The 117,049-nt window shown below is 41.7% G+C and overlaps 6 protein-coding genes across 11 annotated transcripts; 2 read left to right on the top strand and 4 right to left on the bottom strand.

The window, feature by feature from the left end:
- Positions 1-19,515: 19,515 nt before the first annotated feature.
- On the bottom strand, positions 19,516-24,268 carry LOC139912382 (alpha-N-acetylgalactosaminide alpha-2,6-sialyltransferase 2-like). Its single transcript, XM_071900160.2, has 9 exons — positions 24,130-24,268; positions 23,508-23,859; positions 22,994-23,156; positions 22,509-22,671; positions 21,785-21,923; positions 21,585-21,688; positions 21,377-21,460; positions 21,168-21,267; positions 19,516-20,745 (listed from the first exon to the last, which is right to left on the bottom strand). The coding sequence occupies exons 1-9, from the start codon at positions 24,231-24,233 to the stop codon at positions 20,551-20,553; spliced, it is 1,404 nt and encodes a 467-aa protein (XP_071756261.2). The 5' UTR covers positions 24,234-24,268; the 3' UTR covers positions 19,516-20,550.
- A 3,665-nt stretch (positions 24,269-27,933) lies between these two features.
- mapk13 (mitogen-activated protein kinase 13) lies at positions 27,934-40,912 on the top strand. The gene is made up of 12 exons (XM_071916720.2): positions 27,934-28,144; positions 31,073-31,202; positions 31,461-31,519; positions 32,547-32,652; positions 33,378-33,407; positions 34,863-34,910; positions 35,957-36,071; positions 36,913-36,984; positions 37,307-37,386; positions 38,634-38,712; positions 39,596-39,769; positions 40,592-40,912. The coding sequence occupies exons 1-12, from the start codon at positions 28,032-28,034 to the stop codon at positions 40,675-40,677; spliced, it is 1,092 nt and encodes a 363-aa protein (XP_071772821.1). The 5' UTR covers positions 27,934-28,031; the 3' UTR covers positions 40,678-40,912.
- Positions 40,913-43,439: 2,527 nt separating this feature from the next.
- Positions 43,440-57,098, top strand: brpf3b (bromodomain and PHD finger containing, 3b). The gene is made up of 13 exons (XM_071916655.2): positions 43,440-43,769; positions 45,058-46,625; positions 46,777-46,933; positions 47,246-47,377; positions 48,103-48,231; positions 49,646-49,958; positions 50,536-50,829; positions 51,524-52,132; positions 52,857-52,938; positions 53,047-53,132; positions 54,036-54,130; positions 54,623-54,777; positions 55,704-57,098. The coding sequence occupies exons 2-13, from the start codon at positions 45,085-45,087 to the stop codon at positions 55,885-55,887; spliced, it is 3,777 nt and encodes a 1,258-aa protein (XP_071772756.2). The 5' UTR covers positions 43,440-43,769; positions 45,058-45,084; the 3' UTR covers positions 55,888-57,098.
- Positions 57,099-57,272: 174 nt separating this feature from the next.
- nr1h5 (nuclear receptor subfamily 1, group H, member 5) lies at positions 57,273-66,375 on the bottom strand. The gene is made up of 10 exons (XM_071916704.2): positions 66,279-66,375; positions 62,572-62,970; positions 61,920-62,060; positions 61,387-61,511; positions 60,677-60,775; positions 60,471-60,567; positions 59,431-59,547; positions 58,954-59,043; positions 58,713-58,826; positions 57,273-57,955 (listed from the first exon to the last, which is right to left on the bottom strand). Exons 1-10 carry the CDS (start codon positions 66,373-66,375, stop codon positions 57,753-57,755), a joined length of 1,482 nt encoding a protein of 493 aa, XP_071772805.2. The 3' UTR covers positions 57,273-57,752.
- Positions 66,376-72,702: 6,327 nt separating this feature from the next.
- slc66a1 (solute carrier family 66 member 1) lies at positions 72,703-79,551 on the bottom strand. The gene is made up of 8 exons (XM_071916692.2): positions 79,476-79,551; positions 77,197-77,390; positions 76,975-77,104; positions 76,726-76,813; positions 75,983-76,131; positions 75,792-75,884; positions 74,977-75,162; positions 72,703-73,828 (listed from the first exon to the last, which is right to left on the bottom strand). The coding sequence occupies exons 2-8, from the start codon at positions 77,385-77,387 to the stop codon at positions 73,742-73,744; spliced, it is 924 nt and encodes a 307-aa protein (XP_071772793.2). The 5' UTR covers positions 77,388-77,390; positions 79,476-79,551; the 3' UTR covers positions 72,703-73,741.
- A 2,075-nt stretch (positions 79,552-81,626) lies between these two features.
- On the bottom strand, positions 81,627-108,653 carry trim33 (tripartite motif containing 33). 6 transcript variants are annotated; one of them, XM_071916662.2, is made up of 20 exons: positions 108,057-108,653; positions 103,259-103,377; positions 102,403-102,556; positions 101,646-101,778; positions 100,854-100,970; positions 100,588-100,702; positions 99,416-99,562; positions 99,006-99,123; positions 98,395-98,678; positions 95,229-95,423; positions 93,404-93,604; positions 93,154-93,286; positions 91,688-91,751; positions 89,653-89,806; positions 87,939-88,360; positions 87,534-87,645; positions 87,380-87,454; positions 84,657-84,809; positions 83,066-83,116; positions 81,627-81,869 (listed from the first exon to the last, which is right to left on the bottom strand). In XM_071916662.2, the coding sequence occupies exons 1-20, from the start codon at positions 108,631-108,633 to the stop codon at positions 81,645-81,647; spliced, it is 3,549 nt and encodes a 1,182-aa protein (XP_071772763.2). In that variant the 5' UTR covers positions 108,634-108,653; the 3' UTR covers positions 81,627-81,644. The 6 variants fall into 6 exon arrangements, with proteins under 6 accessions (XP_071772763.2, XP_071772758.2, XP_071772759.2 ...); XM_071916657.2 differs by having other exon boundaries at positions 89,653-89,788; positions 108,057-108,633; XM_071916658.2 differs by lacking the exon at positions 83,066-83,116 and having other exon boundaries at positions 108,057-108,633.
- Positions 108,654-117,049: the final 8,396 nt, after the last annotated feature.

The raw sequence follows: 117,049 nt of genomic DNA, 5'->3' as shown, positions 1-117,049 counted from the left end.
GAATCTGTGTGTCAGTTTTTAACAAAGCTCGTTATACTGGCCTGCCCAAACTATTATGATGGTCTTGAACTTACATTGTCTTTGAAGATAGCTCAGGATCAGTCCTTGTAATGATGATTATTGCAGTGAGTGGCCCCTGATTATGATTTTGGTCAAAAACAAATCTACAATTGCCCTGGACTTGCAAACTATTATCATGGTCCTAACATTGTCAATGATTATATTCCTGAGCTATCCATATTGAGTAAGTCCTTCTTTTTCTTACAATAGCAGTGGATTAACATTGCTTATGATGATCCTCATCCAACACACTAGTTGCTGCCCTGAGAACGTTTCAATGAGCAAAACTCTTATCTGTGATCTGCTCCTCACATGGCAAACCAGGGTAATTTCCAATTCGAAATCCTTGAAAATAGCATTGGCCTAATATTGGTTGATGATGATCCTGGCTTAAACACACCTAGGAATGTCCTGGACTAACACTTTTGTCAATGATGATCCAGGACTAACATTGGTGACTCTGGTGAACTAGGTTAATTTCCATGAATTTACATTGCTTACATTATATATTCCAAGACCAACAGTACTGAGATGGTCCCAGGAAAACCTTATTTTAATGGCCCTGGACCATCATTGCTTTTCATGATCCTTATCAAGCACATCTGTGATGTAGGAAAATAATTGACACCATGGTTTTGACATTACAGTCTATAATTGTAACAGTGGGCTAACAGTAGTAGCCTACAGAATGATTATTGTAGGCAATGTATGACTGAATTATTCAAACTAACCAGAACCATTATTTGGACATTCCAGGAACAACAATCCTATCCTTGTAGTTCCAGGGCCAAGAATCCAAATTCATTTTGTGGTTCCAGGAACAACAGATCTACCCCATGGCTGGCATTGTAGTTGATGCTGGTTTATGGTCCTGGGCATACATTGTCTAATTATTAGTTACAAAATATAACTTCTAACCAAAAGAAAGCTAATTAAGAAAAACAATTCTTGCACATCTACAGACTCTTTAGATTATTGATTACTTGTTATTTGGAAAACATAACAGGAAATGTGTTGATCAGCTGTGTTTGTATTTAAATGTATTACTTCATTTTGAAATTGGAAGTTCCTTGGATACACTGGAAAGGGGTTGTACACTGAAACCAAAATGTTGGCCTAATGTAGTACCCTTTAAAACTTTGGGAAACTAAGACTTGTTTTGATAACCTCTGAAAGGTGGCTAAAACAATCAGGCAGACATTAATATGTATAACTAAAAAAATAGGCTTAGCAACAGCAGTACAAGCAAACCTCAGAAAATAAAAAAGTGAACACCAAAATCTGTCTGTACTTTTTTAATGTTAAGAGGAATTGCTCTCATACACATAACTGCAATGCTTTTGAATTTCATTTAGTTACAAATTACATAAAAATTGCAAAAATCATGAAAAACGTCATTTCTGTACATACTGTAACAATTATATGGAAAATATTATATTATATATTATATAAAATATTATATATTCATTCTCATGATGCTGGTTCTCACATTATCAATACCACGTGGTGTGACGAAATACTTGCGATCATGTACATCACTATGTCCTTGGCTTCTGGCCCACTTATGACACTCAGTATGATGTCTGGTTTAGTTCCAAGGGCAAGGAGTTCTTCTATGACCGTGTAATTTTCCCACTCATTACTAACCTTAAATGACACATAAGCCTTGCAACCCACTGCTCTGTAGCTTTTAGGCTTTTGTTTTCCAAAACAGATGCAATTAAATTTGTAATAGCCACTTTCCTTGTCTTTACTGGAACTGGAACTGAAAGTGCTGTATTGGCCATCAAGGCTTAAACTTTGCAGTTTTCCAAGAAGAACACTAAGCACATCTTCCTGACGTTTTATGACAAAAACATCAAGTTTTGCTTTTTTCGCTCCAGATTTTCTTTGTTCTTCTTTGATGACAGCTGTTTTAATAATGTCCTCCATTTCTGGAAAAAAAGAGAGTACATGGTTTTATTTGCATTTACTTTACTCTAGATACGAACATTAATAACGGTCCTGGGCGAATGTCACTTGATGGTGGGCCTGGACTAACACTGATGGTCCTGGGCAAATGTCAGAGGAAACGCCTAGCTGCCCCTGAAGTTACATTGATGTCCGATGCAAACGTTATTAGAAGTTATCAAACGTCATTACTTAATAAACCTCACTTATGTGAAAATGTCGTGTATACGAGTGTGTGTATGTGTGTGTCAGAGACATAACGTTACATAAGAAATATGCTATCAATTGTGATAATGAGAAGGGTTAATGCACACGTTGCTGAGATGCAGGTCTGGTCGGTAATGTCAATTATTCAGAAAAATACCGCCAGACACACGCTTGGCTCCGATACAAATATTGTTTTATTGAATATGAGAACCAAAAGAAAAAACGTTTCAGCAGCAAGCTGCCTTAGATAGAGGTAGAGCTACCACAAGTCGTAAATATCTAGTAACGTCTATTTTCACACATATTTCTTCACCATTAAATAGAACCCACAGAGGTTAAATACATATAATAATCCCCCCACCCAAAAATCGTTTGTAAAATCCAAGCAAATCTCACCTTTTCTGCGTTAGGACAGCCATGCACCAGCTAAACTTCACGCCAGGGCACCTAAGATGAAATGACGATGTTGCATGGGAACGCAAAACTATTGCAAGGGAATGCAAAAGTATTGCGAGGTAACGCAAAAGTATTGCGAGAGAACGCAAAATTTATTGCGAGAGAACGCAAAACATATTACGAGGGAACGCAAAATATTGCGAGGTAACGCAAAACATATTGCGAGGGAACGCAAAACATTGCGAGGTAACACAAAACATATTGCGAGGGAACGCAAAAAAAAAGTTCTCGCCGTGACCCTTGGGGGGCTCCGTAATATTGAGTGAATGACATTTCATTTTTAAAATGCATGAATCTACAGGCCATATAATAAGAACCACTAGCAACTTTTTATTACTAAAAGGTCAGTCTTCTTACTTTGCATAATGCTAGACACCTACTGTCACTTAGCATAGTGTATGCTAAAGTGTTAGCATGGCACACCAGAGCCAGTGATCTACTGGGGACACATGCATGATTTTGGTGTCTATATTCTCATCACTTTACAGGTAGGTTGACCAACACAGGACAATCTTCCAAAACCTCATTGTATTCTTTTAAGTAGGAATGTAAGCATGAAAAAAATGAGAATATGAGAATATGAAAACCAATGCGTGTGTCTGTGCGCGTGTGTGTGTGTGTGTGTGTGTGTGTGTGTGGTGACAGGTCTTGGTGACAGGTGACAGGTCTTCTGGGCCAGTGAGCTGGGCAGACAAGACGCATCACGGCCGGTCTGACAGGCAGCCAGGGTGGCCATGACAGGCGTAAGTAACACGTTTTAGCCTTGACGCTAACACACTATGACATATGCTCCCCACCGCACAGGCTGCCCTCTCACCATTTACAGTTTCAAACGCTAACTGCAGGCTCAAGGTTGAGGAAATAGCTCAGTTATGGAAGTTACATCCGACATTTTCAGAGCGCTGCCACTGATTTGGCTGAATTGTGTGGTTGAGATTCAATATTAGCAAGTGCAAACTAGCTTAACGCTGCTAATTAAGCTACAGCGTCTTAAGCGCCAATAATTTAACAAGTGTAAGTGTTTTCGTGTGACAGTCATGGATACAATACCTCTAATCTTTTAGCAACACCACTTATTGAGATGGCAAAGTATTGAAAGATGTTACAAGTCTTTATTTTCTTGGGGAACATCATGACTAGTAAGTAGCCAGATACTCAGATACTCTTACACTGTTGTACTGTATATCATCAGTTTGTGATGTTCAGTGCATTCCAGGAGTTATTTTGTGATGAAGTGCTGTAATTTACTATTTTGGTGTACCCACTTTACCTCGACCTGCTTCGTCTTCTTCTACTTCAGTTAGTGATTTCCTACGTTTCCCAGAATGACTATCAACCTGTTGCATCCAACCATTGGATTAAGTGTAGGTGGAGAGAGAGCAAAAACACAACATGTCTTGTGGCTGCATTGCATTCTGGTCTATTGTGGCTACTGTCAGCAGAGAAATTGGTCTCTCTCCTCTTCTACGATGGATTTCTCCCTGTTTGATTGTTGAACATCTCTTGGTGCACAATGGCGGCTCTAGAGAGAAGCCCTTGCTCTGTGATTCTGAGAGACTAACACCAAAACCTGATACCAGCCTCCTTCGTTGTGCCTTATCCTGGCTAAGGTCATAGTCAGGACATGACATTTACATGGAAAGATTGTAACCTGTTTTTCCATGTACCTGTATCTCTGACCTGTATGTACAGACTATCAACTATAGACGTTCAATAGATTTTCTCCCACTGTGTTCATTAGAGACGCAGTATTTTGATGCTCATGACTCAATGGAAACAGGGCTTGTGCTCTTTGCCAAACCTTATGGCCAAACCAGGGGGGTATTCCATCAAGGCGGATAAAGGAAAAGCCTGGCTTATTTTGATAAGTCTCGCTAATTTAAGTGAGAGTTCCGTTCCATTACCGTGGCTTATATGATTCCCTGCTCAGTAACCAAGGTAACTTATACCGCAGAACTAGCCTGCTCCGTAGCAGGCTAACTGTCAAGCTTAATTTAGCTGTGTGTCAAAGAATGTCCGACCAGTTCCGTCAGGTGTATTTTCGCGCTCGCGTCACTTATGTCATGTCCGTGTTTGGAAACATAAGTTCAGACCTTTTTCTCACAATGTGACCAAGCATGAATGTACGTGTTTACTTTAGTTCCAAAGACCGTATTAATAAAATCATGTCTTACCACTTTCACTGTCTCCAAAATCAATCAATCAATCAATCAAACTTTATTTATATAGCAGTCATAGTCATACATCAAATGCAACTCCAAGTGCTGAACATAAAAAGAACATGAGGTTATATAAAAAAGACGCCTTATTTCATTTCCCACCCGCATTCCGCGAAGACCCGCCCTACTCTGCCTCTGATTGGCTAGTAGTAGTAGTCAGCGCCAGAGCCATATAGAGAGATATATGGCATCTCTCTATATGGCTCTGGTCAGCGCCAGCTCCTCTGTGGGTGTGAGGTCCTCAGGTGGAGGTCCCCCACCAGTAGCAGTGGCATCCGTCTTTTTTTTGGTGGCTACAATGGTACATATTTACAGCTCAACAACTATTTTAACAAATACATTTCACATTTTATTATAGGCTACTTACCACTCTGGAAAATGTTTTTGTATTTAATTTTCACTTGTTGCCACGTTCGTTTCTGGCTATTGAGATGGCTCCTGTTGAGATGTAACAGTGAAGAATGAATATAGGCCAAGGGTTACTAGGTCAGAGGGGCTTCACACACCCACCGAATTAGGCTAATTAACAGTAAATGCATTGTAGTTATGTCGGTTCTCCTAAGTTAGCCTACACCATTATTTTAAACATACATCTGATATTATCTAGCCTACTGATAATATAGCCACACAGTCTTACTGTATCTAGTGATCTGAATGTTCATTTATTAATAAATACAAATGAAACAATAAGTAGGCTTGTATAACTTATGCATTTAGTCTGTCTGCAATTTTTTGCCAAGCCATCTCCCTCACTTTGTTGATTGCGGCAGTATTGCCCTTTTTGGTGATGACCCCTTTATATTCCTCGTATAATTCCATCAGCAGGGTTTGTTCCGCTGCTGAGAAGAACACAGCTCTCGTTTTCCCTTCTTTTTGCGACATAGTATTGTCTTTTCGACAATCGACTCTTCTGGGCTGCTTATGTACTCCGTGCGCGCGCACAATGCAAGATTATTCAAGCCGGTTAGAGTTAACGTTGACTAGACACGGCTGGATTGTGTTAGTGGAACGGCTTGAGCCTTAAGTGAGAGTTGACGTTAATTCAAGCCGGGCTTTTTCAAGTAAGCGCGGCTTTCATTAGCTGCGTTGATGGAATACCCCCCTGGTTTAACCCAACAATAAACAGGATGTGGTGTTTACATGCCAGAATATAATAATATCACCATATCCCAGCTAGCATATTGGGGTTTTTCATAGTCGGGATATGGGTCCAATTATTGTAAACAGGATATGGCGTTGATATGCACCAACTCATAAATGAATTTGAATATCACAAATATAAATGGAATATTAATGTGCATGCAAACACAATCAGCTATGCTGTGCTTTTCCTTATGATGCTGAAGTCGGTGTATATTCTATGTGTACATATGGTGTGTATATAAGTGTATGTATGGAGCATATACATGAGTGTATGCGTGTGTAGGTGCATGTATGTGTGTATATACGTATATGTATACATGCATGGATATGTATGTGTGTATGTATATATACATGGAGTATATATGTGTGTAGGTCATCATACAGTAGATATGTGTTTCTGTTAATATGTGTTTCTGCGTATGGTGGTATGGTGTGTATAGTGTATATTGTAGAGTTGTATGATTGACATATGGTATTTTATCCAGAGAGTAGTCAGAGCACAAGTTTTTCATTGCATTGGAATGCACTGCTTTTTTAATGCATGTGACAATAAACTACTTGAACTTGAAATTGAGTGTGGACAGTCAGCATTAAAAATCATATCAACAAACAAATCATATTTGCTTGCTCTCTGAACAAAGACATAGAGTCATTTTCAACTCCGATCTCAACCTGGAGAAACATGTCAAGACAGTTGTCTTGTTTTCCAAACTCAGGACACTTTTTCGTCTTTGAATCACCTGGAAACTGTGATCCATGCTTCTGCCTCATTGAAACTCCTGTCTAGCCCAGCAGAATATATCCAGATTACAGTCCATCCAAAACGCTGCCGCCGGTTTCCTGACAGCAGCCGCGAAGAGAAGAGACAGCGTATTACTCCGTTTTAGCCTCACTTCATTGGCCACCAGCGCAATTTAGGATTGATTTTAAAATGTTATTGATCCGCAATTAGCAGCACTTTTCTCCTTCTGCTGTTAGAGTCGGCTAAAAACACCACACAATAAAATCAGCATTTGCACCACATTGAAAACACAGACAGTGACACATTTCCCAGACACAAACAAATTTCCCATTACAGTCTCTCACTCTGATGGCCCTGTACCCTCTGACACAAGTCATACGCTTCCCTGTCTAAAGCTCATTATTATCCCCTTTTCCTCCATCTCACACTCATGAATGAAAAGTCAATGTCCCGAATACTTATAATACTTTATAAGGCCTGAGCTGGCCCATGCCGGGGCCATTATACTGAAGGTCAGGCCAGTAACGGCGTCCTGTACGCCATTATTACTGTGCACTCCAGAAATGCAGCAGTAGCACGCCGCGTAATCTATTCCAATTGGCCCGACTGCGCCGGAGAAACGGGAGCCAGCAAGGCAAACAGTGGTAAACTGAAGTGTGTCACATGCTGGCCCTCAAACATCATTAATGAGTGGGTGAGATTAAGCATGGCACAATGACTTACATGCCTCTAAGGATCCGTAAAGTGGCTCCATGGGGGGACTGTCCTGTATGGAGAGCTGTCATCGTCTGGGCAATGCACCAGCCTCGTATGAGATGGTAATCAGTGTTTTCATGAGCGCTATTGTGTCCGCTCGCACTGGCATTGTATGTGTATGTGTGTGTGTGTGTGTGTGTGTGTTACCCATCTGTTACCGAATGTTAATCTATCAAAAACAAATGAAACATCTGCAAGGCTTGAAGAGATGCTTTTTTAATGTGTTTTTTTTTTGGGAGTGTGAAGCTACAGTCTTGAGCGTCATGCTGGATGATGTCATGACGGATCCTCCATGACAGATGAGCGCACGGCCAGGTTCAAATGGAACAACGGCACTTTATCAAGGTATCTGCGGCTCCTTAAAAGGTCTGAAAAAGTCTTAAGTTATCTAAACGTAAGGCCTTAAAAGGATTTTTTAATTCGGATTAGATTGTATTAACAGAAAATTAGACAGTGGTATTGACAAATTCTTTACATTCAGTGATATTTAGTCAAGACATAGTTGGAATAAGGAAAATATCCCGAGTTGTGTAATGATTGGGACCAGCAGTATTGTCAGTTTAATTTTCTTATTTTCATATGAATGTTCAAGTTCAAGCTCAACTTTATTTATCCATTTAGGAAATCCATCTGGTCCATACTGCACAAACATACATACACAGTAACAAATAAAACATCAACAACAACAAGAAACAAACAAGCAAACCGACAAGAAGCAAACAACAGCAGTTCTAATACATTTTACAAAACAGTTAGGATTTAAGTAGTTATAGTCTAAAATAAATGAATAGGTTAGTAGCAATAAAAATATTTGCACAGTACAAAATTTTTGAGATTTTAAACAAAATTCAGTACTGACTGTTGAATACATTCTTGGCAGCTTGAACCTGCTTGTTTGAATTTTGCGCTGCAGTATTCTGCCTCTCTGACTCATTCTAAACTTCTGGTTTAGGGGATGAGTACAGACATTCAGAACAGAGTGGACCTTATTTAAAATAAGGTCAGTGTAGAGCTGAGCTACTGGCACCAGTTCAATTCAATTCCTATTTTCCTATTCGCTGTCTTTATTATGTGCTGGAGCTTGTTACGATCTTGGGCGTGCATTTTCCCAAGCACGCAGATCAAACCGCAAGTTAGAACACTCTCTAATACAGACTTACTCCACTCTGAGATTAATACAGAACAGGTTTAAAGGAATAGTTGACCCCAAAATGAAAAGTCAGTCATTATCTACTCATCCCCATGTCAGTGGAAACTCCACTGAAGTTGGTAGGACCACCAAACACACCTGTAGTTCCATCTCAGCCTTCTTCCAAATTATTAAATTAAGTGTCCATCAAATTTCTCCATTCAGCTCATGCGGCATAATCCAAGTGTTTTGTAGCCAAACAATTGCACTGTGGGTCCAAAAGTCCAATATTTACCTCACTGTCTCCTAGATTTTCCTCAATTACAATGCTTTGCTCTAAAACATGCCAACAGTTGCGCATGGCCAGAGCATTTTATATCAAATTTATGATTTACAATATGAAACGATACATATTTATGACATGAAAAATATACCTAAATAGAAATATACTGTATATCTCTATAGTATATAAGTGTATGTAACTATAACATACAACATTTCTTAGTGTGTATAGTTGGGATGTAGGGTGTTTGCAAGACTGAAATTCAAGACCAAATGCTTATCTACAATATAAAACATGCATTTGCACACATTCTGAAATACTCTTTATAGCCTCATTGGCAGTGTTTATGTCTTTATTGACAATATACAATCAATGAACTACTACTTGGTGGATGCTTCGGTGTGGATGACCGTTCTGCTGTTTTGTATTCCAGTGTGAACAATGTATATGGCCTACATGCTTGGCCTGTCCTGTCCTAATGGGAATGGTCCCCATATAAAAATGTTAATGCCACGCTCTACCATCTGAGGCCCATGGGACAAAAATATGGAAATATCACAGGAGAAGTCTTTGGGCACCCATTAATATCATTATTATCACCGCTACTTGCCACCACATTTGCATGCTAGTGGACAGCGTACAAAGGCTTTGAGGGATAATATGTTAACAGGGATGCTAAATTTAGCTGAAATGACAAGATCATATTCAATTAATGGTCAGTATAGACTGAATATGAGAGGCATTTCATTTGATAACTACTTTAATTACAAAAAAAACCCACCCAAACCACCGTGACACCATTTCAATTCTGCCCAGAAACAGAAATGATGGATATAAACTTTTGAAGTTAAGCGTCCAGCACCACCATCCACTTCCCACTGTGAAGGTCTTATGTGTGTGTGTGTGTGTGTGTGTGTGTGTGTGCGTGTGCGTGTGTGTACATTTTGGATGCCGAGTGTATGGGTGTTCCTACCAGCCATCCTTCCCCCCTCGGAGGTCACTTTGAAATGGAATAGATTTTTCTAGAGCCCAGCCAAGGCTGTAGGGAAGGTCACTTCATTAATCACAGCTAAATGCCACTGTCTGCCCGTCTCCCTCCTTAACCAAGTAACACCCACAGATAACATCATTGATTGATACTAATAATTAATTCTCCTTCAGTACAGAGAGCGAGGGAGAGTATCATTCAGTGGGGAACCTTTAATTACTATGTAAAGACTCATTAGGTTAATGCCATTGTGTGCCCCGCTGGCACGAGGGCGAATAGATGTCTTCCTCCAGCCATGGCCTTTTGTGAAACAAGCTGCTCTCTCTCTCTCTCTCTCTCTCTCATTCTCTCGCTCCCTCTCCAGCAGCATCCATCTATGTGCTTGCCTAATTTCTCTGCTGATTCAGTGTTGGAAAATGTCAAGTCAGATTTCGCTCGGAAGGATTTTGGCAGATGGGTTGGAGCAGACATGATGGTAGAGAGCTGTGGTTATAGCAGTTCATTTGGAAGTAGAGAGCGCACGCACACACACACGCATGCAAGCACAGACACACACACACAGGGCTCAGAGTGCATGCAGTGCTTTGCTGTGTGTGTGGGAGTATGTGGACATGTGCTTTTGCATAAGTGTGTGTTTGTGTCTGCATGACTGTGTGTGTGCACGTGTATCTGTGTGTGTGCATGTGTCTTGTGTGTGAGACTGTATTCCTGTATTCACACACACATTCACAACACTCACACAGTCACATATATGCCACCAGACATGCCAGTGTATCTGCATCACAAACAAGAATAGAGGTCTCTGATCTCTGGGAAGAGCAGTGGAGAAACACCACAGCAATGAGCGCTGAGCAACAAAGATGGAGACAAAATCAAAATAACTAGGAACTCTAGGATTACCACTAAAAGAACAAACGTCCAAACATGACTTATTTTTAAGTAGTAAACAAATAGGAAACAATTTTTGAATAGTAAACAAAGCCACGCCTAGACAAAGCTAAACTGCTGATTGATTTTGGTGTGATTTCTTGATAAAACTGGCTGAATGCATACCAACATTCATTGACCAAATAGCTCATCCCACAATCCACTGCTAGACATTGGCTCCATCTTGTGGGCAATAACCAGACCATTTCCAGACTATGTGACTAACCTTAATGTGAAGTCTTCTCACTTTACCTCACAGATGACTTTCATTCACACTGCCAACTGAGCTGAATTTACCTGCTGTGACTACTATCGAGCTGTGCTTAGTTGGGACGGTGATAACAGGAATGATTTATGCCACCAGTATGGGAACTTGCTATAGCACCATTTCAAAACAAGCTGAAGTGGAAATATGACCTGCTGTGTTGTTGAGAATGTGATTTTCATAAGACAAAACCATATGGAATGAAATCATTGCTGTTGTTTTTTTCAGTCTTTGCAGTAAACTGTTCTTCAGCCACTGCATGGGTCAATTAAAAATGAATAAGCATATAATCAATCCACTGAATCCATTTTGCTTTATACGACTCTGAGACATGACATGAAGATTGTAGTCTAAACAATTACTGAGAAGCTGCTTTGAAGGGAAAGTGATGACCTGTCATCAACTCCCATATTACATAATGTTGTCAACTGGTTTCTACTCGCCAACTAGTCTGCCGAGAGTAAAAGAATGCGAAATGGCAAAATTCCAAACCTTTTAGACCTTTGGCATCAACAGTATTCATTAATATACATCATCTTCCTGTATGATGATGGCAGATAAGTTAGCTTTCATCTAATTTGCTCTTACCTGACTAGAACTTCATCAAAAGCCGTCATCTTTGGCCTCTCAAGGACTCTAGAAATATCACAGAAATTTGGCATTTCAGTGCCATTTACCCAGGCGGAGCAGCACCCGCCCTCTCTAAGCAATAAATTATTTATGAAACCTATTTTTGGAAATAACCCTAAAAATCCAAATGCAAGTGGATAGGAAAAGATCAAAGAATCAAATCGCTTACAGTATGTCAAAGGTCTATAGGAAAGAATTGGAAAGTCAATATGGGCTCATACACATAACAATGCAAACAGTAAGAAAAGTACATATATAGACTGATCCGTTATCTGCATCCAAGGTAGAATGCATGAGTCTAGTGCACATATCTTATTCCAACCATAACTATACTGTTACAGTTTGAAGAGTCTAAATTAAATACATTACGGAACAACATGTGGCTGCCAGGAAACCTGCAATCTCCTCTACAACAAAAACTGAACTCTTTGGTGAATGTGAATGACAAGGTGAATGATTCATCTGGTTCATTTGGTTCATTTTAGAAATACGAACCATTTTACTATTAAATTAAGCTTGTACCTGGTGCTAAATTGTCCTTTGAAGATCATTGGCTTTAGTTAGTCAGTCAATTATTATGTAAAATGTTACTGTAAAGGAGAGAGCCCATTTAATATATATGAACAGTATATGATATTGCCTTCTGATGTATTTTATGAACTGAAGCCCAACATTTACCACCTTATGAGTTCTGTGCAGTTTCGTCAAACTTGTATTGTTAGTCTTTTGAATGTACTGTATAGTGGATGCTGTTGCAAAGTTACATCTACATGCATACTAATCAATTTATAGTTTACTCTTTGATTACCATCCATTATTATCATCGACAGTGATGTAGTATTAAAAACAGGTGGGTAAACTTTGACCTCCTGTCTGTGATCATCATAAGACAAACAACCATCAATATAAACAAAAATCAATTATACTCTCCGAAAAGCATTAATTAGGGGCCGGCCCTCTTGCTTTGCCAATTTCTGTCCTCGACAGATTGTCAACAAATTATCCACACAGATTTTTGAAATATCAAGAATTGAGCCCATAATGCATCAAAATGTTTTACTGTAAATAATATTGTGAACAGCTACTGCAAATAAATCCCCAATGTTCATAAAAATAAATCACAAAATTGTGTAGTCATGGTAGATGAAGTGTGTAAAATTTCAGAATTGTATCTCAAAAGTAGAATGTTTTAGAATTCTTTGAATTCTGTCCTCCTGTAAGCTATGGAAAATAGAGCATGGAGCATTCAACCCTTGTAAAAATAAATTACAGACATCTCTATGTTGTCTAGATAAAGTACACAAAGTCTCAGAATTTTATCTTGAAGACTGAATATTTGACACTATGAAATCTGCCTTTGTATGGATGGACAGATGTTATCATGCACCCTGCTGGTTGCCTCAGTCATAGTGTGACGCCTCCTCTCTTCAGACCACTTCTCAGATAGCTAAACAAGGTCATGACTTGCTGTTGGTTGCTTTCTTTGTTTCTTTGTCCATGACTGCTTGTAGTCCTAGTTTATTTTTTACTACACAGTGTAAACAGTTAATACATTATAAAAGGGCTCTTGACAAAGAATACTTCATTTGACTGCAGCTTCAAGAGCGCAGAAGTGGACAAAGTACGAAAATATTCTACCCAAGATGTTCTGTTACCTTGCTAAGATTTTACTAAAAGTTACGCTAAGCGATTTTCCGACCACTAGAGGGTGACAGAAACTGCAACACATTTGTAAATATACCCACAGCATAGCTGCTGGACTACGGAAGCCCCAAAAGACAATAAGATAAATATAACTACGGAGAACCGGTTACCAGTCTCGCTTTGCCAGATTTTCCTCCCACTGAAGGTTACATGTCCCACAATGACAAGTGAAGAGATAGGTAGCAAGTTTACTTGTTGAACAAGTTTACTTGCTTGCTTCATCAATTCTGCCATTACGAGGGAGGAGACAAGCTAGTTTAAAAAAACATGAAAAGCTACTGAATGGGTCGGGAGGACCCATTCAGTCCAACTTTTGACAACAAGCTTTAGGAAAGAGGTGAAAACAACAACACAGCTGGCCCGCGTGTGTGGCTATTTGTTTATATCATTACGTCTCAAAAAAATCTCCAGAAAGCACACGTTAGTTTCAGGATTGGTTATAGGGTCTGAAATCGCTTATTACAGGTTTAAGCACAAGGAAAATCACTAGTGTACGTAAAACGTAAAAGTTGCTTTTTAATTAAAGAGAAAGTCTACTTAGTGTAATGTGTTAGAGGGAGGAATAAGGGCCATGATACATGGGCAGCGTTCTGAGGCAATGTAAAGTATGCAAGTATTTTCTCATCATACTCCTATTGGTCATAGCCAGTGTGGTTTCTACATTGATTTCATCCAATCCCATACCTGTTGTAAGCAATACTTCCCATCTCCACAGCTTCAAAATGTTGCTTGTGTATCTTGGCCCTAAAGGTTGTGAACAAGCAGTACTTAATTTGTGCCGGATCCTGCCGGAACAGGATCCGGCACCTCGCGGTTTTGGACTACCTGCATTCCGGTACCTATTTGCGTGGACCCGGCACCTGGTGGCATGAAATGTTTTTGTTTTTTTGTCTGCCATGTAATAATCCCAGTAGTTGACTCTTCTTTCCTTTCCCCTCCCTTCCAAAAACCTGTCTCATTTCCATATGAAGACAGGTGATTACCCTATTAGAAAGTAGCAACAAGCGTATAGTAATCACATCACACATGAGTGAGCTGCTCTGCAGAGTGTGTTATGGTAAACTTCAGACAGCGTCATGGCTAAAAGTTGAATTTGCTGTCCATATGTCCACTGTGTGGACTATTTTGGAAAATTAGACAAGGTAAGCATGATTTTTTTTTGTTTGTAAACGTGTTAGCATAGTCTGTAATCTATTAGGTCTCTGCTGGGACAATGAAAATTCATAATTGTATAGATGACTGCGAAACAGAAATTTTTTGGAGTGCGGACCTGTAAGTCCCACAATTAAATATGCGGGCAATTGCGCATGTTATGTTGAGTGTCCAGAAATAATTGGTGATAACATGAGAATTGGTTGACGTGAAGGGCTGTAAGCCACATCACTGTGGGCATTTCAAAACCAGCGCGGTCCAGCTGAGTGTCGCATTTAGGTCTACTTCTAGCTGCACCACGACACGTTTTATTGCATTATTCGCTGACATTGTTTCCTACATTCAAAATCGATATCCTATGAAAGTATTTGTATTGAATATTGATGCGTAACTACTCAAACCAGAATTTCTCTGGTAAATGGTTGAAGCCATTGCAGTTTCCTTTATGTATGATTAGGATGTCTCATAGTAGCCTATGTGGGCATTTTTATGTTGTGCACAGTGCAGTTATATCTTTAGTCTACTACTTGAAGGGCAGGTTTGTAAAAATGAGCATTAGGTAGCCTATGCAATAATCAAATATTGTTGTCCCCAGTAGACGGAGCTCTAAGGTCATATAGTCTGTCATTTAGTAATGTTTAGGCTGTTAGGTCTATAGTAAGCTGTATGGCTGTACTGAGCACCACCGTGCCTCCAATGCGCAATTGTCTTGATACACTCACCGAGCACTTTATTAGGAACACCATACTAATACTGGGTAGGTATCAGCTTTCAGCTCAATGTCAACCGGCTACCAAAGTGACATCCGCCTCCAGGTTCGACGTGTTGCATTCTGAGATGCTTTTCTGCTCACCACAGCTGTGAAGAGGTTATCTGAGTTACTGTAGTCTTTCTGTCAGCTCCAACCAGTCTGGTCATTCTCCTCTGACCTCTCTCATCAACAAGGCGTTTCCGTCCGCAGAACTGCCGCTCACTGGATGTTTTTTGTTTTTCGCACCATTCTGTGTAACCTCTAGAGACTGTTGTGCGTGAAAATTCCAGGAGAAATCCTCAGAAATACTCAAACCAGCCCGTCTGGCACCAACAACCATGCCACGGTCAAAGTCAATGAGATCAAATTTTTTCCCCATTCTGATGTTTGATGTGAACATGAACTGAAGCTGCTGACCTGTATCTGCATGATCTTATGCATTGCACTGCTGCCACATGATTGGCTGAATGGATAATTGCATGAATAAGCAGGTGTGCAGGTGTTCCTAATAAAGTGCTCGGTGAGTGTATGTTCCGGAACCTTTTCCCTTCACACCGACTCGTGGGAACACCGACCCCTTGGTGTTCCGGGACCTCATCATTTACAAATTAAGCACTGTGAACAAGGCAACGTGTCGGTCAGCAGGCATTAAAGCGAGACTTGCAGCATTAGCTGCCACGTAGACAATGAGAGAGTGTTAAGCCATCTACTTGGGGTATGTTACCCTGCACTGTTGACCAAAATGTTACACAGTGTGCGTATCACAGTCATAAAGGTGCTGATACGCCCGGCAGTTTTCTGGGCAATGTAGGCAACACTCCCAATACCAACTAACCAAGTCAAAACACAGGATTAACATCTATTGTGTTGCCTTGCAAAAAGACTTTCCTGTGTGATTAAATCAACAATGTTAAGGCAACTTCTTTATTAATCGTGATCATCATATTTGACCAGACATTTATTTTCCCTGGTCATCTCTGCCTTAACAGTTGAACCAAAACAGAATCTGTGTGTCATAAATAGCTGAATTATATAGCTGTATTACAACAATAAGTCCATTCCGTCTCCCACAGAAACCTTTTCCCTGAACACCCTCAGTTCACTTGTGCCACCAGTATCAACTGTGTTTGAGTGCTTTTACATCTATTCTGTAGTTGTGAGTTTGGTAGTACATTTTATTGTGTCGTTGTTTCTACACTTTTGATTTGTCATCCAGTAACAAAACATCCATGGACTGGATTGAAGCAGAAAGGGTCATTTATAGACCCATCAAGGTATGTGAGCATTTTTCTTGTTGCAGTTAATTAAAGATTTTGAGAGAATGTAGCATAAAAGGCTTTTGAGTGACATTGTTTCATTTCCTTCAAAGACATTGTTCTATGCACCGATATACGAGCATACTGTAGAGCTCTGCTGGGAGAGGAAATACTACCTTTCACAAGTAAGAACCACTTTTGTTTCAGGCTCACACAAAAGAAAACACCAAATAAATTGTGGTAAAGTGTCTCTTATGCTTATACATGAGGACATCTGATGTTTTCCAGTGGATTGTAGAAACAATTGATGGTGCAGTTGTTGAGGCTTCAGCAACATCACCAGGTCCCATCTTAGATGACAGCTGAGGACATGACTGACTGGCTGGTGAAGCAGGGCAAGAAATCTCTCAGGGGGCGGTGAGACTTACTGAGACACATACAGACAGTCCACCACTCAATCTATCATCAACTCTGCTCATGTTCAGCTAGTCTGTTTCTAATGAGAAGAAAATAGAGCAACAGTTAAGATTGTGGAGGTTTGAACTAGAGGGTTTTGATAAAAGTGTCCAGCCTCCTCTCGCTGGTAAGACCATGACCATGAAAATACATCACATAAAGTAAATCATATAACAATAGATTGATCCTGTAAGTATGTCAGATCTGAATGGTGCATCCCATTTCTCGTTTCAGGTGTGGGAGGTGAACATCAGCATGAAAATGAGAGATATTGAGTTTGAAGCCCGAATGGTGCTCAACTCACCAGACGTCAACAGTCCTTTTTTCCAGTAAGTCATATTTATGAGATAAGATGAAACTTGATGATGAAATTGTGTCTTTGCAGCAGCCAATAGTAATAGGAAAAATAGAATGTGTATTTCAACTAATTTTGAGCACCTCTCATTGACAGAGACCCTCCCTGCTGAAGCTCCTCTGGTTCCTCTGAGCCTCCCTACTGAAGCTCCTCTGGTTCCTCTGAACCTCCCTACTGAAGCTCCTGCCATTACTCCAGTCCAGGAAGGCTTGAGCAGCAGCCTGGTTGGCATTGAGCAGACACCACATCAGGTAGGAGTTCTTCATCAGGTCACACTGTAGCTAATACTTCCACCAAGATGAACTGAGGCATTGACTTTGCTCTTTTACTTTTCAGAGGTAAAAAAGACCAAGAAGAAGAGAGTCCGACGCTTCTTCCACCGGCTGTTTAAAACACTCTGTTGCTATGCAGCCGAGGAAACAGAAGGACTGAAGTCCCCTCTGCAAAAAATAAATTCAATCCTGCATTGCAATCAGTCCATGTCAGTCAATTATTTTCATTTATTGTTAATTGAAGCAATGCAAAATGAAGAAATTATCATACAGGAATTGCATGTTGTTATCATGTGAAGACCATGTCACTCATTCAGTTGAAGGATTACATGCTGCTCTATGGGTTGAATAAATTATATGGCTCTTGGTGCTTATGAAAGACTTTCAAAACCCTTTGGAAATTTGAAAAATGCATGATGGTGAAGCTAAAAAACAAGGCTGTTTTTTCTTAGTTCCTGAAAAGTTGATATTTTGGAGATACAAGGTTTTCACATGACAAGCGATGTTTGAATCTAGTAAATTCCATTATTACCGGTATTCACATTGGAGGTTTGCAGAGGTTTAACAAGACTGAAGAACATTTAAGGATACAGAAACCATCGTCATCGTCTCCGCCACACGATCCAGGCAGCTGTTACTGCAGAGACTGAACCCAATAGTTGTTTGGTTGTTTTTAGATGGACTTGCAGTCAGTAAGGCCCTAACAGCCAGTTTGTGAACATGTTCAAAGCTGTCAAATATCAGGAGCATCATTTTACCAATATAACCTACAGTGGGTCAAGGTCACTGTCAACAAGACAGTGAAGGAAAGCAGGATTGACCAGGTAGCAGCTGCTGATACAAATGCTAAATCCAGAGTATGAGAGCATTACTCAAACTCTACAGAGGAATTTACATCAGGTTATGTTTATTTGAAATGTTCATGGTATAAAACAAGCTGACCAGATGCCAGAGAGTCACTGGTTTGTTATCAAGCACTGGCACGGGTGTATCCCAGTTTGAGCTGCCAACTGGGTGGATGCTGGTCTTCTATCTAAGGTGCTGAACAAGTGCCTTTAAGCAAGGCAGTTAACCTGAACCTGTGATCTTACCTCTCAGATTAATGAATGATACATCTAATATCTAGGTGGTGTATTATAATAATATAATTATAATTAATATAATACTTCCATGGTGGAAAGCATGTCAGCAAGAGATGGTAAAACTGCTGGATTGTATTATTACATGTTATTTTTTAGTAGTCTATGCTGTGCTATGTTGCTATTTTTTTTTAATTATTATTATTTATTTAGTTTTCTAGTAATCTAGTAATCTCCCTACTGTGTAATCCCAAATTTATATTGTTTTATGTTTTACTTGCCTTTGATGTTAAGTGTCTTTGAGTGTCCATAGCCTATGTTGTCCTCTTAGATATACAAAGATACAACTTTTGGTTAATTAATCAGTTAAAACTAAAAGTTGTTACATGCCTGATGAGCAAAAGAATGCTTATAATTTCTGACAAAGTATTTGAACGGAATCACACGACTTCTGACTGTGATCTGTCATCGTCATGACAGATCACAGCTCTGGGAATCTTTAGCAAATTAGGCCTGGCTTAAAATGTGAACGATATCTGCACTCTGAAGACTAATCAAAGTCTACTGTATTTATAAAATCGTATAAGGCCCATGTGAAGGCAATGTTAGTCAGAGCTAAAACAATACAGATATAGCCTATCACAGATAATTTAGCAAATCAATTATTTGATGAATACTACTAAAAAGACAACCATGAGATGAGAAACAAGAAATCAACATGCTGTGCAGATGGGATCATTTATAGTCCATGAATTACCAAAGCTTTAATATCAAGAAAAACACCATTACAGTAGTGTCTTATTTCACACAATACTCACACAATTCTAAAATATAAGAACTAAGAAAGTTTGACTACTGCTAAGCGAACAGTTTAACGAATAGGAGCTGGTGGTGGACTTCAGAAGGAGCAGGAGGCCCCCTGTCACCATCCAGGGGGAGGAGGGAGAGATGGTGCACTCATCGGTTCCTAGAAGTGCAGCTAATAACTGAACTCCTGACTATTGACTATGTGTATATATATACAGTCTATATATATATATATGTATACGCAATTATTATTATTATTGCATTATTTGCACTGTCTCTATAGTTTTATATTATGTACATTACCTTTATTTTATCTTATTACCTCTTTTCTTTTATTATCTTCCTGTACTTGTTTTCCTTGGTACTATTCTGCCAGTTGCTGCTGTGGCACCCGAATTTCCCCAAGGGGATAAAAAAAAGTGCTATCTTATCTTATCTTAGTTCTACAACTGCCTGTACCTACTGATAATGCTGTGGACACTTTTCTTTTGAACCACAGTTAATCAAAAACTTAATTGAAACTCATGTTGTATCAGTCCAGATGCGTTCATGAAAGAATATGTTGTGCTGGGAAATATATGAAAACATACTATTATTTATCATATTATGGCGCAAGGTATGATGGGAGTAGCTACAATATTCACTTCCGGGTTGTTGTCGCAATTCTTCCCTTTTCACTGTTTCAATCCTGCATTTGAAAATACTACTGCAAAGCAAAAACACCACCAAAACACTTAAAAAAAATAGTATATAAAATAGTAAATAATACACCTTCAAATAAGTGTGAATGTCTAAACTTCCTTGCACTTGTTGTTTTGTCCTATGTGGAAAACCCCACCTACCTGGTATTCCAAGCAGGAATACTACTTCTACTAATACTATAACTACTTCTTAGCATTCCAACAAATACTAAGAAGTAGTTACAGTGTGACTCAGGTCTGATGCCACTACATCCCCAGTGTGTCATTTTGCTTCTCTCCCCGGGTCTTTCCTTTGATAAAGCCTCATGATTTTAGCGTTGTGCAGTTGTTGCCATGTCTTCATTTCCATTATGAGGTCATGGTTGACGTAGAAGATGACTTTGGTTTTAGCATGCTTTTCCACATAGTAGTTGGGGTATTTACTGTAGTCCTCTGTCATGAATCCATATGCATCCACCTGAGAGAGAGAGAGAGAGAGAGAGAGAGAGACAGAGAGAGAGAGAGGAGACTGAGATTAAATCAAATCAAATAGACTTGCTAAAGTATGACCTGAGAGAGAGGGAGAGAGAGAGAGAGAGAGACAGAGAGAGAGAGAGAGGAGACTGAGATTAAATCAAATCAAAGAGACTTGTTAAAGTATGACCTGAGAGAGACAGAGCGAGAGAGAGAGAGAGAGAGAGAGAGAGAGAGAGGAGACCGAGATTAAATCAAACCAAATAGACTTGCTAAGTATAACAATCTAGAGTCTTTGACATTCAGTATATGAATACTGAGATTGATTGATATTGCTCATAGGTTTTTGTATCGTTCACCATGGTAACCAAACTAGGCAGTGCTAATTAGGAGGCATGTTGACATCCTTAAGTAATGTTAACTTACCACGTCACAGGTATGCAGAGCCAGGAAGAGAGTGAATGCCCCGTTGGTCGGTCTGACTATAGGCCAGTTCCTACCATTGAGGACTGAAGACTTCAAGAACCTGTGGGCAATGAGCACACACACACACACACACACACATATTGAACAGCCTAATAGACACAAATCTATGAAGCAAGTTTGCGTAGGATTAAACGTGAAAGGAGGCTGACCTGTTCCGCACATATCTGAGAAAGTCTGGGTGCAGAACATAGAAGCGGCTCTCGTCAAACTGTCCAGCGTAATATGTCCACGGCCTGGAAGGTAAAGACACAATACTCAGTAATCACCCGGCCAGTGTGGTGAAATGATGAGAGGTGGGTCAGTGTGTGTGTGTGTGTTACTCCCTCTACTAATAATGTGTATAGGGTAGATGTTCACCGTAAGGAGTGGTACTGTCCACTGTGGACTCTTTGTCTACTGAGAAGACCCTGCAGCCACTGGAAATCCCTCATACCCTCAGGAATCATCACATGCTTTATACCCTGCGAAAGGAAGAGGAGGATAGACGTGTTTGGCAGTGTGTATGTGTGTGTGTGTGTGTGTGTGTGTGTGTGGCTGAGCGTGAAAAACTTCAGTACCTCATCGTGTGGGATCTTGGTGAATCCGTAGCGCTTGAAAATGTACAGTGATGTCGTGATGGAGTGGGCCGTGTGAACGTATACGGACGTTTTGTTCCCTACGTCTTCCTCGTAACCCTTCGTGACCGCACCGTTCATCCTGCCGGAAAGAGGGTCAGAGCGTCAAAATTACTTTGAGATGTCAACACAACATGCACAGGGATTTTCCTTGGCCCAAAACACTCACAGAGCCACATTACATGCCAAATACACCCATATGTTCTGGGTAATATGAATAGGTCCAATTATGTCCTCTTTGTTTGTGGTGAAGAGCACCTCCCATGTTAGAATATGTGTTTGGCTTGGTCAATACAGGACCTAGACATATATGAACATAATGTAAGTGCCATCATGTATTTACATTGTGGTGTGACTCTAGTGCTTTTGATCTCCTCCCCTTTCCTCCAAGAAGCTAACCTCTTGCCAGGCCAGGTGAAATCAAAAGAAAATAAATAAATAGTGCCGGTCAGTCTTATTGGTACATTTAAAAAATTTGGGAAAATTTGTTATGATAAATTGACTGAAACGCAAACCTTTACTCTGTCATGTTTCAATCATTTTTTATTACCTTGACAAATATTCAGAATTCAGAATTAGAGGGAGTGGTCCCAACAGAGAGAAACAACAACACAATCTAATGGTTTGGCAGTGTTCCCTCCCTCGTATTTTCCCGTGCCCCTCTTACCGAAACACATAATCGTGTGCGTCTATCTCCTTCCCCATGCCAGAGCCGTAGAGGATCCCAGCGGTGCCCACCACAGCGCAGCGCACACAGCCGTCACCATCGCCTCTGGGGAGGACTAGTGGCTCCTTCGGCTTTGGGATCAAATCCACAGCTGCCTTCACGTCTGCAAACCCAAGCAAAACATACAAATGAATACATAGCCTGCGTAAAGAGTAACTAAACCCCAAACCCAAATCTGTGGTGAAGCCTGACACCTAATGGCGAACAGTAGGGTACTGAACTGGCCATCTGCTATTGGCTGGTCTTTGGTGCCAGGTGATGTCACCTTCTATAGAGTACAACAGGTGGTGACATCACCTGGCACAAAGACCAGCCAATAGCTACTCTTTAAATTAAAATACACAGCACACGCACCTCTTTTAAGAGTTTAACTATGCAATACTGCAATTTGCAGACACGCACAACAAACACACACACCCCCCTACCGTCGTGTTTGTACTGCATGAAACCAAAGGGGTTGTTGAAATGGGCAAGTCTGTTCCACTCGCTCATGTCGAGACGGTCTTTGTGCATGAACAAACGCACATTGGGAATGAAAGCCTGCTTAAAGCTCGGATCCTCGGTCTTCTGCAGAGGCTGGGGACAGGTCTGAGAGTGCCAAAGAAAATACTACATGAATCTATTCATCCTAACAGGAAAAAAGTGAAATTAAAAAATGTGTTAGTCATCATACTTATTTGGTTAAACCTACTGATTGGGTGAGAGCTCCATACAGTGGAGAAAGAGAGGATGGGTCAATCGTCACATAAATGCAGTTTGATTCACTGACTGATTGAAGGAAGAGGCATTGATTATAATCGGAGGGTTAGGGTTACAGAGGCAAGCTGAAAAACAAATACAAGCGGGTCACACCACACAAGCACTTTGCCAGAAGATATCAGCCATGTTTACCCATTCCCATGTTTTAATACTGCAAGGGTCTTGCTATAGTCTGCGTACTGTCTGTCTGGGTTGGGCATCCTGGGTATACACATCCTCAAAATCCCACTGAGGCAGTTTCTTAAAGTCCTTTTTGAAGAGGATAGGCATGGGAGTCTCCTTGAGGGAACCTGCAGCTCCAGGTGTAGTGCTGCCGTCCCTCTTGGCCGTTTTATCCATTGTCAGCTGTGTCAGTAGGTGCGTTTTCATCGCATCGGAGATGGTTTTGGTTTGGTTTGTCGCGTTCAGCACAGCAGCTGAAGTGAAGTTGTCTTTTTTATCTGAGATTACGGACGTATACAGAACAACCGACCCGTCTGTGTTGCCTCTGTGTTCGGTTTCCCCTGAGATAACAGTCCATCTGAATTGTAAACTTGACAGATAGATGCAAAACAGCAGCATTAGTCAAATATCCTTTATTCTAAGCAACTGCACATGCCTCTAAACATGAGACTGATTCACTCAACATGTGCTCAAAGAAAATATTGATACCAGCATTGGCTATTGATTCACCAGAAAATTGTCACTGTGTCCAATGTTCAACTGTATATATTAGTCTCTCTTATCACCTTCCATTTTTTAATTACCCATCTCCCTCTGGAAACGCTTTTCGACACAGTATTACAATCTTTCAACAACCTACCTGATTCTTTGCGATATAAATTCCCATGACAGCATGTAAAGCGTGATGCCGACCGAGACCGCCAACAGGACAGGGAAAATTCTCCTGAAATGTTGAAACGCCATACCTCGAGATAGAGGCTTTGTCCGCAGAACTGAACGCACCGAGTTCTGTTGGAGAAATGAGTCCAGGTGGGAATGGCTCCAGTATCCTGTCCACACCCTGCCACGGTGAATTCCAGTAAATTCATACGCAAGAACAGAGCCGAAAATAAAGTGCACAATCATCAGGCGCATACACATACACACACACACACACAGATAGTTAATGAAGATGGTTTGATAAAGGACCAGCTTTACAGGTGCCACACCTACCACAGATGAAGAGTCTTTAACTCTTCATCCTCCTCTTAAAAAATCATGTCATAAATGCATCATATTTATTGCTTTTATTAGTACATAAAACTAATAGAAATAGTCCTTAATGCCTTTTAGTCCTTATTTACAGAGGGGTAGCTAGTAATGTCTGCTCTGGGTTTCAATAGATGCAGCTGCTTTGGGTTTTTTTTCCATGTGGACTGGACTTTGGGTGACAGGTGGATGGAACAACAACAAAACAAACAAACAAACAATATGAAACATAAAGATGGGTGGTTGGTCTTGAATATTGCTGAGTGGATTATAATGTGTGGTTCTGCGGAACTTGGGTAGAATGGGTGTATGGAGTTTGTACTTGGTATAATGGAATAGTCCTTGGTTAGGGCTCATAGGTATTGAGCACAATCACAAGATGCATCACAACAAGGAAGAGTGGAGCCTGCATTGTCTGCATGAGTGTAACAACAGGCTAAAACATGTTACTTTAAGCTCTACCTACCATCTCCATAGTGATTTTACCACCTAGGCCCATAAGACAAGGAAAACTCTGGAAGGAAAGATGCAAGAGGGAAATGGGAGTGGTGGGATTTGGAATATTGGCAATTCCACAAACATGATGAAGATGTACACAGTGAAAGCTTCCCGTCACTCAATAAAATAAAAAATGACTGAATTGTGAGTTTTTTTCTTGCAATTGTGACTTTATTTCTCAGAATTCTCACTTTATATCTCAGAATGCTCAACTTTATTTCTCAGAATTCTCACTTTATTTCTCAGAATTCTCACTTTATATCTCTGAATTCCGACTTTTTTTTTCTTTCGCAAAAAAAAAAAGTCAGAATTCCACAAATTCACAATTGCGAGAAAAAAACTCACAATTGAGTTGTTTTTTATTTCATTGAGTGGCGGGAATGGGCTTCCATAGGAAGCTCATGGTGCAGCAAAACCAAAGAAAAGCCATGCCGCATCCAGCCAAACACTGCATATGCAGCCAATAATGATAAGCAGCATTGGCAGCGGGTAGGTAGGAACAGATAAGCACAGTATGCTGGTCGCTTCATGGCCACTTTAGAATCGACATCTGTGGCAACGGCTGCGACAGAACTGATGAGCGCTGCCAAAAATCACTGCTGAAGTCAAAATTGAACAAGGGGAACTGAGTTTATTCGACCCATGATCTGCGATGTGATACTGGAAAGGGAGAATAATAGGTCTATTTCCTGGTTGAGAGCTGGTAGTAGGCCTACCACTGTAAAAAGATGTCAAATGAAAATACTTGTATGAATCCACAAGGTCAGTCTCTCATTGGCTGCCGGTGGAGCAGCTCCAGGTTGTGTATCAGATGACATCACAGATTTCAGTCTTGATGTTCTGGCTTTTCTAGCTTTCAGAGCGTTGTTCCTCTTCACAAATATTGACCTGCTGTGTCCTAAGCTACAGGAATAACATGTGGCTGTGTGAATGCAGCATTCCTGTCATAATAGTACAAGAGCAGGATAAGGCTGTGAAGGGTTATGAATCAACAAAGCAGGGGTTTAGAATATGATAATAAACTTAGATGTAGTTGTATAAAAACTCTAAATCTTGAGGCCTAAATTACATGTTGTCATGTCTGTGTCTGTGAACATGAATGTCCCGCTGTGAGCCGTCATGATTCACAAACTATTGGCAATGTACAGTAATTATTCATGACAAGTACCACCTACTATGTGTGGGCGGGAGAAAATCGAGTCATATTGACATGTTTTAGCAAGCAAGTCCTGTGGTTTCTCACACCAGGAATCTCATGATTTCTGCACTATACTTCATAGTCGTTTGCTTGTTTTCCACAGGGGGGGATGAAGCGTTTCATTATCAGTAGAGTGTTTCTGCAAAGGGGAAACATGCACACACTTAACATATTGTCTAATAGAGTGACTGTACAATACAATATTGTGGAACTGCGTCAAGCTAACCGGAGAAAGCCAGAATAAGACCGGAAATCAACCAATTGTGCCTTCAAAATAAAAGGTTGGCTTACGCTTGGTCGTGGAGGCCCCATTTTATACTGCAGAAATATTCATCTTAACAAGTATTGAGTCTAAACATTTTATTTTTCTTAAAACAAGTGCAAAAATCTGGCAGTGGGGCGAGATACTGTCACTTGTTTCCAGTGCAAATCAATTCGTTTCAATCAATTATAATTTTCTTGATACTAGCAGAATGATCTGCCTTGTTTCAGCATATTGACACTTGTTTCTAGAAAATTCCTGAGACTGAATAAGAGACTAAATTACTTAAGATGGGCATTTTTTGCAGTATAGGAGCAGTGTAGAACTGCAGCTGCTATGAGTTAACTCCATTTTAAAGGTAAAGAAGACATTCGTACAAATCATGAATATACTACATACTACATGGAAAGGACATTTTGGGGGAAAAAACAGCAATTGTATTTTCATTTACCATAGATTCCTCCTTAAATGTACTCTGTGAAAATTAAAAGCTCGGCAAGTAATTTTAGTTTGTATCCATCAAGCTTAGTCCAGATGTTATATATAAAATAAATGACTTTGCTTGAAACAAGGGAAATTGTCTTGAAAAGTATCTTGTTTCAAGATTTAAGTAAACTTGTTTGATAAATAAAAATAAATAATTCTCATATGAATCCAGTAAGATGTACTCAAATTACCAAAATTATCTGCCTAAGATAATTTGTCTGGATACAAGCTAAAATTAAGATAAGATAAGATAAGATAGCACTTTATTAATCCCCTTGGGGAAATTCAGGTGCCACAGCAGCAACTGGCAGAACAGTACCAAGGAAAACAAGTACAATAAGTACAATAAGATAATAAAAGAGAAGAGGTAATAAGATAAAAAAAAAAATAGTGTGCATAACATAGAAACTATAGAGACAGTGCAAAAATGCAAATGCAAATAACAATAATAATAATAATAATAATAATTATAATAATAAATGCGTATTCGTATATATATACTGTATATATACATAATCAATACTTGACAATTAGGTTACATTACAGTTACATTACAGTTAAGTAAAATACAATTGTTTTTTCCAATGTGTCCTTTTCATAGCATATATTCATAGCTATATTGACATTATGCATGATGTAATAAATATACTGCATGACTATACCAGATGACTTGGAAGGATGTCCACTACCATAACATTTTCCACTAATAAATGCCATTTTATTTCCTTAATCCTGTCTTTTTTGCAGTGTATTTTTTATTTTCACTTTGGCACTTTGCATCATTTCAAAAAAGGCGCAACCACAGAATTTGAATCCATTGAAATTCTGTGGGTGCAACACTTGTTCGTGATTGACTTTTATTTTGAATGTCATAACCGGAAGTCACATTTGGACTTTAATTTGAAAATCCTACCCGGAAGTTTTACATGTTTGTCTCGTCCAGCTTGAGCCTTGTGTTTTTGCTTTACCTTTTCAACAAGTGACTGCTGACAGGCGTTCAGGAGAAGGGGAGGAGAAGTATTTTCTCGCTTCGCCTTCTCCGATTTTTTTTTTATACGAAATCTCCAACATGGAAGCTCAGGCACATTTCTCCCGTGAGGAAATCAACAGCACGGTATGGGAAGTCCCGGAGAAATACACACGGCTGAAACAAATAGGGACAGGAGCGTACGGCTCTGTGTGGTAAGTGACCTGTCATTTCATTTACATTGCATGAAGTGTGTTGTCGTTGGGACCGAACGGCGTGATGCAGCGTTTCGTAGTAGACTCGTTACGCCGCCTGCATACAGCACACAGCCTATAGGGCCTTGGTTTACATCCTGTGTCAGCACGGCCAGCACTGATGACATTATTAACCCATATCCAAAAACTACATCTGCATACTTTTTAACGACGTATGTTGACATATATGGAGACCACATATATTAAAAATCTGGTATCTTTAGAACCATATATGTACATATTTGTACAATATATTATATGGATGAGATCTTAATGTATGTCGATATTGCAAAAATGGCCACTTTCATGTATACATTTACATACGTGGTATGTGTTGACATATACGGAAACCACATAAATATTAGAAATAATGCATCTTTTAACCATATGTATGTACATACTCTATATGTACACTATATACAACATATACAATCTATATAAGCCTATATGTTCATATATACTTTATATAGCCTGTTTCAACATGCATTTACATGTATTTACATACATGGTATAGAAATATGACATTTGACATGGAATATATTTTAATATATCTAATGCCAAGATATATATATTTTGCAATAGATTAAATGGTTTAAATCGGTTTGTAAAAATACAAATGAATTCATTTAAACACAGATATGTCAGACTACAGTGTACATATATGGTCTTGTATGTCCGTTTATTTTATAGAAATGCATGTTATACAGGTTCAAGCCATAAATGCAATGTTAAAGTGCTGTATGGGAATAGTTAACAGAGACCTACTGGCACTCACAACCTTCAATGACATGGACATCCATCAAATAAGAAGTTTGATGTATGTGCAATCTGCATACATCAAACTTTGTGAAATTTGCTTAAGCAAATTCATAGATTGGACACGCCCATTTTCACTTTCATTGATTTGTAGTTGCCATGTTGTTTATCCAATTGATCTGTAGATCATTTGTGTATCTAGATCTACTAATGCTATGGTGCAAGTTTGGTATCAGGCCAAAGAAAACCAGTTTTTCATAAAATGCAAAATGAGACTTTGGTGGTCCAGTGGCAAATCTGCAGGGCATGGACAGTTAGATATGGGAACCAAGTTTTGTGTATGGCCTTTAGAACATGACATGTGACTGTAGCGCACCCTATGGGTCAAAGTGCATACTTGTACATATGTTTGAGATGCCTTTACACACAAGGCTGCCACGTTTCATACTAACATCATACAAATGCACGTTGATCTACAAACTATATACGCTATTATATATTATGGCATAGAGATCAATCACAACCAAACCAAATATTTTGCATTTAGTGCAAGAGCATGTATACCAAATTGAATGAGATTTCGTCATCCAGATTATGAGATAACATTTTTTGTAAATTGTAGCGTGATTGTATGGCATGATTTTGGAATGCCGGTGCAGACATGGTTGACGAACCCGGCTGAAGACATATTCCAAGTTTTGTGTCAGTTAGAAAAACGGTCACTGAGTTATGGCCAGTTTTGTGTTAGGCCACACCCAATCTTCACTTTATTGCCTCATCGCTGCGGTGTTGTTTATCCGATTGAGCTGGTTTACAGATCATTTGTGTATGTAGGCTGACTAATACAATGCTGCAAGTTTAGTACTGAGAAAGCCTTTGTATAAAAACCGTTTTTTCCAAAAAGCCATTGCCATCAAATACTTCACCTTTAACGGGGGAACTATTTTTTTGCCAAATTTCCTGCCTCTGTCATAAACCATCTCATGGGAAGCTGTGAAAACGTAGGGAGAGAAGAAAAATAATAAACCAGCACAAAACAACAGAGTTTCAATGCTATGTATGAGATGTACCGGCCTACTTTGGTGGATCGACATTGTCCGTAACACCGTGCACAAGTGGCGTGTGCAATCTGTGTCGGTGGATGCAGCTCCAAATAGACTGACAAGCCTTCCCTCCTACGACTCGGTGCCCCGCAGATCACCGCACACATGTTGCCTCCGATCGGGGGTTGCCAAGCGTTTACATTTAGACACATTAAATCACAGATCGCATCCCACATGCCTCTGTCTGAGATGACATTTGCTGTTGGATATGATTTTCATACAGAGCTGGACAACTGTCTATACAGTTGGTAGAGAGAGAGAGTGAAACCTCCAATCAGAATAGACATCCCTCTATCATCCACTGCTCTAACATCAAAAGAGTGAGATAATTGTAGTTAAACAAGAAGGTCCTCATAGAGCATAAACCTCCACCAACACGTAATTCTCCAACTTGCTGTTACACCCAAACACATCATTCCTATCACTTCAATTTTGCGTTAAATTGATTTCTTGACCCTGCAAACATACCTTTAGGATTTGGAATCAAGTCTCTACCTCTGTTAGTTTCATAGTAACGGCTAAAAAACAGTTATCATCTAATGGCTAATGTCAGTGAGACAGAGTGCGCACTCGCTGCTGTAGCTGAAGCTTCGATCCTTCACTTCACAGTGGACAGAGAAGTGACCGCACCCGACACCAGCATTTCATTTGGCTAAATAGGGTAAATCTATAATGTCTCAATTAGCGGGGATGGGATGGGATGCTCTTTTCTGTTGCAGCTGCACTTTGTGATTTAGGCTGATGCATAAAAATCCTTGTGCAGCTTTAAACTATTCCTTATTTTGCTGGGAACCGCTTGCAACCCCCTCAATGGCCCCCCCGGGTGCCCCCCAACCTCACTTTGGGAACCACTGTCTTAGACGATGCTGATGTAATTCTCTGTCACCCAGTCTGCTCATTATACACTCGATACTCTTATGATTTGAAATTTGGTGTGCAAATTTCTGGGACTTTTGCAATAAAAACACAATATATGGTCACATTCGTAATGCTGGTGTGTACTTACTAGTTATTCCGTTATGTGTCACAGCTCAACAATAAACGAGAAGACGAAAGAGAAAGTGGCCATCAAGAAACTCCACAGGCCGTTCCAATCGGAGATCTTCGCCAAGAGGGCCTACCGGGAGCTCCGACTGCTCAAGCACATGAAGCATGAAAACGTGAGGCGCTCAGACCCACCACACTGCAAAGGTTTCTCCCTGAACATTAACAAACCCTAGTGTTGATTGAAAACTCACTCTCTGCACATGACATACTGTGTGTTTCTCTGCCTGTAATAACACAATCATCACGTTTCAGAGATTATGATATACCGTAACTTCCAAAGATGAATGAGCATGAACATTTCACTCACACACTTCTGTTCCCGTGTATTCGTGGTGCCCGTATTTGTCACCTTCCTCTTCCATTCCCACCAGGTGATAGGACTTCTCGATGTGTTTACGCCAGCCTCGGGCCTGGACGACTTCCAGGACTTGTGAGTATTTATCGCCCCGATAGAAAACCCCCTCAGGCAGAGGCAGAGAGCGCCTCTGATGATGTGCAGATATAGCGTTCACCTGCAGAAATACCTGTATCGCTGCGGGACCGCAGGGAACAGGTATTGATTTCTGTTTTGCCGGCCAAACAATAGGAGAGCCAGGTTCGGGAGGGATCTGAGAAACCTCATGTTTTCAAAAGGTTCAGAATAGTCTACCAACTGACACTGCAGTTAGATCAGCTGGACACAATCACAGTTAAAATAATCCCAACCTGATTCTAGAAGTCTGAAAAAGGATGGAAAATGGTATTTGGTCATTTCCCGGTCTGGAAAAGTGTGGGAAGCAAAGGTTGTGCTGCACGGATACACAAATGATGACACATTTCCTATAGTGATTTTTCTAACCCTTAGTGATTTATTGTGAATGTCCAGTTATAGAGTGAGGTGGCCTAGAAAGTCTGGAATTTTAAAAATGAAGGGTATGAATGAGTAGGAACCCTTTAAGTAGCTTCTACACTTAATCATAACACAATACAGATACAGTTAATAATGTAAGCATTAGGACAGTGAGCTAAAGTTGGTTTTGCTGTCAAATTATCCACTTTGCAACATGGATTTCACACTGAAAAACATGAATATGTGGCTAAAGAACAGAGAACAAAAACTAGATGAAACTAAAGATATTAGGCTGTTGCAGCAGCAAAATGTTAAGGATGCAGCTAAGAAAAATAGAATATTTTGAGGTTTATGTTAACGGGGGTTTGTATAAACATACACAACTGCCAATTTCAGCACTAAGCTACCGAAATGCCTGAATGGAAGTATGAAGAGGCACGGATTACAGCATGAAGAGGGTTTGTAGAATAACAGTGGGAGAGCTTACAGAGGCCAATAAAAGCTTTTACTTTTGCAGTCGTTTTGCTTTCGACTGAGTAAAGCTCTAGTGTAGTGATTGTCCATATCTTTCCCATTCTCTCTCTCTCTCTCTCTCTCTCTCTCTCTCCCTCCTCTCTCTTTTCCCCAGCTACCTGGTGATGCCCTACATGTTTACCGACCTGTCGAAGGTGCGAGGTCATCTTTCAGAAGACAGGGTCCAGTTTCTCGTCTACCAGATGCTATGTGGACTCAGGGTGAGCAGGAGGGAGAAATAGTCAGAAAACAGTAACACTTTACCATCAGGGTTGCCCATAAGGCGTCATAATCAACTATAATACACTATAATAACTATAATTAGAGCATGATGTCATATCCTGTTATACACACTGTGTGCCAAAAACTGATTGAATACGTTCTCAGGTAATCATATAACACAGTCATACCAGATTCATAACATATTTAAGATACTATAATGCACAATACATTATAATGCATGGAATTTTCTAATGTGATTACAGTGAGAATAGTGAATATAAACATATAATGAGGGATGTAGTGGAGGGTAAACCCACTTAAACTCAGTTTACACCTTACATAAGTAGAGTCAAGCTGATGTAGGATATTTGAAAACAGATTAATACCTTTATGAAAAGATACACTGTCAATCAAAAGTTTGGGGACACCTCATTGATTATGTTTTTCATAATCTTAAAGCCATTTTGATCTAAAGGCTTATGCTTAAATGCTTGAAATGTGTGTCTTAGACAAATATAAATAATGAAGTTGATCTTATGTATGAATTTCTTTCCAAAGCCTTTGCCTTTCCATCAAGGCAAAGGGCGGCTACTTTAAAGAATCTAAAATATAAGCTAGTTTTGATTTGTTTCACACTTTTTTTGGTCGGTGCATAATTCCATTTGTGTTATTTCATAGTTTTGATGTCTTTACTGTTATTCTAAAATGTTTCTGTTTCCTGCAGTACATTCACAAGGCTGGCATCATCCACAGGGTAAGTGGGAGTACATTTGTTTTACTTTTACAGCCACTGTAAAGAACAAGCAACAATGGTTGATACACTTTCCCGGCCCAGATGGCAGACTTGCCTTTTTTCCCCTGCGTTGCAGAGAAGCATGAGAATGCTGCTTCAATCGATCATTGTTGTTGAGTCACTTACTAACCCTGCCCTAACAGGTACGATAAGTAGACTGTTCTCCGGTGTCTGGCTGCGTGTCTAGAGATGTTAGGACACACCCTGCTCCAGCCGTGCCAGCCGGATCGGTGTATGTGTGGGTTACAGGAAGCAGGGTTGGACTGATAGACCAGTTTGCCGATATGTCAGTCAGATATCGGTCTAAAAATCTGATCAGATTTGGTCCATTCAGTATCGTCCACCTCTGATATGAGGGATATTATGCAGTTTTATTGATTACATATTCATTGTAGAATTGATCATTACTACACCGGTTGTCTATGGGAAGACCTGAACCTTATTAGTAGTTAGTAGTAATATCCCAGGTTTCAATGGAGAGTTTTAGTGTCCCATGGTCTAAATGTTGTTTCTGAGGCTTTTCCACCCTGACAAGAATAAACACTGAAAGCTTATTTTTGGATTTTTTTGGTATGAAAATAGGCAACTTAAAAGATACTGAATATCAGCACAAAATATCAGATATCAGCAGTCGGTTGAACCATAATAGAAAACTGGGGCATTGTATGACTTAAGTTAAAGCTGCTCTAGGCGAGATTTGTATGTAAAAATACACCAGGCTAAATCACAAAGTGGGGCTGTCACCAACATTAGATCTTTTTTCCTCTCTTGTCTCTTTGGTATCTTTGGTGTAAAGCATCACAGACCGGCCGGGTTGGTAAACATGAGTGTGCTGAGTGACGTTTACTGTTGTCACCGTACCGGATTTCTGGGTATTGAATTTCAGAATTTTCAGACAGTTAGCTCTTGCTGCCATCTGGGGCTGCCAGTGTGCAGCTTTAGTTATGAACTTGAAAGAAATGTTGGTATTTAATGACTAGTGTCTCTGGTGGTTATCTTCTGCATCTTAGGTAATTGAATGTGTGTGTGTGTGTGTGTGTGTGTGTGTGTGTGTGTGTGTGTGTGTGTGTGTATGTGTGTGTGTGTGTGTGTGTGTGTGTGTGTGTGTGTGACATGGTCCTGCACACTCAGTCCTTAAAATGCAGTATGATACCCTGCTATTACTGTGGTAATAGAAGATGTTATCATCACTTACTAACAATTTATGAATGACACCATCGTTAGCTTATGCTTGAGTCACCCTGTTTAAAATCCCCACAGTATTTAAGGTGTTGAGAACAACAAACGAACCATTTTAGACTACAGCGACTACAAGTATCGGCACTTTTAGTCTCAGATTTGATACTACACACTATAATTTACTGTTAACAATGTGCTGCCATATGTGACCATCATTCAACTCATTTTCTTTTGCAGGACCTTAAGCCTGGAAACTTGGCCGTAAACCAAGACTGCGAGTTGAAGGTTTGTGCCTCGGAGGATTACATTAGAAAAATAAGATGAAACTTTAATGATCCCTGTGGGGACACTGGGTTGTTGTAGCAGCAAAAGTAGGAAAGAAAGGAAAGACAGGAAAGAAAAATAAATTATAGACTCAAAAGCAATTGTGGGGTTATGTAAATATATGCAGCCTCCAGTTTGAACACGTTAAGTAGACTGGGTGGGAAATATGGGAAAGACTATGGATTATTAACAAAACTGGATTTACTTACTTACAAAAATGTATATTACAAAATAAAAAGAATGTGTTATATTTATATATATGTAAATGGAAGTATGTGTAAACATAATGTTATAAAACATAAAATTATCAATATGCATATAGTATTAAATGCCGGAACCATTAAATGTAACAGTCTACACAGCATGGAACACTGAGAGGGATCCAGGAAAACTGCAGAAAGCAGATATATGAATTTATAGCAATATACATGATGTGCCAGCATGCATCATATTTACATATCTACCAGATGGCCATGCATAAATACATAGTGTCCAGGCATGTATCTGTTTGCACTGTAAAACAAATTATCAAACGACGCCAAGTCCAACCAGTAATCCCATAAAATAACCTTACATTTTCATGTATTTTCCATTAATTCACCCCTTAATTCATGCAAAATCCCCTTAAAATTAATTAAGGGAGTTATTAATGGAGGAGAGCCCATTGAAACCACCTTAAACATCCCCTTAATCTTGACTCCTTACTTTCTAATTGAATTAAAATTGCAGGGAGACAGGAACTTTTCCATTCATTTCCACTTAATAACCCTGTAAACCTGCACAAAAGGCCTGAAAAATCCCTTAATTACTAGTGTCTGTGAATCAACCCATGAATAAACCCTTATAAACCCATGATACTAACCTTACTTTATTAAAGCTTTGTTTTTAATGGATAATTCATGTTTATGTAAAGGAGAAATTAAGGACATTTCAGGGATAAAATGAAGGGGTTTGGTTTTGTAGTGTTAAGGTTGCAGATTGTGATCAGATCTGTGCTCTCGATGCAGATCCTGGACTTCGGGCTGGCTCGCAGTGCTGACGCTGAGATGACGGGCTATGTGGTGACCCGGTGGTACCGGGCGCCTGAGGTCATTTTGAACTGGATGCACTACACCCAGACTGGCAAGACAATCACAGCTGTTACACATTCTCACCTCCGACCTCACTGTTGTCTGCTGGGCTAGCTGAGCAGTGCCGGAACTGTTTGCTGTTGTCATGTGAAAACATCCCAACTCCAGTTTTAGCAATTTCTCTCTTAAAGAGTAACTAAACCCCAAATCCAAGTGGTTGGGTTTGGGTGCCAAGTGATGTCACCACCTGTTATACTCGATAGAAGGTGACATCACCTGGCACCAAAGATCAGCCTATAGCAGATGGCCAGTACAGTACCCTACTTTTCACCATTAGGTATCAGGCTTCACCACAGATTTGGGCTTGGGGTTTAGTTACTCTTTAAAGTGGAGTTTTAAATGGTCCTTTATGGGTTCAGCAAATTTTCATAATCATATGGTGCATTAAACGCATCTGAAATCCATTATGGAATTTCAAAATTGCATGGGTGACAATAAAGCTTAATCTGTGAAAAGTTGACACTGATTGGTCTGACAGCAGCGCTACAGAGCGGAGAGTCAATGACTGAGCTGTCACTGCTATGGAATCGATTTTCCTAGGATTTATAATCTTTCCTTAGGAGATAATATTTCATTTTGTAAACAGTCTGCAGTCTACAGAATGGAATATGGCACAGAAAGCAACGCTAGCAAGTTTACACCCTTCATAGGATTGTATTACTCACCAAGTACTTGCCAGAGTGGATGGTACAATAGATTCTTCTCTACCAGGAATAGGCAGTTAGCTCTGGTATATAAGCTGCCTTCCTCATTCCTACTCCCCAGAGCAAAACTCAGTACACTCTTAGTGATGTGTTTCTCACTGATGTATTTTTCTTTGGTGTTTATTCCAGTGGATATCTGGTCTGTGGGCTGTATCATGGCAGAAATGATCAATGGAAAAACCCTTTTCAAAGGGAAAGACTGTATCCTTTTATCTGCCTTGTCTGTTTGCTGGAGTCCTACATTTTGAGGTGATATGAATCATATGTCACTAGTCTGTACACAGAGTATCTATGACCACATATCTATATATACATTTTTTAGATTATTTTAAGGGATTTCTGCTTTATTGGACAAATAACAGTAGACATAGGGGAAAGATGGGAGAGGGAGGGGTGAAATATGACAAAGGTCCTGGGACGGATTTGAACCCTGGACGGTACAGGTACATGGTATGCGCCTTAGACCACTGAGCCACCAGGACACCCCAAGTTTAAATATCCTTGATTGTAACCTGTCCATCAGACATGGACCAGCTGACTCAGATCATGAAAGTGACTGGAATACCTGGACCAGAATTCGTACAGAAGCTGGACAGTCCCGAGGTAGGACAAAACATGTGTCATGAAACTAGGGTTCAACTGATATGGTTTTTTTTTTTTGGATTGATACTGCCAAGAGCTGACATTTTGTGCCGATATTCAATATCTTTAAGTCTTCCGAAAAATGACATGTATTCAATATTTCCTCCAGAATTTTATTCTCGTCAGGGAAAAGCCTCTGAGCAAGCATTTAGACAATGGGACACTAAAATAACATCCATGGACTTTCATATTTGTGTTGAATCGGATGGAAACGTTGCATGAGAATCAGTTCAGGTTAAGGGCGTCCCGTAGACAGCCAGTGTCGTATTGATCAATTCTAGTAAATATGTAATCAATAAAAACTACATCATATCCATCACATCAGAGGTGGATGACACTGATATCCAGTTTTACATCGGTCTACCCTACTAAATTAAATATATAATATTAAATAAATGAATAAATAATTAAATTGTGAAATGTCAGCATAAACAACTAAATGCATTGTCAAATAATTTAATTTATAGATAGCCAATCAATGAAATCTATATTATGTAATTATTTATCTATCTATTTATTTATTTATGTATTTATTTCAGTGTGTGGCACATAAATTAAATAAATATATCCGTCAAAGTCAGACAGCTGAATGATGGGTTGAATTTTACAACGCCTTCACCGGCTGCAGTCTCAAGCCATCGACTTTTGTGCACTAAATTATTCTAAATTATTATAAAGTGATGGCTTCCAAAAGTTGCCCTGAGTTACTTCAGGAAGCAGCTACCTAGGTACAAGGCTGTTTCATGAAATTTCAAGCTCAAGAATTGTTAAGTGATTCAGCAGGAACGTCAAAAGATGGGCGTCCAGGGCGAGTGTTACTGTTAGAGCTGCTATAATGCAGCCTGATTCACCGCAGACGTTCCTCCAGGTTTGCAGGTACAGCATTCATCAGTGTCACAGAGGGCCGATGTCATTGCTAAATGCTTCAGAGAGGTCTATCTTCAACAGAAGAATGACTAATTGCTTCCATTTTGTCTGCTAATGCGAACATATCTTCCACTATCTCAAACAAAATCTCAAAGTAAACATTTGCCCTGAGCACCGCCATTTTGAAGCAGGCATGAACAATTGATTCAGTCGATTCAATCGTACAATCGTTTAACCAGCAATCAAAAGTCAGAACTGTTTAGATCCCGCGTATTGGCTTTGATGAATGAAGTTGACAAATGTTTTGTTTTGTTTTTTTTATATTATTGTCTTGAAAACAGGCCAGAAGTTATGTCAAGTCCCTCCCTCGCTTTCCCAGAAAGGACTTCTCTACGTTGTTCCCTAGAGCCAGTGTACAGGGTGAGTTCAACCAGCAGGAATCCCTGTTTCTGAGCTCATGTGGGCCACAAATTCTTGTTTTTTTTAACCTTTATCCAAGGTTTGCTGAGCACCATGCTCTTTTTTCTCTGGTGCACAGGAAATGATCTGTTTTATGATTCCAGTTGGTTTGGAAAAAATAGAAGAAGAACTGGGTAGTTAGCATGAGCCGAGCAGTGATAGCCACCATGGCTGAACAGACAAAGAAAAGAGCGACACCTACCGAAACTCAAACTGCGTCAACAGAAAATGCAAGGAAACTTTGAATTTGAAACTGTTTGATAACTGTTTGACAGTTTGAAGGATATACATGTTACATCAGTAAACTGTGCACTCCTTAGACCTAAATGTCTTCTTCTTAGTGACTGGTAGGGGTACAGATGGTGAAAAAAATCGTTTGGCAGCAGGGTCAGCTGCCAAACGATTTAGGAGACAGTTTGAATTTCACTATTGTTTCAATTCGTCACTTTCTATGTGGAGAAGATTTCCTGCCAGTGTCCATACTAACACCAGAATTGTTTTTAGTCAAATAGGGCGAATCTATGGGGACTGAATTATTGGGGATGGGACACTCCTCTCTGTTATTATTTGATAGGAATAATGGGATGGAAGTAATTCTTTGCATTGGTGTGTCATATTGTTCAAGAAATATGAGGTTTACATACATGTACATGTTCAAAAATTGTGACATTAATATGCAAGAAACAAAAACTCTCAATGTTCAAAAGGTTGGAGAAACCTTCCATTGAGCTAATGTGAGAATATAAATGCTTTTATACATAGAATATTTAGATTTCTTTAATTTGATGGATTTTGAAGTTTGTTCAACATGTTGCTTTATTCTATTACCACCATCCGGTTGCAGCTATTGACCTGCTAGAGAAGATGCTGGTTCTGGATGGAGACGAGAGGCCCACGGCTGAGCTGGCTCTGGAGCACCCGTACTTTGACAGCCTGAGGGACCCGCAGGACACGCCTGAGCCCGAGCCGTACGACGACAGCCGCGACAACGCCACGCTGGCCCTGGAAGAGTGGAAGCGTGAGTGAAGAATCCAAATAAACGAAGAGAGATTAGATGGAATGAATGGTTCCCCGTGGGGAAATTGGGTTGTTGCAGCCGCAGATAGTAACAAGATACAGCCAAGAAAAAAGAGAATATTAACCTAAAAATCAATTATGAGCAATTTTGGTGATATGAACATATGCAGCTGACAATTTCTGCATGTGGAGAACACGATAAGAGTGTGAAGTATGGAAAAGAGTATGGAGTACTTTGAGATATGGATATACTTAAAGCTGTCATTTACAGTTCTTAACTTACAGTATTGATTGCTTATATAAGTATGGATTACTAAATATGAAAACTTAACTTTGACGTACAAGTGCATTAACAAAAAACAAAAAAACGAAGAAAAAAAGACTTAACTAGAACATTTTAAGTAGAAATGTATGAATGAAAAGTATGAGAAAAAGTGTGGATTATATTGAGGGTGTGCAAAATAACAGCAGTGGAACTTACTGAGACAAAGGAAAAATTCACGCAGGATATGTACAATATTAAAATATACTAAAAATATGAAATAAATGCAGTATGAAATAAGTGGGGGAAAATATCACTATATATGCAGTATATGACAAATGAAAAGGATTTGAGAATATGAAGAAAACAAGAATGTGATTTTATAGCATATATACAGAATGTGCAGAATGTGTGTCAATGAGTCAGTGATTTATGAAATAGAAAAATGTGTTCAGATAGCTTTGAACTGCCGTTTGCAACACAAATTCAACACAAATTCAAATGATAATTGCAGTGGTGGATATGTTATTGATGCATGTGTTTTGACCCTTTTGCCCACAGGGTTATGTTTCAGAGAGGTGAAGAGCTTTGTGCCGTTCCCACGGCGAGACTCCAAGAGGAAAAACACATTGACTATGTCTCAGTAACCCCACGAACGTCATGTAACCCCCGATGCCCCAAACCAACATAGTATACAGCCAATGGTGCCCTTGCATTTTGTATCCATTGAGACTTTTATTTTCTAAATGTAGATTGCCGCTCACCCGCCTGCATTCCCTATCAGTGAAACGTCTTGCAAAGGTTTATTGCGACCAAATGTCCCAGGATTTAATGTAAGTCTTACTGTGCGATTGTATTTTTCCATTAAAGGATAAGACAAGGTATGTTTTGTGGAGCTCTGTTTTTGCAATAAATAGTAAATGATGCCGGTTAACTGTCCAGAGAAATTTCACGTCACTGTATGTAGTGGAATGCTTAAAATTCCATTTATGTTGAATGCATGATGTAATCCACAGCCAACTATGGAACTTTTGGCACTGAATTGCATCTCAATTTTTTTTTCGTTTATTAAAATGATCAGCAGGACAAGCACTCAGTGTCTCAGTACCATTGTCCTTTCAAGTGTGACATCATTTTTCTATGTCCAACGCTAATTGTCCTCTCAAGGCGTGACATCATAATTTTTCAGCCCAAATAAGGGATTCCGGATCCAGCCCCATTTCAGTCTAATGTGAAAATGAATAGGCTAATTATTCATTGAATAGGCTAAATAAATGACTAACTTGAACTATGTCCAATGTTAATAGTGATTATTTTTGCTTTCGAGGGTTCTTCTATTATGCATTTCTTTGTTTAAGTGGATTCTGATGGGTTTTGAAGCTGCAATGAAAAGAGTAAAACATTGCTAGCCATACTTAGCTTAGCATTCCAGCATTTTGTGGCTTTGTGATGCGAGGATAATGCAACATCTACACCACTGTTAGCAAAATAGTTTTTAAGAATTCAATACCATGTTAAAATATGTAATAACTTTGTCACATGTTATTTCCACGTCCGTTACTTCACCCATTTTCAGAACATAACGATTGGCAAACAGGATCTAAAAATCCCATCATTTTTGCTATTGGCGAAAAAAATTGGATCCAGATTTAAAGCCCCAAAATGATGACAACACTTTTTTTGTGACCAAGTTTTTATTGAATTTTACAACACTTGAGAGGACAATATTGACTATTTCTGCTTTCGAGGGTTCCTCTTTTATGCATTCTTTTGTTTGTTGAGGTGGATTCTGATGGGTTTTGAAGCTGCAATGACAAAAATAAAAAAATCGCTAGCCATACTTAGCATTCCAGCATTTTGTGGCTTAGTGAAGCCAGGATAATGCAACATCTGCACCATGGTTGTTTGCATTATTTTTTAATTCAGTATCATGTTAAAATATGTAATAACTTCATCGTATGAATATATAATTTCAGTTGGAATATGTGCCCATGATGATGTGTATGATGCTGTGAGCAATGAACCCATATACTCCTGTCTCTGCTTGTAACATTTTGTGATTAACACTATAGTGCTTTATTTCACTTTTGCACACAGTTTTACACCCATACTATATTGACTCTGTTAAATGTGTAGTAGCATATGCATAACTATTTGACTGGGTACTTTATTAGGGGCTGATGCATGATGTGCACTGTTGAATGGGGTTATATGAAATTCTATTGTTTGGTTGTGTATATGGGGTGGGGTCCTGGACTGGACTTCTTGCTGCCCAGGAGAATGATTTTGACCGCATAATACCTTAAAATACTATATTAGTCTGTTGCCTTTTCTCTGAGTGAATGCGTGAGAGCGTGTGTGCATGTGTGTACACGCATATTCATGTCTTTTGCAATGTGAACATGAATAAACAATTAAACCTATGCGTGTGTGTGTGCGTTCACGTGCACGCACTGTCTATGTACATGGGGTGACAGGTGGTTCAAGTGATCACTATGATCCCAAAATGATCAGAAATCTATGTAGTTCAGTAATGTGTAGACAATAGTGGTCTTTGTTAATTTGTGTATTGGATAAAATTATACATTTATAATGCATGAAGTTGTGATATATTCATATATGTATATGCTATGTTGACCTACTATATTAGAAGATCGAACAGTTCATTCCCCTATTCTGTAGCTCGCGCGCGAAAATCATGGCATGGTGACCGGGGGGTGGGGGGGTGTTCGCTCTCATCAAGTTAGCTAGAGTTAACCCACATAATAGCGGAAGTCAAACGATTTTGGCATCAAAATAAAAGCGTACAATTTAGCTCCCGATCTAACCTTTAGCCTCGTAACAATTATACCACTGCTGTAGGTTTTTAGAAGTAGACCTAGTAGACATCCTTGTCTGGTGTTATGTTTTGTGAATGATTGCTTAAGATTCAATAAGATGATAAGATACATTTTTCTTTATCTCTGTGGGAAAATTTACTTGTTACAGCAGCAAATAGTGATAGGATATATCAAGGAAAATAGAATGTAAATAAAAACTAGAATATAAACAAGAATACAGCAAATGGAAAACATATGTGACAATTAGCCTACAACACGTATGAGAAGTACAGGAAATAGTATGTAGTACTTTTGTCAGTCCTATAGGCTCCTGTATACATACAGCACCTTAGGCATGTATGGCTATTATAGCGTGAAATTGATATTTTAGAAAAAAAATACAGATCCCTCGGTTAACATAATTATTTTTTTCTCTTTGGTATGCCTACTTCCTTTATATTATTAAAACAACAATATTCGTTAAGGGTTTTATTTTGAAACATGTGCCCGGAAGTCGTATGTTTTTACTTTGGCTAACATCAACTGAAAACATTAGCGCACATTCAGGGCTCCAGCTCCAAATAGCTAGCCAGCTAGCTGAGGCTAGCATTTATCCCTCTCACAAAACTGGGTCGACAACAAGCTGTTTCTGAGACTAAGTTGGGGCGTTTATATCACTCATGTTCTGAGTTAGTATTTTGGGGTGATTGCCCGTTTCCCAACCGCCGTGCTGTGAAGAAACGGACGCGTTTTAAAACAGTGAAATATACCGGCTTAAACGGCCAAGGAGTGTAGCTGGCTAGCGGTAGCTGCTAGCTTTGGGAGTATTGCTAGTGAGGCTACTGGCCAGGCAACCATTACTGTTAAAGCGGCTTTAGACCGGCTGTCGAGGTACCTGTGTCAGTCACTTACCATAACAGGTAAGACGGCTTCAGTTTACAACCTCATATCTATGAATGGCAGAATAGTTCATGACTTTTTACTGCATTTCAGCCAGCAACGGTTGGAATTGCTCTGCCGCCTTGTCAACGCCAAAGCATGATATCTAGCTAACGTTTGTGCTATCCATCTGCAAACTTAGCAGGCTAGCTGGTATCGTTACTTGTCTCTGTACTTTTACGACAGAGTATACTATCGCAACACTGTTCATTTCTCATCCTGAATATACACGTTGAACAGTTGTTACAAAAATCTAAAGCTGCTGTCATGATGTAAATAGGAGAAGAGCTTTTAACAATGTTTTAAAACTGTAAATATGGCTGACATTTTACTCTCGAAATAAGGACACTGATCTGTAGAGGCGGTGGCATTCTGGAAAACGATTGGCTCCGGGGTGGATCAGTCAAAATTCCCTGGAACGTGATTGGATGAGCCCGTTGTGTTGTGGCTAGACTTGATAGTAGTTGCCAACAGTTTTATGAGATAAAGTCGTGAATAATACTGATCATTTGTCTTCACTGTCCATGTATGTTTTGGCTGTGGATACCAATCCACAATTTGACAGTAGGCCAGCTGTCATCACACTGAATTATGATGTAGTTAGGTATTTGGAGTCAGTTTCGTTTGCGAGTTAAAGTGTGTGAAGGAATGTTTACACTACAGTTACCACGACCATAACCCTGCCCCGTAACATGGAGCAGAAAAATATAACCCACGCAACTGTGGTCTGGATATCTTTTGAGTGTATGTGTCAACGAAACTTTATAATTCTTTTAGCCTCTCGAGACTTGTAACATGTTTTTTCACAAGAACAACCGGATTTGATTCAGAGCTTTCTGGATCCGTTTTTCTGACATTTTCACAGTGATGGCATTAGTTTTGGCTCATTACTGTAATGATTTCATTATTCAAAACAATACACATTGCCATAAAGTGATGCATATGGAACATATTTTATTGAGGCATATTTATGTTAAATTAGCTTCACTGAGTGTTCAAAAAAAAAGACAAAAGTCTTTGTTTACACTACATTCTCTCCTGAAATTGTTAATTGATGTAGATGAGATAAAACTTTAATGATTCCCTTTGGGAAATTAATTTGTTGAAGCAGTGGAGAATAAATCTAGATAAGAATAAGACGAACAGTTAGTACGTTAGATAATAAAAGCAAATAATTACAGCAAAATGGTTACACTTGCAATGGGAAATGTACTGTATGCATGTATCGTCACATAACAATTTTGTCTTTTTTTTTACTTTTTAAACCAGCAGGAGGGAACGTGTGGTCGGAGGCCTATGAGGAAGCCACGCCGAAGAGGCCAGCTGGCCGGGGGAGGTGGAGCTGGAGCTGGTGGCAGGAAATCTGATGGGGTGGTCGGCGGGCGCGGGGGAGCCCGCCAGCGCTCCCCTTCCCCCTACAGCCTCAAAGCATCTCCCAGCAGAGAGACCCTGACCTATGCCCAGGCCCAGAAGGTGGTGGAGGTGGACCTTGATGGCAGGCTCCACCGCATCTCCATCCTGGACCCCTTGGCAGTCATCACTGAAGATGAGATGATGGCCCAGGACATTTCTGAGTGTAACAGCAACAAGGAGAACAGTGAGCAGCCATCCCTCCCCGCCAGCAGTGCCCACCCTGTACGCAAACCCACCACACCCCGAGGCCGCAGGAAAGAATCCAAATATTCCTCTGTCAGATCGCCCCCATCCTCCCAGAACCACTGCCCCAATTCTCATTCACAAACACCGGACAAGTTAAACTCATCGCACCATCACCACATGACCCTCCCCGAACCTAAGTTTCGCGTGCTAGAGGCTTTCAAGCCGGTCGAGGCACCTCCTCTGCCCACAGCCTACTACCGCTACATTGAACGCTCGGCAGAGGAGCAGGAGGCCGAGGCGGAATACGACATGGACGAAGAGGACATCGCCTGGCTGGAGATGGTCAACACTGGCCGGACGTCAGAGGGTCACTCGGCTGTCTCGGCAGACACCTTTGAGCTCCTGGTGGACCGGCTGGAGGAGGAGGCGTACCGGGAGGCCCGCAGCCGGGCGCCCTCCCAGAGCGATATCGACGACGATGCCTTCTGCTGCGTGTGCCTGGATGACGAGTGCCTCAACAGCAATGTCATCCTCTTCTGCGACTCCTGCAACCTGGCCGTGCACCAGGAGTGTTATGGAGTTCCCTACATCCCCGAGGGCCAGTGGCTGTGCCGCTGCTGCCTCCAGTCTCCTCAGAAACCCATCGACTGCGTGCTCTGTCCAAACCGCGGCGGCGCCTTCAAACAGACGAGTGATGGGCGCTGGGCGCATGTGGTCTGTGCTATCTGGATCCCCGAGGTCTGCTTCGCCAACACGGTGTTTCTGGAGCCGGTGGAAGGGGTTGGTAACATCCCCCCCGCCCGCTGGAAACTGACCTGCTACCTGTGCAAGCAGAAGGGTCGTGGCGCATCCATCCAGTGCCACAAGGCCAACTGTTACACTGCCTTCCACGTCACCTGCGCCCAGCGTGCTGGCCTCTTCATGAAGATCGACCCGGTGCGAGAGACAAACGTCAACGGGACCACATTCTCTGTTAAGAAGACGGCATTCTGCGAAGCCCATTCGCCGCCAGGCCTAGAGACCGTCTCGGATGAAGAGGAGAGCGGAGGAAGAGTGGTGGGCGGCAGGGGGAGGGCTAGCAGGGGACGCAGCGCCTACACTGAGGTTCCCGCAACGCCGAAACGAGGCAGGAAGAGCGATGCCACGCAGGGTAAAAGGAAAGGGAAGAAGAGCACAGAGGCAGCAGCAGCACGCCCTGCTTCACCACTCGTCACAGTGCCTCAGATACCCACACAAAGGTATGATTTGCTTTGTACCTGAATAAAATCAAAGGATGCGCACATGTAAGACACATACAAAACACATTTTTCTTTAGTGGAGCTGCTTAAACTGATGTCAGTTAATCTGTAGATGATGAGACCAACCTGCATCTCTCTCTCTGTTGTACAGGCTGAATACCATCTGCAAAGGAATCCTCTTCCAGAGGAAAAACCAGTTCATGCAGAGACTGCACAGCTACTGGTTACTGAAGCGCCAGTCAAGGAACGGCGTGCCGCTGGTCCGGCGTTTGCACTGTAACTTCCAATCCCAAAGGAATACTGAACAGGTCAGGACAGGAAACATTACCACAGGCTTTGGACTAGGTTTTTACTGATATGGGTTTTTTGAAGGCCAATGCCAATATTTTTGGATTGAAGCTGGCCAATATGAGCCCCATATGTAGATCCAGTCCTACTTTGGACTACATGTTTGCAGAGTAGCAGAGATAAAAATTGGAAAAACAAAGCTACAAGAACATTCTTATCTCCAAAAAATGCATTGGCTAAAAAAATCTGCAACAATTTATGTTTGCCTTAGTAGTATTTATTTGTCTAATGGTGTGTTAATGTGTGCTTGTGGGTATCGTTGTATTTTTTAGCCTGAGGTGGATGAGAAGGTTTCTGCAGCAAGAGAAGCACTGAGGTATTGGCAGAAGCTTCGGCATGACCTGGAAAGAGCCAGGCTACTGGTGGAGCTCATCCGCAAGAGGGAGAAACTCAAACGAGAACAGGTAACATGCAAGGATAAATCTCACATACTAGGAGGCTGACTGTGCTTCATATTCATGCTTGTTATTTGAAAATGTGACCATACATGTACATTTTGAATATGACTGAAGCTAATAATTCATATATAGGCCTAATTATGGTTTTGCTGCTGAAGTTCCAGTGGATTTGAATCAGTAATACTGAACAACTGTGTCCAGACTTGCATACTATTTGTCTGAGCAATTACATCCAAATGAGTTTCACATCTTGGTAATGCTATCAGTTCCAAACCAGAAAACGTGTCCTTCATTAAAAAATGAAGAATATGGAATAGGGCTTGGTACATTTACCTTGATAACGATAAATGAAACGACGATATTCTTTACCTTGGTGCACAAATACTGCATTCTCCATTAGGGTCACTGACATCAGTGTCATTAGTATTGGCCAAACTGCTTTGCTAGCTCAGTCTAGTAACTAAAATATTTGTCACACATTAATTAGCCACCACAGTTGCAAACACACATTGTCATACAAATACATTTTTGGTATACCGCCCAGCCCTAATATGGAAGCTACACAACATTTTAAGGTGTATTGCAGTATCTGAGTATGCAGTGTAATCAAGTGTAGTGTTGTAGTTTTGAATAGTTTGGATGAGAACTCTATTCTTAGCCTGCCCTTCAGACTTTTTCTCTCTCACTCTCTTGTCTTTTTCACTCTCCCTCTCATCATATGACCCCTGCAGGTCAAAGTTCACCAGGCGGCTCTAGAGATGCAGTTGACCCCAATGCTGGTGCTGCTTCGTTCCACCATGGACCAACTACAGGAGAAGGACACAGCCCAGATCTTTGCAGAGCCGGTCAATATCAAGGAGGTAAGGCATTTCACAGTTATAATAACACTGGTACAGGAAGCACACCGCCTGATCTCAATTTGATGCAAGCTATTTCATTTACATGGTTTATATATGAGATTACTCTGATGCAGGGAAGCATCCTGTACTTAACATTGTGAACAGTCGACATGTAGCCTTAAATGTTTCTGTGTTGCTTGGCTGGCTGTTGTAGCTCAGGATGTAATGAAATGTAGAATCTGGTTTGGGGAGCTTTTTCTCTTGCAGGCTCTGCTGTGGTAAAGTCTGTATGATCAAGAATATTCAAATGATGTATGGGATGTACTGATGTATGGGATCGATTGTTCTATTTCCTACTTGTTATGTGTCTGTCATGCTGTATGTGAAGCTGTACTTGCATGGGACAAAGGGACACATTTCTGAGCAATCAGACAATAAAGACCTATCGTATCGTAGGATGTCATGACGGAGACAAACATTAGAACTATACAGCATTCAACCTTAACAATTGTTTTCCACTTGTCCAGTATGTCATAGTTCTACTTGCACCTTGCATGTTTTCACAGGCCTAGCAGGCAGAAATGAAAATAAACACTTTTTCAGAAATTGAAGTAATTACAAAATGTGCATAATATACAGCAGCCAAATAACTGAAAAATCTACAAAAACATAAATAAATGATTGATTGTGAATACATTTGAAATTAATGATTTGTAACAAATCAGTAAAATTCCAATCTTCAAATCGGCCTGTGTTGCACTTACTGTATTCATAACCAATTGATAGAAACTTTTCTGTAAATGTAACCAGCAGTGACACGGAAAAAAACAACACCAAACCTAGAGTAGAAATTCATGAGGCTGGTAAGTGTCGATCTCCACTATCAACTAGCATTTTTGCTAGCATACAGGCTTGGTGTTGTTGGCTCTTGTCATGGCACATGACATGCCACAGTGTGTGTTTGCAGCAATTGTCAGTGCCTATAATGAGCTAGCTCAATCCGCCTTAGCCACAAATCACAGACAAACGGCATAAAGGGTACAGGATTGATTCATTGTGTTCAACCCAAGGAAATGGGTGCTTCCACAATAAAAGAAACAGCTTTTTTCTTTTCGCTTTGTAATTGGAGGTCGCCGCCACCATGTCTACTTCTTAAAGATCTCTGACTAACTCTGAGGTACAGTCCACTGTGATTATTCAGAAAAAGCAAAACCGAGAGGAGAGTCAAAGATAACAGGCTTATCATCGGGTGAGAAATGACAAGACTAGAAACTTTTTTGCCAGAAGAACTGGCCCAAGTTAACCACTTACTGGCCCTGGGTCAACAGGTTATCCATAGTGAATTTTATGCCTATGCATGCCACTAAGACAGGTAATATCATTTGCGTCTCCATTTCACTCACTAACACCATGTGGTGTTGTGTCATGTATTCAGGTCCCAGACTACCTGGAGTTCATCAGCCAGCCCATGGACTTTACCACTATGCGCTCCAAGCTGGAGGCTCATGCCTACCGCTCCTTGGCCGACCTGGAGGTTGACTTCAACTTGATGGTGGCCAACTGCCTCCTCTACAATGCCAAGGACACGGTTTTCCACCGGGCAGCGCTGCGCCTACGGGACCTGGGTGGGGCTATCCTGCGTCACGCCCAACGGCAAGCCACCAACACTGGCCTGGACCTGGACACCGGCATGCACCTCCCTGAGTCGCCCCAGAAACGAGACTTTTACACCTGCACATGGGAAGATGGTAAGTTACACTGTTGGTATGTGAGAGCAAATGGGGATGATACTGCATGTGATAATCAACAGTCTGCAGCACTGGAGATGCAACAATGTTCAAGGTAGTTATATCTCTAGACAGTGATTTGGAAAGCTGTGCTGTTTTTAGACCCTTTTGATATTCGGCAAGGAGAAAAATAGCTGATGGTTAAAACTTATTTTTAGAAGTCACAGTTTTCTCAGTATTGTTCTCCTCCATTATGTGGTGGGAAACAACCAACTTGATTCTTTTGGACCTGACAGTAGTGAATTGATTTACGACTGGTTCATTTGACTCACCTTTGCAAAAATTCGATGCTGTCTTTTCTTTAGCAAAAACTGACGACGGAGCTCATTTTGTGTTTGCAAGTGTGTCAGCTCATGTAGAACTGTAGCGCAGTCCAACCACAGACACTGACATTTTTTATAGAAAGATAATGAACATGGGCACAATATATCAGCTAATGGCAGCCAAAAATCTCAGTATTGGTCGAACCCTAGTTGTAAATGCATGCTAGCCACAGACTCAGGACAGTGTTAGACTAACTCCTCCCCATCCCACCCAGTCGACAGTGTGCTGGATCCAGACAACCGGCTTCACATGTCGGTGGAGGAGCAGCTGAAGGAGCTGCTGGACAAGCTGGACTTTGTCACCTCCATGCGAGGCAGCGGCGCCCGAACCCGACGCATCCGCCTGCTCCGCCGTGAGATCAACAACGTCCGCTACCGGCAGGGCCAGCACCCCCGCCACGCCCTCCACAACGGACACCTCAAAGAAGAAGACGACGACGACGATGACGACGAGGAAGACGACGAGAAAGACGCCGAGCCGGACAATGGCCTGTCGTCTTCTGATAAAGGTGGGTGATAAAAGCACTGACGGTTTAACAGTATGAAATTACCAATGCATGTACCTTTTAAAAGCCACTATTTTCAATGAGACCACTTGCGAACATGAGCTAACGGAACATTGTCCTCAGGTAATTGAGCCAGGGTCCCCCCCACGCACCAACCCCAACCACCCCACTGTCTACAGTCTAGTAAGTAGGGGCCCACAGAGTCTCGTTAGCCATGGCTGCCTCACAACTCCTCTCTCCAAGTGCACTCTATGTCTGCACCCCTTCTATACATCACTCTCATGGACTCACCACTCTCCATTGGCCACGTACAGTCATGCCATATCATCCCACTTCTGACACCAGTTTAGTCAAATGAAAGGATCTAGCTACCATAGAGGAGGGCAGCTGAACACCTGTGATTTGTGCCAGTTAAGTCATAAATACTGCCATGCTACCATGTTGCTGGTGTACGTTCAGTTTACAGTTGTGAGAGCAAAGTTATTGATCCACTCGTCTTGATCCATACCTTTAACAAATACTTAACAACGTTTAGGGCTGTATTTGTGCCAGAATGCCTGACGTAAATCATTACAAATTGACGTCATTCTCCAATGTGAATACTGCACCACCGCATCACACTACATACTAAATGGACATTCATTTGGAATAAACTCTTGGAATGGAATTTAAATTACTTATCCTCCTAATCTTCCAGAGGACCTCAAATCCACTTCGCCCCCAACACTGGAGCCTACTGGGCCGGCTCCTCCTCCTCGACAGGGGGACGCACCTCTGGAGCCTCCCACCCTGCGGCCAATCACCGGGGAGCCCCGGCCCGCGAGCTGGCCCTGCAAGCGCCTCAAACTAGGCGCCGAGCTCTCCGACAGCGCCACAGGGGACATTAATTGCACTAAAGCAGAGGAAAGGCCGGCTTCGCCACCTCCCATTTTGCACAGCGGAGGGCCAGCGGTGGCTAACGGCCTGCCGGAACTCACCACCCTTCCACGGCCCACCACCGGGGGAGTCGGCCGACGCACCTCTGTATTGTTCAAGAAAGCAAAAAATGGAGCGAAGCTCTTCAGAGAGAGAGACAATCCCTTGCTGAATGGGAAAGGGCCGCAGGAGGGCAATACAGGCAACGCCCCTCCAACACCAAACTCCACGGCCAGCACCCCATCCTCCACGCCTTTCTCTACTCCATCCAAGACCCCACAGAAAATCCCAGGACCCCCCACCCTCACTACGCCTGAACATTGGACCCCCAGTCGAGACGTCGGCTCAGACAGCGAGCTGGAAAAGACACTGAAGCATACACTGGAAAGTGGTGAGTAGCCTAACTCGGTAGTTAATGAGACAAGGCACCCCCCTCCTCCAAGTTTGACCTTCTCTCCTCAGGTGGGCATTTTAGAATAGGCTACCCAAGGCCGTGACCACATAGGATGTGTTTTTGAATATGCCTGTGCCTTTCAGTGGTTTGTTTGCAGCAGGCATGCGTCTCCTACTCCAAGTTGAGCATGTCACAGCCGTGCCACTCAATGTCAGATAGAGAAAAAATTAGCAGCACCTGGAGGGATGCAAGAAGCCTCCTACTGTTTCCCAGTGAGTAACGTTAACTTTAGCTACATCCTCCGTTTCCAGGGGCTCCTCATCCTCTTCTTCAAGAGCAAGCAGAACTATAGCTAACTTTCTCTTCTCTTGTTTTTATTTTCAGCAACATCATCCCTAGTGTTAACTAGCTAACACTAATTACATAACTTGCCAGTTGTTTTAAAACTTGGTGTTGCATAGCAGCGAGAATGATGTAATGCTCCGTGCGTCCTTTGAGCTCTTGTTCTTTCTGTTACTTATGATGCTCACAGCTGAGCTTTGCGTTTGAGCAGGAGAAGGCGTCACATCGGATCATGGCCTAAGAGTTCTTTATATGCCCTTTTCCAGCCTAGGTTGGACAATAAAAATGTAATGTATTCTGTTCTATTCTAACCAGTTGTCCTCTTTCTCTAGTCATTTCAATTACTGATGTTTTGAGACTGCTTCCCTTTGGTTTTCAGGACTGACCAATGGGTTCAACAAGCACAAAGACGGCGGGTCCGACTCGGAGTACAGCCCCTGCCCAGTCCTCCACAAAGAAATGTAAATAGTGGATCTGTTCTCATTGTCTGGTTTTGGCGGTGATTGTCATTACATCCCAACTCTGTTTCTCATGTCACTGGTTGATGGTTGCAATGTGGCATCTTACAGCTCACCACGCAAACGAAGCCTCGGGAAACCAGCTCTGTCCAAAGTTCCCTTCCTGGAGATGGTCAACGGAGACTTAGATTACACTGGTACAGACATTTTTTTTTATCCTATGCAGGAATATTAGTTGTGTTTGCAGCTGATGTTGGGTTTGTTATTCAAAAAAGGGTAATGTATTAACACATGACTCATTTCAAAAGTAATGAGCAGTAATTACTGTACACATTATGTTCCTTTTCCATTACTCCAAAATTGGAAATTGCATCTTCTCTTACCTTCAAAAAATAGGATATGGTAGTCCAATGATGTCCAATGTCCTTTGTCATCCTTTTTCTCAAATAAATTGAAGTAGTGTGAATGCTTCCTCTTGGGGAAAATCAACTTGGAATTATAAGTTTCTATCTAGGTGGAGTGCAGTTCTGAGAAATTAACCGATGAAAAGATTGAAATGACAGAATGAAAAGAGTTGACGTACCAGCTTGTAAAACTGTTATGTACTTTCTTTTTAAATATTAAACCCCAAAAGGTTTTTTTTTTAAACATAACACCACACAAGCATAAAGTAACATTCAGTGATCATGAATATGTGGATAACAACATTTTGATTTAAAAAATAAAAAGTCATATAGAACATTAAATATCACAAGAATGAATCAGTGGATGGAGGTGGGATATAGTTTTTGGATAATTCAGCTTCAATCTGGTATTTAGAGGGGGTGATTTTATCAGTACTGAAATTAAAATAGTAATTCATGACACTACTCATTACTGTGAAAAGTAATATTACTGTAACTACTGAGCAACATCTTGCCACCCAACACTTAGAGCTGATAGTAGACCAGAGCCAAGTACAATGTAGTAAAACACCAAACAAATGTGCTCTCCGCATAGTATTAATTTGGGGTTACAAAGTACAATATGTTATGACCTTATTTGGTTCTGTTTATTTTCTTCATATTCAGATGATTTGACCCTCTGTTGTCTTTATGCAGGCAACTGCAGCCAAACGTCTGAGGATGAGACGGAGCTGGAGCCTCTAGATCTGGTGTGGGCCAAGTGTCGCGGATATCCCTCCTATCCTGCACTGGTAATTCCTTACTCTTCTTAGTATTACTGAAGCAGGATCTCACATGAAATGAACAGGCTGTCAGCAGGCGGCAGTTGCACACAGCTGCTAAATATGCAGCTTTTACCAAATCCACTTTTTCTGAAATGATAAGAAAACAGGTTACTAGTTGGGATAAAGTTTTTCTGAATCAGATAAATCCAAATGCCAAAAATGTTAACCAGAATACACTGAATTCAACAGTAGAATAAGCTTAAATTCATATATCAGCAGAAGAACTAGAATAAGAGCTAAGGAAAGAGATGGTTTTATTTCAGGATTCAAATATTCCCTCTTTCTTCTTTTCCTTGAGTTTCCTTTTTAATAATACTTTTACCCTTGTGTAGTATTTTGAAATGGTTTCCAACAGCCAGTATGTATGCTGTTAAATGTTATGTTGTATAGAGAGCTGTGATGAGCACCTAAAGCCTGTCTACAAGCTACCCGTTGTGCTGACTGTGCGTTTCTCCCCAGGTCATCGACCCAGAGATGCCCGAGGAGGGCCTGCTGCACAACGGGGTTCCCATCCCCGTCCCACCCAAAGATGTTCTCCGTCTGGGGGAGCAGAGGCAGGAGGAGGCGGGCGAGAGGCTCTACCTGGTGCTCTTCTTCGACAACAAGCGGACATGGTGAGGGTCGAACCTACTGAAATGCAATGTGATACTTCATTCATCCCCGTAGGGATATTTTCTCTTTTCTCTACAGCCACTGCTGTAACGCACATTTGAGTCTTGTGTCTTTGCAGTATTAACCTTTGAAGTTCTAGCCTAGTCAGTCTCATTATTGCCTAATATGAAGCAATAATAATCCTGGAGAGTAACATCCCTCACTCTGGTTTGTGCCTCCTGAAACAGAAAAATAGTGGAAGAATTTTTTGTTGAGACGTTCTGATGTCACTTAAATTTGTCAGCCAATTCAGTGCTGTGAAGAATGTACTAGGGGAAGACAGACTGCATATTCATGATGAGGGCTGAATTCCATAGGAGATTCTCAAAGGGAGTCAGATCAGTCAAAAAGATAATTTCTACTCATATTTTTGGGATCCGCTGCCTTTTTCTCTAAATATGAGTTATACAGGGTTCCCATGGGCCTTGAAAATCCTTGAAAATTTGTGGATTTGACAAAAATAAAATAAGGCCTTTTAAAGTTTTTGAAAACAAATGGTTGACTTGATTGTCTATTAAAATGCAGCACCCAGATTCATCAGTATGCCTCAGCTCTCTGGCTCTCTCTCCACTTCACATCCTGAGGAAAACCCTGTGATGGAGATTTGTGTTGATATAGCAGTAGTTTGAAAATGAAGGGTTTCACCGGGATTTTTTGACAAAGTCGTGAATAAAACATGAGCCCTCTGTGATGTCTAATTTTGACCAATGTAATGTCTTAACCCAAAACATGTCAGTCATTGAAAAGTCCTAATGTCCAAGTGAGTGTGGGAACTCGCAAAATTGAACATTAATGATAAATAATAATACAGACTTCAAAAGCAAAAGACCCCTAAGTGGGCATTGGCACTGTTGTTCAAAGGCCTTCGTCTGTGTCTCCTGTACCGCAGGCAGTGGCTCCCGCGCGACAAGGTGACGCCCTTGGGCGTAGATGACACGGCCGACAAGCTGCGCATGATGGAGGGCCGGAAGACCAGCATCCGCAAGTCTGTCCAGGTGGCCTATGACCGGGCCATGATCCACCAGAGCCGCGTCAGCCACGACCACGGCTTCATGACCTCCAATTACCTGTAGAGGGTGACAGTAAGCCCCCCGCGCGCACCCATAGTTACCTACTATGCATTTCTCCTCGGTCTTAAAGCGGCGGGACGGATGAGAGAAGAGTCCCCCCGCGAGTAGAGAGTAAGCTGTGTTCCCACTGTGGTGTGATAGGAGTCTGTTGTGGCAGCACGGGGTCTCGGACTGTAGTTCTTCATCACCAAACCACTAGTGTCTCATAGAAAGAGCGGTGGTATATGCCTTCGTGTCATTATTTAGTAGATGTGGAGCTCCAGATGTGAAAGAAGTTCCCTGCAGTTCCCGCGTCACTGTGGTCAGTAAGCATTAATTAATTGTTTTCTTGAGGTAAATGCTTACTCCACTCGACGTGCTGGAGCTGTGCGGCTGGATCAAATGTAAAAGAATTCCCCTCTATTTTGTATAATGCTACTGCCAAGGAATCAAATTGTCAGAAAAGAGATTTCACATATTTATATGAAACATGGAAGACGTATGAATGGATCACTGCCATCTTTTATACAATAGCTTTTTACATTTTAATCTTTTACAAAAAAAAACACTTGTATATTGTAAAGGCACACTTTGTGTACATATGTATGTGTATTATCATACTCGATCTAATTTAATGTCGCTGTTTTAAAATGCGTTATTTCAATCAACCCGCAAGGGGTAAAGAGAGGCTGTGTATATTTGTGGAGGAAGAAATAATTCCCGACTTGCTGCAGAGTGTATTTAGCTTGTCTTTGATGTAATTTCATTGTGCTGTGTGTGAGTGCGTGTGCGTACGTTCAGAGCACACAACACAATGACCTGTTGTTCTTTATATTTGAATTCTCTTTTTGATACAGAGAAAAATAATTTATTTATGGAAGACAGAACTATAGAAATAAAGTTATATTGGTTGAAGTTGAGAATTAAATCTGTTATTTAAAACGAATGGAATGAGGTTTTAAAAACATACAGCCAACATTTTACAGATATTGACTTCAGGTGTTGGGTTTATACTGTCGTTGGCGAGCTTTCAGTCCTGACCAACCCCGTCGTTCACTATAAACACCCAGAATATTCTATTTATTGTTGAGTGTTCCTCGGAGCCCCAGTTTATCGAATGGAAAAAATACACCTTTATAAGCTTGTACAAACTGCAGATTTTACCTACTCGCCAAATACTTTGAATCAGTATTTTCTCATATGGGGAAATAAATGCTCTATTAAAAACCTTTTGGGATTCCTTAACTATACTGTCCTTTCTATTCTTTTTTTTTCCATCTACATATAAACTTGTTTCCTAGCTTGTAACCACCTTGTCAATCGCTAGACATGAACACTTTTAAAAGCCAGATAGTCACTTTTCCATTGACAAACTCCAATAAGCACATTCATTTTTATTTTAACCTTATTTAACATAGTGAGAAGTACTGTAAGCGTATGTGTTAGTTGTATAGTACAGGTATAAAATGACCTTTGCTTTAACAAAACCACCACAGCCCACAATCATCATTTCAGTCACATTATAAGCTAATGGACACAAATAATTGCAATACTAACATACTTTTGTCAAAATGAGCCCAAAAAAACTGAGAGGAGGGTGGAAGTTGTCGGTGTGAGCTATTAGAGAATAAGGATTCAAGACAATCCTTTTAATCCAATGCAGTCAGATCAATGTCGGGTGAAAACCTTGTATCGCCAAAATGTAAATTTTCCATAACCTAAGAAAAACTTGATTTTAGCTTGACCGCCATGCATTTTTGAGTTTATCCAATGGGTTTTGAAAGGGTTTCTTAAGCCCCAAGGGGTCTTAGAATTTTAAGAATTGGAGTGAGGAGGTTTTCACACGACCACAGTGATTTGCTTGCAGAGGGAAACGCATTAACTCTCCATCAGTGTCCGGGCTGCTGTCTGGTCAGGAGGAGGTGGTTGTGACGGAGGGTTCGCAGCTCCGTCAGTCTGCCCAGGAGGCGGCCGAAGCGCTGCGGTCCCCCGCGCGGAGCTCCGCCCTGGGCCCCACACACCCTGGACAGCAGGTCCAGGATCAGCTCCTGCATTTTCTCGACACAGCCGGCCGCCTGCAGGGATGCCCGGTCTGCGAGGACAGAGACACACAGAGAGGCTGGTTCACATCGCCGAAACTGAATCTGTTTCTTTATGTTTCTTTCCAACCATGGAGGAACCACTTGGAAACTGATCCATTCAAACTGTGAAACGGCGATCTATGGGAATCCATGATTCTAATGCAATGTATTGATCAGATTCCATAAAAGTATGCATGAACATGTTATTTTCATTCTTAATCTTACTATCCTGTTTTGTTTCAATGGAGAATTTTAGTGTCCCATGGGCTAAATGCTGTTTCAGAGGCTTTTCCACCCTGACAAGAACAAAATTCTGGGGTAAACACTGGTTATTTGTACATTTTTTGGCATTAAAATGGTCCAGTTTGAAGCTACTGAACACAAAATATTGCACAAAATATCGGCTGTCGGTATCGGCCTTCTATCACCTATATAGGTCGAACACTAAAGTCCAGCCAGACAGCAAGAAAACAGAGCAGAGCAAGTTTCAACCCTGACAGAGATCCAGTGTCCTTGCATGAAGCAGAAATCTATAGGCAGACAAGCAGCGCTCACCCACAAAGACCTACTGAGATAGACTGAGTTAATCATTGTAGAGGCACCATTTCACTATCTGTTCAAGAGCTCCAGATAAGTTTATAATCATTATTTACCCACATTGGAACAGTTGAATACTGCATGTGCATCTCTTGACTGATAAATGATTGGATTATCTTGGACCAAACACCCACGAAGTAAAAAAAAAAAAGTAAATATTTCTCCTCTGACCTGAGCAGAGCAGTGCTGTAGCGGTGAGCAGGGCGTACTCGGCCTCGGTCACCCTTAACGCCGCCATACTGTGGAAGAAGTTGAGCACCGGCCCTAGAAGATCCTCACTGGTTCCTGTACATGCAAGCAAATGGGAAATACCTCACTTCTTTTTATATGAAATACCTTGAAACTCCTTTCACAGACCAGAATACTGACTTAAAAACTATTTTGTTTCAAGTGTCTGTATCTATGGACTCACCTGAATTGACCAAGGTCCTACTATGGATGTTTTCCTTGGACTCTACGTTTCTCAGCCAGTAGTGTGTTGACATGTTGAAAGGCTGCAGGGCTGATAATGGGGAAAATATAATAACACTGACAACACTTTTTGACCCCCTTCCCAAACTCCACTTAGATGAAGAAATGAACCTTGCCAGCTCATATGACTCCTAAACGGACAATCCTTTGCTGCAAAAATATCCATCTTAATGTAGTTTTGAGTCTTAAAATCTTGTATTTCTTAAAACAAGTGAAAGAATCTGCTGATGTGGTTGAGATCATTTCACTTGTTTCCAATGCAAATCAACTGGTTTCCAGAATTATCTTGAATCAAGCATCATCTTCTTGATACTAGAAGAGCGATCTGCCTTATTGCGCATTGCTTCAAGAAAATTCTCTGAACAAATAGCATTGGAAACAAGTGGAATTACTTCACCTGTTTTCTACAGGTCGGTACCTGGACTTGGGCTCGTTGGGTTGTGGGAGAACTGCTGAGCCGAGAGCAGGAACATAACCTCCAGCGAAGAGCTGGACAGGAGAGCGCTCTGGTCTGAGAAATCCAGGAGGTCAAAACCTGCATGGAGAACATCAACATTTGCTTTTTTCCCATTTAAGCCATGTAGGATTTTCTATAAATAAAATGTTAATTGAATTCTGGAAAACAGAACCATCCATTAGCTCATGTGCTGCTTTCTATCAACATGTTTTTACTCCTTTCCTATACTGCTTTTGAGGTCTAGTCAAAGTCTACTGGAGGTTATTTGTGAAGTTTTGCAGGGAACCAAGCCCAAAGAACCCTCAAATTTTAAGGAAGCTCATTTGACACAGTGATAAACATGGGTTTCAAATGGGTATAACAAGGGGTGGGACTTTCCATACCCCAGCTTAAGTAGTAGTTTTTATTTTTATAATGTAGAACAATGATCAAGCAAAAATTGCCAGAAATCTATCTGGAAATTTGGAAACCATATCTAAAAAAAACACATATGGGAAGCATTAAGTAACAATGTTCCCTATAAACTGGTAGTTAGTTGCACATTGACCAAATAATAATATCTTATCAGTCATTGCTTCATTTTGTCCCTAGAAATTTAGTGGGTATAAGGAGGTTTGGACGTTTTGGTGGCAAATTATATTGGATGCAAGGACTTTGCTATAGCTTAGATTTGATAAGCTATCAAGATACCCTTGAATTTTAAATCACTTCTGTAGCAAATTAAAGGTTAACACCAGTAACTTCATTGGACATCTTTGACATCATCATCATCAAATCATCATCATCATCAAAACAGTTCCTAGAGTATTACTTTAAAAGAGGAAGGCACCACAGAGCAAGAAACGGCTCCTTTCTTTCTTATATCCCCTTTGAACTGGAAGCAAATTTAGCATCATTTTCCCTTTGTTGCTATTTGGTTTCTGTGTTAATCTGTCATTCAAATGAACACAGAGGAAAGCAGATTTTAGATTTTGAAAGTCAGTTATTGGAGTTCATCTTACCCGGCACTGTCCTGGCAAACTGCAGCAGTCTCTGTAGGTGGGGTGATACTACATCAGACAGACCGTCCCCTTCATCTATACATGGCCACTCAAACACCTACGCAAATACAGACAGCAACATACAGCAAGCAATCATGAGGGAGAAATGATAAAAGGAAACATGTTTGGAACTACTAGTAGTTTCTCCACAAGGAATCGTGACCCACCCTGCAATGGGTGCTGTCCTGCGCCCTGTACTGTCGATGGGCCTCCACCATCTTGTCCACCATGTACTTCTGTTCTCTAGATAAACTGGCGGACAGAACCTAGTGCAGAGGCAATAAAGCAGGGGGGTGTTTGATGAGGAGAACCAGCATTACATGATGTTGTCGCTTTCTTTCATTTTAAAGCTACAATATGCAACTTTTTTCACATTAAAATAAATAAATAGAATATACACGATCAGTCTGTGTGTGTCTGTGACCCTGTGTGACCCCCTGTTTACCTGAAATTGGCCTTTCAATGATGTTGGGACATTTTGGGGCCAACCAACCAACCAATAAACCAACCACCCAACCAACAATCAAACCAACCAACCAACCAATCATCCCACCAATCAAACCAACCAAACAACCATCCATCTATCTAACCAACCAACCAACCAACCAATAATCAAACCAACCAACAATCCAATCAACCAACCAACTAACCAACAATCAAAACAACCAACTAATCAACCATCCAATCAACCAACAATCAAACAAACCAACCAACCATCCAATCAACCAACCAACAACCAAACCAACCATCCAATCAACCAACCAACAACCAAACCAACCAACCAATCAACCAACAATCAAACCAACCAACCAACCATCCAATCAAACCAACCAATCAACCAACAATCAAACTGATCAACCAACTTGCGGTCCAGTACCTGTCCTGGTAGCCTGCTGGTAGAGCTGACCCTCCTGCTGTCTGTGTTCTCCTCCTCCTCCTGTCCTCTGGCTTTACCTCCTTTCCTCAGTCTTTTGGACTGGCACTGTACCTCTGTCAGCAGGCCTGGGGACAAACCGCTCACCTTCAATCACCTTCACTAGTGCATCATTCACAAACCCTCATTTACATTAGATCTGAATGTCATTTAGTGTTGAGTCTTAAAATCATATTTTTATAGAAACAATTGAAAAAAAATTACCAATGGGGTGAGATAATTTCACTTGATTTTCTTGTATTAAGTGTAATTTTCTTCATATCAGTGGAGGGATCTGATTTATTCTGCCTCATTTCAAGCTATTGACACTTGCTGACATTTTTGCGATGCATGTTGCTTTTGGAAAGCGGTCCTAACCAAGCTATGTCCAGTGATTTTAGTATCACTCATAATTCTTTCTTTTATTGCATTACGAAAAGTAAAATGAGAGTTCAAGCACATGAATTAGGTGTCATTAGAGGAGTAGTTGCCCTCACATTCGGCCAGCATTCCCACGGCGCGGCACTTCCTCAGCCGGCAGTCTTGGCACTTCCTCCTCATGTACATGTCCATCTCACAGCCACCGCCACTCTTACAGCGATACACAGCCTTTTTAGTCACACTCCGCCTAAAGAAACCTGAAACAGCCATGTGGGGGAACGGGAAAAGAACCAGATGAGGTTAACTAAAGAAATCTTTACTTGAATAGCACCTGTCAAAATACAATTACAAGACAAAAATCTACGTCAAATGCAAAGACAGCAAGGTAAGAAATGCGAGAACATAAAAACAGACCATAAGAGGGAGGGAGAGAAAATCAGGGTCAGACTGAGAGTTTTCAAAGGCCGATACAGATACTGATATTATTAGATTGAAATTCAGCTGCCAACAGATGATATTTTGTGTTGATATTCAATGTCTTTTGACCATTTGACCATTTTCATGTCATTGACAGCATGGAAAAGCCTCTGAAACAGCATTTAGACCATCATGGGACACTAAAACTCTAAACAATAAAGAAGGGAGGAACCTCCATCATATCGGCGGTGGACAACATGACAAGCTGAGACCCGACTTTTAATAAAAGGCCAACATCGACCCGATCAAACCAATAGATCGGCCTAACCCTAGACAAAATACGTCCTTTACCTTTGCATCCCTCGCAGGTAAGAGCGTTGTAGTGATACCCGGACGCTTTATCTCCACAAACCACGCACAGCTCGTCCTGAGCTCTGCTCTTCCCTCCTGGCCCCACTCGGGTCCTCCGCCCGAGGGCGAGGGGCAGTCCTCCCACTGCGACCACCTGAGCCAGGCCCCCGCACTGGGGCTCGGGGCTGGGATCGCAGGGGGCCTCCATGCAGTGAGGGCTGTAGAGGTAAGGAGGGTGGCAGGGTTGGGAGGAGGAAGAGGAGGACGACGAGGTGGAGGAGGAGGGAGATCCATAGAGGGAGAAGGGGAGGTTGACGGGGCTGTACTGCTGTTGGCTGTAAGGGAGCGCCTGGAGGTCAGGGTCCTGAAAGGGGAAGCCCAGGGGGTCGCCGAGCATGTCTGGAAAGGATAGAAGGGAAAAGACCTGAGCAATTAACAGCTTGGATTTTTTCATCACCCCTCACAATTCATGTTTTTAATTGCTGATGCTCAGGTTGGGCATAAAGGCAACTTTTGCTGATTGTTCTAGAAAATTATAACCCTGTCACCTGCAGACTTAAACACTGGAAGTACATTTTACCCAGACAGTACCATGAATATTGACCATATTGGTGAAATGTTTGACTCTGCATGTATTGTATTCTCATGCCTGACGAGTCGGTACACATCTGTGTCCAGCCTCAGGTCTCAAAGGCACCAGCAGTGACGATATCAGCCCTGGCCTCCCACATCTGAACTATAGAACAAAAAAATAACATAATGGAGGGAGACTGATTGTCAATGAGTGTATCTGCGTTGGCCCGGCCTCGCGACTCCCCTTGCGCAATCATAACCGGGAAAGAAAAAATTGAACGAACATTTCGAGCAGCGCAGCTATGACGGTCACTCTGCCTTGGAGTCAAAGTGCGTTGTAGGAATGTGATCCTTGTCCACCATCGTACGTGATTCATGTGTGACTTCATTGCTTTTATGGGTCTTGGGGGATACAATAAAAAAGAGCTGAGAGTGAGAGCTTGTGAACGAGTTTGAAAGAGCTACAACAGGATGCAGCTGAGAGTTTGAGAGTTTTGATCAATATTCCGAACGCTTCAGTCAGCCGTTTATGTCCGTTCAGCGATGGAAACATCTTTGAGTGTGGTGCAGCAGCTTGTGTTTTGCAAGTCCTTGCTCCACTGAGGAAAGGCCGCTGGCAGCCGCTTAAAGCGCAGCTGGACCAGGACGTGGACTGGTCTGGGATCTGTCTACACACACATTAAATGGAGAGCCCACCCAAATGTCAGTGCTGTTCGAGATGGAAATTACAAGGATAATACATTTTATATGCTGGGTGTCAGTTTCATTCACTGACATTAACACTGACTCTGATTTATTTTGAACTATGGTTGAAGAATCCCTTTAAGCTGGGATGGAGGCAACAGACCACCCTGTGTGGTTAATGACGAATTCATGCAGCACTGTGAGTAATGTCAGCAAATCAGCACTGTTTTGGTGAATCAATAAAAATAGACTCTTTAAACTAAATTTGGCAACAAGCGTAGCAATCTTCCCATCCTATCACTGTTGACAAGACTCCCTCTCATCCTTTCACATCAACTCCTGGAACCATTGGCCTTGCTTTCCCTCTCTTTCCCTGCTCATGTCCCGCATTTCTTAGAACTACCGCCTCCATGTCCATTCCTCATCACCTTCAAAGAACCATTTCACCCTATCATTGTGTCAAACAAGATCTCCAAGGTGATGAATGAGTCTTTCTCTCTCTTGTTCGTGTTGCACGGTGATGTTGAAGAGACAGACGGCCCTGCCTTTTGACCCATGGGTGTTAATTGGTGACACCCATGGGTCACCAATTGGGACAGTTGAGACAGTTCTACACCTTGACCCATGGGTGTCGAGGTGTAGAACTGTGCGTACCTTAACCTATGTCCTTATTTAAGTCTCAGCCCTAAGTCCAAATGTGATCTTGTTGTTTTTAATATTATAATGGAGAGCAAAGATCAAGCAAAAATCACTAGAAATGTATTTGGAAGCCATGATTGAAAGAAGAATTCAGGACTAATGTTCCCTCTAAGCTGATAGTTTGGCGAGCTACATCTAATAATTTATCACACTGACCAAATCATATCTTGGCAGTCGTCAGTCATTGTTCCATTTGTCCTGAGAAATTTAGTGGATATAAGCAGTGCGTCAACTGAGAATCAATGGTTTTGAAGGGCATGTATCAATTCGACCCCTCCTTTCTCCTCTTACTTTCTCTCTCCAGATGTTTCCTGTCTTAACCAGAGTGTGTGTGTGTGTGTGGGATGGGGGGTAGGCGTGCGGGGGGTGGGGGGTCCATGGTTTCTCGTCATGTGACAGAGCCGTGGATAGCACTGTTTGTAAACCATTTTAACGCTGTCTAAACACTCGTCAGCCTCCCTTCCATCCCATGCACGCTAGGGAGCCAACGACACCAGCGATCTACCCCCCATCAAGCCCCACCCCCCCACCCCTCCACAAGGGCAGGAGGGGAGACAACAGGGGGGGAATTTGTTGATACTCCTCATTATAAATAGATACTCCGAATGCACGCTCGGCCCCTCCTTGCGCGTTGGAAAATGCAGCGAGCCGGCTGAACTCCCTCAAGAAGATTTTTTTTTTTTTTCCATGTCATCGAGTGCTCAGAGGCAGTAAATAAACACTTAACATTCATTCATCAATTGCGAGGGTGAATGAGACGAGGTTGCACACATGTAAACTGCAGCGGCGGACATGAGTGTGCAGAGTACAGTCACATCCTCGTTGTGCAACAGTGTATAAATGACATATTTCAATTCAGCTGCATTGCATTGAATTGATTCATCTGCTTACATGTGTGGGGAAAAAGTTACTTTATCTTAAACTAAAGCTTGAGTAAACTTCATTATCTCTGAAAGCAGTACATAAAAACTTAAGATATCAATGAAATATACTGCCTATAGTTTTACAGTATTAAAGTAGGACTGAGGTCAAAGCAGGTCAATATTCCTGTTTTGCTGGATGTTCACCAGATCTAAAATTTCATACATTTCTGCCACGTTAAAAAAATTGGTTAACAACCTGTATCTGCCAATGTCCCTAATGAACCATAAAGTTATGCAGCATCATTTGAATTCACTCAAATAACTTTGTGACATGAATGTTCATGTCCGAAGAGAACAGTCTATTTCATACACTTGTTAACTGAAACAAATGTTGGTTTAAATGGGCTTGATTTTAAAAATGCATTTATTGGTAACCACATGTCCCTAGTCTAGTCAAGAATAACCATAGTAAAAGCTAATGTCAGTCCAACTTTAATGTATCTGTTGTTGTAAGTCTATATATCAGCACTGATATCACTTCTTACAGAAGTAGAAGAAGAAGCATAACTGGTAGAAGCAGATGCAGTAGAAGTAATAGCAGAAGCGGAATTAGAAGCAGAAGTAGAAGTACAGGCAGAAACAGACGCAGAAGTATATGCAGAAGTAGAAGCAGAAGTGGAAGAAGAAGCACAAGTTGAAATAGAAGAAGTAGAAGCAGAAGTGGATGGAGAAGCAGAAGTACAAATAGAAGAAGTAGAAGCAGAAGTGGAAGAAGAAGCGGAAATTAAAATAGAAGAATTAGAAGTAGAAGCAGAACCAGAAACCAAAGCAGAAGTAGAAGAAGCAGAAGTAGAATTAGAAGAAGTAGAAGGAGCATTGTGGGCTCACCATAGTACTGGAGTTGCTCTGTGGGGCAGTAGCCATCTGAGGCAGAGAGAAACCCCCCGGCCGAAAAGCTCATCTCCAGCTCAGTCCACTCTCTCATCTGGACAGAAGATCCTCTCTCCGCCTAGTAATACAGGAACTGTCCTCAAACACACATAAACACACACACACACGGAGACAATCACTCGGAGGATTCACAGATATGAAGGATCTGGGACGTTCAGAGACATTCCTCAATCCCCGGGACGCGTCCAGGTCTCTTAGCTGTCCGAGCCGATATCCCAGCCTATTTTTAAAGCGAAGGGCCCCCGCGACACCGAGAACAGAGAAGAAGAAGAGGAGGAGAGCGCAGCTGAGGCTCCGGTCTACGGCGGGTGATGCACTAGAGGAGGTCCGGCCGTCCCCCGGGGGGGAGAGAGACGCAGGGAAAAAGCCGGGACACCCAGGAAGGAGAGAGACGGGACGGGACTCGGGTCCAAACAGCTGGTCCTGGCTGGGACTTCACAGATCAGAAGGATGAACGGATAGAGGGAGCGAGAGAAAGCTGGAGATATCCTCCCTCATGGGTGGGGGGGGTCCCTCATGGGGTGTGTGTGTGTGTGTGTGTGTTGCATGTTCAGGTTTGGCCTGCATGAGTGTATCCCAGTGTGCAGCAGCTGGGCTGGGCTGATGAGACATGTTCTCAATCTAGTCTTCAGGGTCAAATTAATGAATTCCCACCACTGAATTACTATACTTACTAGAATAAGACTCATGTATTGCTTTGCTGATAAATGGGCTGTTTATTAAAAAGAAAATCTGGATCAGTCAGAGTCGTCCACCTCTGATATGATGGTAAATATGTAATCGGTTTGGTAGAATTGATCTACAAATACTACACTGGTTGTCTATGGGAAGCATTTAGTGATAGTAATGAGACTCCTGGTTTCAGTGGAGAGTTTTAGTGTCCCATGATGATGATGAAACGCTCTTTTTGAGGCTTTTCCACTCTGCCAAGAATAATATCCTGGCGGAAACACTGACTAATTGTAATTTTTTGTTATTTTTTGGGATGAAAATGGTCAAATTTGAATTTAGACCACCTTTAATTGACGCAAAATATTGGCTATCGGCAGCTTCAATCTAAAAATATCAATTAAACCCTAATACTGATATTGCCGTTATTTACTACGCTTAAAATGTGTGTTTGAGTGTGTGTAATGTACCAACATGACTACGTGTTTGTCTTCCGAGCCTTGGGAGTGTGTTTACTCGGCCTCTTGTTTGCCACTGCTCTGTTTGTGCTGCAGTTAATATTGGACAGCGGTGAGATTTAAGGGGCTCGGGGACCTCCGCCTCCCCCGCGGACGCTCAACCAGGCCTGGGCAGAGCCAAGGAGTCGAGGCCCGAGCTGCCCCCGAGGAGAGAGAGGAGTGACCCCGACACTGGCCCGTAAACTCCTCACCAGGGGCGTTTGACATGCAGCATGCTTACTGAGGATTAATGGCGTCCTCCCACCCGCGTATCATCCCTTCACTGGCTCATTATAAAGGCCTGTTCCCAACCCAAGCGCTGGGTTAGGAAAGAGGGAACGCTGATGTTCTTTTCCCATTGCTTACTGATAGCTGTAGCCGTCACTGATGGGATGGCAATGACAAATGAAACAGGAATTTGGTTGAAACAAGGTCCATTTCTTTTGAAGGTTATGTCCAAAGTGCACACTGTGGTGGCAGGACACGATGCCGACATAGCCTAAGGGTAAACAGAAAGCTGTTAAAGCAGCTGATTGGAGACAACAGGCGATCCGAGAGCAAATAGGCTCCTAAATCTAGAAGAGGTTGTTCTTCAGAGGCCGCCTGGCTCTATCTGTAGGGGAACGTAGCATCAAACAACAACAAATAGCCCTAATCCCTTCACAAAAAAATAGATCTATATGGTTTTATGTGGTGCCAATTTTAGCCAAGCAACTGCTTTTTTATGTATGTATGTAGAAAGGAGGTATTACTAATCTGCAGGGTATTTGCATGTCTCAGAAAGCCAAACTGAAGACTTCTTAAGAGCTTTTTAATGCTACCTGCAATTGAATTTAATAGTAAATTATTAACCAAAATAAAGACACAAAGCTGGCAAAACCATTCTGACTAAACATAGCTAATGAAAGTTGTGAAACGGACAGAATAAGGAAAAGGGACAGCAGGAAATTCCCTGTTAAGGGACAGAAAGTCCAACTGTGTTTAGTAAAGCAGACAGGATGCATACTGTACTACTAACCCTGTTCTGGATTCATCTAAGAGTGGACATGCAGTGCAAAGAAACCTGGAAAAGTAAGGCCTCTAATAACTGCATTTAAGACATTTTAATACTTTTAAGGCCTTAAATTTAGATGAATTTTGAAAGACTTTTTCAGACTCTTTAAGGACCTGTGGTGAAGAAATTCAACTCCACCAAGCTCAAGTCACTCTTGTCTGTGCTAGGGACAGATTCGGTTGGTTCTCTTGGGTCCAAAAAGAAATTTGAATCCCAAATAGTAAAGTACTCTAATAAAGCCCATGGTGAGCAGGATTATAGGAGTTGCAGGTAAAAGAGCAATACAGTAGAAATGAATGCTCCGCCTTGCTGCATAGTTGAAAAAAGTCCTCTAAGGCCCTTAAACTGACTTAACATCATCATTTATAGTTGCATAGATTTCAGAAACAGAGACGAATGCCTCATACATTACAGATTTGTGGTAATTTCTAGAATGGCATGAATCCATTCCTGGAGAAGAGGTGGTCTACTGTTATTTTTCCCTTCACAGCGATGTTTCACGTCCTAACGTATCCGGCAAAACAAACCATCCTTCAAACTGTCTCTGACCTCTGAGAAAAGGAAGGAGGGAGGAGGAAAGAGAGAAAGTAGTGGAGAAAGTAGAGTGCTGAGAGGCCAGCTTGTGGTGTCCATTTATTAACATATGACGCTAAGCAATGGGGACGATATCTTAGAGCGTACAAATGTCACCATGGATCTTCTGTTGTGGCGGAGGTGTCACATTGTTGGACACGGGGCTGTATGCAGGGCTCGCCCCATGGGAGATGACTGTCACGAGAGAAGAAGAGGAGGAGGGGGACGGAGGGAAAGAGTGGACATTTAAGGGCGCGTTCACGGCGAGCCTGTTTGGAGCGGTTCTCAAACTCTGAAGCGTTTCCTCCTTTGGTTTGTTTGGCCAGGTGAGAGCGATGCCATTCGGACCCTGGTGGCACCAAATAAGATGCCTGAGAATGCGTCTCATTCCTCTTCCAAGAGAACTGTGGTGCGATTCATTAGGAAGGAGAACGTAATCCCAACCTACAGGAAACCACCCCAAGACACAAGGGTTTATGGGTACAAGGAGCTGGATGTTGACATCTGACAGCCAGCAGTTCCTCATGCTTGGAAAGCCTAGCATAACAAACCACAGTCTGGACTGATGCTCATATTCAGCTATTTCTTCATGTGTTCTTAACTGGTACGAACACTAGAGAAGAGCACAGACAAGTCGATCATGCTGAGCTAAAGTTACAGGGACTGAAATCAGATTTGTTTTGACCAAAATCTCTAACTTAATGGGACTCTGTCCAATAAACAAGCTACTTGTGAGTCATGTGACTTTTGTGAACAAGCCCTGTTTGGCTTGTAACTGGCCAGTGTGAACCTAAACGAACCAAACAAAGTAAACTTTTCCACTATGTTTCAGACCAAAGAACACCAACTGTAGGTGTGATCGCACCTTTAAACCCATTAGTCCTGCATCACTGACAGTATAGGCCTGGAGGTAAAGCGCATCATGAGTCCCGTACAGGGCGTCCCATGCATCTGGCCAGCTCCTCTCTTTATCAGAGAGCTGTTTGCTGGTAGCTGCGGCTCGATAATGGGCCAGACTGTTTACTGATCCTAACAGGAAACAGACGCTTACATTAAAAGTGGCCTTGCAGCCCGGGATTTGTGGGTAAAGTCCATGGCTAACGTCTGAGCATATGTGTGTGTTTGTTTGCGTGAGTGTGTGAGTGCGGGTGGGGGGGGGGTAATGCAAAATGAGGAATGTAAAATTGTCATATGTTAGTTATGTGTAGTTATTTATCCCTATTTCAAACTATTTTCGATATTTGGAACTTCTCTAGAGGTTATGATGATTTTGGAATTTAAAAGCACAGTATTTGCTCATTGTCCCGTCTACAAAAAGGCTATTTTGATAAATCCCTTTCACACCAACCTGAACCATTTACTTTGCATTGAGATTATGGATAAATACCTAATAATTCCTCAGAAAACAATATGCTACTGGAAAGAAATTACAATCAAACTTAATGCTTTTGTCAAACGCCACTTGTGGCATGCAAAAACAGGGCACCACAGTAATAATAACCATAATAAACTGTAACATTAAAGCCCAATGACAAGATTATAATGTGGTGAGGTAGAAGAAAATCACAAAATGCAGTGTTGAGAAAACGTTTAACCCCGCAGGTCAAATCAATTGCTCGCATTTCAAGAGTTATTTAGTCAGGAAGCAGGACAGAAGCCAGCTGATGTTCGGGTCAAAGATCGCTAAAGTACACCGTCTTGACATTATAAACTATTCCAGCTATGTATAAGTTGTGTAAGTTAGTAGCAGGGGTTATGGACTCACCGCTGATGCTGCTAGTCTTCCTGGTGTTGCTGTGTGTCCTGGTATCCTCTCGCTTTTTCCACCTCTTGCATTTTGTAACATCGACTCCAGTCCAGCCTCCATCCTCACACACTGAACTCACACACACACACACAGAGTAAACAGAGCCTCTCAAATGAGACAGTTACTCATAATATGTATTTTAGATGGAGCAACATGTGGCAGACACAGCTTTTCTGGCTATAGAACTGTATGGGGGGAATCGTCTACCTGAAACTGACCCAACCCAAGATCTTCTATTACAGTGAATGTTCTCTGTCAGGACTGGGATTGTAGAAATAGTTCCTAGTCGTGTTGTGTGGAAGAATTTGGGAAAACCTGAAAAACAAAACTGAAACAGGAAACAATAAAAGCATTTATATAGATGATGTAAACATAAGGAGACAGTAGGGATGGGACGATACGATATGGGGTTCATGATTCAATACAACCACGATACAATGTAATAAATAAAAGTTCATTGACTTTGCAGAATTATGTTTATTTTTAAGTCACAGATCTTTCTAGCAATGGCATTGGCTTGCTAGAATGTAAACAATTTAAAAATGTCATTACAAAGTGCAAATAATATAATTTGGATGGAGAGCTTGTGAAACTGTGATGGTCAAGCGTCTCATTTGTGATTACTACAGCAGAATAAAATATAGCTAATATCACAATTCATTTTTCTGCCCCACTATACGTTTTGTCACTTTTTTGTATTGCGATATATTGAATTTCGATGTATCGTCCCATCCCTAGGAGACAGGTTCAGTCAGGTCATTCACTCCTGCTCCGCTGTGGCTGATAGTCTCCCACTGGACAGGTTGAATTATAATTGAGCAAATACAGGCACTTCATTTATACCTGGTGCAACCGAGACGCCAACATTTCCATTATTCCTTTTTCTTTATCCAGGGAAAGTTGACAGAGCATCATGCCTTTTTCTGGCTTCACATTCATACAGTTCCACACATTCAGTCTTGTAGCTGCCCAGTAAGGAGCAGCACTGGAGCACTCACTTTCCCCAGTCAGTCCAGGGATTCAAACCGGCACCTTTCCAGTCACAAGACACCCCCCCCCCCCCTCACACACACACACATTACTGGTAAGGCCCCAGCAGTCCTGGAGTCACCTCATTAAGACATTCCCAGTATAGTGTGTTTATAAACAGCCTCTTAGTTCATATCCATGATGATGGATGGAAGCTCCCTATCACTGGCTCTTCCTGCTAACTCCCCGTCCCGCTTAACAATCTCTCTGCCCCCGTTTCACAACCATAAGCCATACCCCCCCCACCCCCCACCACCACCACACACACACACACACACACACACACACACACACTCCTCACTGAACCCGGCATGATAGTTTTTGTTCTGACCTTGCTTCCTCACTGGGTGGGCCCTTAATGTCTCGTGTGTGTGTGTATGCATATGTTTAAGTATGAAGGAAAGTATGTGTGTGTGTGTGTGTGTGTGTGTGTGTGTGTGTGTGTGTGTGTGTGTGTGTGTGTGTGTGTGTGTGTGTGTGTTATAAGGGAGGGAGGGAGGGATTCCCAGGGCCAGAGCGAACAGTGGCTAATGAAGAAAAACAACGCGGCTGTCAAGGCCTCCCAGCAGCAGGTCAAGCCCGGTCCCGGGGTGCCGAGGTCAGCGGGGGGCCGGGGGGGGTCAAAGGTCAACATCAAGGCCAAGAACAGGCCTTGGCCCCCGCTGCTCTAACAAATGGAGGTGGAGGACATACACAGGGAGGGGGATGAATGAAAAGAGCAGAGAAAATTGGTAACTGCTATTTATCCATTTAATGTTCACCGCACTACAACGGACCCACCGAACACATTTAACAATTTTCAAGGTACGAAACTGACTTCTGTGTTAAAACGTGTAAAGAAGTGAGGATGAAGTGAGGAGAACCAAAAAAAAAAAGTTGTGTGTGAACGAAATACGGTAGTGAAAATCTTGAGTGAGCAATGTGACTTAACACCAATCCGAATGTACAACAGGTCAACTGTCTGAATGTGAGACAAATAGCAAAATAAATTCCTTTCAATGAAAATTGATATCTAAAATGCACAAAAAAACATAAATGCTACAAAAAAAAGACGTTCTTTTTGATTAAGGCAATTGGTGTAAACCGATCGATTAAAAATAGAACTCGACTACATACATTTACACGTTACAGTTTTACAATACATTTTTTACATTTTCAAATGAGACACATCACTGCGGTCACATCTCTGTGAGCCTGAAACACCGAAAAAGATTCAAGTTACACGTGCTGAATCACTGTAAACAAGTTCTTCTACATTTATCAGTCAGGGCTTCATGCAGCGGGTAGTGTCATAATCTTCAAAGTGTTTGGCAACTTTAAAACACTAGAGTGATTTTAGAGAAACCTCTGTGCAGCCTGGCCTCTCACGCCAGCAGGTTTCTGATGCCTAACATCCAGGTTGTGACCTAAAATCAGGAGAGAGGGACGTTCAGGTTGACAGGAGGAGCTCCCCATCCGTGTCTGAAAGCCGAACCTCTCAACCATCCCTTTAAAAATGAGAAAATTAAGAGCAATTAACAGTACATCACAGCACCACGATGCAACCCGACGAACAACCTCGTCTGTCTCAGTACTTTTGGTGACAAAAACACAGATCGCATACATAAAAAAAAGAAAAAGAATAAATAAAACTATAAAACTGAACAAAAAGGGATTTTCTTCATCCTGCGTGTCTGTCCAGCCATGATTATGCGTTGGGAATGTGATTCTGAGGGCTCATTGGGGATGACTGTCTGGTCGCGTCCAACCAGTAGACCCTGGGTTCGCCGGTCTAGTTGCCCAGCAGAGCGGCGGTCTCGTCGCAGCGGCCGTCCGCCTCCACTGGAGCGTTGCGGTAAATCAAGAACTGGATGGAGATCTGAACCGGGGCGTCAAGGAAATCTAATGAAAACCATGGTGCTAGAAAACACAATTAACCGTGAAGCAGAGGTGTGACCAAGTCCGCTTTGCTTGAGTCCCAAGTCAGTTTCAAGTCTTGAGGCACAAGTCCCAAGTCAAGTCCTAAGTCTAAATGTAGATTATCAAGTCAAGTCCAAGTCAAGTCCAAGTCATTAATGTCAAGTCTCAAGTCTAAATGTAGAACAGCAAGTCAAGTCAGAACAAATCCAGAGTCCAGTATCAATTTAATATCTTAAAGAAAACTAAATATCTAGGACTTTTCAAAGCAATATGGTTTTAATAGGATAAAAACTTGGTAAGAGCATCATGAGTTTGATTTCTATAATCAGTTTCAACTTCAATAAATTCAATCATTCCATACAAATTCAGAAAACAATTTAAATTCAGTCGTCTGCTAGAACAAATCTCATCACTTTCAATCCAAGTCATTTACACAAACACAAGATCTCAAGTCAAGACTTTAGAAACCTTTTCAAGTCATCAAAGTACAAGTCAGAGTCAAGTCCCAAGTCAGCAGAACCCAAGTCAAGTCAAGTCTCAAGTCTTCTCTTCATGCATCAAGTCAAGTCTCAAGCAAATAAAATTGTGACTTGAGCACAGGTCTTGTCACTCGGCAGTGACTCCTTTCCATCTGCAGTGTCATATACTAGGGCCGATACTGGCCTTTTGTTAAAAGTGGATATTGGCCTGTCAATCTCATCTACACCAATATGATGGAGGTTTCTCCCTGACTGCAGCTACATCAAAACAGACTGTAAAAACTGCAATGAAATTTTACTTTACACACGTTAATTGTTCAATAATGTTTTGTAAATTAATTCTCCAGTTGAAGGCCTAATGTATCTCAAAGTTTCCCAAAGCTGGGTGGCTTATCCTGCCATAAGAAGCTGCTAACCTTCATCTTCAAAACTCTTAATACTTTTGATATCTACCATATATCCACAGCCACACACACACACACATACACATACAATCCCGAGACCTAAACCCATCTGACATGCTGTCCCCTCTTCAAGATCAGCGCTGCCTAAAATGTAGCAAGTACATGGCATTAGGGAGAGCCCCGAGGCCCGGCAGCATGTTTTTTTTGTTTTGTTGAAAGGATACCATGAGGTCGAGGGAGAGCGTGCCCAGGCTGCCGATGAGCCAGGGCAGGTGGTGGATGATGTAGCTGTCCTCGCCCTCGCCCCAGGCCGGGTTCTTCAGCAGGACGCTCAGGCCGTACATGGTGTTACCCAGGATGACCAGGGCGAACAGGAAGTACGAGACGCCCTCCGTCGACTTCCTCTTGTACTGCGGGGGGTAAGAGAGGACGGGAGAAGAAGAAACGTGAAGGAAAACGTTTCCACAGCCACCTCGCATTTTTCTTTCCCCCTTGTCAGAATTTCGAGCGCCTGCAGGATCAGTTTCCTTTTTCCTGGGTTTAAAAATGGTTTTAATGGACATGTTTTCTCCAACATCAGTATAATGAAAATTCCCCTGGTGTTATACAGTTTTCTGGATTTGAATGCTATAGTATTGAGTAGGATTCCACTGATATTACTATTTTTTATTATTATTAATAGTAGTAGTAGAACAGGTGTCCTGGGTTTCAATGAAGAGTTTTAGTGTCCCATGATGGTCTAAATGCTGTTTCAGAGGTTTTTCCACCCTGACAAGAATAGAAACACTGAATACTTGTAATTTTGGGTCATGAAAATGGTCAAATCTAAAGATATTGCATATTGTCACAAAATATTGACTATTGGCAGCATCAATCCAATAATATCAGTATCATTATCGGCCTTCAAAAACCCATATTGGTCACCCCTACTGTACAATACACTTAGATATGCAGCTAATAGTATTTACTATTATCACTGTGCATGTACTAAAGGGATTTTGGACACAGTGTACGTTTCTATTCAGCCTGTCCTACTCACATTAGTGTACATCTGGGGGACTCTGGAGCAGAGGTAGAGCAGTGACGATAACGAGCCGATGGAGAAGCCGATGATCTCCTTGGTGGTGAAAGCCTGGAGCGACGGAGAGGCGGACGGCGTTAACACCAAATAAAGCCAGGAATAACCGGTTAACCTCGGTTCGCCGGTCGACCAAACGAGGCGCGTCTCACCTGAATAACGCTGACGTCAGAGGACGACAGCAGTGTGCGACCTTTGAACCCGGAGGGCGCCGCTTCCTGTCGGGACCCGGGGAGGGGGGCGAGGCCGGCGGTGCAGCCCAGGACGCAGGCCAGCCCCACCGCATGTAAAACCCTCCTGCCTGGAAAGCAGAGGGGAAGACAGTTGGGTCTGCCATCAATACTGGGAGACTCAGCAAATTCCTCCAGACAGGGCGAACCGTGTCAAAGATCAGCAGCGAGGGAACAAATACCGCGGCAACTCGAGGCAGGTGATGACATCATTACAGGGTTCAGGGATTACCTCTTTCCTCTGTCTGCACTAGTCTTGGGCCATTGTTCCTTATCACTGATCTAGGAGGCTTGTTCACTATGCAGCCATGTCAGATAAAATAGATCCTTTCAATAAACAGTAGTGCCTTGGAGGTTGTTGAACCGTTATGTACTTCTATGACCTACTGGGGATAAGAGATATGCTTGACTGACCACACCAAATCATTTAATTGCCTGTGTCATCCAAAGTTGCATCTGAATTGTGCATAACGCAAGGCTATTGACGTCCATTTCAGTTCTGTTTCTGTTTACCAGAATGTCTGTGTGTGTGTGTGTCAGATACCAAACAAGGCTTTGATCAATCTGTCAATGCATGGAACTCACACAGCGAAACCCAAAGACAATGGCTCTCACACCACGGGATTAGAGTGTTAAGAGCGAAAAAACAGAAGAAAAACACTCACTTTCAACTGTTTTGTTCCTTGTCATGTAGTAAAGGTACATGCCTAGCATCACCAAATCGGCCAGGACATAATAGACTGCTGTATATGTCTGGAGGAGAGGAGAAAGAGAGAGAGAGACATGACAGTCAGACATGACAGAAAAAAAACACCTATTTTTTTGGCACAGAAACAAAAACATGTCCACTTGGTCGCTATGGTTAGCACCCAAAGACTGATTCAAACATTTTGTTTATCTGAACTACCAGTCACCTGAAGTGGGAGCTGGTCAGCTAAGAAGGAGCCCACTAGATTGCAGCTGTCACCTCCCAGCCACAGCAGCAGAAACCAAATAGAGAGAGCGCTGTCCATATTCCCCGTTCTGCAAGAGCTGTAGTACTGTCTGCAACCAGGGAAACAACAGAATTAAAGATACGAGGTGTTCAGATGTGTTCAAGCGCTGCCTGTGAGAGGCTGAGACACCATTTCACTTACGGGAGCGAAGACACCATGAAGCAGAGAATGGACAGCAGGCCTAGGAAGACACTGGCCATGTCCCTGCCGTCCTGGGCGCATTCCCCAAGCCCTTCCCAAACCCAGACCGAGCCGTTAGGGCACAGGGTGGTGAAGTTTCCTTCCATGGTCCATCCAACGGCCCCCCGCGTCAGGACTCCCTCTGACCACATGTTCTGCTGGAGAGAAAAGCCTCGGTAAAAAACCCCCAAGTCATCCCAAGTCTACAGCTTTCATTACACTGCCAACTGGGCAGCACCTCATCTACTACATTACTGATAGCAATATGCTTTATTTACATGGTACTTATATAAAAGCAGAGTTTACAAAGTGCTTTACATGAATGCATTAAAAACAAGATTAGTAAAAAATATATGGCATATATCTTTTCACTGCTTCATCACACAGTCAAAATCAGCCATATAAAAAGCAAAGAAAATAGCACACTGGGTCACAAGTAACACAATTTCCAGTTAACACGGTCGTAAACGGGGTCAATGGTTGGTCAACAACATAAAAACAGGCTGTTTGGATTTACATGTTGCTCTGGTTTGCTGATTAGTTTAACAAAGTGAGACAGTTCCGGTAACGTTAGAAGAATTACTTTTGTTTTTTTCTTTTCTTTTCTTTCTTTCTTTTTTTTTTACCATATAACAGTCAGCAGAGAATAAATACAACAAAACGGTTAGCCATTTAGCTAGCGACCATAACAATGCTAGCAATGATAGCTCGATTTCGTCTGTGGTTTTTACATCGAAAACGTCTAGTAAACTACCTGTTGGCACACTGGGAGAAAGGGGGAAAAAGCATAAACTGCTCTTGCCTGTTATGCCGCTGATAACTGCCGATAACGTCCTTTGCAGAACAAAACCTCTCAGACGTCTGGCGGCGCTGAAAACACAACACGGAAGCAGGCTGTAAACAATCTGGTAGCGAATGAGCTGATTGGTCGTTAAGCTGCAACGTCACGGAAACGAGGCGTGGCTTAGCAAAAGTAACAGGTGACCGGTGGCTCGTGAGCCCAAAAACAAGCCGCGTCAAACCACCCTGGCTTTCAAAATAAAAGTTTAGCTCGACACTTTATTCTAGGAGGCCGCATAGCCTTTAGGAACATTGTGCAATCATAGCTTCATTTCATTATTGCTTAATTAATTTGAAATTAGGACAGTGAGAGAATGATATAGGCTTCACTCCCACTGTTACCTCATCACTTGGAGTATACACTGACATCTCTAGTTCTATTCCAAACCACATAAAACAACATCTTCTGAGACTGGGGTCCCCCAGACAAAATCTTATCAAATGAGGTTCAAATGTGTACCTATGTGAGGGTCAAAGCTGACAAGACAAAGCCTGGGAACCCCTGCACTTGGGTCAGCTTGAGCAATTCCAGTCTGGTGTCCCAGCGGGCACACATTTCACATATTCTCAACACATATTAATAACCCTTGTTAAGCAGCCTTTGTCGCTCCGCTTGGTAATTCAGTCATTAGTCTTGAGCCGTCCTCTTCGACATTAGGCCCCCACATTCTTCTACGAGCTTTGCATTTTAGTATTAAGCTGTGAAATACTAATCACATCCAGGCCCACGTCCATTGCTATAGGGGCAATATTGCTACTGACGGCTCCATCTAGTCACGAGAAATCGCGTTCTCTAGTGTATGTAGAGACGGTCACACCAAACCCCAATCAAAAATCTCCCAATTTAATGTTACTTTGCTTATTAGGCAAACATTAACACCTGATAAAACATTACTTTAAGAGCTTATAGGAATTGTTAAGAGCCACTCTTCAATTCGGCATACACCCAATACACCAGTAGCACTTATTTCAATAACATAACTTATAGAATTAATTCCCCTGTTTTCCAACAATATTCTTCTTCCACCAAAATACACCTTAAAGGCAGACAGCAAGCAGTGAACCAATTATAAAACTGGGATTTTATTATAATAACGTGCTGCTTGGTGGATTGGATGTATGCTGAATTGAGTAGTGGATCCTAACGATTCAGAAAGTGTCTTGTCATATTCTGCGAGGTGTACACGTTTGCCGATAAGCAGATTTTGAATGGAGTTTGACGTTACTGTAGATACAAGAGAGAAGGGGCCGTGCCGGGGTTTGAAGATGAACGTGCCATCTAACCCGGTGTTATACCGGCCTGTTTTTATCAGTTGAAAATAGTTGAGTTTGAAAGTCTTAGTCTAGATAAACCAGTCACCTGAATATACACCCTGTCTAGTCGAGAGAAAATATCCTACCTCGGGAAGAAATTGACGATTTAAACCCCAGTCAGACTTTGAATGAAATTGGGTAGAAAGGCATCGACATGCTACTTCCCTAATGTCTGAGATGAACGTGATGTAAACTGTGTCAGCTGACTGTCTGTCTGCCTGCCTGTCTCTCTGACGACTCAGCACTAAACTACGCTGATGTCAGGTACTGTTTCCAGATTCAGTCAATCACACTTGTACTGCCATCACGTGCTTCTCGTAAACTCATACTTCCGACCTCAGCGGGTCATAAATGCAACTTGTTCACGTGCCTTTTGGTCACTTTTACCATCAGTTGGTGACACAGCTTCCACATAACCAGTAGAACAGCCACTTCTTGATTGATACAGGTAATCTATTTTGATAGGCAAGATGGCTGCCATATAAAACCTAAACATTACATGATGCCATGGCCATAGTAACACATGCTATTCCCCGAGTATGATGCACTAAACCAATGCTGATATCCATGACATCATCAAAATTTCTGTGGCAACCATGTTGAGGTGTAGGCCAGTCAAATAACCATTCGATGGTGCTGATGTGATCAGGTATGGCCATTCGAATCATTCCAGTTCTGTGTCCCATGCTCTTTGCCCTCATCAATCTCCCCAACCAATCATAGAAAATTCCCACTTTCCCAGGAATATGTACCACTTTGTTGGGTCATTCATCTGCAGCTCAACTCGTAACTGTGTAGATGATTATCAGAATCACTATTTTAAATTTACATGTCTGCTGCACATTTTCTCCTCTCCTTTCTGCAAAGTGCAGCTACAAAGCAGCTCTGTACCATTTGGTTTCTAAAACGCAACAGCCACCCAAATCTACTTTTATTAGAGGGTTCATTTTGTTACTACGCTAAGTTGTATTTAGCCTACATCTTTGCAACTGGGAAGTAGGAGCTTATGACGACCACCTGAAGGCAGCATTTGACTGGCATTTAGCCACAGAGATCAATTGGGTAATTAGCCTATATTCAAGCAAACTACTTTGAAATTTAATGGAATGTGACAATTTATGTACGTATGTATAATTTTCACGAATGTATAATATATGTAGGTTGATTTCCATAATCTATTTAAGCAATAAGCCACAAGAGGCCGTGGTTTGCAGTGATTTTAGAACAGCCAAGAGGCGTTGTTAGGTTCTATACAGTAGTATTAAGAAGGCAGAAGTTCAATAAATCCGCCTAAAAATATAGTTCTTGAATAGCAGCTTAACAAAGTGGTTGAGGTTGAGACAGAAGTAACAGTTAGAGCACTTATTTCAATTTAGTGTTCTGATATTGAAATGAACCGTTATGCGGTCACAGATGTGGGTTTATATATCATAGGCTATCATTAATATTTAAATTAACGGCTATATTAAAATGTCGATACTAACTTATGCAGTCAAAAAGTGTGCATTTATATTTCAATATTTAATTAATGTTAAATTAACGGGGTTATGTAACTATATTTAAATGATTTATCTTGATTTATTTCCATGTTGTATAGCAAAAAACAGCAAAAATGCAATATTATTGTAACATGGCCAAAGTCAAGTATTATATTCAGGCAATCCCAGCCCTACTCAACACCACACATTTGCTTTGATATATTTCAAGAACAGGTTTTATTGATGACGCACCCAAACATCTATAGGAATACCTTCAGTGGGCTAGATTCTCTTATTTACATAATGCTTCCACAAAGTCATACAAATACTTGGTAGGTTTCATGTCAAAGTATAGATATAATACATTAAGATCTGGGAATGGGAGAGTCATATGTCTTATAAAGCAAATGTCACAACAAATCTACAAATATGATAACTGATGATAGAAAAGAATTTACCAGTCATTAACTTAACTACCGCAAAACAAATCCTACTTCAAAGTCTGTACAAGCGAGTTCTTGAGTGTCCGTGAATGGAGGAGGAGGAGGAAATGCAGCTCTTCTATTGTTCTGTCTTCAAAAGTTCAGAAACAGGCAGATTTCTTATGCATCTGACAGTAAATCTTTCAGAAGGCAAGGATGAGATAAGCCTAGCAGTTTGTACAATGAGCCTCGTCCTTGATGCGTGTCGCCTCGAACAAAAGGAGAAGTGTGGGCGATGAGGAAGAAGGTTGTTTTGCTTCTCTTGTCCTCTCTTCCGTGGTTTCTTTTTTGTTCCTCACTTGATGTGCACCACTTTCTCGTCCGTTTTTAACCGCTTGCGCCTGGGCTGTACGAAGTCGTCCTCCGAGTCGTCGGTGGCCTCCTCCTCCTCCTTCTCCTCCGTGGCCGGGGTCTCGGGCTCGGGCGTCTCGGGGAAGCTCTGCCCTGGGAACATCTCCTGCAGCTTCTCCTCGAAGTAAACGCTCACCGCCTTGCCGGTCGCCGCCATCTCCGATCCCACCTGCCGAAGGAGGGGAGGGGTGGGGGAGGGGGAGGGAGGGACGGAGAGGGTGAAGGGTGATATGGAGGGAGGAGGAGGAGGAAGAGCACCGTTGAGCAGGAGGAATGAATGGGTGGAAGCAGGGAGGAGGGGGAGGAGAAAAATTAGAGCTGGTTAAGACTCCTGGTGGCAGGCTGGGTCCCGGCTCAACCTTGCTGTACAGAGCAGAGATATCCTGCCCCCCCACTGTGGCTCCAGGAAGCATTTACACTATTCAGACTGAATATTTCAGTAAGGCTGGTTCCAAGTCTGGCTCCACACAGTTTAACGGTTAACCAGTAGGACCAGAACAGGGTATCTGCAAGTTTTTAAGACCGTTTAAAACCCTTTTATCCTCGTTAGAATGACACATAAAACTAATTCTGTAATTGAAATAAATGTGAAAATTAAAACAAATGTCTGCCTAAATAGGTCTGCAGGACTGGGCTGGTTTTTCCAACAGAAGAACAGCACACCAAGAAACCATAAAATTTTTAGGATCTCTCAATAAGTATCAGGAGACAGATGGCATCTGATACACTACAGTTCCTCATGCTTGGAAAGCCTAGCATAACAAAATAAAATCTGGACTGATTATATTTAGCTATTACTTCATGTGAAGAGCGCAGACAAGTCCATCAAGTTACAGGACAGGAATCAGATCCTGGTAACCTGGCAAGATGACAGGTTACCAAACCTCTGTCCAATAAACAAGCTACGTGAGAGTCATGTGACTTTTGTTTACAAGCCCTGGTTTGCTTGTAACTAGGCAGTGTGAACCTAAACGAACCAAATACAAAAATGCAACAAAGTGAACTTTTCACTTAAGGTTTGGACCAAAAACAAACTGTAGGTGTGATCACACCCCAAGACTTAAATATTCTATTAAACTGCATTCAAGGATGAGTTTAGAAAATATAATGCAAGACATTTTTAGACTTTTTCAGGACCTGTAGACACCCTGCAGTCTGTCATAACAGGTTTTTCAGCCTTTTTTATGTATCATTTTTACAGTGAGAAATTCTATGACATCCTGTCTGCTGGTAGATGTCTAGATGTTTTGGACGTCTGAAACCAGCCCATGTGAAAGCTCTATGCTAAAAATATACGGTAAAAACATTTCTTGGAACCTCAGTAGGGGAGGGCAAAACATCTGTGCTCCATTTTAAACGTCTTACCTGCGTATTAATCTGTTTCTCCTCATCATATACCTGGATTATTCGAGACATCTAAAAAGGGGCAATAACATTACAATAAAGACAGTACAGCAGCAGGGGGTGGGGAGACAGAGTTCACAGCACAGGCAGGTTAGGTACCAACCCCATGTGTACTGTAAGGTTGTGCTGTAAGGTTCCGAGCCGCGACTACAGCCCTTAGCCGACTAAAGTGATGTCTCAGTGTAGTTTCTGTCATCATTCAATAAATGTTACATTACACACACTCTATATTGATGTCACCTATCCCTGTCTGTTGAGAAAATTATCCATTGCCTTGTGGGTCTTTGGTTGATGGAGGTGGTAAATTTTGGTTTGTGGTAGTCGGTCAAATGACAAGCAAACATATAACACAGTCTTATAAAATGTCATCCACCCAGAAGTAGATCAGATTACATAACTTGGGCTGCAAACTGCAATATGTTACATTACAGTACAGACAGAGAGTAGATGGTTTTCAGAAGTAATTCATGGGATATCCACACCAAGATCTAAGCGTAAAAGAAGCAGCGCAAATAAAAAGGGTGGACGAGGGACATATGTACATTCACCAAATACGTCATTCTTAAATCACAGAAAAATCTCACAAATTGTTTCCATAAAAAACAAAATCACAATATTTGAAGGCTGTGCTTAAACAAAGACAATTTAAAAATCAAGTGACCACAGCCATCTGTAAAAAAGGTTGAAGTGTATTATCGTGGTGATGCTGTGTTAATGACACTGAGACAGCGTTCCAGGAGCCAATATGAAGTGGGCACAGTGATGGCTTACCACTCCATAGCAGCCAGTGTTAGTAAGTGTACACAACTCCATGCACACCGCAGGCCGTGAGCCCCTCTTCCCACTTCTCTTGTAATGTCATGGTGCGTCTTCACATCTGTATTAGGGTTAGACTGATATATCGGTTTGCCGATAATGACTTTTTTTTAAAAATATCAGATATCGGCTAGTCATGTCTTTCACCTGCAATAAGTGAGGCCCGGAGGGCGTGCATGTCACAATGTAAACATAGGATGTAGACAAAACTTTCCACCAATCGCTGACATTGGTTGTCATTACATTACACTAAGAGAGCAGTGCAGCAGCATGTTTGCTCTTTAAGGAGCTGCTAACCCTCAAATAATTTAATTGGTGAGTTTTAGTGTACCATGATGGTCTAAATGCTGTTTCAGAGGCTTTTCCACCAAATTCTCAGGTATCCTGGTGTCTCAGTGGTCTAAGGTGCGTACCATGTAATCTTGATGTCCTGGGTTTGAATCTGGCCTGGGACCTTTGTCATGTCATCCCCCTCTCTCTGCCTATCTGTCCTATCTCTCTCTACTTTGTATCTAATAAAATGCAAAAAGGCCCCAAAATAAGTAAGCTGTAAAAATAAAGATTTAAATTCTGGGGGAAACACTGAGTGCTTGTAAATTTTGGGCATGAGAACGGTCAAATTTAAAGATACTGAATATCGGCCTTCAGAAACCCATATCGGTCTAACCCTCCACTGTATGCACATATACATGCAGGTGCCATTCCCCAAAGCAGGCCTAGGACTCATGCCACTCACCTCATTGTACTTGGCGCAGTTTTTGAAGACGAGGCGCACATCCGAGACAAAGTCCTGGGGCGTCTGGTAGTATTGGGAACTGCTCACCAGCAGCCTCTTCTTCACCTTCTTCAGGTCCATGGGCTGCTTGATGATCTTGTAGTAGTTGGGCACCTGGGTCGAAGACAAGTGGGTCAGGGTTAACTAAAAGGAACCAAAAAGATTCTTATATGCCAAGGAAAACCTCTGGGATTAAACTTCAGAGGTGGAGGATAAAGTGGTTTGTGGCTTGGTACTGCCCTATGAGTTCAGTTTTGCAGAAGCAACAGAATCATAAAATTCAGACATCGACACAGAAGGCAGAGGAATTGCGAGGTCATCTAGAAGTCGTGGTGTATGGTAAATATTAAACTTGACTCTTACTTCACTGTCGTAGGCTCAACATTACAAATATTTTCCAGGGTTCCGAGTTCTACTTGCCCCTAGCATGTTTTCACTGGCCCAGCAGGCAAAACTTAAAATAACCACTTTTGCATAAAATTAAGTAATTTTGAAAAAAAAAACAAAGCAGTAGTCAGAGTGGAAGTGAATGAGGCTGGTGAGTGTCTCCATTCATGCGTCTTTCTTGCCAATACATTAATCAGACCTGATGCTGTCTGGTAGCTGATTTGCCAACATACAGGGCAAGGTGCTGCCAGCTCTTGCCATGAGCATTCAGTGTGTATTTGCAGTAATTGTTGGTGCATTTAAAAATGAGTCTGTTTGATCTGTTTTAGTGGGAGATTGCCTGCAAAGGATGCAAAACATTCCTGGAATCCATTCATGATTTTCAATCCAGAGAAACTGCTGCTTCCACAACAAAACAAACAGCCTTTTACTTTTCGTTTTGTAATTCCAAGTAGTCGCCACCATGTCTGCTTCACACAACTTTGTGACGAACTCTGAGTTGGCGTCCAAACTGATTGGGCAGAAAAAGCACAACAAAGAGGAGAGTGGGCCAATGGCAGAGCAGAGGGGTAAAGATGAAAGGCTTATCACCGGGTGACAAATACATTGCTTCAAAGTAGTCAGGGTCAAAAAAGGTGACAGAGCTCCTACTATAATAAGCAAATTGTTCAATTTTGCATTATCTTGCACTATTTTAGCATATCGCAGAGCTCTAGTCACTATGTAAAGACTGTTTCTCCCCCCTAATTCATTAAATTCTATAGCACTAAGACCAATACCTTCTAAATCAGCTTGAAAATGTTGATATTTGAATGCCTTAGATCTCTGTCATACAGTTCTTCCTAAGTAACATCCATCCAAGACCCAAGACTAAAATTCTAACTAAGGCAAGGGACCACTGAACACAGAATCCAAAACATCTGGGCCCACTCAAAAACTTGCCTTTCCTTTTACTTTTCAAGAGACAAAACAGCCGCAGGCTACACTACAAATGATGTAAAAGCGGTTTTATCAGCAATTACACTTCCTAAGACAAGGAAGTTGAGAATTGGGACAAAATGGGAGGTGGTAATAACAGGCTGAGTGGGGAGTACAACCTGAGAAACCCTAGCTCCTGCAAAAAAGGGAAAACAAAAGGGACGGAGTTTGGGACTAGGGAGCAATATGATCTATCCCTTTCTTTCATGCTAGCTTTGCAACAAGTCTAACTGAGCTCCATTTCTCATAATGCATTACATCTCCCGAAAATAGACTGCATTTTGCATTTAGGCTTGTATATTATAGCGCTGCTCACATTGTACTTTGTGCAATCCGATTTTACAACCACAAATCCTTTCAACTTTGAGCGGAAGACAGAAGACACAAGTGTAAAATCCATCGATACACAAGACACCAGCAGCAAAAGAAGACAGAAAATAGCGGCAGGATAGTCAGCATCAAGGGGAAAAGTTAGAGGCGTGTGTGCCTGCTGCTGAGCTGCTGCGTCTCAACCAATCAGAGACTGAACACAGGCACAGTGAACTTGGTGAGAGAGGGCCAATCAGAGACTAAATTTGCACTTTGATGTGATTGCTTCCCATTCACTTTGGCTCTGGCTTCCCAACACGCCCCTTACCCCAAAATAAAAACTCACTGGATCTACGCAAATCACCAGGATGACTTACTTCTAGGGTGTAGCGAAAAAAATAAAAAAATTGTAAACACTGAAAACAAGCCTTCAATAACATATGAGTAACAGTAGCAACAGTGTTTCCCACAGACTGACAATTTACTTGTGGTGGTGGTTGCTGGCAGGTGTGTGTGTGTGTTTCACTTTTGTTTTTACAATGGGAGGCTCTGTCGGACTGAGTGCAATGCTACTGGTCTGTGCATCATGACAGCAGCTCTCTGGTGTGTGTATATAGCCTCGCTCCCACTGCAGACAGATGTTTTCTCACTCATCCAATAGAAGAGCAGAGAGAGAGAGAGAGAGAGAGAGATGACTAATTTCGTCTAGCTTGCAGCTCTGCACGTAGTAAGACAAGACAGACAAGATGTTTTTAGATTTTTTTGGGGGAGCACCACTGGGCCAGTTACTGAACAATCAACTGGCAATCCTTACTGTTGAACCCTGTTTCATGTACTGTATCTTATGTTAGTTTTATGACTTACAATGTGGATTGGACAGAAGTTTAGGGAAGGACCAAATAAAACCACTTATATAATAATGGAAGACGCCATCGAGCACAGTCACATGTACTAGTGTGTGTGTGTGTGTGTGTGGTGTGTGTGTGTATATAAGGAAGAGAGACACTTACAGAACTAGGAACAGGTTCCCTGAAACCCACACTGAGCTCGTGGCAGAAGATGTACAGCAGGAGGCGTTCACATCTCTGGAAACGGAGAGAGAGAGAATTAGCAGCGTCCTACCAACCATGAAGAGGCCACTGAGGCTGTGCTGGCGGTACTGACCCTGCGGTCCTCAGGACTCAGGCCCTGGTCACATTTGGCTTTCTTGCCGTCTTCACAGTATTCAATCTCTGGGTTGCTTAGGCTCCGGCAGAACGTGCAGAGAAAGTCGCCCCTGAGAGATGAAACCACACAGAGGGAGATTAGGCTACCGTCTTAGTTTGTTTCCCCCCTTCGTCTGCATGGTCCATAATAGCAGGGTGGGAAATTAAAGGATAACACCGGTGTCATTTTAGTTTTTCCTTTCGCCATTAATGCCCGTGAAAAGTCTAAACCCACCAATGTATTTGCCAATGTCAGAAGCTACTACTATCTGTACTATCTAAACCATTGTTAAGAATATAGACCAGTAATAGTAATAGAGTAATAGATAGTAATAGAGAGTAATAGAGTATGCCGACCACCTACTTGGGGAAGATTTTGATGGTGGGGACATGGCATTTCATGTGGAACACTTTGGGACAGTGGTCGCAGCACAGCAGGTCGCCCCCGTTGATGCAAACGGCGCACCAGTCCTCGTTGGGGTCGTCCTCCTTCTCGCCGGGATTGGCCGCCGCCCCGCCTGCGGTCGTCTCCGCCCCCTTGTCCGAGTTGCCGTTGGTGAGCGGAGCGTCTGTGGCGCTGCCGTTGTTCTCGGTGGACGACGAGGTAGTGGTGGTCATGGTGGCGGCGGTGGAGGAGGAGGGGACGGAGCTGGAGCCGTTTAGCCCGGAACAGGGCGTGTCGGACTGGGGCTCGGTTTTGATGCGCTCCCCTAGAGCCTTGAGGGCATCTTGGCCTGTAGATATGGCTCCCAGTACAGGAAGAGGGCTGTTCTCAGGACTGCTCATCTGGGGGAAGACACACCACAAAGGATTAGGCCATTTGCAAGACAATATTATAAATATATTATATATATATATTATAAACTAAAGATCAATATAAGCACTTTAAATAGATACTTTGCAAGTCTTAAAAGGAAAAATCCACCCTCAGATCCTCTTAGTTAGAACTCATCAATCTGTGATGTTCAGTACATTCCAGGAGTTAATTAAGTGTTGTAATTTCCTTTTTGGTGTACCCAGTTTTCCTCAACCTGCCATGTCTACTTCTACTTCCGTTAGGGATTTCCTACGTTTCCCAGAAAGTCTTTCAATAACCCCCAGAGAAGGGGTGTGAGCTTGTTGCTTTCAATGTAAAAGTGGGAATATGGGCATATAAATATATCAAGCTATCCAACTAGTTCATGAACACTGGGGTGTGCCGCGCCCCGTACTCAAAATGCAACATGTCTTGTGGCTGCATTGCATTCTGGTCTATTGAGGCTACTGTCAGTGGAGAAATTGGTCTCTCTCCTCTTCTATGATGGATTTCTCCCTGTATGATTGTTGAACGTCGGTGCAAAATGGCGGCTCTAGATTGACCCCCTTGCACTTTGATTCTGAGGGTCTATCCCCAAAACCTAACATTAAACTTAACATTAACATTTAACTTTTAGATAGCTGTCAAACCCCAATGTAGCTGCACTGGAAATATCTGGATGTGATGTCACAGTGTCTATGTTTGACCAGTTTGGCCAGTCTATGTTTGGCTAGTTTGGCCAGTTATCCAGATCTGTAGTCACAGGTTACAGGACTACAAGTTTTTGTTGTTGTTTTTTTTAGACATTTTTGATTAAAAAACAACAAATACAAATTCAATACCAATTACACCCCCACAATGAGAAAATAGAAAAAATACCAGTAGCAGTATCAGAGGACATGTTAACAAGGGAACTGAGAAAAAGCAACATTTTTAAGACCTCTGAACCTGTATTTAAGACTCAAATGCACCTTTAAAAGCCTTTAATTTTGATTTCTTAACTTAAAACATTTGAAGACTTTTCAAAGACCTGCAGACTACCTGAGCAAACATTTAAAAAGACAGTGGGTCTACTGTGGTACTATGTAGTCACAGGTCCTTTGGGACTGAACTGTAATATGTGTTACTAATACTAATATAAACCTTTTTGTACAATTTCCAAACTTTTGAAAATTTCCAAGCTAAATGAACTAAAGGGAATGAGCTAAAGAGTCCTGTGCACAGTGTCATTGTTTGGTGGGACTACAGTATAAAACCATAAAAGTGTGGAGTGTATTCGTACCATGCAGGCACTCCTCCCTGCATCTTTCCCTCGCTCTGTCTTGAGAGAGGAGGCTGGGCAGCTGTAGTCGTCCTCGGCCCCGGGCTCCTGCTTCACCCGCACCTGCTCCGCTGGAGCTCCGCCTCCTGGCCCCGACCTCCCCGCAGAACTACAGCTTAAGTGCACACACACACACACACACACACACACACACACACACACACAAAAACATAAAGTTGCCATCTAAATTTAAATGTTACCCTCAAATTCCAATAAAAGTGTTCAATCTAACTTTTTTATTTAAAGACATTGAATACCAACACAAAATATCCAGTCTAAAAATCCAGTCTAAAAATATCGGCAACTTTGGTATTGTTTGCCCTGTATACTGTAATCCAAAGAAAATCTGAGCTGAAACAAATGACAATACAGCCACAAACCACAGCCAGACAATGGTATCTGCTTTTTGGAGTATGTATAGGCCTTTTGTAATTTAACATTATAGCCAATGTGGTGAAATGCCATTCATTCTATAATTTTTCTACATGAGTCAATACAACAGAAAACAGCCAGTATCAACTTTATCTCTCATTGTTTCAATGCACTGTATGATGAATGTGTGCATCTACCATTGAGAATAAACCTTAAACCTTGTCAATTTTTGAGCTTCGTGGCTGATGGCTGTAGCGATATTTGGGGGTTACAATGATATTCACGCATAAAGCCAGAACAGGACACCAATCTCCATTTCTATCTGTAATATTAGCAAGAGTACTGAGGAGCAGTGTTGGGTGGTAATATTATTACTTTCCCCACCTCCTCTAAATATCAGATTATTGAATTATTCAAAGACTACATCCCATCTGGGTGGAAGTATTCCCACTACTTTGATGAGAAATGGTTGATAAGTTGACTTTCTCTGTGTGGAAATATTTGGCGGGAGAGGGAACCAAGTTATCCTGATTTGTGAAAGCAAGCAAGGATGCAATCGCCAATTTTGGGGGTGAAAAATAATATGAGTAGTGTGACAAATTACTGCTTCCAGGGAGTAATAAGTATGTTACTTTTGAAATGAATAATCAACGAAGCAATAGCAATAGTTTTTGTGTGTAACGCGTCCCAAACTGCTTAAGAGCACTAAAGCTACTCCTGAAGAAAAAACATAAAACCAGCTACACACATAATTTTACTTTCTTACACTGGTAAAACATATTGTGTATGTGTGTGTGTAGAGAAAAGCACTTTCTTTGTACCACTGTTAAGCAGCTTTAGTCTTTTCTGATGCTGTAAGCATTAATTGTTCTAATAAGCTTTGGCCTTCTCTGATGTTGTAAGCATTAAGCGTTATCCCTTCTTATTACAGATGCTCTAATCATAAATCAAAGTTTGCTGACAGTGGTACTGTTCTCTTAGTCAGGGATTTGGAGCTAAGCTGAGCTGTTCTCCATCTTCTCCACCTTATGGAAAGCACTCTCTATAAGATTGACTGGACTAGCCCCTATTAGTTTATTGAGACTGCACCAGATCATAAGTATATAAGGCCAACTGAGAATCTGCTCAATACTCATTCTTGTGAACCATATGCATGCAAATGTGGACAGACTAGGGTGTCAACTGTTGCCCGTTTACAGACAGATTCTTCATTCTGATCTAAAATATGCTGAAAGGCTATTATGCCTGGTATCAAATCAACAAATTTCTTCAAATTGGTTGTGTGTGTGTTTTTGCAAAAGTAAGTGGTTGTTTCATATGAGGTTGTTTTTGTAGCAAAACACCGGAGAACTTGCATGTTGGAATTCATACTCAAAATACTCACACACCTGTGTCCTAAATTTGAATGAACAGGAGAGATTTACAAATGTGCGAGTCAATATTTGAATGAATAGAGTAGAAGCTGCAAACTTGTAATATGGTGAACCTGCACGCTCTCACTTTTGCTACAGTTCATTCATTCAAACAATGGCTGGCACATTTGTAAATCTTGTCGGTAGTGTAAATTCAAACAAGTGCAAGTTCTCGGGTGTTTTGCTACAAAAATACCTTGATAGCTTCTTACCTGCCTCTGCTGCCTGTGCTGGAGGTACTAGAGGGTCGTGCTGGCGTATGGGCATTGGACAGGCCTGTAGACAGAAAGAGACAGGAAACAGATGAGAGGGGAGCTGTGATTATAAGGCTGTGAAAACACAACAGGTCTCAGTTTACAACCAGTTTTTTGTTAGGATTTGTTTTGGACAAATGCTTAGAAATACTTTGGCTTTTCCTCATTTGTGTCTTCGCTTAAATATAGATGATATATCATTTCTAGAGTACTAATGTTCATGCAAGTTTTATTTCTATACTATACAACAATATCTAGGAAGGAGACAAATCACTGACATTAACCAGTACACATGATCTGATTTAACTATTACTTGTGCTATTTGGGACTGATGTAAAAACCTATTTTAGATGTTAGAGGGAAAAGGTGGATGAGAACAGATATGGTTTTCATGTGGGCTTCTCCCATCACAGATGTTTGGTTGAATTAGTCCCAAGACACTTCCAGAAGGATCAACAGGAATTTCTGATGTCACAGAAACACCCCCTTACTATACTATACTCATCTGCATCGTGTACCTGCACCTATCCCTAGTTCACAAAATGACACCCATTAATTTCTAACCTCGCTGTTGGTTTCAACAACAATAGGCTTGGATGGCTGATCCTGTTGGCTTAGCATTTCACAAACAGAACGGTATCAGCAAACAGTAAGCTTAAATATGGAATATAGTTATATCAAGAAATGAGAATGGTGTATGACTACCACAAAAAGCCAAATTCAGGAGTTTTTAAGACCTATTTCTAGCTGAACACAGCTAATGAAATTTCTGAAAGAGTAAATGGGCAGTATAAAAAAGACACCAGAAAATTAATTGTTAAGGGACAAGAAGTCTAATTGTGTTTAATAAAGCAGCTATACAGAGCCCCCCAGGGGTCACCTGGTAAGAAAAGAATAATTAATGTGGAAATCCGTACCCACGGATTAGTAATCCATGGGCATGGATTGGTAAACCGTGCCCACGGATTAGTAAACCGTGCGCACAGATTTGTAATATGTACACTGATTACGTTAAAGAGGGACACCACAGTGGCCCGAAGAGTTGCATATAACATTTATAGATGTATGCGTTAACATGTACAAGCATGATTTATAGGCAGTAAATAGGTTTCATATTGTCACCAATTTGGGAATAAGAAGACCGCAAATCGGATCATATAAAATGTAACTATCCTAGTCATTAGATAGATTTCCATACTTTAGACCCCAACTGGTGTCCTTTCTTTTCAGTCAGAGCCAATGGCTGCTCTTTTTGACTATAGTACCACGAATCCCCAACTCTGAGATGTTATCATGGATGTGATTAGGACGACATTAGAAAGTAGGAAATGATGCATAGAAAAACATTAGAAGAGGAAGCTGTGTTTGTTGTCTGTCCACAAACCCTGCAAAGTCCCCCTCCCTTATCCAGAGGGTGTGCATACCTGAGGATCCAGGGGAGTGGGTGGAGGGTCCAGGCGAGGGATTCATGTCCACGGAGCCTAGCTGAGGGTGGGTGCTGGCCGTGATGTAGCGAGTCAGGAGGTGGCCGAGGTTGCTGGAACCCGCGTCCTCCAGCTGATAAGGCACAGTGGTAGGCCGTACATCAACAAGAGCGGATCAAGTTGCACATTTTCACTAAACCTGTTCTGGAACACTGGAATTGTCGAATGTGTTATTTTTAAGTTTGCGTACCTGAATGGGTGGGATCTCAGGCAGGCAGGGCAGGTTCTCAGGGTTGGTGACGGAGGGGATGAGCTCGATGGGACCTATGATGGGGCTGGCGGGGCCTCGGTGGGCGTGGGCGCCGGCCATACTCGCACTGGTGGGGCTGGTGGGGTTGGCGTTATGGAGGGATGCCACCGGGAAAGGCCCTGCATGACCAGGGTTGGAATGCTGCACAGAAAAAGACAGAGGGAAGAGTGGAAGAAAAGATGGATGAAAGGAGGGAAGAAAGGAAGTAAGACGGGAAGAATGAGGCAGGTCACTCACTGAGTTGTATCAATATTCTGTGTAGTGAAAAGGTCATGGTTGCATGATCATGCATTTGGGTGACAACACATGCTGCACAGACACACGAATGTCAAAGTAGGAAAAAGGTGCCAAACCCCTGATTGTAGTAAGAAACGAAACCTTTGGTGGCTCATCTCAGATTCTATAGACATCTGGACACAAAGAAAGAGTGGCCGGATATAGTGCAGGTTGCGCTTACCTAGCCATACATGCAGGCAGTATGTACACAATCATGGATTGTACTTGACCTGAGCAAATCAGTTTTGTATCTATGGATACAACGGCGAGACAGAGCTAAGCGGGAAAACGGAGGAAACAGTACATTTGTACCATTCTCTGAAAAGGTCTGTGAAGTAAGTATTTTCAGATTTTGTGTTTGTGGTTTTTACAAAAGCTAAGAAGGGTAGCAATGCCACCAACCTTGCCTTTAGGCATATACTTCTATAGATTTCATAAATGTTCAACCATCAAAATTAGCCAATCTTTGAACCCCTAGAAAGGACCACTCCTACCATGCACCTACCATGTAGGCACGACATCCTGGGTTTGAATCCGGCCCAGGACCTTTGTCACATGTCATCCCCCACTCTTTCCCAATCTTTCCTGTCTAGTTCTACTTTGAGCTGTCAAATAAATGTGAAAACGTCCAAAAAAAAAATATATATATATATATACCTGCAAAAAAGTATTTAATTTGGTGTTTCTGATTGCCAGATCCTCATTTTCAAGGAGGAATTTTACTATTTGCAGTATTATTAATGAAAGCTTCAGAAAACGGCCTGAGTGCCTGTGATAGCAATGGATACAGACTGCTCCTGAACTTCTAACTTGACTAACCTGGGATTAGAACCTGGGATCTCTGGCATGGCAAATCGTTGATTTACCAACTGAGCTAAACTCAAAGTGATGCGGCAATTGGGCTCATAGAGCCTTCATAGCTGTGGCACATGTGCAGTAATGTTTTTGGAAATTCTTGGGACTGACTGACTGACAAAAAAAAAAAAAAATAAGGCGCAAAAAAAAAGGCGGTTCAATGGCTGTTGGCAATCCCAAATTACTTTAATTGCATTGTATGCTCAGTATTCAGCAGGGACAGTCAAGTGTCAACATGACAAAGTAAGGGACAAAAAACAGAGAAATTAATAATGTTTTCAACTTCTTGAACCATACGTCTGGGAATTCTCCCACTTCAGGCCCATCTCGCCGTGTGTATCTATACATTAACTGCTATTATGCCATGACTAACATTTTGTCTGTGTCAAACAAGTAATGCATCTGTCATCAGTCACATTTGCACATTAGTAAATGATTGGTCATTTTTATCCAACGCTTACTGCAGCGAGTGTGTTACACAGAAACAACATAACACCACAAGTAAAATCACACCACTCAAAAAAGCAGTCAAATAAGTAGTAACATCTGTTAAGCTACTTCCATATTGTGAAGCCAGTGTGTGTGTGTGTGTGTGTGTGTGTGTGTGTGTGTGTGAGAGAGTGTGTGTACCGACCTGTCTCTGTAGCTGAGGCTGCATCATGGGGGGATACTGCTGGCCGTTGTGTCTTGGCTGGGCCGTGGGCATTCGGCCCTGCGGCGGACCCGGTAGACGCATGTGGTGGGAGGAAGGGTACATGTGGGGACCTGGCCCACCGTTCATACCCCCAGGGCCCCTCGGCAGCTGCTGCATACTGATGAGCCTTGGAGGCTAGTCACATACACACACACACACACACACACACACACACACACACACACACACACACACACACACACACAGAGAGTGTGTTAAAAATTCAATTTCTGCACAAGTAGTTCTCAAATCAATGAATAAACAGAGTGATGGGAAATGCTGGGAAGCAGGAAATGTTCTGGTGTCGAGTATGTTTCTCAGGCTCATACTGGTGTAGGTACAACACATACGGATGCTGGGAGTAACAACAAGCACGTAATTCATGATAACCTGAAACCTACTGGGCTCTATGAAACCAACTACACATCACATGTATTGCTGTTTTGATGTGCGCTTTCACTGTTTTGTTTCAATTTCTTGGCAATTGCCTTGGGGTGCAGTAGGTGGCACGCACAAGGTTTGATGTCACATGTTTATATTAGACTTGGGTTTGAGGTAGAGATTTGCAAATATATGTTAATGTTCCCTGGTAAGCTGTTACACTACGGTCACACTGCCATCAACGTAGTTGATGAGTTGACCACTTTTGATACATTTTGGACTTCCTGACTTTGGTCTCATGCAACAACAAAGTTTTGATTAGGATAACACCCACAGAAAAAAATGTAATTAACTATACATTGTTATGCTAATTTTTTTAATGTATAGGTGTATTTTGCTTTGCTATCAAAGAATAACTTGTGCAACACCCTGGGTTCGTATCCGAACAGGATCTTTGTCACATGTCATCCCCCTCGCATTCCCAATCTTTCCTGTCTCTCTCATTATACTATCTAATAAAGGCTAAAATGCCCAAAAAATTATGTTAAGACAAAAAATACAACAATAACACTAAGTATACTACTAGGGAGCAATAATGATGCTGATGGTTGCTTAAAATATCAAAATGAAATGCACATCTTTAAATAAAAATCGAGAATAAAATAAAAGTAAACATATAAATGAGTAAAGAAGTGTTTAAATAAGAGTAAATAAGTCAATATATGAGTAAATAAGTACACGAGTAAATAAATCCATAACTAAGCCATCAGTCATGTCAATGTGACTTTGGAATCAATAGAAATATTTAATCAAAACACAGCAAATCAAGAAAGGGGAGGGGCTTAAATGAAATCTCCAGTGGAGAGAACTCATTTTCACAATATGGGCGCTGTGAAGCTTTGAGACTGTAACTGTGATTAAGTGCCATTCAATTAAACTTGAGCCATCACACATCTCAACGCAATTTTGAGATGAATAAAAATAACCTTAAAAACAACCAATCAGGAAAGGGTGAGGGCCTTAAATGACATCACCAATTAATAAGACTCTGTGTGCCGAGTCCAACGAGCCATCACTCATGTTAATGCGACTTTGGAATCAATACAACTAGAAAATCAAAAAACAGCCAAACAGGGAAGGGGGAGGGGCTTAAATGACATCACCAATCAATAGGAGCCTCATTCCCGAGTCAGACAAGCTATCAGTCATGTCAATGCGACTATGGGATCAATAGATATAAATCTCAGTGTGACTTGGGGATCGCGTCAGTGTGACTTTGGGATCAACAGATATAGATGATGAAAAACAGCACATAATATTTTTTTAATTTTTGGGACAGACCGACGGACAACCTGCCAACCTCTGACCCCAGTTTCCAATTCAAAATAAGTTGCTGAGTAAGCTATGTGAAGACAGCTGTGTCAGCAGTCCCTGTGGCTGCCTCGTTTTCAAACAATGTGGGTTCTGAACTGCTGAACGGGCAACGGCAAGTTAACAGCGTCAGCAACACCTAAGCTTTTCCTGGTTGAAAAGCAATGCAGTCTCTCACCTGCTCAGAGGCTCATAGACGAGTGAGTTGCATCAGTCATCTCTATAAACTGTGCCTGCCCATATGGTTTCTGAACTGCTGAGGATAAGTCTACAATGTGGTTTAAGGAAGGACTAAAATGTGGTTTAAAAACTGTAGAGGGCAGGACCATAGCCTGGTTTCTAAACATTACGCTGTCTGAAAAGCACTGTGAAACACTGAATAGTAATAAAATGTTATATGGGAGTGTTGCCATGGATTCTTTATTACTATAATGTTATTTGGATGAGTCAGCATTCAGTGGGGTGTATAAAGCAGATTTAAATATGTTGTTTTGTTATTAACTGCGATAGACAAGTTAGTCATTCCTCTAGAGTTGAATTTGTGTACTTAATTAACTGCTGAGCAGAGTATGTCATGCCAGCGGTGTCAGCGGTCCCTAAAGCCTTGGCTTGTTGATCTTGAAAATTGTGGCTGCTGAACTGCTGCTCTCACATTTTTCAGATTATGTCACTCTTATGTGGCAAGTGACTTGTTTGGACAGCTTGTTTAAGATCTACCCAACAACACACTAAATAGAGGTGGTGTCCATTTAAAGGCACTGGTGCCTTTAAATGGACACCATTTAGTGTGTTGTTGTTAGGACATACAGTATATCTGCCCTCAAGGCGATATCTGTCGATGTCTGGCGATAAGTTCCAAGTGCATGTTCATCCTGGATTAAGTCATGCAGGATTTTGGCACCAAATACACTCAGGTTACTCCCTTTTGAATAATCACAACTAGGCCGATACATATTGTTTCTAATGCCACATTTTAATCATATGCCACACACATACACATTAATGTTATGTTTAATTGTCATTATTATCACTACCACCACGACACTGGGTTTCAATGGAGAGTTGTAGTGTCCCATGGTCCCCTCTGCCAAGAATAAAATTTTTGGGGAAACACTGAATACTTGTCATTTTTTGGAATGTTTTAGATATGGGAATGGTTACATTTTAAGACACTGAATATTGGCACAAAATATCAGGCAACAATAAACATCCATAATCCAAAACATCAGTATCGGACTTCAAAAACCCATGGTTGATCCCTAACCAAGACACACTGGCAAGTCTTTTATACACAAGAGCACAGAGGTCCATTACACACACTGGTGACTTGTTAAACTTGACCTGTCCTTCATACCTGCTGCTGAACCATTGGCGGGCCGGCCTGTCTGGGGTGCTGCTGGGACATTTGGGAGGCGATGCGCATCTGCTGCTGGATCTGCTGCTGGTGCTGCTGCTGTTGGTGCTGCTGCTTCTGCTGGGCGTAGGCCGCCTGCTGCATGTGCTGCAGCCGGAGCTGGGCCAGGTTGATCTGTCCCGGGTGTTTTCCTGGGTGGCCCTGGGCCGGCGAAATGGGAGGACCTCCCACCATCATGTTGGGCGGGTGTGCCGGCTGGGGCGGCTTCTCAATTACCAGGTTACCTACAGTTGGGAGGGGAGGGATGAGAGCGACAGAAATTTGACGGGAAGGGGTGCACACACTGTTGATTCACTACACAAAGCAGTGAAAGCTGTTAACTGCTATTGTACAGCACCGTGTAACGCGATCTGGTGAGCCAGACGATTGTGTCATACACAAATACGTTATGCAAAGGGTCATAAAAAAATATGTAGTGAAACACATTTCAACTGCAAATTAAGTCTTAGCATTTTGAATAAGTGAATAATGAATTCACTGTCTTTCAATTTTTTAAAACAGGGAAATATATCAAGAGACAAGGGCCAATGAAGTAATAGGGCTCCTCTCACCTAGATTCACGACATTCTTGGCCCAGAAGGTGGGGTCACAGAAAAAGCGCACAGCTCCGTTGGCCTGAGGTGCCGGCTCCAGTCTGGCCTTGAAGACCTGGCGAAGCTGAAACAGGATCTACACACACAGAATAATTCTCTGTTACTGAGCCTACCTATATCAGAGCAATACATAAACCGCCCCCGAAAAAAACCATTCTCAATTATCTCATTTGCTATCTGTGGTCAGTAGTCAAATCCACATGACAGAAAACAGGTCCCTCATTTGGGCCAAATGAAACAAAGCATAAAGACGCTATGTAAAGTATGTGGGTGGAATAGCTAGGTCTGCAACTCATCCGACACATCCAGGCAATTAGAAAGGTTAGCTTCTCAAACTATTGAACATCCGGGGCTCGGGGGAAGCGTACCAGCCTCTTGCTGTAGAGCAGTGCTGTGCTGCTGCCGGTAGTGATGGCCCAGTGGCAGAAGTTGAGCACATGGTGGATCTGCTGAGCCAGCTGGGTGGTATCCTTATGTTGGGCCACAAGCCTCATGCTGCGCTCTTTGGTCACACTCTGGACAGAGAAGGGAAATTATTTTGGTTAAGGGACTGCTACCGATAAGAGTCTGAACACCCTAGCTACATGAATGAGCAGGAAATATGTGCAGGAAAAGTCCAGATGTGCAAACTTGAAACCTATCTAAAGATTCATTGTAAAACCACAGATTGTCAATTTGCTGTTTCAGTGATGCCAGGAGTCAAATTAGTAAATTCCAGTTAGTGAGTCAGTAGGCACTGGTTTTGAACACAAAATCCATAATGCAGATTAGAATCCACTACAATAAATGCACCAATAATCTCTTAATTATTATTAATTAATTATTAAGCAGGGCTCTTGATTTTCCAGCACCTTACGAAGCTCTTGGGCAGGCTGACTTTCATTAAAGGTATAGCCAACTAAAATATGCAATTTCTTGTTAAGCCAAACGAGCTGTTTTGCTGGAGTGATGGATTAAAAAATACTTTCACACGTAAAAGTGGGGGAAATCCTATCAGAATACGACCTCAACACACCACTCTCTTTCCAGTCAGAGTGAACCTCGATTGACAAAGGTTTGTAGCAATGTGCATTTGTAACTAATCTGATGAATCTATGCTGACAAAAAATATTTTTGCTGGGGAATGTTTTAGTTAATACTAGATCACTGAGCTAGCAGAGCTGTGTTTTGTGTTTGACCCCGCTCTCATGCACTTGCCTAAGCCTTGTTTGGAGGGAGGAGTTAAAGGAGGGATTGTTTTGTTGTATACTTTCACTCATTTCTCCAAGGTTGCCTTCCCCAGCTTTAACCGACATGTCACAGGCATGTCAGTCAATTTAGGCCACACCCACAAGCTTCAGGGAAAGGTAACGCCCAGGCTGCTCTTGAATTGTAGCAGTATAGAAAATGCAACACCCAAAAGCTCCATTTTATTACAGTTATTGAATGTAAGGAACACTCAAATCGTGGTGGATAACGAACATAGTATTCAAAGAGTGATACTACATAAGAAAATTAACAATTTTAACTGGGGTTGACCATCCCTTTAATGCTCTCTTACCTCCAACTGCTGCAGCAAGGACTTGCCCTTTTTGTTGATCTCATTGATAAGAGTGAATACTGCAATCTTGATCTCGTGCTCCACCTTCCTGTGCGTCTCATTGAGCTCTTTTAACCTGGATGAAAACAAGGCAAGCAAACACTTCACTTAGAGACGCTAGCCACCAATAAAAACGTTGAATGCACTTGTCAGCCCATTGACACAGTTATGTTAATTAGGCACACCAACAGCACTGGAGGGGAAGCTGGAGAAGACAGAGGTCGCACCTGCTTTGCACCTGAGAGACAGAGTAATGGACGTAGTTCTTCTTCTCTTGCAGTTTGGTCATGTTGGTCTCAATGATGCCTTTCTGGTTCTGGAAAGCCTCCTCCAGGAACTGGTACCTAAGTGTAGAGGGAACACACTCTTAAAATCACCAACCAAATCACCTTCAATATACTGCTTAGTCTCTTTCAGCTCAGCACAAACCAAGGGAATCAGAAATTAACATGGACTCTGCCCACTGGAAAAAAAGTTTATTTCTTACCCTGACTGGGAAATTACCAGTAATCACTAGCCAAATGCTGGCAAATATTTGACTGTAATTGTTGAGTCTGTCTAATCTACCGGTGATTTTGGTGGGTAACCAACCTTGTGCTGGAGGATAGCTCCCTGCTTTCCTGCTGTGATTTAACACCTTGAAGGGACTAGAAAATCAAAATCTTGTGTTGTGATTGCGCAACCATGATAACAAGTGCACCTGTGGCCATGGCCAAAACAAGCACAATACAAGTATGCATGAATATGAATTGTTGTTGTTATCCTGGGTTTCAATGAAGAGTTTTAGTGTCCTATTGTCTAAATGCAGTCTCAGAGGCTTTTCCACCCTGACAAGAATAAAATTCTGTGGAAAACACTAAAAGCTTGGAAGTGAAATCTAAAGATACTGAATACTGGTGCAAAATATGGGCTAGTCAGTCAAAAATATTGGTCTTCAAAACCCCATATTGGTCAAACGTAGAAAGGCAGTAGAACAAGGATCCATTAGTAATGGATTGGATGCGTGTATGCTGGGTTACCTGTGCTCTTTGTGCTCCAACAGTTGGCAATCCCTACAGGTCAGAGTGTCACAGGTCTCACAGAAAAGCTTCAGAGGCTCCTGCTTGTGGACGGGACAGAAGACGGGCCTCTGCCCTGACGTACCGACAGACTCTGTAGACACACAGGAGAAAACATGGAGACACCAGTGATGCTCGTGAACCAGAAGAGAGAGAAGAAAAGAGAAGGATATTAAAAATGGGAATTGGTGAAGGAAAGAATTAAACGTGTGGGAATTGGCAAGAGAAGGACAGAAGAAAAGAATGACAAAGGAAGACAAAATAGACAGGAAGAAAGACAGAGAGCAACAAAGAAAGCAAGAAAAAAAGGTCTTGTCAGAGGCCCAGTACCCCAGAAGGAAGGAAGGAAGGAAGAAAGGAAGGAAAGAAAGAAAGAAAGAAAGAAAGAAAGAAAGAAAGAAAGAAAGAAAGAAAGAAAGAAAGAAAGAAAGAAAGAGACTGACAAAATAAGAAAGACAGAACAAGAAAAAATAGAAAAGGCCCCAGAAAACTCTGGTCAGAGCTCCTGTGTGTATGGCCATCCCAGCTAGTGGTACCATCCACGGCAATCAGACTCTGCAGCGCTGTCACCATGGCAACAGCCTATCAGCAGGACTGCATTTGCTGTGCTTTAACTAGGGTTTGTCTTACTGAGCCTTTTGCATGTTGAGCTTCGGCAAACCTTTCTCGCTTGTTCGCCGCGAGGGTCCGGGATGTGTTCGCACGACAGCGTTCTTACCAGAGGCGGCGTCGGCGTCCTCCTTGGTGCGGATCTTGTGGTCCTTGGTGATTTTGACCCTCTGGTGGGCCTCCACGCAGGTCTTACACAGCCACTCTCCACACTCCACGCAAAACCCTATGGTTCCTGCATTGTCCTCACAGCTCGTACACACCTTGAGAAGACAACACCAATAAGCACCTAAAATAACTCTGGATACAACTACAAGTGCGCCCATAGTATATAAAGCATCGAAATTAGTGTCGATCCAGCTCCCAAGTACTTGCCAAATGACACTGTCACGATATTGATGCTTTAAATTCATGCACTTTAGCACAACGTAAAAGCTTTTCAGCAGGAGGAAAAATGTCTCCGGGCGTGAAAATGCTAAAATGCTGCTATTACTGAAGTTCACAGGCATAGCACCTATTGTTTAGAAAAGGAAACTGACTAAATGTCATTCTGTTTTATCATGGCCTAACCTACCTAACCTATTCTGAATAAGCTGTTTTATCTGCAATTGTTCCTGCAACTGTTCCTGTTGCTGTCATATAATAATAATAATAATAATAATAATAATAATAAGTCAATACTAGGCAGCATAAATGACTAAATTGAGCAGTACTTGGTACTCGTATCAGTCAATCTACTTAGTGAAGTATTCAGTACATGCATTGTTTCTGGAAAAATGGTACTGGTGCACATCTAGATACAACTGCCCTGGACCTTCACTAAATCCCAGAGAAGGCTGCCTTTGCATTATTAGGAAATCAACGTCAACGCCTCATGACGGAGGAAAGCCTACATGGCGCAGCACTGGGTCTACATTAGTATCCTGCAAAGCATCACGGCCACAAGGCCAACTGCTGTGAAATACCTGTGCCGACTTTTCATCAGACGTGCTGGTGGCCTCTGTGGTATCTTTGACAAAGTAGTTGTCAATAATGTCACTCTGTTTGTAGTCCTGGTGGCATACTGTACACCGCATGACATTTACTGAAGACAGAGGGAAGACAGGACAGAAGGAGAACACAGGTCAATTGAGGTGAACGGTCACACACTGAACTACAAATACAATGCTCGGTGATATTTCGGAATGATATGGGAGGAGGTTTTCAGAGAGCTGGACCCAAGGCCAGATGAGAAGTCCCTGTATTGACAAGCCCATATGCCAGCTATTACCTGGCTACTCTTATGAGGCCCCATTAAGTCTCGGCTAAGAATAGTCCAACTTCAAGCAAAAGAGGATTAATAAGAGGCCTTCAGCAGACTTTCAGCTAATTTCCATAATTTCCTTTAGGAAAATTCCTGTTGTTATTAAAAATTCTTGGCACTCTGGGACACCCCAATGTCTATTCATGGGGGCTAATTGATTTAGCGCTCGTCTACAGAAGATTCGATCACATCATCCTTGGCATTTTTATTATAATATTAAATCACATGGCCAAACAACGAGGACTGTTTCACTAAATCACTTTAGTTGGCCTAGTTAATGGAATTAGTTGGTAAAATTGAATTACTGCTATAATCATACACCCCAAAGAATAATTAGCTCAGCGCATTATATAACTTTGCGACTATTTTTTGAAGTCTAATATTATGCACAAGATTAAACTTCACATAAATGTTTTAAATTGAGACAGCATAATAAATCACCCCCTCCACCTCATAAACCCATAAACTCCCCCTCACCAGCTGGCTGCAGTGAAAACCGGTGTAAGCCGGTTTGAGCCAGTCTACACCGGCTTGAGCAGCACACAGCCGGTTTGCGTAAGCTCCAGCTGCATGGGGCCCAGAGTGATTGGTTGTGAAAGCAGCTGGACTGGGATTGTGTTGAGGAACCCATACAGCCCCCGCCACCAAACACACACACACACACACAAATGTACCTCACAGCTGTCACTTTGAACTGGAGCAGTGCATGCTCAGCTACATGTCTGTATATGCACCCCCCCAAACAACACACACACAATATCGAAATTAGATTTTAAACAGGATTAGGGTAGTGTTTCCCTACATTCACTAATAGCACCCCCCACTGATAAGGAAAATAAGGAGGGGAAAAAAAGAGCATAATAGCCTGATTTGACCCCAATACCAAGTTGATTTAACCAAATCAGGCCATTGCTTAGCCACATTTAACCTGGCCAACTGCTAAGGCGTTCAGACCAGAGCTGCCACCACAGCTGTAACTGGGACCAGGGTAGAACACCCCCACCCTCCCCCTACAAAAGTCTCAGGGGAAATCACTGAACTTATATAGAGGTACCTGATAACTCAACATTTCAACTCTGCTTACTGGTAGTTTTCACTATAGGAGCTCAGACTGTGCTGAATTTCAAGCAGTGAGCATAATGAATTGCAACAATATGGAGACTGCAAAGTCAATTTGGTTTAGAGGAACGCTGCCACGACAATTTATTCAGACTATATTGCATGATGGAAATTTTGAGAACATTGGCGAATCGTTTGTAATATGCCTAGCTAACTCAATCACATTAAATCGTTTTCAGAGAATATTTTTTACACATTAATACCAAAGCATTGACTCTCTCACTGTGAGAAAAAATCAACCATAGGCTAATCTGTGTAATGAAGCAACTAGTATTGTACAGGTTCATTTTAGCTTAACTTGATGCATCAGATAATGGAGTCTTCAGACCCACCTGACTGGATCTTCTGGATATTCTAAAGTATTAGTAAGAAGCTACACAACATATAACATTACATGTTGCTACCAGCAGACAGACAGGTAAATAGTGTCAGATACTATGTCAAAACAAGCATAACCAGAGTCATTAAATGATAAGCCGGTCCAAGTGGAAAACAGTGCAGCTGTTTCTATAGTCACCATACTCAGGCCATATGCACTTGAACTGACTATCCATCACTTGACAGCTCTGGCAATTACCACAAATTTTGGTTGCTTATTATAGGTCTGCTTTCCTCTGATTTGGCTAGTACTGAGTGAAGCACAGGCCTTGTTAATACTATCAATCAGTAGCCCAGCTAACTGTTTTGACCTGGCAGTGAGGACTAATTCATAATCCTTTGTGTCAGGCAATGTTACTCAATAATGTAAATGTAGTTACTAACAAACTTCGTAGGATTTGACTCTCATTTTCTCAAAGTGAAAATGGTCAATAAATACTAAATATAAGAGGTCACTGCTTGCATGAACTGAAGAAAATAGGACTGAGACTACGCCAGATCTTGTGTACTATATTATTATGCTAACCAAGATGGAGTGGATGAAGACCCCCTCATCCAAAAACCCGGCCTGAGTATGACAGAGTCTGGCAGTGATCCCTGGTCTAGGAAACACTCAAAGTAAAAATTCTTTCCCCTGTTGATTTCAGTATTCTTGTTGATTCTTCAGTAACTTGCAGAAAAGAGTGAGTCAAATAATTTTGACCATGTCATCCACAAACTCCCCACTAAAACAGAATTTGCTTATCTATTCCAGTTTTTACCCCAGAAATGATTCTTTGTGGTGCTGGCCAGGCCTGTGAAATACAATTTAGACCATGTGATACTGAACCTCTCCTGAAACCAATACTAATGTGATTCTTGAAAACAGCATTTAGACCACGTGATGCAAAAACTCTCCACTGAGGCCAAGACTAATCAAATTAATTTAAGCTGAGGCAGGTATAGTAGGGTGGCTCACCCTGACTGCTCAATGGCAGGTGAAACACTGTGTTGCTATGGTCTTAGACTAATCAGTCAAGAATGTTGTATATCAACTAGTCTCTCACACAGCTAAAAACACAAGAGTTAAGACTAAAGACTAATCCATGATGTCAGCATGACACACTTGAGACATTGAAACATGACACTTATTTTGTGTACACTGCCAGTGTCAAGATCAATTTTACATGGATGTAATTACATTTCCTGGTTCAGTACTGGTACAAAATAAGTTGGTCTGGTGTAGAGGCTCAAACAAACATTGAATGAGTCCAGAAGTCAGCTTCCAGTATAATGTCAACATAGTTGCTCTAGAAAGTGTCAACTGATGGCATCAAAGGCTGAGGTGTGATTCAATGGATTCTAGTTTTGGGAGAGAGGCTATGTGATCACAATTATCACTTCAACAGTCCAAGATTATAGGAATACATTGTAAAATTATCCTTTAGGGTGGATTTTTCTTTTTCAGCTTGGTTGTTGCTTCCCCTCACTGAAAACAGACCAAGCCTTCAGATTTTTCTTCAGCATTAATCTTCTCTCAGAATGGAACTTTTGATATTCAAGCTGAATTGTTGTTGGCCGAGTGTCGGGACTTTTGCCAGCAAATAACAGTCAGCCAGGCATCTGACAGTCAAGCTTTCCACAAATGTACCTACATAATGCACTCTATGGGGCAGACTCTGTGATGTATGCATCTTGTACAAGCAGTAAACATGACACGACATGTTCATGTGTGCAATTACACACCATGGGAAATTATAATTAAGTTTCACAAAAGGGTAACCTATGCTATTTTAACTCTGCTTTAACCAAACAAGTTGACTAGTAAAGGTACATTATTATATACAGTAACGGCTCTTGTAGGTGTATTTGGTATGGCAGGCTCTTTTATCAATTATTCCCTGAAATGCACTAATCACTACAAATTAGTCACTAGTACATATTTTTTGCTCACTAGTCATTATTCTGCCTGTTACTAGTTGTTACTGTAAATTCACTAGTTGCTGTATTATAGATACTAATTCTAATGTGATAGGTACTACTGCCTAATTCGGCTTTTACTAAGCACTTTTCTGTTTTACTAGTAATAATTTAATGAACACTAGTACTTACTATAATTATGTAATTTTAACTCATCACATTTCCATCATTACTAATCTTAGGGACAAATTTCACTCATACTAGTCGTTATTCATAATCCATCCATAAAAAGTCAGGAAATATTCCATTGTGACATTTAAATAGCTACAACATGCCATGTAGGTATCAACATAGCATTTAGATATCTATAACATGCCATTTAGGCCTAGATCTCAACATGACATTTAGATATCTAGGAATCCAGGCTGAGTATTTTCCATTGTTGACATCTTTTCATTAGTCACTAGTCCTTATTTTGTGTTTTACCAGTCTCTTATCCAGTTCCTCTATTTATTATTCAGTAGATAAATTGTAAAAGGTGAGATTTTATGTAAACAAATGTTGCTTGTTGGATTGAACGTATGCTGAATTTAACAGTGGATCATACCGATTCGTCATTAGGTCTCATGTTCTACCAGTAATACACGTTTGCCGATAATCAAGATAGGATTAAACTGCCAGATTTTAATGAGTTTGGCATGACGTTCTCTCCATGCAAGAGAGAACAGCACATATCGGGGCCTAGGACTGTTGACCGTCGAGCTATACGGTAGTTGGGAGATTAAATGCTTTCCTCACTGGCACTTTAGCCAAAGGTGGTTGTTGGGGGAGATGGGAGAACGTTAAACCAGACAGAGGAGCCACTGTCAACGCAATCGTCTGAAATATAATTGCCTGTCTGGTAGGCATCGATATCGCTTAAAAGTTTTAGATGTCCTCTCATACAACAACCCCTAGCCACCACTTACCCAGTTTCCCCCTTGGGAATCAATGAAGTTCAGCTTACCTAGGTGAGAGACAGAACTTAGCTCAACGGTAGCTCCACTTCCATGTGTGTAACTCACCTATGTGTGTGTCAGTCTGCCCGTGTGGTCCAGGCACCTGTACGCTTATCTGTCTGTCTGGTTGCGGGATACATTTTAGGCAAAAAGAGTGCAGGCAAGGCAGAAGTTTTGGTTCACAGTCACGGCTCTGAAGACTTTGTTTACACACTGCGCACGTATCCAACAAATTGATGGGGGTGGAAACCGGCGTGGCTGGTGGAACCGTAGGAGGGGGGGACATTTCAGTGGTGAGTCCGCCTACGGGAGCATCCCCAGCAGCCAGGGGTTCGGCTGTCGCGGGCTCTGCATTGGTGCTGCTGCTCCCAGCCGGACTAACGGTGTTGCTAGTGCTGCCGTTGGCTTCCCCTCCCGCACCGCCAGCCCCGCCGCTGCTAGCGTCCCCTCCGTCGCTGGTGGGTGTAGGTGTCTGGTGAGCATTTTCTCGGGACTCCGTATCTTCGCCGTCCTTCGTATTCGGTTCTATGACTATTACCGCATTCTCGGCTTTCGTTTCTGGGTGCCCGTTATCTTGCGCTGAAGGCACCGTATCCGAACTAGCAGACGGTTCCATATCTTCCTCGCCTTTGTTATCCGCCATCTTCCTTCCTCTTTGAACCGCTGCACGTAGTGCGTAACTTCTCGAATCAGGAATACGTGCTCTTACGTCATGGCGTCGTTTAATTGTTTATTTTTTGTGGGGAGCGGAGGTCGATGGGTCTCAACCTCAGTTACAGGTGCGCTTATGCAGTTCAGCCATGATTTTTCCTTTTCAGGTTGTTTCATTTGATCAATTATCAGATGAGGCATACATGCATAAAACTACGGAGTATTTCACAAGAAATAAGCAAACATTTGAGAAAGATCAGAAAAAATAGACATGATAGTAAATCTGTATAGTAGATACTGTATATATATATATATATATATATATATATATATATATATATGTGTGTGTGTGTGTGTGTGTATATATATTTTTACAGCAACAAGGTTGTGGGTTCGAATCTCTCAGAGAATTATATCGCAGGCTACCATTTTGACAAAATGAGTTCAATTTAATTGTAAAGTTTTTTCACTACCCCCTTTGTTAAAGCAAATTCCATGATAACGGTGGCAAAAGATATTCTTGGACACAACACTCCTTCACTGGCTCAATGGGTATGTCAAGTACCTTTGGAGGCAAGGGTAATGAGTTCAAATCCCAGGTGGTGCAGCCAAAATACAACAGTTCCTTTAACAGCACTAACTTTGAAGACAGGGTCAACCAGGTCACTGAAAAAGCCAGCAGGTCCATACTGAGTGTTGCAGTGATGTAGGAAGTACGATGCCTTTACAAGGACTGCAGAAGAACCTTCTTACATCACTGCTATTCAAACAGTGTTAACAAGCAAATTTACGTTTTGGCCAATAACTTCTTCTTTCCATCATTCCATCCATATCATCAATTACTTCATGAATAGGCTACTCATAGAGCAAGCAACTGTAGGCCTATTATATTTCATTCCAATGACTTTTGTGGGAGAAAAACCTTCAGTTGGGCTAGATGTCTTCAGGTCCTCTACCACACTTCTTAACTATCATTAATTAAATAATCCAGACAAATCCAGTAGAGTTCAATATAATATAGGTTTACTGCAAAATCAAAATACACGTAAACTGAGCTGGTCCATGGAGCAACTGAACTTTATTCTTTAACGCATCCCTTTTTATGCTATTCTGCACACTCCTCCTATTGTGGGTCTTATGGTAAGCTACCTCCTACCGGTTTTCCCCTAAACTTTCCTTCTTCTTTGATACACCATTGTTTACCTTTCCCAAGGTCTTTCTTCCATTCCCCGTAATTAATGGTGTCTACTCCGTCATCCCTTGCCCGTCTACTCCCTTACAGATATGCTTTTGATCAAAACTAGTGGTGTCAACGTGACCTCACATTCATGCTTAGAGCAGACCACATTCTTTAATTGGGACACCATTATTTCCTACAGTGCTACTATGTTGATGAAAAATAATAACTTTAATAAATGAAAAATGTGCTTAACGTAGATACTAACAAATTCACATGTTGGATATTATACTGATTATTCATTCACTTAACAATTTCAGGTGAATCCAACTTTCATACTTTCTGATTTATAAAATAGTTTTACACTGGTGTTATTCACTTCCACTGTACCTTGAGGTGCTCAAAGGACACATAGATGGAGACAGGGGCGGAAATCACGGGGGGGACAGGGGGGTCCGGACCCCCCCTTCCTGGGACTAACAGAGAGTTGTCCCCCTCAATATATCATTGTAAACATAACTATATAATTTTAAATAATATAATAATATGCATTGAAAGCACTTGTGCTAATTATAGACGCAAAACAATGCGTTTTTAAGTTTCGAAAGATTGAGTCCCTCTCTCATATGCCTCACAGTGGTTTGGTCCACTGCCTACCTGCCTCCCCGAACCCCCCCACACACACATTAGCCCTCGGTACGAGTGTGTGTGGAGGATCTCTGGAAGTGTGTCAGTGGTGGCAGACCTCCAGTAAGTAGCTGAGGTTAACTTAAAACAAAGGATGTGTCAGACATTTTTCTTTACTTCTACCACTCAATAGAATAAAACACATTCACAGTTGTAACCAGACTACATTTTGTTCCGTTACCTCGCGGTTGAATCTCGTGCGTCAGCGTGTTGGTACGGAGCCGCGTCTCCTAATGCATGTGTGTGTATGGAGGCAGGAGGTCTATCCACAATTAAAATCATCATAACTCGCTGAATTTTCGACCGATTTTCAAGCGGTTTGGTTTGTTACAAATGCCAGACATGTATTTATGATACAGGATAGTTGGTTAAATTAAAATGCGGGATTTCATACCAAAATACTTTATCTTTTGTAGATGGTAACAGTAATATTTCTATAATATAATATTTAAGATTAACTTACCCTATGTAATTAGGTTCTAAGTATATTATTTTTTTCTTACTGCATGTAAAATGGCTGCCACTATGTTATTTTGTTCATAATTTTGGAAATAAATGAAGACTTAATTAATAAAAAAGACATAATTACAACAAACATTATGTTAAATATAAGTAAGTTTCTGGCAGGCTTCATAGCGTTCTGGACTTTTACACATTGACAGCAAAACATTAGAGATCTGCTTTTTCGGGAAAACTAAATCTAATTAGGCATATATTAGCTTTAGTTCAGTTAATGGGTGTTGCATCTCACCTACTACTGTAAATAACCTGCATGCTGTGTGTGTGGGTGTGTGTGTCTATTTGTCAGCCAGCCAGGTCAGTTAAAATGGCAGAGAAAAGAAAAACAGACATCCGATCATTTTTCAGTGCACCGAAACGCCAAGTAGAAAGACCCCAGTAATATCAAAGGCAATTTGATAAAATCTTCATAAGAAAGGAATGAAGTGCTTATGGAAATGTTTCATAATGGACCTCTATATACATTTAATACAACAGTACTTTTGGCGGCACCTTTGGTGTCCCCTTCAGGAATTGCTCTTGAGAAATTTTTCTGTTTATTGTCCCCCCCAACAGTGAAATGAAATATCCGCCCTTGGATGGAGAGTGACTTTGTGAACACAGACTGAACACGGAATGTTTGATCTTTTACATCCAAATGAGTTCTATTTCATTGTAGTGCTAATGGGCATGAAAAGGTGCCTATATTCCCATAAAATGAACGTCACTGTGTCCAAGTCAGCCTTATTGGACCTGCCAAGTCCTGAGACACTTGGTCACATGAGGGCACTATTCTCTGCAAGCTCACAATAATTAACATTACTAGATTAATAGTATGGTCAATTAATCATAATCACAATGTCTTAGGTGTCTTAGGTTTCTATAATTTTTGGACAAATTAGCATATTGTGCTTGGATCCCGCTATATTTAACAATACAAATACAAGTTGACAATTTACAATACACATTAACTTTGACAATAATAATACAAATACATCACATAGACATTAGGGTATTCAAAAAAGGTGTCCAGATAAAAGGCTTAAGCGTTATGATGCATTAAAATTACAGTTAGGCGTTAAGATTACAACTAGGCTACCAATTGCAGTTGAGGATTAATGATTACGTGTTTGCCCAGCTTTAAGCCATGTTTTCACTTTGGCTGTGAAGCTGTTGATGGAGGTGCAATCAACCGGAAGGATGTTCCAATGGTAGCTGTAAAGAAAAGGCAGATTGGCCAAATGCTGTATGGCGAAAGACTATTGTACAATCTCCTCTGGGGGAAGTTATCCAGCAGTGTAATAAATAAAAGTTTAATCACTTCAGATAGAGGTGGGGGTGCTGAACTGTGAAGATTTTTATACTCAAGTCATGTCACAGTAAAATCTGTAGCTGTCAAAACTTAGCAAGTTATACTTATGAGTATATTGCAGTGGTGATATTGGACAGGCTTTTTTTTAAGAGTGCGATTATACAGAGATTGAAGTGGCTTGATGACAGTTTCACCAGATTGTGACCAAATTGTTGTACAATATGACATATGTGATAGAACCATAGCATCGATCACAACAATAGCAGCGATCAGTGGAAAGACAGTTTTGTATTAGTCTAAAATTGTTAGGAAGACTCCCGCACACTGTTCTTGCAACTTATCACCATTTAATACTTTACTGACGTTTCGGTCTATTCGGTCTATTTTGTGGAATAGAGAAGGCACATCTTCCAGTCAGAGGGGGTAATATAAACAGTATTTTAAACAGAAGAGAAGTCTTTTGAATATATAGGGGAGAGCAGGGTAAGATGAGCCAGTGGGTAAGTTGAACCACCCCCTGTATCCTAGCAATGGTAAGCACTATGTCATGTGAACAGGGCCCTCATTTATCAACATTGCGTAGAAAAGGTTCTAAATTCTCTCTTACGAATAAAATTTAGAACATGCATACGTACAAAAATATCGGTATTTATCAAACGTGCGTACCCACACCTGTAAGTAATCTTCCTTGATAAATACCACACTTTCTAAATCACCATCATGCTCGTGTACAACCACTCATTAACATAAATATACACCCCCAATTGACCATATATGGTGACAACCTTCCCTTTAAATGCTGCAGGAAATGTCATTGGTCTCACCTCTGTGCTGAACACGGCTCGGACAAAGAACGCAGGAGGAAGAATTTTTCTGATGCAGAAATTACATTTTTGGTAACTGAGGTTGTGGCACACCATAAAGTACTTACACGATGGTAGATTCATAAACAAGCCAAAAAATACAGCCTGTCAGCAGGTGTGAGCTGCATTAAACTGTTTTATCTGCAGAAATACTGTGAGTGTGGAGTACTAGTGGGTTGTGCAACAACTGAATCTTCCTCGGTCAGAAGGAAATGGCAGGCAATCCAGGGACTAAATCCAAGAGTTGACTTTAATTTTCACCACCACAGAATGCAATACAGACTTGAAGACTTGAGCATGGGCTACTGTGATCTCTGTCCCTTTAGGTAATCCGTTTGGTTTGTGAGTAAATAATGCTACATGTACATGTGGGTATGTGGATGTGTGTGGTTTCTGTAGTCTAATAAAAAGGCTACAAACTGAACATCAGTAAATTATACCTAGTTTGTACATAGAATTATGTAACTTGGTTCAAATATCAATTAAATGATGGTTATAACAATCGCAAGATGTAAACTCAGTATGTATGTAGAGGTAAATACACCCATTATCATTAGTTACAGAGAAAAGGCATGCTCAATATTTGCAATACTGAAACATTCCACTAGGTGGTGCTCTAAGTCCAGTATAACCACGGCAACTATTTGAGCAGAACAGACTGAAGGATACGTGAGGGACAGCTGGTCCGCTATTTTGAGCCCATCAACTACATATATCACAGTTAACTATGTAAATCACACACAAATTACACTGCTGCAATAACTCAAGCATAGAGATAAGAACAGTTAGCATGAATGAAAATCCCCAGTCACTATTAAACATAACCTTTACCATGCTAATTTGTAGAGACTCATTTAGCAATATCCGCTAACTAGCCTGCTAACAGAATAAGCTATGACAGTCTACAGGCACAAAATGATTATTAAGTATATGAACATGATGTAAGTATGATTCTGCTACAATATTAACATTACTCACGTTCATATACGTAGATACACACAGGATCTCACAAATTAGAAAGGCGAAAGAGGACACTCTATGAAGTGCTGTATAGATATGAATGGGGATGACACGGCAAAAAGGCCACGCCTGCAAAGTGCGGTACAAGTGTGAAACCCTATTCAATTCCTATGAGCAAAACAGTAAATAGACATTTTCGGTGGTTGTTTTTTCTGTGTTCTAATAATTTATGTGAAGTGTATATGGTGTAAATGATTAGGCGCTACTTTTTCACAGTTGTCAAACAACAGCATGATGATTAAAATGTTTTTTCTTGAAGTCTCAAAATGCCAGGTCCCCCAGTGGCTCACCGAGTAGAGCGCGTACCATGTAAGGCTCAATCCTTCCCGCAGCGACGGGGTTTCGAATCCGGCCCGTGGTCATTTGCTGCATGTCCTCTCCTCTCTCTCTCCCATACCTTCCTCACTGTCTCTATCTAATAAAGCATAAAAATGCCTAAAAAACTATTTAAAAAAAAAAAGTCTCAAAATGCTAACAAAGTCCCGGTTAATCAGAAGGGGACCTGCTGGCATCTTCTGGTACTTGAGGCAGTTCAACCAGTTTAGACACTGTTGAAGTGTAGGTACGATCCTTTACTTGTACCTCTACAGAGCATCCTGCCGTCTGAACCTGCAAACACTTTAGTGACCGTACCCACTGGCCACAGGGCTCTAGGCAGCTGAGAGTCTACTATCATGACCACTTGACCCACATTAAGGTCAGTAGTAGTAGTTCTTCCATTTCTGTCGGAACTGTAGGCACGGGAGATACCGATGGATAAACTGACTCCAGAAATGGTCGGCTATGATCTGACTGTGCCTCCAGCCGAGGCAGTGAAGCATCCCGCCGCCCCATCAACAGAAGGTTGGGTGTGATAGGGTCTGGATCAGCAACTTCCCACAACGGGCTATGAACCTGCGCAAAGACATCAGGAACGAGTCTGTGTCCAGGCTGGGCAGCAGGTCCAGATGTACACACCTTGTTGTTAGACATTTATAAATGATCCCCCGATGTTTCTGGTGTCTGTGGCCAATCCTGATGGTGAAGGGTCTGAAGCAGTCTACACTCGTCGACCAGAATGGTGGCTTATGAAGATGTCGTGCTGAGGGCAGGGCAGCCATTCTTGGTGTAGAAGGTTGTCCGCACCATTTCCTGCAGTCATCACATTGGCGTTGGTGTTTCCAGACAGCTTGATGGCCTCTGATGATCCAATAGGTACGGCTTATCTCCGTGAAGACCTGCTCTGTGCCAGGATGGAGGAGTTGAGCATCAAAGTGTTTCACAATGAGCTTTGTGAGTGGGTGCTCTGATGCCAATACAACAGGGTGTACTGTGTCTGATTCTAGGCCAGATGCTTGCCGCAGACGCCCACCAACTCTGATGAGTGCTGTAGCTGGATTGTACTCAGGTGAGAGTGAGCTCAGGCACTACTAGATTGAACAGCACTGAGAGCATGGACTTCCTCTAGGCTGTCTTTCTGAGTCAAATGGAGTAAAGCTGTCTCTGCTTCTATCTGGTCTGCAGCTGACATAGTGGTAGTAGCCGCCCCGTGCAAAGACTGATAAGCGGCCTTTACCAGCTCCCATGAAATATACTGGCTGGGATCAGGGGTGTTGGGAGTGGCGACAATCAAATTACCACAGAACACATTCTTCCGGGGCTCTTAATCCTCTGTCACTTTCAGGCATGTAGGTTTGAATGGCCAGTGCTCCGGCAGCTGATGCAGAAACTGGGGACTCTGAGCCCAACAGCTTGTTGGAATGAGGTCAGATAAGGATTTTCCCACTCCGCATTCTCTTCAGAACTCACATATCACCACTGCTCCGCTAAAGTGAGCTCCTGAATCTCCGCGATCCGAGTCCCCACAAAGACTCTGTAGCGACAAGACTCTGATTGCAGCCAATTCGGCACTGTCATTGAGTCAGTCCACAGGAGGGTGTGTTGTAGTGGTAGGTTTAGTTCCGTCTGCAGTGTCTTTGCCAGCTCAGCTCCAGTAAGGGCTCCACAGAGCTCCAGACGAGGTATTGACAACTGTTTCCAGGGGGCAACACGGGACCTGGCCATCAGGAATGAGACATGAATGTGTCCCTGAGTATCAGTAAACCTGAGGTACTGAGGGTTATATACTGACCCGTAGGCACATTCTGAGGCATCACAGAACACGTGTACCTCAAAGATGGAGTCGATGGAGACTGCACAGGTGGGTGTATAACACCATGGGATGGTGATACTCTGCAGGTCAGTGAGCTCACTCTCCCATTCCAGCCATGCTTGAAGAAGCTCTCCTGTGATTAGTTCATCCCATCCTCTGTCTCTCTTCCATAGGGCCTGCACGAGGATCTTAGTTCAAGTTCAAGTTCTTTTATTGTCATATGCACAGAGAAAAACAAGTTGCCCTGGACAATGAAATTCTTAGTTTGCTGTCCTCTCTGATGCCAAGAAAACCATAGAAGTAAGACAATAGAAATAGAAAGTAAAACAATAAGAATATTATACACATATGTACACTAGCATGTAATGTTAAGATAAATAAAAATATATACATGACTATAAATAATAAAATGCTAACAGAAAAATGTGCAATGACTGCCTGACATGTACGTACATGTTGAGCTATCAACAAATGGTCAGTCAATAGCAGCAAAGAAAGTCAGTTAAATGGTAGCAGTCATTGTAGCAGCAGACTTCAGCAGACTAGCAGCAGGTCTTTACTTTATAGTGCAAATGACAGTCAAATGTTCTTTTGGGGGTGGGGGGGGGGGGATTGATTGGGAAGAGGCAGTTGTTAACTGAGGTGAGTGGGGGGGTGGAATAGTGCAAATAACAGCCCAAATGTACGGAAGCCGAGAATGGCCATGCTTGCAATTATTTT

This window comes from Centroberyx gerrardi, chromosome 14 (genome assembly GCF_048128805.1).
Source record: "Centroberyx gerrardi isolate f3 chromosome 14, fCenGer3.hap1.cur.20231027, whole genome shotgun sequence".
NCBI lineage: Eukaryota > Metazoa > Chordata > Actinopteri > Beryciformes > Berycidae > Centroberyx > Centroberyx gerrardi.
This window is presented reverse-complemented; position numbering and strand designations above follow the sequence as displayed.

Excerpts from the sequence above, each read along its gene's own strand:
- LOC139912382 (XM_071900160.2), bottom strand. The coding sequence starts at position 24,233 with ATGGCGTTTCAACATTTCAGGAGAATTTTCCCTGTCCTGTTGGCGGTC. Across the intron at positions 23,157-23,507 it reads ATGCCCAACCCAGACAGACA|ACCTGTCCCCAGCCTCTGCA; the intron begins GTACGCAGACTA and ends TGGCACTCTCAG. Across the intron at positions 21,461-21,584 it reads GGACAGTACCACTCCTTACG|GCCGTGGACATATTACGCTG; the intron begins GTGAACATCTAC and ends TTTACCTTCCAG.
- mapk13 (XM_071916720.2), top strand. The coding sequence starts at position 28,032 with ATGGAAGCTCAGGCACATTTCTCCCGTGAGGAAATCAACAGCACGGTA. Across the intron at positions 34,911-35,956 it reads ACCAAGACTGCGAGTTGAAG|ATCCTGGACTTCGGGCTGGC; the intron begins GTTTGTGCCTCG and ends CTCTCGATGCAG. Across the intron at positions 37,387-38,633 it reads AGAAGCTGGACAGTCCCGAG|GCCAGAAGTTATGTCAAGTC; the intron begins GTAGGACAAAAC and ends TCTTGAAAACAG.
- brpf3b (XM_071916655.2), top strand. The coding sequence starts at position 45,085 with ATGAGGAAGCCACGCCGAAGAGGCCAGCTGGCCGGGGGAGGTGGAGCT. Across the intron at positions 50,830-51,523 it reads CCTGTCGTCTTCTGATAAAG|AGGACCTCAAATCCACTTCG; the intron begins GTGGGTGATAAA and ends CTAATCTTCCAG. Across the intron at positions 52,133-52,856 it reads GAAGCATACACTGGAAAGTG|GACTGACCAATGGGTTCAAC; the intron begins GTGAGTAGCCTA and ends TTTGGTTTTCAG.
- nr1h5 (XM_071916704.2), bottom strand. The coding sequence starts at position 66,375 with ATGAGAGAGTGGACTGAGCTGGAGATGAGCTTTTCGGCCGGGGGGTTT. Across the intron at positions 61,512-61,919 it reads CGTGGGAATGCTGGCCGAAT|GCCTGCTGACAGAGGTACAG; the intron begins GTGAGGGCAACT and ends GTTTGTCCCCAG. Across the intron at positions 58,827-58,953 it reads TAGGACCTTGGTCAATTCAG|GAACCAGTGAGGATCTTCTA; the intron begins GTGAGTCCATAG and ends TTGCATGTACAG.
- slc66a1 (XM_071916692.2), bottom strand. The coding sequence starts at position 77,387 with ATGTGGTCAGAGGGAGTCCTGACGCGGGGGGCCGTTGGATGGACCATG. Across the intron at positions 76,814-76,974 it reads CTGACCAGCTCCCACTTCAG|ACATATACAGCAGTCTATTA; the intron begins GTGACTGGTAGT and ends CCTCTCCTCCAG. Across the intron at positions 73,829-74,976 it reads CGCTCTCCCTCGACCTCATG|ATCTCCATCCAGTTCTTGAT; the intron begins GTATCCTTTCAA and ends GCCCCGGTTCAG.
- trim33 (XM_071916662.2), bottom strand. The coding sequence starts at position 108,633 with ATGGCGGATAACAAAGGCGAGGAAGATATGGAACCGTCTGCTAGTTCG. Across the intron at positions 87,455-87,533 it reads TGAGTCCTGAGGACCGCAGG|AGATGTGAACGCCTCCTGCT; the intron begins GTCAGTACCGCC and ends CTCCGTTTCCAG. Across the intron at positions 81,870-83,065 it reads AGAAACAGATTAATACGCAG|GTGGGATCGGAGATGGCGGC; the intron begins GTAAGACGTTTA and ends CTCCTTCGGCAG.